At 37.6% G+C, this 142,784-nt stretch overlaps 11 protein-coding genes, 6 long non-coding RNA genes and 1 other non-coding gene across 21 annotated transcripts in view; 7 read left to right on the forward strand and 11 right to left on the reverse strand.

The window, feature by feature from the left end:
- The first annotated feature begins 1,329 nt into the window (after positions 1-1,329).
- LOC108170572 (uncharacterized) lies at positions 1,330-1,650 on the forward strand. The gene is made up of 2 exons (XR_001786952.3): positions 1,330-1,466; positions 1,581-1,650. It is a non-coding gene; the product is annotated as an uncharacterized lncRNA (long non-coding RNA).
- Positions 1,651-5,777: 4,127 nt separating this feature from the next.
- Positions 5,778-6,780, reverse strand: LOC139188191 (uncharacterized). Its single transcript, XM_070805391.1, has 3 exons — positions 6,475-6,780; positions 6,125-6,347; positions 5,778-5,815 (listed from the first exon to the last, which is right to left on the reverse strand). The coding sequence occupies exons 1-3, from the start codon at positions 6,778-6,780 to the stop codon at positions 5,778-5,780; spliced, it is 567 nt and encodes a 188-aa protein (XP_070661492.1).
- A 530-nt stretch (positions 6,781-7,310) lies between these two features.
- Positions 7,311-35,275, reverse strand: LOC103441476 (NAC domain-containing protein 4-like). 4 transcript variants are annotated; one of them, XM_070824584.1, is made up of 8 exons: positions 34,912-35,253; positions 9,401-9,669; positions 8,925-9,074; positions 8,729-8,836; positions 8,417-8,558; positions 8,151-8,293; positions 7,768-8,055; positions 7,311-7,672 (listed from the first exon to the last, which is right to left on the reverse strand). In XM_070824584.1, the coding sequence occupies exons 1-8, from the start codon at positions 35,105-35,107 to the stop codon at positions 7,457-7,459; spliced, it is 1,512 nt and encodes a 503-aa protein (XP_070680685.1). In that variant the 5' UTR covers positions 35,108-35,253; the 3' UTR covers positions 7,311-7,456. The 4 variants fall into 4 exon arrangements, with proteins under 4 accessions (XP_070680685.1, XP_070680691.1, XP_028955835.1 ...); XM_070824590.1 differs by lacking the exon at positions 34,912-35,253 and adding an exon at positions 10,282-10,638; XM_029100002.2 differs by having other exon boundaries at positions 8,151-8,558; positions 34,912-35,275.
- On the reverse strand, positions 11,191-20,162 carry LOC139195947 (uncharacterized). The gene is made up of 5 exons (XR_011581030.1): positions 19,997-20,162; positions 19,623-19,760; positions 18,945-19,003; positions 12,203-12,261; positions 11,191-11,320 (listed from the first exon to the last, which is right to left on the reverse strand). It is a non-coding gene; the product is annotated as an uncharacterized lncRNA (long non-coding RNA).
- Positions 32,601-33,106, reverse strand: LOC114823973 (uncharacterized). The gene is made up of 2 exons (XR_003772158.2): positions 32,967-33,106; positions 32,601-32,823 (listed from the first exon to the last, which is right to left on the reverse strand). It is a non-coding gene; the product is annotated as an uncharacterized lncRNA (long non-coding RNA).
- A 14,142-nt stretch (positions 35,276-49,417) lies between the features above and the next one.
- Positions 49,418-55,113, reverse strand: LOC103420407 (NAC domain-containing protein 5-like). Its single transcript, XM_070824594.1, has 8 exons — positions 54,486-55,113; positions 53,610-53,877; positions 52,576-53,035; positions 51,693-51,961; positions 51,036-51,182; positions 50,641-50,934; positions 50,027-50,455; positions 49,418-49,931 (listed from the first exon to the last, which is right to left on the reverse strand). Exons 3-8 carry the CDS (start codon positions 52,763-52,765, stop codon positions 49,659-49,661), a joined length of 1,602 nt encoding a protein of 533 aa, XP_070680695.1. The 5' UTR covers positions 52,766-53,035; positions 53,610-53,877; positions 54,486-55,113; the 3' UTR covers positions 49,418-49,658.
- On the reverse strand, positions 53,564-54,675 carry LOC139187514 (NAC domain-containing protein 14-like). The gene is made up of 2 exons (XM_070805487.1): positions 54,486-54,675; positions 53,564-53,877 (listed from the first exon to the last, which is right to left on the reverse strand). Exons 1-2 carry the CDS (start codon positions 54,673-54,675, stop codon positions 53,564-53,566), a joined length of 504 nt encoding a protein of 167 aa, XP_070661588.1.
- A 494-nt stretch (positions 55,114-55,607) lies between the features above and the next one.
- Positions 55,608-57,110, forward strand: LOC108170451 (uncharacterized). The gene is made up of 3 exons (XR_003772152.2): positions 55,608-55,739; positions 55,807-55,869; positions 56,992-57,110. It is a non-coding gene; the product is annotated as an uncharacterized lncRNA (long non-coding RNA).
- Positions 57,111-63,507: 6,397 nt separating this feature from the next.
- Positions 63,508-63,592, forward strand: TRNAM-CAU (transfer RNA methionine (anticodon CAU)). Its single transcript is given in 2 exon segments — positions 63,508-63,545; positions 63,557-63,592. It is a non-coding gene; the product is annotated as a tRNA-Met (tRNA).
- A 6,773-nt stretch (positions 63,593-70,365) lies between these two features.
- On the forward strand, positions 70,366-71,871 carry LOC139195950 (uncharacterized). The gene is made up of 3 exons (XR_011581034.1): positions 70,366-70,522; positions 70,606-70,727; positions 71,279-71,871. It is a non-coding gene; the product is annotated as an uncharacterized lncRNA (long non-coding RNA).
- A 5,825-nt stretch (positions 71,872-77,696) lies between these two features.
- Positions 77,697-79,201, forward strand: LOC139197331 (uncharacterized). Its single transcript, XR_011582625.1, has 3 exons — positions 77,697-77,852; positions 77,936-78,057; positions 78,609-79,201. It is a non-coding gene; the product is annotated as an uncharacterized lncRNA (long non-coding RNA).
- A 6,359-nt stretch (positions 79,202-85,560) lies between these two features.
- LOC103424083 (NAC domain-containing protein 69-like) lies at positions 85,561-89,167 on the reverse strand. The gene is made up of 6 exons (XM_029099987.2): positions 88,789-89,167; positions 87,911-88,179; positions 87,256-87,399; positions 86,780-87,157; positions 86,182-86,610; positions 85,561-86,086 (listed from the first exon to the last, which is right to left on the reverse strand). Exons 1-6 carry the CDS (start codon positions 88,982-88,984, stop codon positions 85,793-85,795), a joined length of 1,710 nt encoding a protein of 569 aa, XP_028955820.1. The 5' UTR covers positions 88,985-89,167; the 3' UTR covers positions 85,561-85,792.
- A 2,307-nt stretch (positions 89,168-91,474) lies between these two features.
- Positions 91,475-95,391, reverse strand: LOC103420406 (uncharacterized calcium-binding protein At1g02270-like). The gene is made up of 11 exons (XM_029100027.2): positions 95,000-95,391; positions 94,666-94,860; positions 94,306-94,410; positions 94,005-94,110; positions 93,276-93,496; positions 93,088-93,164; positions 92,736-92,844; positions 92,490-92,615; positions 92,172-92,282; positions 91,989-92,096; positions 91,475-91,861 (listed from the first exon to the last, which is right to left on the reverse strand). The coding sequence occupies exons 1-11, from the start codon at positions 95,000-95,002 to the stop codon at positions 91,634-91,636; spliced, it is 1,389 nt and encodes a 462-aa protein (XP_028955860.1). The 5' UTR covers positions 95,003-95,391; the 3' UTR covers positions 91,475-91,633.
- A 7,562-nt stretch (positions 95,392-102,953) lies between these two features.
- On the reverse strand, positions 102,954-106,089 carry LOC103438005 (uncharacterized). Its single transcript, XM_008376538.4, has 11 exons — positions 105,672-106,089; positions 105,480-105,560; positions 105,252-105,347; positions 105,053-105,136; positions 104,881-104,950; positions 104,619-104,701; positions 104,280-104,359; positions 103,954-104,052; positions 103,735-103,843; positions 103,329-103,418; positions 102,954-103,192 (listed from the first exon to the last, which is right to left on the reverse strand). Exons 1-11 carry the CDS (start codon positions 105,891-105,893, stop codon positions 103,154-103,156), a joined length of 1,053 nt encoding a protein of 350 aa, XP_008374760.1. The 5' UTR covers positions 105,894-106,089; the 3' UTR covers positions 102,954-103,153.
- Positions 106,090-113,107: 7,018 nt separating this feature from the next.
- Positions 113,108-113,587, reverse strand: LOC139188283 (uncharacterized). The gene has a single exon (XM_070805557.1). It carries the CDS (start codon positions 113,585-113,587, stop codon positions 113,108-113,110), a length of 480 nt encoding a protein of 159 aa, XP_070661658.1.
- An 18,606-nt stretch (positions 113,588-132,193) lies between these two features.
- Positions 132,194-136,387, reverse strand: LOC103406253 (WAT1-related protein At3g30340-like). The gene is made up of 6 exons (XM_029107127.2): positions 136,145-136,387; positions 135,898-135,960; positions 135,678-135,794; positions 133,952-134,378; positions 132,563-132,714; positions 132,194-132,454 (listed from the first exon to the last, which is right to left on the reverse strand). Exons 1-6 carry the CDS (start codon positions 136,324-136,326, stop codon positions 132,295-132,297), a joined length of 1,101 nt encoding a protein of 366 aa, XP_028962960.1. The 5' UTR covers positions 136,327-136,387; the 3' UTR covers positions 132,194-132,294.
- Positions 136,388-139,493: 3,106 nt separating this feature from the next.
- On the forward strand, positions 139,494-142,317 carry LOC103422199 (pentatricopeptide repeat-containing protein At4g01570-like). The gene has a single exon (XM_029100034.2). The coding sequence runs from the start codon at positions 139,585-139,587 to the stop codon at positions 141,961-141,963; it is 2,379 nt and encodes a 792-aa protein (XP_028955867.2). The 5' UTR covers positions 139,494-139,584; the 3' UTR covers positions 141,964-142,317.
- A 378-nt stretch (positions 142,318-142,695) lies between these two features.
- The window catches only part of LOC103422236 (probable LRR receptor-like serine/threonine-protein kinase At3g47570), a 2,082-nt gene continuing 1,993 nt past the window's right edge, over positions 142,696-142,784 (forward strand). The window contains exon 1 of the mRNA XM_029100039.2: positions 142,696-142,784. This exon is cut by the window's right edge and continues 1,391 nt beyond it. The gene's annotated coding sequence lies outside the window, so the exon portion shown is untranslated.

Consider the following 142,784-nt stretch of genomic DNA (forward strand, 5'->3'; position numbering starts at 1 on the left):
ATTAAATATTAGTTTCTCTATTTTTAAACACGTTCAAATCATCTTAAGAGGCATGTAATGCCAGTTATAAAAAAAGGTATTTCGTACACAGATAATAATGTAATGCCAACCGTGCCATACCGATTTTGTGCCAACGGTAATGGTACGGTATTGTACCGTACCGAAAGTTCGTGGTACAGTATTGGTAATAGATACCATTACCACGGTATTACCGTACCATACCGAAAATATAATATAATATATAATATATATAAATTATATAATATATAATTATAATATAACACATATTTATAAATTATAGTACATATTTATAATATTCTAGAAGTTCAATGCCTCCTCCAAAAGCTTCGACATCTTAAACTTGAAGAATTGATCAATGAATTTTACCTTTTGAAGTTTAGTTTCAATTTTCATTTAGTTTGAAACTTAAACTTCTATTTGGATTGTAAGCTTAATTTTCATTATGAATCTTGATGCATCATGTGTATGAATTGTGAATGATGAATAATAGATGAATAATAGATGAATTTAGGCTACAATTTTTAAGATATCAGCAACTAAGGTGAGGTTTAAGTTAAAGAGGTGAGTCTTGTGGTAGTGCCATAGTGGTGCTTTATGCTTCTGTTGAATAATCAACCGGTACTGCGAAGGTGAGGAATTTAGGCTACGCATTGTCCTTGTAGACCTATAGTACTGCTTTATGTTTCCATTCTTTGTTTCAGGCTTATAATTTTCAAGTAATTCATCAACATTTCATGCGGCTGTAAATCCATTTGAAGGTGGAAATCCGAAATCTATTTCGGCACTTGTTATGAGAATTTTCTCCCGTCTATGCATTTGGTTTATATATATTTGTCTTATTATAAAGGCACAAAATATGAAATGTTGAACAAAGCAAAAACATATTTTGTCTCAAAATAAAGTGGCAATTACCATTGCCATACCATGCCAACCGAACATTTGGCAATACCGAACTTCGGTATACTGAAAGTTTGGTATGGTAATGGTAATAAATTTTACCAAATCAAAAATTTGGTACGGTAATTGGTACGAGATAATGGTACGGTAACTGTACCGAACCCACCCCTAGGTACTACAAGTGGAAAAAAATCCGAAATCCCGAACCGAACCAAAAAAATCCCGATTCCAAACTAAAAACTTCCCAAATCAAAATTCCCGAAATTTTTGGGATACTATTCCAAACCGATCCCGAATTTCGGTATGGGATTTGGGATTGTCTTTTCAATATTTCGGAAATCCCAGAACTGAAAATATATATTTATATTATAGTTAGAGTTAATTTCAACCATTGGATTGTTTCAAATTGATCTGTGCCGTCCATTCATTGTTAGGGTTCTCCAGCTCTTGAGTTCTCTCCAGTCATTTCAATTTTGAAGCATTTACGACTCCACGGAATTCTCACTCCCGACCGGGAAACGAAGATCTACTTAGCTTGCTCGAATCAAGTAAGTGCTCTGTTCCTTTTGACATTCCAAAGAATACCCATTTCTTCTGCCTCACCCTTTGTCCAAACCCTCCATTTATTTTGGCCTTTTATCCCCACTCTGTTTCCATTTCAGTCTGCAAGTTCATACCTCAGGACTGTGAATCTGGAGCAAACTTTGCTTAAATTTAGTCGGTTTAGTTTAATTGGGCTTCTGTGTCTCTGTACTTCATAATTCGGATACTATTTTTTGCATTTTTTGCGGGATTGAAGAATGTTAACTTAGCTGCCTGCTGTTCATTGTCGAATGGGTAAAATCTGTAGTTCTCTGTTATCTCTTTTGTATGGGGTGGGGTTGGATCTACTTTAGTTACAGTGACTTTGTAAATGAGATTTGTTGTGAACTTATGCAGTAAATTGTATTGTGGGTTTTTTTATATATGTTGCTCACCACCTGTTTGATAAAATAAGAAACGGTATATTTTACTTGCCTATGATTATTGAATACAAGAAAATGATATTATGGGTTTTTTCACAGAATCATGTTAACCGTAGATGGGAAAGTTCAATTTTTTCTCATTTCATTATATTGCCTGTTCTACCAGCCCAAAAGATAATATTGTTATGATTTTGTTAGAGCTTAGAAGATATTTAACAGGCAATGTATTGCAGTGGATTCAGACGGGGATACAGCTGCACAAGTCTAAATTACCACAAGTCTAAATTTCTCAAATCTGTCTAAATTTCACAAGTCTAGATTCCAGCCCTAGTTGCAGAGCTTAACCATTACATGTAGCCCTATTTGAAGAACAATTTATAATTTCATATTTCAATTTGAGATTCCTGATTTGTCCCGAAATCCTGCAAATATTTTGGGATTCCCGAAAATTTGATTTGGGATTGGTCTTCAAATTCCCGTCCCGAAAAATTTCAGTTTGGGATTCGGGATACTAGTTTCGGTTCGGTATCCCATACCGAACCAGCCCTAGCTGGTGCTGCCACATTTTAGAGCAGCGATAAGTAACCAGTAAGTATGGCATTACTCATTGTGTGACAGACAACAAAAACTATCCATTTTCCGGTGAATGAACCCCTCTAGCACCACTGACCGTATAAAACTGCTTCCCGAGCAAAAATGCAGAACATTATTACGCCTAGAACCATGTTGAAAAGGTATGCTGATGGGGGACTTGTTAATGGAGGGGATGTCTCTAAAGAAACATTGTGTGGTCAAATTCTTTCGCTTGTATTGATCTAAACAAGGATTACAAAATATATAGGAGATCAGATACATTCCTGATCCTAAACTAAAGCCTACAAACAAGGAAGTCAAAATACATAACAAGTAAATAACTAATTACCAATTTACAATATTTACTTAATCAATTGAGATATCTTCTTTAACACTCCCCCTTAAGTTGGAGTGTATGTTAATAACACCCAACCTGCTGAGTAATGTTTCAAATTGCGTTGAACTCAACGGTTTGGTGAAGATGTCAGTTGGTTGATTAGTCGTTCATATATAGGCCGTACGAACTATTCCTCCTTGGATCTTCTCTATCACCAAATGACAATCAATCTCTATATGCTTTGTTCTTTCATGAAACACCGGATTCGAAGCGATGTATATGGCTGCTTGGTTGTCACAAAACAACGTGACTGGTTGTGGATGACTCACTTTCAAATCCTTCAAAATGTTCTTCAACCATGTAATCTCACAACATGTGGTAGCCATGGAACGGTACTCAGCCTCTGCACTAGAACGAGAGACGGTAGTTTGCTTCTTCGTTTTCAAGATATCGGTGCTTGACCAAGTTGAATGCAGTAACCTGTTATTGATCTCCTTGTGTCTTTGCATCTAGCCTAGTCGACATCACAAAATGCCCTTAACTGCAATGATCATGTAGATGGCAAAAATATACCTTGTCCTGGTGCCTTTTTGATGTATTTGAGAACCTTGTGTGCTGCCTCGAGGTGTGGTTGTCGAGGTTTTTCCATAAATTGACTTAACATGTGCACGGCATAGGCTAAGTCCAGCCTTGCTATAGTCAGGTAGATTAATCTACCTACAAGCCTTCTGTATGATGAAGCATCGACCAGAAGCTTTCCTTCTGCTTGTGTGAGAGAAATATTTTGCTCTACGGGAAATCGTGAAGGTTTGGCACCTAAAAACCCAGCATCATCTAATATATCCAATGCATACTTTCATTGGCATAAAGTGATGCCACTTTTGGACCGTGCAACTTCTATCCCCATGAAATATGTAAGTTGCTCAAGTCCTTCAATTTGAATTGTTGTGCGAGAAACTACTTTGTTTCTTCAATTTCTTGTAAATTATTTCCTGCCAAGATTACATCATCAATGTAGACCAACAAAGCGAAGAAGTTACCTTGACGACTTCAGATGAACAATGAATAGTCAGACCATGATTGGTGAAACCCTGTAGTCTTGAGAGCGGTAGAAAGCTTAATGAACCATTGTCTTGAGGCTTGCTTGAAACCATACAAGGATTTGTGTAGCTTGCATACTTGAGTCACCCCCTTTCGTCTGAAACCAGGGGGTAAGTGCATGTAGACTTTCTCGTCAAGGTCACCATGTAAAAATGCGTTGTTGACGTCGACTTGGTGCAAATTCCACTGACGCACGACATCCACACTTAGAAGTACACGAACATTGGTCAATTTAGCAACGGGAGCAAAAGTTTCTCGATAATCAACTCCTTCTATTTGGCTATATCCCTTCGCAACCAACCGGGCTTTGTAGCGCTCGATGGTCCCATCAGGTTTAAGTACACCCATTTGCAATTGATCGGTCTTTTGTGAGGTGGAAGCGGAACAAGGGACCAATTATGGTTAGCCTGGAGAGCATCTATTTCGTGTTTCATGGCAGCATGCCATTTTGGATTTTGGACAGCCCTGCAAAAAGGTGGTAGGTTCGTGGATGGTTGTGACATTAGTGACAAAGGTTTTATGTGTGGGAGAAAGGCGGGTGTAAGATAAATATTGAGAGAGAGGGTTAGAAGTACCTGATGACTTGACCACATTCGTGGAAGATGAAGGAACAGGTCTTGATGGGAGAGAGGTTTCTACGTGGAAGTCCTGCAGAAAAGTGCAAGGTTTGGGGGGCGTGTGCCACGATGCGGTGGCGGTGGGCAGCAACAGCAAGGTGAGTTGGGGTAAGAAACATAGGTGATGGCGGTGGGGAAGATAATATAGGTGAGGTGGTGTCGATAGGGTTGGTATCAATGGATAAAGGTGGTGGGGCGGCGGGGATTGAAGCATCGACATCAGGAGAATGTGAGGAGGATTCTGTGAAAGGTGAATGTGGGAGAGTAGGGGACGGATCAAAAGAGAATGGTTAAGGGGTAGTAGTGGGCGAAGAACTGGGAGCAACGGAAGGATAGGAGGTTTGGTATGGAAATTGATCTTCAAAAAATGTTACATCCCTTGACACAAAAACCTTTTGAAGTGTGATGTCAAATAAACGATAACGCTTTTGACCATAAGGATACCCAAGGAAAAGACAACGAAGTGCACGAGGATCAAACTTGGAAGGTTTTTGTGCATGAGTGGATGCAAAACATAAACACCCAAAAACACGTAGATGCATGTAATTAGGTTCCTTGTGAAATAATCTTTGGTATGGTGTTTAGCCTTGAAGAAGAGGTGTGGGTGTACGATTTATGAGATAGGTAGAAGTAAGAATGGCGTCCCCCCAAAAACGTTTAGGAAGGTTGGCTTGGAAAAGTAGGGCTTGAGCTTGAGCGATATTTAACAAGTACATATGTTTGCGTACAGCAACACCATTTTGTTGTGGTGTGTTGATGCAACTAGTTTGGTGAAGAATATCTTTGAGCTTATAGAATGTGTCAAGTTTGAACTCGGGACCATTGTCACTTCGAACCACTTTGACTTTAGTGTTGAATTGATTTTCGATCATGTGAATAAATTGAACAAGGAGATCTTGTGTGTCAGATTTGTGTTTCATCAAATAAACCCATGTGCACCTAGTGTGATCATCTACAATGGTGAGAAAATATTTGGCACCTAAAATGGAAGCAACTTGATAACCACCCCAAATGTCAACATGTATTAATTCAAAACATGACTTAGTAGATATAGAACTCAATGGAAAAGATGATCTTGTTTGTTTAGCCAATGGGCAAATGAAACATTTATTTGAATCACAAGGTTTATTGTGCAAAAAGGGAAATAACATGGACACTTTATGTGATGGGTGCCCAAGGCGTTGGTGCCAAAAGATAGAACTCATGATGGTTACGGTATTATAGGTTCCCTTCCTTGGTGGGTCAAGATAGTAAAGTCCCTCCCGTTCAATTCCCATCCCAATCATCTTCCCCAAGCATAGGTCCTGTATGACACAAAATTGTTTTAGAAAAAATGTGATGTATAGGGAATCATAGGCTAATTTGCTAATGGATATTAAGTTTAACCTAAACAATGGCACTCATAGAACATTATAAAGGACAAGGTTGGGAGAGAACCACTTGGCTGACATGAGTCATGGTAGCAAGAGAACCATTTGGTCATTCAACATTATGGTTTTCAACACGTTTTGAGGATGTGAGAAATTCAGGACTACACACGATGTGGTCTGTGGCACCACTATCCAAAATCCAAATGGTTTGCTTTCCATTACGTACTAAAGAAAATGCTTTACCTGAAAGTTCTTCATGATTCAAAGAATTACCCACTTGGTTGGCGAAGGAGGATTTGCTCTTGTTTAAGAGTTGAAGAATTTGCTTGCAGTCCTCTTGAGAAAAAAGGAAGTTAGGCATTGCATCCTTCTTGTCATGTGCCGTGACTTGGTTGCCCTTAGAAGGACGACTTTGTTCAGTTTCAGCTGCTACCTTCCGTTTGCGGCAAAATTCGAATGTGTGACCCTTCCATCCACAGAAGGTGCACTTGAGATGAGCACGACAATTCTTTGGTACTATGGTTCGTCTTGTTGCATTTTCCACATCGTTGACCACTATCTTCAGCTTTAGGTTCTCAACCAGCACCTCTTACAGCAAACACGGTAGCTTCTGGTTGCGCGATGCTGCTCTTTCCATTTGAAACTTCAACTTGTTTCTCATGGCAAAGAACAAGTGCATAAGCCTTGTTAACAATTGGCAATGGTTCCAGCAAAAGAGTGTTACCACGAACCGTAGCATATGAGTCATTTAAACCCATAAGAAACTTCATTGTTTTCTGAGTCTCGACGTACGATATTATCTCTTTCCATGTCTCACAATGGCATGCCGGGATCGAACACAAGGCATCACGTCTGTCCCAAAGGCTCTTAAGCTTAGTGAAATAAGAGCTTACTGTCATGTTGCTTTGCACACAATTATGGATTTCGTTTTCTATGTGGAACAGTTGGACTGTGTTCACATGAGAAAACCTCTCTTGCAGGTCGAGCCACATCTGTCGTCGTCCTTGCAATGTATGACACATCCTGAGATTTCTTTTGACATGGAACCGAGCAACCATGTTTTCACCAGATTATTGCACTGATTCCATTGCTGTAATTCTTCAACCTGTTCATCAGTTGGCTTCTTGATCGGTCCATCAACAAGCCCTAATTTGTTTTTGACCATCAAGGCCATGGTCATGGATTGCACCCATGTACCGTAGTTGTCTTCCACAAGCAGCTGCGGCACAAGTATGGCGCCAGGCTGATCCGAGTGGTGGAGGTAAAATGGGTGTTAGGGTTTTCCCACTTCTGATACAAAGTCATGCCTTAAGAGGTTGACTTGTCTTGTCTGGTTTGTCGCCTATGGCTATGGTTGCTAGGGTTTGTATTTTTTGTGTTGTGATCTTCCCAGATCGATCACTCTGGTACCATCTAAAGAAACGTAGTGTGGTAGAATTCTTTCACTTGTATTGATCGAAACAAGGATTACAAAATATATAGGAGATCAGATACATTCCTGATCCTAAACTAAAGCCTACAAACAAGGAAGTCAAATACATAACAAGTAAATAACTAATTACCAATTTACAATATTTATTTAATCAATTGAGATATCTTCTTTGACAATGTCTCCCATGAAATGAAAGAACAGCCCTTCCAATTGCCGGCGGTTGTTGCATTCTGCGTCTGCTTCATACCTTTTTTGGCATTATTGCCTTGAGCCACCTCTGCTTCTTTGTTAGACTCTGTTATAGAGGTCTTCTTCGGGGGAAAATCAACAGCAGCTCGACGCTCTGCAGCTTCTTTCACCTGCATAAATAAACCAAATTAAGTTGTGGAAATAGCCTCTACAAAGAATCATTATTCATGTTCCCCGTGCTGCAGTTTTGGGTTCTCTCACTCACCTTGCTTTGCTGCTGTTTTAATTCTTTCTGTTTGCTTAGTGTTTCGAGGGCACTTGTTGGATATGTTTTTCTGCGTGTTCTTTCATTGTTATAGTAATCATTACTAAGGCCAAGCATACGACACTTTTCCCTCTCAAAAAAGTCCATACTTTGTTGTTGCTGAGTCTGCTTCATACCCTTTTCTGCATTATTGCCTTGAGCCACCTCTGCTTCTTTGTTAGACTCTGTTATAGAGGTCTTCTTCGGGGGAAAATCAACCGCAGCTCGATGCTCTGCAACTTCTTTCGCCTGCAAAAATAAACCAAATTAAGTTGTGGAAATAGCCTCTACAAAGAATCATTATTCACGTTCCCTGTGCTGCAGTTTTGGGTTCTTTCGCTCACCTTGCTTTGCTGCTGTTTTAATTCTTTCTGTTTGCTTAGTGCTTTGAGGGCACTTGTTGGATATGTTTTTCTGCGTGTTCTTTCATTGTTATAGTATTCCTCAGGGGCTAATTGAATACAGTTAATCTGAGGTAATTCTGCATCTGCATCCACAGAGGAAGCATTCTTTACGTTTAAGTCATTAACGTGTCTTGATTCACGTTGCGGCCTGCTAGTTCTTTGATGTGTACCAGAATGCTCATCATTAACTAATTGATGAAGTGTACCAGAATGTTCATCAGTGACTAATTGATTAGGTACTACATTGACAGAGGAAGCAGCCTGTTTCTGGCAAAGCTTAACACCTTCCTGTCTTCTGGGGTGGCGTGAATCAACGGGTGGCTCACTAAGCATTTGTAAACTCATTTCCTGAAAATAAAAAAAAAAATAGTCTGAAAACATGAATGTGTTTCCAAAGCCTCCAGTACCAAAAAGTTAAGCAAAGTTTTAGCGTTTGCCAGTGAAAACTACCAACACACCAAAAAAATATAGATTTTAAGCTTCTATTCTATGGGGACTGTGTTTTTTTTTTTTGTTACCTGTGCATCCTGATCCCAGTCAACAAGAAATGAATTTACCAACTCTTCTAAATTTTCATCCGAAAATGCAGATTGCATTCCATTCATTTGTTGTTGCTGAGTATGTTCCTGCATTGTGAACCATAAATAAGCAAGGTTTTAGATCAGTTTCTTTTGCACCGTCTATATATACGAAAAAGTTAATCAGCATTCTCACCTCTTCAATATCCATACGAGTTGCTAGTAGCTGTTGGTTTTCAAAATCAGATGCATTGTTGTTGTAAGTACTAGATTCACGTTCATGACAGTTTGCAGCATTCCCATTCTCACCTGATTTCTTCTTTACGCAACAGACAACTAAATCCCTCTGCACAATTAAGTTGCAAAAACCAATCATGTAATGCAGCGGCAGCAACACAAAATTAAACAATGTTCAAAACCAAAAGTCATTAAAGTTTGCAAATTTACATTAAATACCAATTTGGCTCGAAGGGGTTTCAATTTTGATCCATTCAATGACTTCAAAACCAAAACCCCTTCGAACCAAACCAAATAGGCTTCGGTTGAAAACCCCTCAAGCCTCCAGTTTACAACTTACCTCATAAAAATTGTTAAACAATGCTGCAAATTATACATCATATCGATAACATTATTCGGAAACAATAACCCCAAAAAAAGAACAAGAATGGTGACCTGATTATCATTAGGATTGGTTTTGGGGATGTAATACTCATGCATAACCCAGTCGGTCTTTTGGGAATCACGACTATGACCTCCGTAAAAAGTTAGAATCCTTTTTTCACCGATGACACTTCTTTTGTCTTCAGTCTTGACCTGTTTTCGCTCACCAGTGACCTTCCAGAAGCCTTCCTTCGTCATCCTTTCGGTCTGGTTTTTGCTGTTTTTTTTGTAAGTGCTGAAGAAGTACCATTCTTGATCATCCGACTTTATGAGTGAAAGCCCTGCATAAACACAACATTTGGTTCAAACCCAATTGCATATAAAGATTATCAGACTCATTCACTGAAAGGGGTAGCGTTTTTCGCACTGCATTTTCAGTTGTTTACACCTCAAAAATGAACATTTTATAATTTTTCCAACTCACTGAAGAGTGCAGAAATCACTGGCCTTCGTAAAATTGTCACCCAAAAAAGAAAACTTTTAATTAAGAACTGGGATTGGTAATATGTTGCATTAGGATTAAACCCAATTTCCTAAACAGTAAACAGAGATTCAAACTCATTGAACTGCAAATTGAAAAGTTTTAGTAAAATTCTCATAAAAAAATAAATAAAAAGATTGAATTTTTTAAGAACTGGGTTTGATAATAAATTACATTTGGACTAAACCCAATTGCATAAACGGAGTGTCAGACTCATTGAACTGCAAATTCAAAGATTTTACTAAAATTTTCACCAAAATTTAAAAATAAATAAATAAAATTAAGAACTGGGTTTGGTATTTAATTTACATTTGGATTAAACACAAACACCCAATGGAAAATTCAGATTATCAGACACACTGAACTAAGAAAAATAATGAAAATATAAGACCTGGGTTTTGAAAATAATTACCAGGCAAGTCCCTTGGCTCGTGGTCGCAGATATTGATTTCAGGGATGACGTCGCTGAAAACGTTATCCATTCCCTTGAGATTTATCTGCAAGTAATAGCAGATCAGCTCTTCTCCTGTGGGGCGGAATCGGAATCCCACTGGCAACACAACGTTACCTACTCTATAGAAGTGGATTCCATTGGCAGCCATCTATCTTTGATGAAGAAGAATCGGAATCTGGGTGGGTGGGTTTGTGTAGGATTAGAAACACAGGAGAAAGAGTACGGAAACAAGAGTACGGAAACTGACTTGGGTTTGATCAAAGTGTTCGGCTTTCAGTTCTTGCTTATCTGCTTAATGGAAGAAGATGTTGAACTTCTGCTTAATTATATATTTTGTCCTTTTGATCAAACCCCTCTTGGAAGTTCGTTTTCCTTTTCTGGGAAGTTTTTTTTTTTTTTGAAACTTTTCTGGGAAGTTTAGCTTTTGGAATATTTTACATTTTGGAATCTGCCCCATGTCATAAAATCTGTCAAAAGTTACGGGTCCTTCTTCTACATATTGAATTATGAACTAGAATTCTCTCTCATTCTTTTTTTATCTCCTTCCATCATCTCTTCTCACATTTTTTTATTTTATCTTTCTTTTGCTATAAAAAATTAATATAAGATGTGGACGTGACTTAATCGTGACCGTTCAATTAGAAGTGAAAGGAAGAAGAGGAAAAAAAAGAGGTGAAATAATCCTACTCCTTGAATTACAAATCCAAGAGTAATGGTATAGGTAAATTCTCTTAAAAGTGGGCTTCGAATTTTCTATCATCTCATATTTTGCATCATGTTCTATAAATTTGGCACGAGAATTGACACACCCCGTCCCGAAGGAGGGCGTGCTGACCGTCACGTGAGTGTAACGTAACCATTTACATAGTTCGGAAGCTTTAAAAAAAATAAAATACAATTACTAAGATGAAACACCCGAGGGTGAGTCATACTTTTGTGAATTCTGTCAGAACACCGCTAGATTCCTCATGGCCACCAAAGCTCTGCTAACTAGAACCTGGAGGGGCGCAAAACAAAATTGAGTGGTCAGTAAAACAAAGTTTTTCGAAAACATTTCATTTAAAACATTTCTAAACCCTTGCTGTAAAACCTGTATACTTTCCCCAAAAAGTAGTAAATAATCATATATATGTCATCAAAAGCTTAAATCACAATCCTTCAACGCTTTTTAGAAAGAATATGTCATGCCATGTCATATGCCAAAATATAATATGAATGCATCAATATAAATCAGGCGAAATAATAAATCAACCTGAGACCCTACAGTGGTCTTGTACGGCTGATTCTATAGCTCAATATCTCATCGAGCCGGAGTCACCAACTATGACATGTACGGCCCTGCCGGAGTCACCAACTGTGACCTGTACAGCACTACACTGCACATAAGTCGGAACTACCTATAGTAGTCTATATGACTAAGATGGTGAAATAATACGCTCTAGTGCTTCTCTCATTAATCATATGTGCACATAATCTAGGCTCACCTACCAGTCGGAACCCCTCTAATGGCATGTACGACTGGCATGTCAGAACCACCTCTAGTGGTCTGTACGACTAGCATCTACTTGGATCCAAGGTGAGCGTGTGATGCAGAGTGAATAACATAAGCACTAACACTATGGGTGCAGGTTATGAGCTCTCAACATAATTCACATCATCATTCATTCATATAAACCCTATAAACTCACCTGATACTCACATGTGCGTCCACATCACCAATTCACACACACACACACATATATATATATATGCATCAATATCAATTCATATAATTTTTAATATGCATCATGGCAATTGAAAACATACTTTCATATAAATTCAATTTCTGGGACAATTAATAGTATATAGGTAATACGAAAAACAAAAACTGCCCACTCACCTGGAGTTCGCCCAACAACTCCGTAGCACCACACATCAAGGCGTCAAGACGATCAGCGCCTAGAACAATAATCAAATCCAACCTTAGAATTCATATCGATGGAATATATAACTTATATAAGACACGTCACTACGTAGTTCCGTCCAGAAGATCTGCAACTCAGATTTCAAATCCATAACTTCCAGAGGTCCACAATATACCTCTAGGACATCATCCTACAATTTCATTACTATCCAACGGTCGAATCTCCGTCAATTTCGAAAAGCAAGTGACGGTTAACATTTTATTTTATGAACTTACAACTCCAATTCCGAAAGATCCGTAAATCGGATTCCGGACCCGTAAGTTCCTATAATCCTAAAATATTACGTATTACAACATATCAAAGTTTGGTGACGATCCAACGGTCGGATCGTCAATTCACATTTTTACCTAACCACGAATCTAAACGAATTTAGGTTCAATTACTCAATTTACGTCCATCAATTATCAAAACTGAACCTAAAACCGTAAACACATGTCAAGAATGACATTGACGGGCCATTGGCCACGCGCCGCCGCATGGGCCGCCGCGGGTGGCGGTCGGCCGCCCCGGCTCGCCGGAAAATCCAACTATTTCAAAAAATTATCAAAAAATACAGAATTGAAGATCTCAATGAGTAGAGAAACGTTCATACATGTGGCCAAGGCTAATTTGGCCTGGAAACACTTCGAATTCATCAAATTCCGTGCGGACCCTAGAATTGGGTGAGTTCCAATTCGACCTTCAAATCAACTCCACCGTCCAAATCAAAGCTTGGGCTTTGTTCCAGGTCTTAAAGGAATGCTAATGGTGTTAGTAATTGAAAGGAAACATTTCAAGATTTGAAGAATTTGAACAAGAAAGTCGCGGCACCCGTGTGGGTGTTCTTCGCGAAATCACCACGAAATTCATTGATTTTTGGGGTGTAATAGGAAGAGGGAAGATCATATAGGGATTTCCAAGTGTTGGTTTGAAGTAACTCCCTGGAAAAGTGAAGAAATTTCGACTAAAATGGGGTGGAAAACCCACCGGGTCGCGCGGGTCATAGGTTGAAAACCCATTTCTATTATTCTTCCTCCGCTTCTCGACCTCTCTCCTTTCCTCCTTTCCCCTTCTCTGATTGGCCATAAACTTCTCTCTCTTCTCCCTATTCGTCCAGCTTCTCTCCTTTCTCTCCCAGAGCTATCTTCTTCTTCCTTCTGGTTGGGCAGTTTCTGCCCAATCTCCTCTTCTTCTCCTTCCTCACATGTACACACACACACACACACAAAACCTTCCTTCACTTTTTATTTATTTATTTTTGTTTTCCTTTACATCCGAGCCATTCATTTAATTCTTCATTAAATCTGGGCCATCTAAATTTTAATAATAAAATTTATAAAATGCTCAAACTTCAAACTTTAAAATCTTTTTCGTTATAACTCCAAATAACGAACCGTCAACGCCCACACGTTCGTAGCGACGAGTACTACGAGGATATGTCAAGAAAACAATTCTTAGATGGCACGACACAACGATTAACCTTGAATAATGCGCATACCTCAACCGGCATTTTTGTAAAATCCTTTATTAAAACTTTAAAAATTCTTAAAATTGGGGACAGACTGTCACAATCTACCCACCTTAAAAAATTTCGTCCTCGAAATTTACACAATCTTTACAATCCATCGATATCCATAAAACAACCTGGAACACATCCCTCTCATTCGATCTTTTGTCTCCCAAGAAGTTTCTTCTGCTGAATGATTCCTCCATAAAACTTTTACCAAGTACACTGTTTTATTTCTCAGGACTTCCTATTTCTATTCCAAAATAATCATGGGTTCCTCATTATAAGCCAAATCCGGATTAATCTCCAAGGCTGAACCAGAATCATATGCGACGAATCTGCTACTTTGTAACGAATCATCAAAACATGAACTACACTATACACCTTATCCAATCCCAAGGGTACTCAAACTTGAAAGTATTTCACTGATTCCCTCAATAGTCAAAGACGGCCCGATGTACTTAGGATTTAACTTGTCTTCCATTTCGACCCGAACCGCACCTTTCCACGGCCTTATGGCGTTACTCTAGGGAATAAATTGAAAGGACCAACATACCCAAGAAGTTCAACAGATCCGTAAGCCCAAATCTCTTTTCCATAAGACAGATAAATAATTGTTGCAATTTTGGAAAGGTTACTGCTCTTCCATTGAAGAATACTGCGCTGATTTAGTAAGTCAATCAATTATCACCTCAATTTCATCACAATCATCTCGTGAACGAGGAAACTTGCACACATAATCTATATTAATATTTTTTTTCATTTCCGCTGAGGGACGGGTAGTAACTACATCAATCCAAAAGACTTATTTCTTTCCGTTTTAACTTGTTGACAGATGTTACATCTATTTATACATACAAACATTTCTCTTTTCATACCAGACCAATAGTAAAATATTCGAGTGGTATGATACATTTTAGTACCTCTAGGATGCATTGTATAAGTTGAACAATATGCAATTTCTAAAATTGCTTCCTTTAATTCCATAACATTAGGTATAAACACCTTGTTCTCTTGCATAAGCTTGCCATCTGATTCCCTAACTCTGAGGTCTTTCTTTTTCCCGCAATTCCTTGCTTTAAATAAATTCTTGAATTTCTTCGTCAAACGCTTAAGTCTCGAGTACGACCTACCAAACAGGCCTAACTTGAAAATTAGCAAGTACGTTTTCTTTTTGATCTTCCATTCCCAACTTTACTCCAGTAGATCTCAAATCCACAAGAAGATGAACATGGCAACCGTACCAAGCATTAATTCTCGCTGGGGTCTTCCTACTAAAAGCATTGGCCACAACATTTGCGCGATCGCCCTGGTCATGCAATCAAAATCACTAGGCAACACAATCCACCTCCGTTGCCTAAGATTAAGATACCTCTGAATAAATAGATATTGGATACTCTTTTGATTCGTAAAAATCTCGCATTTTTCTTCTCATAAAGACAATGTCTCCAAATCTTCAAAGCAAAGATGATAGTTGCTAATTCTAAATCATGAGTAGGGTAATTCATCTCATGAGGTTTCAATTGTCGTGAAGTGAAGCAATCACTTTATCATGTCGCATCAACACACATCCTAAACCATTCAAGGATGCATCACTGTAGACCTCATAATTACTGTTATCATCTGGGAGTGCTAAAACAAGAGTATGAGTGATATAATACCTCAGTTGCTGAAACTTTGTTCACAATTTTCATCCACTCCAACCTAACCTCTTTTCTAGTCGATCCCGCCAATGGCAAAGCAATGACTGAAAAATCCTTTACAAACGTCTATAGTAGCCTGCTAGACCAAGAAAACTCAGTACCTCAGTGACGGTTCGAGGTTGTTTCCAATTCTCCCCATTTGTCACTCATTGAGGATCTACTTGAATACCTTGTGTAGATATCACATGTCCCAAAAATGCCACTTGATTCGTCCAAAATTGACATTTGCTAAACTTAGCATACAACCGAGGTTCCCTTAAACATTTTAACACCAACTCAAAATGACTAGTATGCTTTACTTTCACTTAAGAGTAAACGAGACCTCAACTATTTCCTTGAAAACACATAGGCACCTCAAAGCTGATCAAACAATCATCAATGCACGACAATGGATAACAGTTCTTATTCGTTACCCGATTCAATTACTTAATATCCATACATATTCTTAAGGTCCCATCTTTCTTCCTTATAAACAAAGTTGGGGTTTTCCAAAGTAACGTACTAGGTTGACTGAAACCTTTATCAACCAATTCCTGCGACTGAATTTTCAATTCCTTTAACTCTGTAGGAACCAATCTATAGCATAAAGTATGTATTTGGAGACAATTCAATAGTGAACACCACATCTCTGTCTGGTGGCAATCCATGTAAATCATTCCGGAAACACATTAGAAAAACGTCTACCATTCGTACGTCATCCACAATACTAGGAGTACGATCCTGCAACACCATATGAGCTAGGTATCCTTGGCAACCTTTTGATAATAATCTCTTTGCTCTCACAACAGAAATAACGACATGCCTCACTCCACTTTGCTCAATCACAAAAGTAACCTTTGATAATCCAAGACAATGGAAAGTAACTGATTTCCCGTAGCAATCCATATTGGCATGATTATAACGTAACCAATCTGTGCTTAAAATCACATCGAAATCCACAATGTCTAACGGAATACGATTCGCTGGCATAACTACTTCTTCCACCATCACTGGACACCCTGAGTAGTCATAACCGACATAGAATGACCTACCTATTTACTTGCTTAACGAATCCAACAAATAAGTTATGGGTACTACGGTCTGCAACCCGCAATAACTATAATTCACTGTCGTCTCGATAAGTAAGCAACAATTCTTAAGGGTGCAATATTATCATTTTACTCCTCACAGGGAAAATACATATATACGCCTTGATCGTGCTCATTCATAACTTCCTTTGGCAACATCGTCAATAATAAGAATTATATCAGCCGAAGTCAGCTAGAATGACCTGTATGGCTGAGTCTGTAGCTCAACCATCCATATTAGCACATACGTCGGAGTCACATATAGTGACCTATACGACTTACTTATCAATTTTCCAAGTGATATGTCAAGGAAGACTGTTGGGTAACAACTGATCCCAGGGACAATTCATACCTCTATGTCTCATCTAACCACATGAACACCTTCACAACTTCCCACACTCTCCAAAGCCTAATATTGTACCTACGGTACAAAGATACATTTCCTCTACCAGTCACCTAGCCTCAGAAATCTGGGATCACTAGTAAATCTATCACTTCGCCTCTAACCAGTGGCACTAAAACCTCAGCTGGGAAAATTAGCTCTAGTTTCACTTCTTTTGAAGCTCTGAGCCTTCCGAGGTCTTTGATATGACGGATCTTTAACTTTATCGTCTTTATTCTGATTCTCATTCCTTTCTTATTCCTCTTTACTCTCTTATTCCTCTTTACTCTCGCTGATCATGTTCTCAGAGTCCTCAATGCTCAACAACATCTCGTAAACTCCTGGTAAAAAGTACAATGAATAGTGGTTGCCAAAGAACGCCACTTCTTCTTATTATCCAGCCAAAAACGACATAACACCTCGACCGGATTAGCAACAACATCCGAATGGAAACAAGGCAAGTCTATAAACTCTCTGTAATAATATACTGGATGAATGAACTTTTTCTTAAACAATTCTTTAAACGACTTCCAAACAGCTGTTCTTCCGATAACATCGGATAACATTCCTATCTCCATCAGAATGCAGATTCAACACTCAGAAACTAGGTAGTCATCTCGACCCACCTGTCAGGAGGAAGATTCTCTTGACTCTGCATAATCCGAAACGTCTTTTCCCAAATGATTAAGCCATCGATCTGCTCCCTAGGTTATTCATTTCCCTAAAGTGATTCAAATTTAACTTATAACCAGTCTCAAAATGTCCCTTTAGATAATAGACTGAATCACAATGGCAATAATTTCCCCCCAAACTACTATATCAGGGAAATTAGGCCCATCCGAACTACGTGACTCGCTACGAGGCGGTATGGTTTTGACAGAAGACACTAGGAAATTCTCAAGATGTCCAGAATTGCAACCTAGGCTCTGATACCAACTGACACACCCCGTCCCGAAGGAGGGCGTGCTAGCCGTCACGTGAGTGTGACGTAACCATTTACACAGTTCGGAAGCTTTAAAAAAAATACAATTACTAAGATGAAACACCCGAGGGTGAGTCCTACTTTTGTGAATTATGTCAGAACACCGTTGGATTCCTCATGGCCACCAAAGCTCTGCTAACTAGAACCCGGAGCGGCGCAAAACAAAATTGAGTGGGTCAGTAAAACAAAGTTTTTCGAAAACATTTCATTTAAAACATTTCTAACCTCTCGCTGTAAAACCCGTATACTTTCCCAGAAAAGTAGTAAATAAACATATATATGTCATCAAAAGCTCAAATCACAATCCTTCAACGCTTTTCAGAAAGAATATGTCATGCCATGTCATATGCCAAAATATAATATGAATGCATCAATATAAATCAGGCGAAATAATAAATCAACCTGAGACCCTACAGTGGTCTTGTACGGCTGATTCTATAGCTCAATATCCCATCCAGCCGGAGTCACCAACTGTGACCTGTACGGCCCTACCGAAGTCACCAACTGTGACCTGTACGGCACTACACTGCACATAAGTCGGAACTACCTATAGTAGTCTGTACGACTAAGATGGTGAAATAATACGCTCTAGTGCTTCTCTCATCAATCATATGTGCACATAATCTAAGGTCACCTACCGGTCGGAACCCTTCTAATGGCATGTACGACTAGCATGTCAAAACCACCTCTCGTGGTCTGTACGACTAACATCTACTTGGATCCAAGGTGAGCGTGTGATGCAGGGTGAATAACATAAGCACTAACACCATGGGTGCAGGTTATGAGCTCTCAACATAATTCACATCATCATTCATTCATATAAACCCTATAAACTCACTTGATACTCACATGTGCGTCCACATCACCAATTCACACACACACACACACACATATATATATATATATATGCATCAATATCAATTCATATAATTTTTAATATGCATCATGGCAATTGAAAACATACTTTCATATAAATTCAATTTCTGGGACAATTAATAGTATATAGGTAATACGAAAAACAAAAACTGCCCACTCACCTGGAGTTCGCCCAACAACTCCGTAGCACCACACATCAAGGCGTCAAGACGATCAGCGCCTAGAACAATAATCAAATCCAACCTCAGAATTCATATCGATGGAATATATAACTTATATAAGACACGTCACTACGTAGTTCGGTCCGGAAGATCTGCAACTCAGATTTCAAATCCATAACTTCTAGAGGTCCACAATATACCTCTAGGACATCATCATACAATTTTGATTACCATCCAACGGTCAAATCTCCGTCAATTTAGAAAACCAAGTGACAGTTAACATTCTATTTTATGAACTTACAACTCCAATTCCGAAAGATCCGTAAATCGAATTCCTGATCCGTAAGTTCCTATAATCCTAAAATATTACGTATTACAACATATCAAAGTTTGGTGACGATCCAACGGTCGGATCGTCAATTCACATTTTTACCTAACCACGAATCTAAACGAACTTAGGTTCAATTACTCAATTTACGTCCATCAATTATCAAAACTAAACCTAGAACCATAAACACATGCTAAGAATGACATTGGCGGGCCATTGGCCACGCGCCGCCGCACGGGCCACCGCGGGTGGCGGTCGGCCGCCCCGGCTCGCCGGAAAATCCAACTATTTCAAACAATTCTCAAAAAATACAGAATTGAAGATCTCAATGAGTAGAGTAACTTTCATACCTATGGACAAGGCCAATTTGGCCTGGAAACACTTCGAATTCATCAAATTCTGTGCGGACCCTAGAATTGGGTGAGTTCCAATTCGACCTTCAAAACAACTCCACCGTCCAAATCAAAGCTTGGGCTTTGTTCCAGGTCCTAAAGGAATGCTAATGGTGTTAGTAATTGAAAGGAAACATTTCAAGATTTGAAGAATTTGAACAAGAAAGTCGCGACACCCGTGTGGGTGTTCTTCGCGAAATCACCACGAAATTCATTGATTTTTGGGGTGTCATAGGAAGAGGGAAGATCATATAGGGTTTTCCAAGTGTTGGTTTGAAGTAACTCCCCGGAAAAGTGAAGAAATTTCGACGGAAATGGGGTGGAAAACCCACCGGGTCGCACGGGTCATGGGTTGAAAACCCATTTCTGTTATTCTTCCTCCACTTCTCGACCTCTCTCCTTTCCTCCTTTCCCCTTCTCTGATTGTCCAGAAGCTTCTCTCTCTTCTCCCTATTCGCCCAGCTTCTCTTCTTTCTCTCCCAGAGCTATCTTCTTCTTCCTTCTGGTTGGGCAGTTTCTGCCCAATCTCCTCTTCTTCTCCTTCCTCACACGTACACACACACACAAAACCTTCCTTCACTTTTTATTTATTTATTTTTGTTTTCCTTTACATCCGAGCCATTCATTTACTTCTTCATTAAATATGGGTCATCTAAATTTTAATAATAAAATTTATAAAATGCCCAAACTTCAAACTTTAAAATCTTTTTCGTTATAACTCCAAATAACGAACCGTCAATGCCCACACGTTCGTAGCGACGAGTACTACGAGGATATGTCAAGAAAAAAAATTCTTAGATGGCACGACACAACGATTAACCTCGAATAATGCGCATACCTCAACGGGCATTTTTGTAAAATCCTATATTAAAACTTTAAAAATTCTTAAAATTAGGGACAGACTGTCACAAGAATTACTATAAAATTGTAAAGTGGTAGGAAGTTTGTGGAAAGTTTTTATTTGAGAGAGTTTCTTTAGCATTTCTCACAAATCCAAAATCAAATAATAATGATAAAAATGCTAAGGAAATTTTCTTAAAGTGAGATTTTTCATGGTTCCTTTGTCACTTTAGAGTTTAACATTAATTTTTGTTTCAATATTATAAAATACTGTAAAAAAACATGAGATAACAAAGAGTTTATAGAGAATTCTACTTTTGAGAATCTCCTTATCATTTATCAATAATAGAAATGATTTGTTGGAGTAAATATGTTTTTATTTAAATATTTTAATTGCTATGTATTTGTCCGTTGTGGTTTTATATTTTAGTTTATTACAACCATTAAATGTATATAACCTAAATTGATTTTTAACCTTATCTTTTGATAAGGAGTAACCTCCTTCACTAACCTTTGAAACGTGAGAAAGCTTCTTACATTAAATAATTGGATGGAATTTGTTCTCTGAATAGAGAAGATGATCAAGTCCCCATTCATTCTTTTGTTCCGTTTTGAATATTTACTTTTTGATTTCGTCCGTTTTGGTTCTTTAAGGTTTTCAGGTCCCTGATTCTGTCAAACTTGCAACGTATACTTTATCTTTTTGCACATATACTGTACCGAAGGAATATATAGAGAAGCAATAGCGTATATATTTTTCTTAAAATTGAGTTCTAAAGCAACATATAAAAAGGGTGTGAGTTTGAAAGTTCTTTCATTGTGCAAGAAAGAACTTATTAGAGGAATAAGGTTCTGGGTTGTTTTATCCTGAGAACAACGTGATGTTTGTGAACTGCTTGCACACTTTGGGCAGAGCCGCAAAACGTCTTAAAGAGAACGACTTAGTCCACTACTCATTCCAAGAATCGTTCACCACTCAAGGTTTCTACATTTTTCGGGTAACTTTGTTCCTTTCTATTTCAGTTTACAACATGATTTCTACACTATTAATACTTGGCTACTCAAAATATAAGTAAGAGCTCCTTCTCAAGACTCTTCATTGTCGATTCATACAACTTCGTATTTATAATCATAACCGTTCATATTATAAATCAGTTTATAAAGATTAGCTCTACAAAAATTTCAATTAAAACAAGGTCATTTGGTCATGGAACAACATAAAAATAGATGGACAAATAAGGATAAAAGCATTACAAATCGTCTATCTATTTGTTACAGTTGATTGACTAAATGACCTTAGTTTTAATTTCTTTTATGCAAAGATGATTTTTACAAACTGATTTATGATATGAAGGGTTCCGATTATAAGCACGAAATTTTGTGAACCGAACAAAAAAAAATTTGAGTAGGAGTACCTACTCATTCTTGAGTACGTAGCCAAGAATTGTTTTTTCTACTCACTCATTTTTCTTTTTCATTTGCACAACTTATTGTTTTTATTCGTTGATTTTCTGTAACTTTTTTAACCTAACGATCACAAATAAGTGGGTTGTGCATGTAGCGAAAAATGATATGTTGAAATCTCCCGTAATGATTCTAGACTTTCTAATATGGAGTGATTTCTATGCATACTTTTGCACCTTCTACAGTCTCACTAATTTCTATATTTGATTCTCCTTTAGTTTGTTCAATTAGTGACTAAAAAGGAGGAGTTTGTAGGAACTGAAAATATGTGTGTGAAAATCATTTTCCTTCTTCTATACAACAACGAATGTATACATTTGAAGTCACGTGACCATCATCTCATATCCTAAAAGAGAAAGAGAACGGGTAATTTTCTAATGGTTAAACAAAACTTTGACGAATAAGTTTGAAGATAGTACTAAGAAAAATCAAGTTCAAGTTGGTCACACATTATTTCAATTCTTCAAAACTGCATTCATGTGTACACTCCTATAGTCCTCGAAGCTTCACTAATACTAATAGTTCACTCGAAAAGGGACTAAACCTTTACATTTCTCGATAACGTAAAAACGAGCCAAAATACTTAACCTTGAGAAAATGACGATATTACCTTTTAAAATGTATCGCATGCAAGTAACGTGACTTAAATGAACATAAAATGAAATAAAATAGATTCAAATCTTTATAATAGGGATGAAATTAGTAGGCTTTTTAATGAGTTTAAAGATTTATTTTATCGAAAAAATAGTTTAGAGACTTAATTTCACTTGGATAATAATCAGTGACCAAATCGACAGTTTACTGTGTATTTAAAGCTAAAATTGAGACAAAAAGTTTAGGAGGAACACATCTGAAGGTATAAAACTACAAACTTTGGCTTTGAAATAATCCTCTTCTATTTCCTCACCTTTCCGGATTCTATTGCAATGTGCCAGGGTTGGTTGGTTTTCATCTCTAATGTCATTAGACATCTCAATGTGAGATCAAATGAGATTAAATACATGAGATTCAAGGCACATAACATGATCTAGAGTGCCCTTATCCAAGTTTAATCCTTTTCTTTCCTCCCTCTTTATATAAATATATTTGAATTTTGTGATTGGAGGATGGAGATATCCAATACTTCGTCAGCAAGTCTCAAGTACTTCCTCAGCAAGTAGTCTTCTAGCACACTACAGACTACCCCACCTCACATATATATTGTACCCATTTTTCATTCACACCTTTTTGTTCCCATTTTTCACTTAATCCATGATATCATAAGTGCATAATTCATAGATGATAGGATTAATTCCACAGAATAAAGGTAGGACAATACTTCAGTTTGGGTATACATCATTCATTACCCAATACATACTGACCTATTACAATGACTCAATAATATTACAACATCTGTTCATTTAAATTCATAACCGAACACTAATTCCACTTTTTGTACTCATAACCAAACAACCAAACATTCTTTTATTAGTTTTCTCTTATCCGTGCCGTTGCAAACATGTCAATCAATAAATACAAAACCTTCCATGAAACCATTTCATGATTCGCTGTCACCTTCCTCCCCCACTGCCATGGCTGCCATGAGAAATAAGGGGACGGATTGGGGGTGGAGTCGATGGGAGAGACGAGTGGGAATGACGAAGATGATGAGGTTGGGTCGATGGGGAACAAAGGCAAAAGCTGAAGGAGGCGAGGGATTGACCAGATCTCCCATGAAGGAAGGAGAAATTTTTCAAGGAGCCGGGAACTCCACATAAGATTGATAGCTGGTGTACCCGAGCAATAAGAGATGGATGCATGACTATTAACATTTTTTCTTTAAATACATATGAACACGTAATCCAAAACCAAGAAAACTTCCGACAAACGTCAAGCATTCACCACCTCTTTCCTTTCCACCGTCGATGGCATCATTGGACCCACCCCAAATCCTGACAACATCATCGGAATAAAAAGCCTCACAGGCTTCTTCCTCTCTGAATCAGAGAAACTCTGTCAAGCTGCCGCTGACGAAGAATACCCGTCCGTCCTCGTTTTCGTCCTTGCTCCGATGGCCTTCCACTGCCCTTTTATGGAGACACCAATCAGTTGAGAAATTAAAGGAAAAATAATTGCGTTTTCTTAAAAAGTCACTGCAATCTGCTGCCATGTATTCCTCTTAAAGCCCAAAACATTCATACTATGCATAAATGCATGAATGTTTGAAATTGTGAAAAACCCAGCTAAAAAAAAAAGAAAAAAAACATTCATACTATGCATAAATGCATGAATTTTTGAAATTATTACAATCATCTATTTTAGGAGAGTTTCGAACCAAAAATATATAGAAATCCAAAACCCTATTCACTAAGATATTGAACCACATGCATTCACCAATTCATTATTATTTGTTATTTTTTAATTTTCTCATTGAATTTTGAAGAAATAGTGTGAGTTATTTTAGTATAATTTTCAGAAATAGTGAATAATTTTGTTGTAGTTCCAGAAATACTGTGAGTTATTTTGGTTCAGTTTTCAGAAATAGTGTGGGTAAATTTGTTGTAGTTCCATAATTAGTGTGGGTTATTTCGGTTCAATTTTAGAAATAGTGTGTGTTATTTTGCTATAGTTCCAGAAATAGTGTGCGTTATTTTGGTTCTGTTTGAGAAATATTGTTGGTAATTTGTTGTAGTTCTAGAAATAGTGTGTGTTATTTTGGTTCTATTTAATAAACAGTGTGGGAGGATGGGGGCCTAGTTGCAGTGGCACTAGAGCCAAGAAAACTCCCACCTCACTCAAGTTCGATTCTCCCCACCCCCAAATTTAACTAATGACAAAAAAAATAAATAAACAGTGTGGGTTATTTTGCTATCGTTCTAGAAAATGTTTATTTTGTTTAATTCTAAAAGTAGTGTAGTTATTTTGGTTCAGTTCTTAGAAATAGTGTAGGTTATTTTGATGTAGTTTCAGAAATAGTATGGGTTATTGTAGACAAAAATTAATGAAAAAGGCTTCAACATTTTAAATCTTAACCAAAAACTATCATATAACTTTATTTAATGATAAGAATAAAAGAAAAAAAAAACCTAACTAAAAACACGCATGCAATTGCACAACGTTTTTTCCTAGCTTTTGTTTGGTTTGGTGTGCTGGTGCCTTTTCCCAGCTTATGTATTTGGAGTAAATTGTAGCAATGGTCCCTCAACTTTAATCAAGTTGGAGCAATGGTCCCTCAACTTATCAAAATGTGTAGCTATAGTCATTTTCATCAATTTCGTCAAAATTTTGTCAAAATAAGTTATGTTGGAATAATCATTTATATAATTAGGGTCCCTCAACTCATCAAAGTGTGTAATTATGGTCCTTTTCATCAACTATGTCAAATTTTTTGTCAAAACGAGTTATGTTAGAATGATCATTGCTACAATTGGGTTAAAGTTAAGAGATCATTTCTCTAATTGAATTAAAGTTGAGGAACCAATGGTAATGAATTTTTAGTTGAGGGACCATAGCTGCACGTTTTGATAAGTTCAGGGACCAATGGTAATGAATTTTTAGTTGAGGGACCATTGCTCCAATTGAGTTAAAGTTAAAGGATCATAACTACAATTTACTCTATATATTTGCTTCTATGGAGATTTTTCTCCATTTAAAATATATGGCACAGCTCTTAAAAAAGAAATTGATGTGGAGTGATTGATTGCAGGAGAAAGGGGATTCATAAAAAAAATAAAAATAAAAATTGGAGAAAGGGCTGTTTTTGGGAGGAAAAAAAAACATTCTTAGAGAACTAGAGGAGTTCATTAACATAACACAAGGATACAACAACAACAACAACAAAGCCTTTTCCCACTAAGTGGGGTCGGCTATGTGAATCCTAGAACGCCATTGCGCTCGGTTTTGTGTCATGTCCTCCATTAGATCCAAGTACTCTAAGTCTTTTCTTAGGGTCTCTTCCAAAGTTTTCCTAGGTCTTCCTCTACCCCTTCGGCCTTGAACCTCTGTCCCGTAGTCACATCTTCGAACTGGAGCGTCAATAGGCCTTATTTGCACATGTCCAACCCACTCATTCCTAATCTTATCCTTTCTCGTGAGTCCACACCTCCAACGAAGCATCCTCATCTCCGCTACACCCATTTTGTGTACGTGTTGATGCTTCACCGCCCAACATTCTGTGCCATACAGCATCGCCAACCTTATTGCCATCCTATAAAATTTTGCCTTGAGCTTCAGTGGCATACGACGGTCATACAACACGCCGGATGCACTCTTCCACTTCATCCATCCCGCTTGTATTCCATATATTCTGTCTTTGATCGGCTTAGGCGAAGACCTTTAGATTCCAACACTTCTCTCCAAAGGTTAAGCTTTGCATTTACCCCTTCCTGAGTTTCATCTATTAACCCTATATCGTCTGCGTAAAGCATACACCGAGGAATAACATCTTGAATATGTCCTGTTAACTCATCCATTACCAATGCAAAAAGGTAAGGACTTAAGGATTGTTGATGCACAAAATCAGTGAGGACTTTGATACAACAGAAAGTATTAAGTTTGTGACCTTCGCTAGATTACTCCGGTCATTAGTGTGGATAAGTATGTAAAAGGATAGAGACAGGAGAGCAAACACAAGATGTATGTGGTTCACCCAGATTGGCTACGTCCATGAAGTAGAGGAGTTCTCATTAATTGTGAAGGGTTTACACAAGTACATAGGTTCCAACTCTCCTTTAGTGGGTACAAGTGAATGATTTAGTACAAATGACATTAGGAAATATTTTTGGAGAATGATCTCCTTTTATAGAAGAGAGTTTCTAGCCTTGTTCTGACATTGACCCGTGTCGTGTTATGATTGGCTTCTGATGTTGACACGTGTCGCGCTATGATTGACTTCTAATGTCGACACATGTCGCTCTGTGATTGGCCTCCTAGTTGAAGGGGAAGCTCCTCGATTGGGGACTTGCAAGATCCAAGCCGCTGAGTAATCACGAAACTTCTAAGTACCGAAGTGTGGGAAGTCTTCACTTGCCTTATCTGTCTCATAGGTAGATATGGCATCTTCTCTGGAAGTACTCTTCCTCCATCCAAGGGTGGTATCTTTAACTGGTGGAGATGCACAAGGTAATGTATCAATTTCACTTGAAGCTTACTTGTAGTTTCAGGCGTGGTCAAGCGCAATACAAACCATGTAGTAGGAGTCCCCCAAGTCGCTGAGCTAGGGAATCTGCTGAAAGAGGTGACAAATAAGGTAAGCAATCAGAGCTCCAAGCAATCAGTCACAGATCAAAAGTTTGATTTCGAGTTCCGGCTGATTATTCTCATTCTCCGTATCTTGCATGCAGCATGAAGGATAAAGAGAAGAAAAGGAAAAGAGATGATATGAGATACTTTTTCTTTTGAAGAAGTAACTTTCCACAGGCTTATTCTTGAACTGGGCTTGAGGGTTTTCTGGTTACCTCCAGAGTATAAGGCCGACTGAAGAATTTGAGGGTCAAAACAAGTCCATCAAATCTAGAGTACATTCGACCCTGCTGATATGGGATACTTTTGCTGTTGACAAAGTAGTGGAAGTATCGGCACGTGTTCTGTTACGCTTGTCTCCACATGCTTCCTTGTATCCTTCTCACTAGCCCTATATGTTCCTCAGACAGATGTGGTATCTTCTCTGGAAGCATAAGATGTTGAAGATGAGTACTCGAGAGCAATGCCAGGTAAGTAATCAGGTAAGGGGTTCCAGGCAGTCAGTTCCTGACTGGAAGCTTGATTCCAAGTGCTGACTGATTGCTTTCTTTCTCCTTGTCTTGCAGGTAAGAACAAGGTCAAAGGAAAAGACAGGGAAAAAGCATGATATGGGATACTCTTGCTTTTAACCCTGATGATATGAGATATTCTTGCTCTGCTGTAGCTTGTTTGCAGAGGTATTATCGGGGGGAAAGAAAGCTGAGTATTTCGAGAGGCTTCGTTGGGAGTGCTCTCTCAAATATGAGGAAAGGTTGAGCATTTTTGCAGGTCTGCCTGTCCGTTGAGGATGGAGGTCGACATATATAAGAGTCTCCCTAACAACAAGTAGTAATGCTATTCCTTTACCCTTCTTGGTCATAGCATTGTAGTAGGAACTGCCCGCTTCACATGTTTTAACTCTGTCAGTGCACTTTGAAAAAGTGGTATGTGGTATCTGGAAAGCTGATGTTACGTGTGAAGATTACAGACAAGCTTTATCCAAGGAGATCTGGCTCTCGAAGTTGAGCAAGTGATGCATTTTCGGTTTTCGAACAAGCGATCCTGTCGGGGATCTGGCTCTTGAGATTTGGAGAACGGCCTCTTCGATTTTTTAGAAAGCAATCCTGCTGGGAGTCTGGCTCTTAAAATTCGGAGAGCAGTATCTCTTCGATTTTTGAGAAAGTAATCATGTTGGGAGGCTGGCTCTCGAGATTCGGAAAGCGGTGCCTCTTCGAATTTGGAGCAAGCAATCTTGTTGGGAGTGTTTTCTCAAATGTGAGTGAAGGTTGGGCATTTTTGCTAGTCTACCTTGCCACGGAGCACAGAGGTTGACACACAGGGACTTTCCAATTATCCAGCAGTGGTGCTGTTCCTTTACCCTTGTGGGTAATAATATGGTAGCTAAACCTTCAAAATTTATGTGTCTAAACTTTGTTAGTGCTGTTTCTTTGCTATTCTTTTACCCTTCTTGGTCATAGCGATGTAGTGGGAGCTGCAAGCTTCACGTGTCTAAACTTTGTCAGAGATCTTTGGCAAAGTTATCTGTGGTACCCATGAGCTGATGTTGCATGTGGAAAGTGGATGATTGAACAATAAGATTCACGTGCTTTCTACTTCACCAGAAATCTTCGACAGATTGCCCGTAATTTCCGCAAAGCTAAGTGTGCATGTGACAGGTGCTGAGAAGGCTGAGAAAGCAGGTGCATCTTCGATTTCTGAGATCGGCCCTCGTGGTCTCTGAGTAGCCCAGCTTTTGAGAAAGCAAGCACCTCTTCGATTTTTTAGATCGGCCCTCGTGGTCTTTGAGCAGCCCAGCTTTTGAGAAAGGAAATGCCTCTTCGATCTCTAAGATCGGCCCTCGTGGTCTTTGAGCAGCCCAGCTTTTGAGAAAGCAAACGCCTCTTCGATTTCTGAGCAGGCGCCTCTTCGATTTCTGAAGCTCCGTCGAGTGCAGATTTTTATAGAGGTTGGCATTAAGTTCCAAAGCACACTTGAATCTCCACTAGTAGAAGCTCCATTCTTGCACTTCTAAGATCTTGATTTGTTCGACCTCTTCTCTCTTTAACACCTTTGAAAATGTCTGGCCCTTCCGACCGTCGTTTTGACTTGAACCTTAGTGAAGAGGCAACCGCGCCTTCTCCAGACAACATATGGCGCCCATCCTTCTTATCCCCTACTGGTCCTCTTACCGTTGGGGATTCCGTGATGAAGAATGATATGACCGCTGTGGTGGTGGCCAGGAACATTCTCACTCCCAAAGATAACAGACTTCTTTCCAAACGGTCTGATGAGTTGGCTATTAAGGATTCTCTGGCTCTCAGTGTTCAATGTGCAGGTTCTGTTTCGAATATGACCCAACACCTATTTGCTCGAACCCGTCAAGTTGAATCATTGGTGGCTGAAGTGATGAGTTTCAAGCAGGAGATTAGAGGGCTCAAGCATGAGAATAAACAGTTGCACAGGCTCGCACATGACTATGCTACAAACATGAAGAGGAAGTTTGACCAGGTGAAGGAATCTGATGGTCAGATTTTACTTGATCATCAGAGGTTTGTGGGTTTGTTCCAAAGGCATTTATTGCCTTCGTCTTCTAGGGCTGTACCGCGTAATGAAGCTCCAAATGATCAGCCTCCGATGCCTCTTCCTTCTAGGGTTCTGTCCAGTACTGAGGCTCCAAGTGATCACCCTCCGGTGCCTTCTCTTTCTGGGGCTCTACCGACTGCTGAGACTTCTCCTAAGCAACCTTTGTGAAGGCCCCCTCTTGTTTGTTTATTTTGACTCATGTATATGTACATATTTGTAACTTATCAGAGGTATCAATAAATAAACTTTGCTTCATTTCAACGTATTGTGTTAAATACACCAAAGCCTTCTTCACTAAGTTCTTTGAATTTTTCTTTTATTGAAGCTTGTATGTTGAAGCTTTGTGAGTGAAACATATAGGTTGAGATAGTGTTCCCTTAATTTTTTGAGTGAGGAAAACTTCTGTTGGAGACTTGAAAAATCCAAGTCACTGAGTAGGGTCGGCTATATGAATCTTAGAACGCCATTGTGCTCGGTCCTGTGTCATGTCCTCCGTTAGATCCAAGTACTCTAAGTCTTTTCTTAGAGTCTCTTCCAAAGTTTTCCTAGGTCTTCCTCTACCCCTTCGGCCCTGAACCCCTATCCCGTAGTCGCATCTTCTAACCGAAGCATCAGTAGGCCTTCTTTGCACATGTCCAAACCACCGTAACCGATTTTCTCTCAACTTTCCTACAATTTCGGCTACTCCTACTTTACCTCGGATATCCTCATTCCTAATCTTATCTTTTCTCGTGTGCCCATACATCCAACGAAACATACTCATCTCCGCTACACCCATTTTGTGTACGTGTTGATGCTTCACCACCCAACATTTTGTGCCATACAGCATCGTCGGCCTTATTGCCGTCCTATAAAATTTTCCCTTGAGCTTCAGTGGCATACAGCGGTCACACAACACGCCGGATGCACTCTTCCACTTCATCCATTCAGCTTGTATTCTATGGTTGAGATCTCTATCTAATTCTCCGTTCTTTTGCAAGATAGATCCTAAGTAGCGAAAGCAGTCGCTCTTTGGTATTTCCTGATCAACATAACACAAGGATAAGAGAAAGAAAAAAAAAATACCTAACAAAAGCGCATGCAAGCCAATGCACCTCTGTCAAACACGTGATCCTCCACTTACAAAGAAGAACAATATGAAGAAGTAGAAGATTTTTCAAACTGTCAATCAGTAATCTTTTTCCAATAAAAGGTCTATCTCTTTTCAAATCTCCTAGAAATTCAACTTTTTTTCAATCTCCAATTTCTGAACAACCAAACGGACCTCAATGTCATCTTGATTCAAGCAAATGAAGTTAAAGATCAACAAGACCTGCAATTTCAGCTCCATCTCGGTCCTTCCTCCTCACTCAAGGATTGACTATTAATTTTTTGGAATTTCAATCGCAAAGTGTTGTTTGGTTCCCGAGGAAACACATGAAGATGATTGGCAGAAATGTCGAAGTTTTTCATCTTTAATTTTCATTGTTTAATGAAGTTTTCACTTAATCGAGCTTGTTAGATTCGATTTTTCGCCTACTTCTTGTTTTGGATTACATGTTCTGTAGGTTCCATATCAGTCCTACATGCTTTCATGCACGAGAGTTCTGTTTGGCTCACGAAAATGTAGGAAAATTGTTGAGAAAATTAGGTTTTGAATCTGAAGCTTCGTATCATTTAGGATTCTCAATTATTTGAGTAAAATATGAGCTCGATTTTTATTTTTTCTTATGAATTTCGGGTTCGATCCATAATTCACAGTATCATCTAGGATTCTCAATTATTTGAGTAAAATATGAGCTCGATTTTTATTTTTTTCTTATGAATACCGGGTTCGATTTATAATTCACAGTATCTTTTGTTTGATTTGTTTGGGAATATGCTAAGAAAAATAAACTTTAAGTGTGAACCATATGAATTTCAATCACCTCCAGTTCTAATTTTTTCTTTGTTTGATTAGAAAATATAAAAAATTGAAAGAGTTCAATATAAAAAACTGGACTAAGAAAGAGACACTATTTATGAAACTATACTAAAAAAGAAACTATTTATGAAATTGTACCAATTAATATTCACTATTTATGAAATTAGACCAAGAACTAGACACTATTTATGAAACATGACAAATAATTAGGCACTATATATGAAAGACCAATAACTGTGTACCATTTATGAAAATGGATCAAGAATGAGACACTATTTATGAAACTATACCAAGTACTATACACTATTTATGGAACGGGACCCGATAACTAGACACTATTTATAAATAGTGTAGTACCGTTCAGTTTCATAAATAGTGTACTACCGTTAAGTTTTATGAACAGTGTAGTACTGTTTAGTTTTATAAACAGTGTTTGTAATGGATGCGCAGATCCCACGCGTAAGGTTTTTTTTTTAAAAAAAAATTGTATTAAAATTGTGTCATTTTCATAAACATTTAAGTTCTTTTGTCATCTTTGTTGAAATTTAAGGATTTGTCATTAAAATTTAAGTTTTTTTTCCATTAAATAAAGTTATAGCATGGTGTTTTGTTAAAATAAATTTAGTCCAAGTCTTTTTAATAAAAGTTCCCTTTCAGAAATAATATAGGTTATTTAGGTTTAGTTTATGAAATAGTGTGGGTTATTTTGTTGTAGTTTCATAAATAGTGTGAGTTATTTTGGTTCAGTTTTCCGAAATAATGTGAGTAATTTTGCTGTAATTTCAGAAATAGTGTGGGATATTGCGGTTCAATTTTGGAAATAATATTTGTTATTTTGCTGTAGTTTCAACACCTGCTAATACAATGAGAAAGTGCTCCTTTTAATGGTCGCACATTTCAGAACGTTCTCTAGTGTCAATACAGATTAGCAATACGATAAACGAAAGTTGCTTCTAATCAATCACACATTCAATTTCTGGTTTTTTTTCACTTGTTTTTTTTTACACATTTCATTGTCCAGCAAAGGGAGTGCCCAGGGAATGTGAGGTGCCCGCCCGGTCATGTCTTCTTCAGAATGTACCCCAAAATAATGCCAATCAAGCCAACTAGAAGAAGATACATAAATGGAATACCACCAGCACTCCTGTTGGCCTCGCGCCTCAAAACATCCTGCATATGATGTTTTATTAGTACTAGCACGAGTCAACAATCTCGTTTCACTTTCACCTAGATGCTTAAAGCAAAAATAGATGAATTTAAAAAAAATGAAAGCAACCACCACCAGATTGTTGTCTGTTAAAATGGATATGAACCTGTTTCATTCAAGGGAGTAAATACTGTTCGATAACTCTATAATTTGGAGTAAAAGCTTGAAGTTGCGGATAAGCTTCCCACGAGGAACTTCGAGCTCAAATCTTGACACCGTCAGGGATGTCCATGGTCTCAGAGGAGAAGATGGTCTTCATCTCCGCTGCTCAGGTTCTCTCACTCTCGCTTTGTGGCTTCGATTGGTGAGTGAGTGCGATTTGGGCGAGACCAGGGAAAAGAGTTGGAATTAACAAGATGGAAGGAAATGAAGGATTTGAGGTTATGGAGGCAGAGAGATCCAGAAAGGAAATAGAGAACTTAAACGGAGTAGACTTGCCGTCAGGGCCAAAACCAAAAATTCATTAGTTGGGCTATGTTTATTGGACTGATTAAATGTTGAACTTTGTCCTAACCATTAAATAAATCTATTACGCCAATTCTAGCTAAATTTCTTTGTCATTTAATCAAATTTAAAAAATTTATACTCTTTAAGAAAACGCATATGAATATACCTCTTTAATATATTTGGTGCCCCCAATTTTTTTGGACCCTGGACGGTCGCACTGGGCCACGGCCCGGTCCGAAAAAAGCTCTTCAATATCCATACCAGGTGCTAGTAGCTGTTGGTTTTCAAAATCAGATGCATTGTTGTTGTAAGTACTAGATTCACGTTCATGACAGTTTGCAGCATCCACATTCTCACCTGATTTCTTCTTTACGCAACAGACAACTAAATCCCTCTGCACAATTAAGTTGCAAAAACCAATCATGTAATGCAGTGGCAGCAACACAAAATTAAACAATGTTCAAAAACAAAAGTCATTGAAGTTTGCACATTTACATTAAATACCAATTTGGCTCCAAGGGTTTCAATTTCGATCCTTTCAATGGTTTCAGAACCAAAACCCCTTGGAACCAAACCAAATAGGCTTCGGTTTCACAACGAAAACCCCTCAAGCCTCCAGTTTACAACTTACCTCATAAAAATTGTTAAACAATGCTGCAAATTATACATCATATCGATAACATTATTCGGAAACAATAACCCCAAAAAAGGAACAAGAATGGTGACCTGATTATCATTAGGATTGGTTTGGGGATGTAATACTCATGCATAACCCAGTCGGTATTTTGGGGATTCCGAACACGACCTTGCTTAAAAGTTAGAATCCTTTTTTCACCAATGACACTTCTTTTGTCTTTAGTCTTGACCTGTTTTCGCTCACCAGTGACCTTCCAGAAGCCTTCCTTCGTCGCCCTTACGATCTGGTTTTTGCTGTTTTTTTTGTAAGTGCTGAACAAGTACCATTCTTGATCATCCGACTTTACGAGTGAAAGCCCTGCATAAAACACAACATTTGGTTCAAACCCAATTGCATATAAAGATTATCAGACTCATTCAACGAAAGGGGTAGCGTTTTTCGCACTGCATTTTCAGCTGTTTACACCTCAAAAATGAACATTTTATAATTTTTCCAACTCACAGAAGAGTGCAGAAATCACTGGCCTTCGTAAAATTGTCACCCAAAAAAGAAAACTTTTAATTAAGAACTGGGATTGGTAATAAGTTGCATTAGGATTAAACCCAATTTCCTAAACAGGAAACAGAGATTCAAACTCATTGAACTGCAAATTGAAAAGTTTTAGTATAATTCTCATAAAAAAAATAAATAAAAAGATTGAATTTTTTAAGAACTGGGTTTGATAATAAAGTTACATTTGGACTAAACCCAATTGCATAAACGGAGTGTCGGATTCATTGAACTGCAAATTCAAAGTTTTTACCAAAATTTTCAGCAAAATTTAAAAAACATAAAATTTAAGAACTGGGTTTGGTAATTAATTTACATTTGGATTAAACCCAAATACCCAATGGAAAATACAGATTATCAGACTCGTTGAACTAAGAAAATAATCAAAATTTAAGACCTGGAGTTTGCAAATAATTACCAGGCAAGTCCCTTGGCTCGTGGTTGCAGATATCGATTTCACTGACGACGTCGCTGACAATGTAATCCATTCCCTCGAGCTTCATCTGCAAGTAATAGTGGACCAGCTCTTCTTCTGTGGGGCGGAATCGGAATCCCACTGGCACCAATATGTCACCTGCTGATGCTCTGGTGAAGCGGCTTCCATTGGGAGCCATCTATCTTTGATGAAGGAGAATCGGAATCTGGATGAGTGCGTTTGTATAGGATTAGAAACACAGGAGAAAGAATACGGAAACTGACTCGGGCTTAATCAAAGTGTTCGGCTTTCAGTTGTTGATTTTCTGCTTAATGGAAGAAGATGTTAAACTTCTGCCTCTGCTTCTGCTTTTAAGGAGGAACGGGACTTGCTGCTGAAAAACCAGCAGCAGCCCCGGCTGATGTGCCACGCGTTTTTTTCTCTTTAATTATTATATTCTGTCCCTTTGATCAACCCCATCTTGGAAGTTCGTTTTCCTTTTCTGGAACTTTAGCTTTTAGAATATTTAACATTTTGGAATCTGCCGTCATAAAATCTGTCAAAAGTTACAGGACCTTTTCTTACATTGAATTACAAATCCAAAGAGTAATGGTAGGTAAATTCTCTCAAAAGTTGAGTTTTGAACTTTCTATACCTCATATTTTGCATTATGTTTTATAATTTTGACACAAAGATTACTATAAAATTATGAAGTGACTGGAAGTTTGTGGAGAGTTCCACTTTGAAAGAGTTTCTTTATCATTTCTTAGAAATCGAAAATCAAATAATAATGAGAAATGCTAAAGAAATTTTCTTAAAGTGAGCTTTTTCATGGTCCCTTTGTCACTTTAGAGTTTAAAATTAATTTTTGTTTCAATATTATAAAATATTATGTAAAAAAATATAAGATGACGGAGAGTTTATAGAGAATTCTACTTTGAGAGTCTCATTAGCATTTATCAATAATAGAAATGATTTCTACACTAATAATACTTGGTTACGCAAAACTTAAGTAAGAGCTCATTCTCAAGACTCTTCATTTTCGATTCATACAACTTCGTATTTATGATTATAATCGTTCATATTATAAATCAGTTTATAAAGATTAGCTCTACAAAAATTTCAATTAAAACATTGTCATTTAGTCATGGAACAACATAAAAATAGATGGACAAATCAGGATTAAAGCATTACAAATCGTCTATCTATTTGCTACAATTGATTGACTAAATAATCTCAGTTTTAATCTTTTTTTATGTAAAGATGATTTTTACAAAATGATTTATGATATAAAGGGTTCTGATTATAAGTACCAAGTTTTGTGAACCGAACAAGAAATTTTTTTAGTAGGAGTACCTACTCATTCTTTACGTAGCCAAAAATTGTTTTTTACTACTCGCTCATTTTTTTCATTTGCACACCTTATTGTTTTCATTCGTTGATTTTCTGTAACTTTTTTAAAGCAACGATCACAAATAAGTGGGTTGTGCATGTGGTGAAAAATGATGTGTTGAAATCTCCCGTAATAATACTAGACTTTCTAATATGGAGGGATTTCTACGGTCTCACTAATTTTTATATTTGATTCTCTTTTAATTTGTTCAATTCAATAACTAAAAAGGAATTTGTAGGAACTGAAAATATATGTGAAAATCATTTTTCTTCGTCTATACAACAATGAATGTTTACATTGTAAGTCACGTGATCTCATATCCTAAGAGAGAAAGAGAACGCGTAATATTCAAATGATTAAACAAAACTTTGAAGAATAAGTTTGAAGATGGTACTAAGAAAAATCAAGTTCAGGTTGTCATCCATAATTTCAATTCTTCAAAACTGCATTCATGTGTACACTCCCTAGTCCTCTAAAACTAATAGAACCTTTGTATTTCTCGATAAAGTAAAAGCAAGCCAAAATACTCAACCTTGAGAAAATGACGGTTTTACCTCTTAAAGTGCATTACATATAAGTCATGTGACTTAAAATTAATATAAAATTAAATAAAATAGATTTGAATCTTTATAATAGGGATGACGTTAGCAGGTTTTTATAATGAGTTTAAACATTTATTTTATCAAAAAAATAGTTTAGAGACGTCATTTCACTCGGATAATAATCAATGACCAAAGTGACCGTTTACTATATATTTAAAGCTAAAACTGAGATAAAAAATTTAGGATCAACATATCTAAAAGTATAAAACTGCAAACTGGCATTGCTAGGGTTGGTTGGTTTACATCTTTGATGTCATTAACTCTCTACTAAAACATCTCAATGTGAGATCAAAGGAGATTAAAATACGTGAGATTCGAGGCACATAACGTGATCCGAGTGCCCTTATCCAAGTTTATTCCCTTTCTTTCCTCCCTCTTTATAGGAATATATTTGAATTTTGTGATTGGAGGATGGAGATATCCAATACTTCCTCAGCAAGTCTCAAGTACTTCCTCAGCAAGTCTCAAGTACTTCCTCAGCAAGTAGTCTTCTAGTACACTACTGACTACCCCACCTCACATATATATTGGTACATGCATTCACACCTTTTTGTTCCCTTTTTCACTTAATCCATAATATCATAAGTGTATAATTCATAAATTTTAGGATTAATTCCACAGAGTAAAGATAGGACAATACTTGGGATTGGGTATACATCATTCAATACCCAATATATACTGACCTATTACATGACTCAAAAATATTACAATATCTGTTCATTTAATATTCATAACCAAACATCCATTTTTTTAGTTTTCTCTTATCTGTGCCGTTGCAAATATGATCAGCCTCATCTTCTTCCATGTCAATCAATACAAAACCTTCCATGAAACCATTTCATGATTCACTGTCACCTTCCTCCCCCACTGCCATGGCTGCCACAAGAAATAAGGGGACGGATTGGGGGCGGAGTCGATGGTGGAGACGGGTGGGAATGATGGAAATGACGAGGTTGGGTCGACGGAGGTGAAAAGGTTGAGTCGACGGAGGTGACAGGATGGGAACAAATGCAAAAGCTGAAGGAGGCGAGGGATTGACCAGATCTCCCATGAAGGAAAAAGATAAGTGTTTTGTTATCCACATCACCAAATTATTGATCCACATAACAACTGAGTATTTTGAGTACTAATTGGTAAGTTCTCAATACCCGAGTATTATGCATGAAGATATAAACCACAGTATTATTCGGTAAATGTGCCTAGGAAGGTCGCGTTAATCTTTCCCTAGGCATCAAATTTGAATGGTAATGCAACTCTCCTTCAAACCCTTTTTCACCAAGCAAAATTTTTTAGGTGGGTTGTGCAGCTGTGGGCTATGACATATAGGTGGTAAATGGCCCATTTGGTATCTACTTTTAAAAAACAAACACAGACCTTCAACCACTGGGGGTGGTGGCGCAGTTGGCCTGCGCGTAGGTCTCATAGCTTCCGAGTTATCCTGGGGTCGAGAGTTCGAGCCTCTCTCAACCCATTTCCTTTTTATCCTTTTGCGATTATGCAACAACATTCTAAGTTTAACTTTCAACCTCTAACAACACCAACGACTTCATGGTCTAATGTATTGCGATTATATTTATGCAACAACATTCTAAGTTTAACTTTCAACCTCTAACAATACCAACGACTTTACGGTCTAATGTACATCTCTTTCACAATTTTAGAAGATCCTAAAATTTCAAATCCCCGCTCCCCAAATGATTTCTTTTGAAATTATAATATATATATATATATATATATATATATATATATATTTAGTATAACAATATATTTTACACATGGAGAGTTCGGTTAAGCCACATAATAGGCAACCTAATTTGGTATCGAATTCACAATCCACGAAATTTAAATCTAAGACACCTCTCACTTACAAGTGAAGAGGAATACCACCAAACCGTAGTACTGAGTGACTTTTGAAATTATATTAAAACAAAAAACATTTCAACTTCCACAATTTTACAAGATATCCCACTAGTTCAAATCCTCACTCCCCAAATGATTCTTTTGCAACTACAGAAAAACGAAAAACATTTCAACTTCTAACAACACGAACAACACCGTGGTCTAGTAGTGCTTCGTGCTTCTATTTCACAATTTTAAGAAGATATCCCAAAAGTTCGAATCCTTGGTGTGAAATCACATTCCCGGAATTTCACCATTCATTACGTATCTCGAATTTTAAATTCTTATTTCGCGATTACGCTATCTTTATTAGTTAATTTTAATTCCACTAATTATAAGTTTAGTAATTGATTAGTTATTGAGTTGGAAGTTTCATAATCAATCTTTATCGTTCGTTGATATTTCGAAGTTACAACTAGTGTTTTTAAATAGATCTCGAACCCACGAATACATAGGCGAAAGTCGTTGCGAGTCCAAATTATAACGGTATAGTTACGGACGTTTGAAATTGTGAACTATAGATTGTGGGAATCATGGGTTAAAGGTTAAGTTAAGTTAGTAGAAAAAAAAAAAAAAAAAAGAGGGAACCTGTCATATTTTTTTTTTAAAAGGGTATGAAAGGACCCATTTGGAAAGAAAGTAAGGGCCACTTTTCTTTTCCCCCCGCCTATTTGTGAAACCGTGAGGCTTGAGCTCCACCAACCAATTTCAAACCGGCCAATTCCTCCTATTCTCAACTGATTCTCCTATCTCCTTCACCTGCAACTTGCTTAAATATCTTGTCCCTTTCCTCTTTACCAAAAATCAAGGGGTTTTAAGGTCTATTTCATGTAGAACTTCATAGGAGAACCCGGGGGTTCTCGATGACGAATTGTCATTCCGGAGAGTATCACCATTCACCATCATCCTTAATCAACTTCCCTTTGACCCAAGAACAAGACCCAACTGGTGGTTGGGGCGTTGGAACACCAAGGAAGCCGAATTGAAGAACACCCATCTTAGGGTTTCGTTGGGTGCGAGCCAATTTGAGGGCCTTCCTGGCCAAATTGGACTCGGGCACAGGTATAAAGTTTACTCTACTCATTGAAATCTTTATTCCTGTAAAATTTGAGAATTTTTGGAGAAAGTCAAATTTTCCGGTGTGTAACATTCGATTTATGAAAATGTTGTTGGTTGAGTATTTTATCGATAAGGTCCGCCACTTGATTATTCTAACAATTGACGATCTTACAGTGTATTGACACCAATTTTAGTATGCTATGGTAGATATTGTTTAAGGACCTTAGTGACTTCCAAGTGAAAATCTAATGATTGGATCTTACGGAATAAGTAACGTAAGATCATGGACCCTACCTTAGAATGACGGTTCGATTCCTCATTAAATGTTGTTATGGGAGATATATGAGAATTTTCAAGTATGTGAATTATCGAAAGAAATCTAAATGTGGCTTGTACCTTGTTAGGCGGCGATACAACGTGATGCCTTGACTATGTTTGAGTGCGTTAGTGTGGATCTCAAGTGAGTGATTCTAATCTATGTGATATGGTTATTGCTTTGAAATCTTTTGTGCTAATAAACTTTGTGGTTACACCATGGATTCTTAAAATAGTTCTAATGCTAAATAATTGTTGCTATTAATTTGCTGTCTATCTACTTATGAAACATTAGGTGACTTGGATATTTGAACTGTTGATGGATTGTGTTTTGGAATATATATTTGATAGTTTGATAAAAAAATGATGGATTGTGTTTTGGAATATATATTTGATAGTTTGATAAAAAAAATGATGGATTGTGTTTTGGAATATATATTTGATGGTGGATAAAAATGATGGATTGTGTTTTGGAATATATATTTGATGGTTTGATAAAAATGATGGATTGTGTTTTGGAATATATATTTGATGGTTTGATAAAAATGATGGATTGTAAAGGACCATTACCCTAGTGTCATAGGATTAGGTGACATTAAGTCTGTACCACGTAGCAATGGTCCTGCTTGGTTAATCTGCGTTAGGGGACCATACTATTTGTGGATCGCGCTTGGTTAATCCGCGTTGGGCTATCCTTATATCCTAGGTATGGCCATACACATTTAAAGGTGATCATGCTTGGTTAATCCGCATTGGGTGATCACTTTACGATAGTTGTAGGAGTGACTCTGCTTGGTTAATCCGCATTGGGGGATCACTACCTATTGGGTTATTTTCTCAGGGGTGACTCTGCTTGGTTAATCCGCATTGGGGGGTCACTACCTATTTGGTTATTTTCTCAGGAGTGGCTCTGCTTGGTTGATCCGCTTTGGGGGGGCCACTTCCTATTTGGTTACTTGCGTAGGCTTCGGCCGAACGACATCACTCTAACTCAGGTTTTGAATGTATTTGTGAATGTGGCTTTAAGAACTCTGAGTTTTGATTTGGAAAACTCGTTGGATGTATGTGTGACTCATTCGAAGCTTGCAAGGTTTGGTAGCGATTTCTTATGAATGATTTATATTTAAGGTTTATAAATTGTGAATGATGGTTGATTTTATCGTTAGTATCATATACTTTGTTTTATGTGTCGCTCACACAAGCTTCGTAGCTTATCCAAGTTGTTGTTTGCCTGGTGCACCATTCTGATGGTGTAGGTACTGATCTTACAGGTAACAAGTCTGAGTAGCTTCAAGAGGTTCGTAGGTAGGGTAGCGGTACAGTTATCAGAGATTTGGACTGCTAGGTTACCACTATATCCTATCTTGTATTTTATCTTTGGGACTTTCTTTTGAGCATCTCAAACTTGATCTTAGTAAAGCAAATATTATGCCTCTTTTTGGAATGTACATATTTGTAAATATTTTGTGAAGAACTTAGCCACCTTCATATTATTTTGGTTTATCGGTTAAAGTATTTCATTCCGTAACTTATACCGTATTCAACGAACGTTATTTCCCTGTCACATGTTGATTCTCGACGTATGTTGGGATCGGAGCATGACAAATTTTGTGGTATCAGAGATTAGGTTCAGGGTTTCATACCTTAACCTTAGAGTGAGGAAGCCATGGGAAGGTTAGGTAGTGAACCTTGACTAGGTCCGTAAATTCGTCTCTCGAATGTTGATTATATGCTTATGTTGAATTCTTCTTGCATCAGACATTATGACAACCCCATACGGTACTACTCAGCAGTTTGGGATGATGTTCCTGATGAGGACACTTCTACTTCTGGTCAGGAGGCTAGCCATGATTATGATGGACCCGATGGAGCTTTCCGGGCCATCGAAGATTTGACACAATTGATGCAGGCTCACGTTCGAGCGGTTTCTAGTAAGGGGAAGTCTTTGTACGGGGAGTTCCGTACCCATAAGTCGTGTTCCTTTTATGGTAGTGTTGATCCATGAGCGGCTGAGACATGGATCAATTAGATCGCCACTGTACTGCGTTGCTCATCCGAGGAGTAGGTTGATCTTGCAACATATATGTTGACAGGTGAGGCCTATGAGTGGTGGCAGATAACTCATCCATTATTAGTATCCGGGGGACCTCTTACTTGGGAACGGTTTCAGACTGTATTCTTTGAGCAATACTTCCCAGAGTCATTCCGAGACGAGTTGGAGGCTGAGTTTGCCACTGTTGAGCAAGGAACCGATACAATTGCTGATTATGTGGCCCGTTTTACTTGACTTTATCGTTTCTCTCAGCTTCTTCCTAAAGATAAGAAAACGAATAAACTCATTAGAGGGTTCAAGCCTAGTATCAAAAATCTGTTATCGGTCCAAGGATTGCCTTCTTATGGCCAGACGATTGATCGTGCACACACAATTGAGATTAATGAAGAGCACAATGCACGAAAGGTTGGAGAACAGAGGAAGAGGGCCCGGTCAGAGGGTCAATTATCTGATGCGTTTTCGGGTAGATTCCGAAAGCGCCTGGGATCATTATTTGGTGGTTCACAGGGATCGTCACATAGTGGATATCAGGGCACTTCTCATGGAGACTTACATGCTACTTCTAGGGGAGGTTCCCAGCATTTAGTTAGGGCGAGTTATCAGGGTCGTTTCCGTGGAGGTACCCAGAGCGTGTTCAGACATGGACCCCAGACTTCTTCTGGAGGTCGTTCACAGAGTTTTTCCAGGGAATCTCATGACTAGCCACATAAGACACTTTCACGGATATGTGCTCATTGCAGACGCCGCCACTATGGAGCATGTAGAGATGGTACTAGGACCTGTCATCAGTGTGGTGAAATGGGTCACTTTATTCGTGATTGTCCCCAGATTACTGCTAATGGTGCTGGCAAACCATCTACTACTGTTGGGGGTTCAGTAGCATCTTCGATGCAGAGTAGGCCTGCTGGAGCATCTTCAATCTCGGGCCAGCCGAAGATTGGGTAGCAGAGGGCAGGACAGCAGAGTGGTAGGCAATCTGGTGGAAGTTCTCAGCGAGTTGGGGCCCAGAGCAGTGGAGCTGGGACGTCTCAGGTAGGTACTCAGCGAGTTGACAGAGTCTGTGCATTATCTACCTTGGAGGCCGAGGTGGAACCAAACACAGTTACAGGTACTATTCATTTTGATTCACTCCCTGCTAAAACATTATTTGACCCTGGGGCCAATAACTCATTTATATCAAATAATTTTGTGAAGTCTTTGAATAAACCTATAGAGATGATGGATGTGACGTACTATATTTCCTCACCTTTTTCGAGGCCTTATGTTGTTAATCAAGTCATTCGATCGTGTGTGGCTGGTGTGGGCCAGGGTGAAATAACAATGGATTTGATGATTCTTCTGATGTGAGATTTAGATGTCATTATTGGCATGGATTACTTATCATTGTATCGCGTGAATTTTGATTATTTTGAGAAAGTGATAACTTTTTGACCACTTGGTAAACCTCAGTTTCAGTTTATTGGATATCGTTAACTTATTCACTACCAGTAATGATATCAGCCACTAAGGCTAGACGACTTATGAAACATGGATGTCAGGGTTATCTAGCTCATGTCATGGCCGTTGATCAAGGAAACAGTGAGGTTGACACCATCCCAGTAGTTAAGGAATTTCCTGATGTGTTTCCTGTTGAGCTGTTTGGCTTACCCCTAGTGAGGGAAATTGAGTTTACCATTGATCTTATGCCAGGGACCACGTCTATCTCTAAGGCTCCGTATTGAATGACACCTTTGGAACTTAGGGAGCTTAAAGTACAGTTACAGGAATTGTTGGATAAAGGTTTAATTCGCCCTAGTGTTTCACCATGGGATGCTCCTATTCTTTTTGTGAAGAAAAATGACGGATCTATGCGTTTGTGCATTGATTATCGTGAGCTTAATAAGGTGACAGTCCGAAATAAGTACCCTTTACCGAGGATTGATGACTTGTTTGATCAACTTCAAAGTGCTCAATATTTTAGTAAGTTAGATTTAAGGACTGGTTATCATCAATTGAGGATCCGAGATGAGATATAGCAAAGAAAGCTTTTCGGACTCGCTATGGCCATTATAAGTTCTTGGTTTTACCGTTTGGTCGGACTAATGCCCCTGCTGCGTTCATGGACTTGATGAATAGGGTGTTCCGACCTTTTATTGATCAGTTTGTGGTAGTGTTCATCGATGACATTTTGATTTATTCACAGAGTGCAACTAAACATAAGGAACATCTAAGACTTGTTTTGCAAATGATGCGAGATCGTCAGTTGTATGCTAAGTATAGAAAATGTGAGTTTTGGTTGGGAAGTGTTAGATGCCTTGGCTATGTGATTTCAAGGGATGGTATTCAGGTGGATCCTACCAAGGTAGAGGCAGTTGTCGGTTGGAGTCGACCTACCACGGTGACTGAGATTCGAAGTTTTTTGGGCTTAACTAGATATTATCGTAGATTTATTGAAGGTTTTTCATTGTTGGCAGTTCCTTTGACAAAGCTGACAAGGAAGGATACTCCTTTTGTTTGGGATGATGAGTGTGAGACTAGTTTTGAGGAGCTAAAGAAGAGACTCGTCTCTGCACCTATTCTTACACTTCCATCTGGTTCTGGAGGTTTTATAGTATACACTGATGCGTCCCATAAAGGATTAGGTTGCATTCTGATGCAGCACGGTATGGTTGTGGCTTATGGTTCTCGCCAACTTAAACCGCATGAACTTAACTATCCCACCCATGATTTAGAACTAGCTGTTGTGGTTTATGCATTAAAGCTTTGGCGACATTATCTGTATGAGGAGTCTTGTGAGATTTATACTGATCATAAGAGCCTCAAGTATATTTTCACCCAGCGAGAACTAAACTTACGACAAAGATGTTGGTTAGAGCTGGTGAAAGATTATGATTGTCAGATTCTCTATCATCCTGGTAAGGTGAATGTAGTGGCTGATGCCTTGAGTCGAAAACACTTAACTAGTGTTGCAGCTTTATCACTTTAGGTTGGTCAGTTAGCAGAGGATCTTAAGAGAATGAAGATTGAACCGATTGATCAGGTTGGAGAACATTTCATCGCAGCCCTTATTGTACAACCTACGTTGATTGATCAGATTCAAGCAACCCAAGGTGAGGACCCATAATTAGTTTAGATCATGGATGGAGTACGATCAGGTACTCGGTCCGATTTTACCATTTCTGACAGTGGTGTACTTCGTTTCGGGACTCGACTTTGTGTTCCGAATGTCAGAAACCTACGAAAAGAGGTCATGGAAAAGGCTCATACTTCCCATTTTTTCGTTCACCCTAGGAGTACAAAAATGTATCAAGATCTTCGTGAGAATTTCTGGTGGGGAAATATGAAAAGAGAGATTGCCGAGTTCGTCGCTCATTGCTTGACTTGTCAACAAGTTAAGGCGAAATATCAGCAGCCTGCGGGCTTACTTCAATCACTCCTTATTCCCGAATGGAAGTGGGAGCACATTACCATGGATTTTGTGACAGGCTTACCGAGTACTTATGAGGGACATGATTCCATTTGGGTGATCGTCGATCGATTAACGAAATCTGCTCACTTTATTGTTGTTAAGAAAACTTATACTCTTGAGCGACTCGCCAGATTATTTTTAGATGTGATTATTAAGTTGCATGGAGTCCCAGTATCCATCATTTTCGATCGTGATCCTCGTTTCACTTCTCGCTTTTAGGGTAACCTTCATAAATTTATGGGAACTAAGTTGAGTTTTAGCACAGATTTTCATCCTCAAACTGATGGCCAGTCAAAGCGCACAATTCAGACTTTGGAAGATATGCTCCAAGCTTGCATACTTGATTTAAAAGGTAGTTAGGATAAACATTTATCTTTGATTAAACTTGCTTATAATAACAGTTATCAGGCTAGTATTCAGATGGCACCATATGAAGCACTTTATGGGAGGAAGTGTAGGTCTCTTTTATATTGGGACAAGGTAGGAGAGTATCAATTATTGGGACCAGAGTTAATTCAGATTGCTGCATAAAAGATTTATATGATCTGCGCGCATTTATTAGCTGCTCAGAGTAGACAACAGAGTTATGCTAATCCCCATAGACGTGAGGTAACATTCGATACTGGAGAATATGTTTTCCTACGGGTTTCACCTATGAAAGGTGTTTTTAGATTTGGACGTAAAGGGAAGCTTAGTCCAAGGTTTATTGGACCATTTGAGGTATTGGAGAGAGTGGGCAAAGTTGCCTATCGCCTTGCACTACCTCCAGAGTTGTCTCACATTCACCCAGTGTTCCATGTATCCTCACTCCAGAGGTATCGTAGTGATCCTTCTCATGTCATTTCTTATGAGCCTATTCAGGTTAAGGAAAATCTCACTTATGAGGAGTACCCCGTTGAAATTATTGATCGAAGAGAGAAAGCTCTCCGCACCAAGACTATTTCATTGGTTTGCGTGTTATGGAATAATCATGGTGTGGAGGAGTCAACTTGGGAACCAGAGGTTGAGATGCGCCAACATTATCCCTATCTATTTGACTTAGGTGCGTTAAGTTTAAGGGACTAAACTCTTTTAAAGGGGGGAAGGATGTGAAATCCCATCCCTGGAATTTCACCATTCATTACATATCTCGAATTTTAAATTCGTATTTCATGATTACGTTATATTTATTAGTTAATTTTAATTCCACTAATTATAAGTTTAGTAATTGATAAGTTTTTGAGTTGGAAGTTTCATAATCAATCTTTATCGTTCGTTGATATTTCTAAGTTACAACTAGTGTTTTTAAATAGATATCGAACCCACGAACGCATAGGCAAAAGCCGTTTGCGAGTCCAAATTATAACGGTATAGTTACGGACGTTTGAAATTATGAACTATAGATTGTGGGAATCATGGGTTAAAGGTTAAGTTAAGTTAGTAGAAAAAATTAGAAAAGAGGGAACCTGTTAGATTATTTTTTAAAAGGGTATGAAATGACCCATTTGGAAAGAAAGGAAGGGCCACTTTTCTTTTCCCCCCGCCTATTTGTGAAACCGTGAGGCTTGAGCTCCACCAACCAATTTCAAACCGGCCAATTCCTTCTATTCTCAACTGATTCTCCTATCTCCTTCACCTGCAACTTGCTTAAATATCTTGTCCCTTTCCTCTTTACCAAAAATCAAGGGCTTTTAAGGTCTATTTCATGTAGAACTCCATAGGAGAACCCGGGGGTTCTCGACGACGAATTATCATTCCAGAGAGTATCACCATTCACCATCACCCTTAATCAACTTCCCTTGGACCCAAGAACAAGACCCAACTGGTGGTTGGGGCGTTGGAACACCAAGGAAGCCGAATTGAAGAACACCCACCTTCGGGTTTCGTTGGGTGCGAGCCAATTTGAGGGCCTTCCTGGCCAAATTGGACTCGGGCACATGTATAAAGTTTACTCTACTCATTGAAATCTTCATTCCTGTAAAATTTGAGAATTTTTGGAGAAAGTCAAATTTTCTGGTGTGTGACATTCGATTTATGAAAATGTTGTTGGTTGAGTATTTTATCGATAAGGTCCACCACTTGATTATTCTAACAATTGACGATCTTACAGTGTATTGACACCAATTTTAGTATGCTATGGTAGATATTGTTTAAAGACCTTAGTGACTTCCAAGTGAAAATCTAATGATTGGATCTTACGGAATAAGTGACGTAAGATCATGGACCCTACCTTAGAATGACGGTTCGATTCCTCATTAAATATTGTTGTGGGAGATATATGAGAATTTTCAAGTATGTGAATTATCGAAGGAAATCTAAATATGGCTTGTACCTTGTTAGGTGGTGATAGAACGTGATGCCTTGACTCTCGTGTTTGAGTGCATTAGTGTGGATCTCAAGTGAGTGATTCTAATCTATGTGATATGGTTATTGCTTTGAAATCTTTTGTGCTAATAAACTTTGTGGTTACACCATGGATTCTTAAAATAGTTCTAATGCTAAATAATTGTTGCTATTAAGTTGCCGTCTATCTACTTATGAAATATTAGGTGACTTGGATATTTGAACTGTTGATGGATTGTGTTTTGGAATATATATTTGATAGTTTGATAAAAAATGATGGATTGTGTTTTGGATATTTGATAGTTTGATAAAAAAAAATGATGGATTGTGTTTTGGAATATATATTTGATGGTGGATAAAAATGATGGATTGTGTTTTGGAATATACATTTGATGGTTTGATAAAAATGATGGATTGTAAAGTACCATTACCCTAGTGTCATGGGGTTAGGTGACACTAAGTCTGTACCACATAGCAATGGTCCTGCTTGGTTAATCCGCGTTAGGGGACCATACTATTTGTGGATCGCGCTTGGTTAATCCGCGTTGGGCGATCCTTATATCCTAGGTATGGCCATACACATTTAAAGGTAATCATGCTTGGTTAATCCACATTGGGTGATCACTTTCCAATAATTATAGGAGTGACTCTACTTGGTTAATCCGCATTGGGGGGTCACTACCTATTTGATTATTTTCTCAGGGGTGGCTCTGCTTGGTTGATCCGCTTTGGGGGGCCACTTCCTATTTGGTTACTTGTGTAGGCTTCAGCCGAACGACATCACTCTAACTCACGTTTTGAATGTATTTGTGAATGTGGCTTTGAGAACTCTGAGTTTTGATTTGGAAAACTCGTTGGATGTATGTGTGACTCCTTCGGAGCTTGAAGGTTTGGTAGCGATTTCTTATGAATGATTTATATTCAAGGTTTATAAATTGTGAATGATGGTTGATTTTATTATTAGTATCATATACTTTGTTTTATGTGTCGCTCACACTAGCTTCGTAGCTTATCCAAGTTGTTGTTTACCCGGTGCACCATTATGATGGTGTAGGCACTGATCTTACAGGTAACAAGTCTGAGTAGCTTCGAGAGGTTCGTAGGTGGGTTAGCGGTACAGTTATCAGAGATTTGGAGTGCTAGGTTACCCCTATAACCTATCTTGTATTTTATCTTTGGGACTTTCTTTTGAGCATCTCAAACTTGTTCTTAGTAAAGCAAAGATTATGCTTCTTTTTGGAATGTACATATTTGAAAATATTTTGTGGAGAACTTAGCCACCTTCATATTATTTTGGTTTATCGGTTAAAATATTTCATTCCGTAACTTATACCGTATTCAACGAACTTTATTTCCTTGTCACATGTCGATTCCCGATGTATGTTGGGATCGGGGCGTGACACCTGGTTCCTAAATGATTAAGTAAAAACAATATATTATATTGATATTACAGGACTAGCCATCCATTATTACATCTGGTCCGTAGAAAAAGAAAAAAAGTCAACTCCATAGGCTATACCAAATATAAACACTTCATCACTGCAAACTGTGGCTGGTACTCCCACATTTTAGAGGAGCATTAAGTAACCAGATAGTATGGCATTACTCATTGTGTGACAGACAACAAAAACTAACCCATTTTCTGGCGAAAGAACCCCTCTAGCACCACTGCCCGTATAAAACTAAAACGCAGCCTACAACTACAACCATGTTGAAAAGGTACACCGATGGGGGACTTGTTAATGGAGGGGATGTCTCCCATGAAATGAAACAGTCCTTCCAATTGCCGGCGGTTGTTGCGTTCTGCATCTGCTTCAGACCCTTTTCTGCATTATTGCCTTGAGCCACATCTGCTTCTTTGTTAGACTTTGTTACAGAGGTCTTCTTCGGGGGAAAATCAACAGCAGCTCGACGCTCTGCAACTTCTTTCGCCTGCAAAAATAAACCAAATTAAGTTGTGGAAATAGCCTCTACAAAGAATCATTATTCACATTCTACGTGCGGCAGTTTTGGGTTCTCTCACTCACCTTGCTTTGCTGCTGTTTTAATTCTTTCTGTTTGCTTAGTGCTTCGAGGGTACTTGTTGGATATGTTCTTCCACGTGTTCTTTCATTGTTATAGTATTCATCAGGGGCTAATCGAATACATTTAATCTGACGTAATTCTGCATCTACATCCACAGGGGAAGCATTCTTTACGTTTAAGGCATTATTGTGTCTTGATTCACGTTGCGGCCTGCTTGTTCTTTGATGTGTACCAGAATGCTTGTCATTAACTAATTGACTACGATGTGTACCAGAATGTTCATCAGTGACTACTTGAAGACGATCAGTCTGAGGTTTAGGTACTACATTGACAGAGGAAGCAGCCTGTGTCTGGTAAAGCATTACACCTTCCTTTCTTCTGGAGTGGCTCGAATCAACTGGTGGCTCACTAAGCATTTGTAAACTTATTTCCTGAAAAAAAAAAAAAAAAAAAAAGTCTAAAAACATGAATGTGTTTCCAAAGCCTCCAGCACCAAAAAGTTGAGCAAAGTTTTAGCGTTTGCCAGTGAAAACTACCAACACACCGAAACAATATATATTTTAAGCTTCTTTTATATGGGAAACGTGTTTTTTTTCTTTTTTTTTTTTTGGGTTACCTGTGCAAGTAGTACTTCTGGGTCTGTGTCACTGCTTAATGCTTCATCCTCAAAATACACCCTCATAATTGGCTGTGGCGGAGTGGAGTCGTTGAAGATGTTAGCATGAGTTGTTTCATCCTGATTCCCGTCAACAATAACTGAACATAAGAACTCTTCGAACGTATCATCCGGTCCATCAGCTCCAAATGCAGATTGTAACCCATGGTAATCATTATTACCAGGGGCACTTGCAAGCATACGAACCTTTTCCCTCTCAAAATAGTCCATGCTTTGTTGTTGCTGAGTACGCTCCTACAATGTGAACCATAATTTAGCAAGGTTTTAAATCAGTTTCTTTTGCACCGTTTATATATACGAAGACGTTAATCAGCATTCGTGTTCAACATTCTCACCTCTTCAATATCCATACCAGGTGCTAGTAGCAGTTGATTTTCGAAATCAGATTCATTGTTGCAAGTACCAGATTCACCTTCATCACAGTTTGCAGCATAAACATTCTCACCTGATTTCTTCTTTATGCAACAGAGAACGAAATCCCTCTGCACAATTAAGTTGCAAAACAAATCATGTAATGCAGTGGCAGCAACACAAAATTAAACAAGGGTTCAAAACCAAAAGGCCACTTAGTACTACGGTCTAGTGGTATTCCTCTTCACTTGTAAGTGAGAGGTTTTAGGTTCAATTACTCGCCAAATGCGAATTTGAACCACGTTATTGCTAGCCTATTATGAGGCTTAGCCCCCTCCATTATCCCCTAGTGTAGATAATATCGTTCGTTCAAGAAAAAAAAACACAAATCATTAACCTTTGCACATTTATGTTAAAACCAATTTGGCTCAAAGGGGTTTCGATTTTGATCCATTCAATCATTTCAAAACCAAAAACCCTTCGAACCAAACCAAATAGGCTTCGGTTTCACAACGAAAACTCCTGAAGCCTCCAGTTTAGAACTTACCTCATAAAAATTGTTAAACAGTGCTGCAAATTATACATCATATCGATAACATTATTCAGAAACAATAACCCCAAAAAAGAACAAGAATGGTGACCTGATTAGCATTAGGATTGGTTTGGGGGATGTAATACTCATGCATAACCCAGTCGGTCTTTTTGGAATTACGAACACGACCTCGTTGAAAAGTTAGAATCCTTTTTTTACCGATGATAGTTCTTTTGTCTTGAGTCTTGACCAGTTTTTGGGGACCAGTGCTCTTCCAGAAGCCTTCCTTCGTCGCCCTTTCGGTCTGGTTTTTGCTGTTTTTTTTGTAAGTGCTGAAGAAGTACCATTCTTGATCATCCGACTTTAAGAGTGAAAGCCCTGCATAAAACACAACATTTGGTTCAAACCCAATTGCATATAAAGATTATCAGACTCATTCAAGAAAAGGAGTAGCGTTTTTCGCACGGCATTTTCAGCTGTTTACACTTCAAACATAAACATTTTATAATTTTTCCAACTCACAGAAGAGTGCAGAGTGCTAAACTCACTGGCCTTCGTAAAATTGTCACCCGAAAAAGATAACTTTTAATTTAGAACTGGGATTGGTAATAAGTTACATTAGGATTAAACCCAATCTCTTAAACAGTAAACAGAGACTCAAACTCAGTGAACTGCAAATTGAAAAGTTTTAGTAAAATTCTCATAAAAAACAAATAAAAAGATCGAAATTTTTAAGAACTGGGTTTGATAATAAAGTTACATTTGGACTAAACCCAATTGCATAAACAGAGTATCAGACTCATTGAACTGCAAATTCAAAGTTTTGACTAAAATTTTCAGAAAATTTTAAAAAACAAAATTTAAGAACTGCGTTTGGTAATTAATTTACCTTTGGATTAAACCCAAAAACCCAATGGAGAATACAGATTGTCAGACTCATTGAACTAAGAAAACTAATGAAAATTTAACACCTGGGTTTGGAAAACAATTACCAGGCAAGTCCCTTGGCTCGTGGTTGCAGATATTGATTTCACGGATGACCTCGCTGACAAGGTAATCCTCACCCTCGAGCTTCATCTGCAAGTAATAGTCGATCAGCTCTTCTTCTGTGGGGCGGAACCGGAATCCCACTGGCACCGACAGGTCACCTGCTCTGGTGAAGCGGTTTCTATTGGCAGCCATCTATCTTTCATGAAGGAGAATCGGAATTTGGGTGGGTTTGTATAGGATTAGAAACACTGGAGAAACAGTAAGGACATTGACTTGGGGTTTGATCTAAGTCTTCGGCTTTCAGCGGGTGCTTTTTAGCTTAATGGAAGAACATATTAAACTTCTGCTTCTGCTTTTTCATGGGATGTGGAATTTTTGTTGTCGTGGCGTTTGGTGGGAAGCTAAGGAGTCCTACGTGTGGGACCGCTTGCTGTATGGCTGGGTCTGTTTCCTGGGAACTCACTGAGAAGCGAGGGATCATGTCAGCATCTCCAAACGAGTTGAGCAAATTTTCTTTTCAAGAATAATACTTAGGAATGGGTTCGATACGATTATGGTACTAAAATTTTCATACCAATTATTAATACTGCATTGAGTATTTATTTTTACTATTATTTATATCATCTTTTTAGTAAAGTTGGGTTCCGTTAACGATGTAGATTTCAACTCAATTAAAAATATGATACAAATAGATAATAAAAGTTGTATTTTTATTTTTGGAAAATGTCTTAACTTTATCATAATTGTGGGTTTAAATTTTATTTTCAAACTCTTTACTGAACAAATAGTTTTGGATAGAAATATATTGCGAGACTTAATTTATAACTTGAAAAAGTAGCAATTACCCTATAAGTATACAGTGTAAGTTGCTAATTCTTTAATTTGCTAATTTAGTCACAACCTCCGTTGGAGATGTGTAAGATGGAAAAGAGACTAAATAAGGTAGATCGAAAAAGTCTGATTGAAAAGGTCGGTAGCATTCCGATATAGTTATTTGGAAACAACAACCCCAAAAAAAGAGAACAAGAATGGTGACCTGATTATCATTAGGATTGGTTTGGGGATGTAATACTCATGCATAACCCAGTCGGTCTTTTGGGGATTCCGAACACGACCTTGCTTAAAAGTTAGAATCCTTTTTTCAGCGATGACAGTTCTTTTGTCTTCAGTCTTGACCTGTTTTCGCTCACCAGTGACCTTCCAGAAGCCTTCCTTCGTCGCCCTTACGATCTGGTTTTTGCTGTTTTTTTTGTAAGTGCTGAACAAGTACCATTCTTGATCATCCGACTTTACGAGTGAAAGCCCTGCATAAAACACAACATTTGGTTCAAACCCAATTGCATATAAAGATTATCAGACTCATTCAAGGAAAGGGGTAGCGTTTTTCGCACTGCATTTTCAGCTGTTTACACCTCAAAAATGAACATTTTATAATTTTTCCAACTCACAGAAGAGTGCAGAAATCACTGGCCTTCGTACAATTGTCACCCAAAAAAGAAAACTTTTAATTAAGAACTGGGATTGGTAATAAGTTGCATTAGGATTAAACCCAATTTCCTAAACAGTAAACAGAGATTCAAACTCATTGAACTGCAAATTGAAAAGTTTCAGTAAAATTCTCATAAAAAAATAAATAAAAAGATTGAATTTTTTAAGAACTGGGTTTGATAATAAAGTTACATTTGGACTAAACGCAATTGCATAAACGGAGTGTCAGACTCATTGAACTGCAAATTCAAAGATTTTACAAAAAATTTCAGCAAAATTAAAATATAAAAAATTAAGAACTGGGTTTGGTAATTAATTTACATTTGGATTAAACACAAACACCCAATGGCAAATTCAGATTATCAGACACAGTGAACTAAGAAAAATAATGAAAATATAAGACCTGGGTTTTGAAAATAATTACCAGGCAAGTCCCTTGGCTCGTGGTCGCAGATATTGATTTCACAGATGACGTGGCTGAAAACGTAATCCATTCCCTCGAGCTTCATCTGCAAGTAATAGCGGATCAGCTCTTCTTCTGCGGGGCGGAATCGGAATCCCACTGGCAACAACACGTCACCAACTCTGGTGAAGTGGATTCCATTGGCAGCCATCTATCGTTGATGAAGAAGAATCGGAATCTGGGTGGGTGGGTTTGTATAGGATTAGAAACACAGGAGAAAGAGTACTGAAACTGACTTGGGTTTGATCAAAGTGTTCGGTTTTCGGTTGTTGCTTTTCTGCTTAATGGAAGAAGATGTTAAACTCTGCTTTTAAGGAGGAACGGGACTTGGCTGCTGAAAAAGCAGCACCAGCCCCTGCAGACATGCCACGCGTTTTTTTTTCTCTTTAATTATTATATTTTGTGCTTTTGATCAAACCCCTCTTGGAAGTTCGTTTTCCTTTTCTGAGAAGTTTTTTTTTTTTTTTTTTTTTAACTTTTCTGGGAAGTTTAGCTTTTAGAATATTTTACATTTTGGAATCTGCCCCAAGTCATAAAATCTGTCAAAAGTTCCGGGTCCTTTTCCTACATTAAATTATGGAATAGAATTTTCTTTCCTTCTATTTTCATCCCCTTCCATCTAGGGGTGGGCATAAAAACCATCAAACCGCAAAACCGAATCGAACCGTATGAAAAAAAACCGTGTTGACCGGAAAAGTCAACTTTGAGTCAAAAACCGAACCGGACCGTTTCAAACCGGTTTGGTTCCGGTTTCAAATGAACTGGAACCAGCCGGAACCGAACCGAACCGTTTTATTAATAATAAATTAACTAATTATATATATGCACACATGTCATGATATAATAGGTTAGTTTGAAAAATTAGTTTCACCAAATTGCAAAGCAGTGAATCCCACCCTCATCCTCACTCACGGCCTCATCAGTCATCGCCCATTTCACACTTTTAGACTTCCATTCCTGTAGGCTTCTTCACTCTGCCGAGTCGCCGCCCACCTCACTCGCGGCTCTCTGCGACGACCCTTGTCATCCCTCCTCCACGACAGCTTCGTCCTCCGTCCTCCATCCTTGGTATTTTCTCTCTCTTTTCTCATATTCTCTCTCTACACCCCTTCGTCAAGTCTCTAAAGCATTCACTTCTTTGCATGCTGCGGAGGACATCTTGCTTCACTCACCTTCCCCACTTCAGTCCCCACCGCATCGCATCCGAATTATCAGGTTCGATCATTTCTTGAAACTTTGTTTTCGGATTGGTGAATGGTGATTGATTGCGTTGTCGATTCAGGTGCTCCCATGGCTTCCACGCAGAGTGATATCTTAGCTTCTCGCGAAAGGATCTTCAAGAACGGTATAGCTCATTGAGCTTTTGTTTTTCAAGGTTTGGGTTTTTTTTTTTGCCTCTTTTTTATGAAGCTTTCATGACCCCGTGTAATATTGGCATATGCTTCCTCAGAACTATAATTACTTTGATTTTGAAAAGAATTTATTTTATTTCCTTGGTTTGGGTTGTAAGAAGTGCTAACATCTGGGGAGTGGGAGGGCAGGAACACGATTTTCTTAAGAAATCTAGTTTGGGACTTGGAGTAGACATGGAACTGGAAAATAAAAAGGTGGTAGGAGTTGTGTATCAGCATTTCTGGTCAATCAACTAGAAGAAAGCCTTTAGGTTGCACTTTCAATTGGATGTGTGCAGATGTTTGATTATGATTTTTATTGTTTTTTTCTGTGCTTATCGAACGAACACTTGGGTTTCATAGGATTTATGTTTACGGTTTTGGACCTTGGTTTTTGTTTTTCTCTTGTGGTTGATATCTTGTATTTTATTTTTCACGAGTTCTATTTGGTAATAAGTTCTTGTTTCCTACTAAAAGAACAAAAGATTATGTATTTCTCATCTCCACATTGGAGATGGGCACCTCTCTCGACATTGTTCTTTCATAAGACAGTCTTGGTTTTGAGGATGTTTGGTATTTTCAGGCTTGCCCTTGAGATTATTATCTTTTGTTGGAATATAATGCTTTGTTCTTGGGGAGGTAACAAGAAAGTTGTGGCTCTTTGGAGGTGTATGATATTGGCTCTTACATGGAGTCATGGACTGTATGGTTGAATTGAAATAAGTAATGTTATTTTTTTCTATTATAATGCAAATTGAGGAAGCTGAGAACTAAGAGTACCCCCACAACAGAAATAATATAAAATGAAAAGTAGTATAACGTAATTGTCTAATTGGGGTCATTTTGATTGAATGGATGTCCTCCATGTACAGTGGCATTGAGGCATATACATTACTTAGCCCATTCGCAAATAGACGATTGAGACCTAATCTATCGTTCTCATTTCATCTTGGGAGGGCGTATCATGTATATCATGCTTAAACCTTCTGTCCTTTTAAATAAAGATTTTGTGTCCACTTTCAATTTGAAGCGTACAGATGTTTGATTAATTATCTTCTATTGTTTCCCATTTGAAGCTTTTCGTGAAATTTTGGAGCGGAGGGCATCTGCACACTCTTGTCTTCTACTGTTTGATTAATTATCTTCTACAGTTCCAGGTTAGTTGAACTTAATTGTACTTGATTAATTATCTTGTCTCATATTTAGCATATTTAGTAGTCTGGAGATGTATTTGAATGCATGATGATTTGGTATTCAAATAATTTAATATTTGGAACCATAAATCGGCAAGAACCGAATCGGAACCGGTGTAGACCGAACCGTAAGGTTCTAGTAATAAATTTAAGCGGAACCGCATCGAACCGAACCGTTGATATTTTCTGGTTCCGGTTCCGGTTTCGGTTTAGGGGTAAAACCGCACTGAACCGCACCGTGCCCACCCCTACTTCCATCCTCTTCTTTCATATTCTCTTATTTTATATATTTTTTGCTGTAAAAATTAATATAAGATGTTGACGTGGCATAACTGTGACCGTTCAATTAGGAGGGGAGTAAAGGGAAGGGAAGGGAAAAAAAGATGGGAAAGAATCCTACTCCTTGAATTACAAATCCAAGAGTAATGGTATAGGTAAATTCTCTTAAAAGTGGGCTTTGAACTTTTTATCATCTCATATTTTGCATCATGTTCTGTTGATGCACAAAACTGGAGGTCTTGGAACAACGTAAATCCAACCGTGAATCTGCAAGAAATGTAAATAACACAAGATGTATTGTGGTTCACCCTAAGGTTTGGGTTACGTCCACACTGATTGTATTTCTCTGACTGTATGTATGGATTACAAGGGTGAGGGGGAGTCCCCCGGAGAAAGAGAGTGTTGTTGTGTTTGTGAGAGTATTGCCCTCTGTTGGGTTTTCTCTGTCCCATTTGTGAGGGGAGAGGAGTCCCCTTTTATAGAATAAGGGGCTCCTCCTTTTACATAATCATATGGGCTGGATAATGAGGCCCAATGTATCAAAGTATGAGGCCCAATATGTGTGGTACCAACAGTAGTCCCCCAAGTCTTCAGTCAAGAGAGTCTTTTGGCTGGAGACTTCAAATCCAATCCATGTACGGGCCGAAGTGGCTAGATGTCTTGAATTAGTACTCAACCCAAGGCAATACTCAACATAAAACAATACTCGGCTAGAGGTATCACACGTTACGAGACTGCTTGGTTGGAGGCGATGCTCGTTGCGAGGCTGCTCGGCTAGAGGTTATGCTCGCGGCGAGGCGTTTGCTCGACTGGAGTCGATGCTCGTTGCAAGGCGGCTTGGCTAGAGGCTATACTCACTACGAGACGGCTCGGCTCGTGGTATTCCTCATTGCAAGTATCTACTTTATGTCAACATGCACTCAGTATGAGTTGATTCTCGACATGACTCGGGTCCGCTTGTCGGGTTTGCATATTGGGTCTATGTGTCGGATTCGCAGATCGGGTCCGCAAGTCGGGTCTTTGAGTCGGGGCCATACATAGGGTCATCGAGTTGGGGCTATCTGTAGGGTCATCGAGTTGGGTCCAGGCACATAGGTGTCCCAATAAGCGAATGTCCGAGCAAGTGGGCGTCCGGTCCGACAAGAGATCATCGTTGGACTAAATCTTTGTCACCATAAGCATGTGGCTCAGTGATCTATAGGCTGATCAATAGTATCGGTATGCTTCTTTAATTAGCAACAATGTTGATCAACAAAGTCTGTGCCATGAACCTCCAAAATTATGTCACCTTAACATTCAAATAATAAAAGGTGTAATTTGGTCAGACTTGTCACATGTTATGGAAAATAGTCATGTGATAAATCATTAATAATAATGTAAAACATATTATTATAACATGTCACCCCGTTCGTTTAGGTAGTAATGCAATTTGTATAACAGTAAAATACTGATAGTAGTAATGATGTGTATGCGTCGTGACCCGACATAATTAGTACACAGCAGTACTGGAAAAGCAGATATTGTGAGGTGCCGCACTATATGCACACAGATCATGAAAGCAAATAATATATTGCTAACTATGCATTAAAATATAAGTGTGATAGAAATGATGTGGTCTCCTCAAAGAATATGCATACTGTAAAGCGTCCATCAACACAAAATAATAATAAACTATTAAATAATAAATTAGTTCACGAATAATTAAATAATAAACTATTTAATAATAATGTGGTCTCGTTTGCTATTGCACAAGCAGTGGAACGTGATGACAGCCATGAAAGAAATAATGTGGTCTCTAATATGCATACTGTAAAGCAAAATATCTTATCAAAATAATGATAAAGTAATAAAATAATAAAGAAAAAGATCTTATCTTGCTAAAGAGATGGGATCTCTGTATTGGGAACCCAAAAGCTTCTTTTCCCTTCCTCTCAAGTAGCTGGCCAACCTTTGTCAGTCCTGCAATTTCCGAGTCAAGCATCCAGGCCGGCGACGCTGAGTCCGGTCAGACCGAGAGAGTGGAACGTGTCCAGCTGAGAGTTACGGCGTGACGGAGCTGTAACGGCATTGGGACGGAGCAGCGAGTTGGAAAATGACCAGTCGAAGTTGTGGTCCATGAGGCAGTAGGAAAATGACATGCTACTTGAATTGGGATGGAAACGAGAGTGAGCCGCCGTCGAGTCCGAGAAGCCCAGCTGCTCCGACGAACAGGCCCTCGTTGGTGTGGCCACAGCCGATGGCAATCCTCTTCGTCGAAGTCCCGCCTATGCTGATTGTCTCCGTCACAAAGTCGCCGTCGATCTTGAAGAGGTACTCCTCCCCTAAACCCTCATCGTCTGAAGACGACATCTCGCTCGCCTTTTCTCCCTGGTTCTTGCTTGCTTCTTCTTCTTTCTTAGGTCAAGGAGGCTGACAGTGAGCGAGCGTCGGTGACTGGCGCGGCAGCTCGAGACATGGGAATTCCGGCATCGAAGTCCATGGCTCCGTCGCCGGTGAGAGAGAGACAGTAAGTTAAGTCGTCGTCAGCAGCGTCACTTTAGCAAACCCCACCGGAATTCCCATTCATTCACTCACCCTCGCCCCCTCAACTACCCGGCACTTTACCCGAATCTCCCTCTCAACGATCAGACACACACGCACACACACTATATCTCTCCTCTCTCTCCTCTCTCTCTATCTAAACCAGACCAAACAAAGAAAACAGATAGCCAAATTAACAAGAATAACAGCTTTCTAGAGAGAGAAACTTTTACATGGAGAGAGAGAAAGTAGTTTTAAGAGAGAGATGATGAGAGGGACAGAGAGAGAGAAAGCGGTGTGTTCTTCAATCCCTCGGTAGGTGTTTGGTTTCTTCTGTTTTGCAGATTCACGGCGGATATGAAAAAATGAAAGAGAATCGACACAATTTTTTGTATCATTTTTCATAAATGACACCAAATGTTGATGCACAAAACCGGAGGTCTTGGAATAACGTAAATCCGACCGTGAATCTGCAAGAAATGTAAATAACACAAGATGTATCGTGGTTCACTCCAAGATTTGGACTACGTCCACACTGATTGTATTTCTAACTGTATATATGGATTACAAGGGTAAGGGGGAGTCAGGGAGAGAAAGAGAGTGTTGTTGTGTTTGTGAGGGTATTACCCTCTGTTGGGTTTTCTTTGTCCCATTTGTGAGGGGAGAGGAGTCCCCTTTTATAGAATAAGGGGCTCCTCCTTTTATATAATCATATGTGCTGGGTAATGAGGCCCAATGTATCAAAGTATGAGGTCCAATATGTGTGGTACCAACATGTTCTATAAATTTGGCACGAGAATTACTATAAAATTGTAAAGTGGTTGGAAGTATGTGAAAAGTTCTACTTTGAGAGAGTTTCTTTAGCATTTCTCACAAATCCAAAATCAAATAATAATGATAAAAATGCTAAGGAAATTTTCTTAAAGTGAGATTTTTCATGGTCCCTTTGTCACTTTAGAGTTTAACATTAATTTTTGTTTCAATATTATAAAACGCTGTAAAAAAAAAAAATATGAGATGATAAAGAGTTTATAGAGAAATCTACTTTTGAGAATCTCCTTATCATTTATTAATAATAGAAGTGATTTGTTGGAGTAAGTATGTTTTTATTTAAATATTTTAATTGCTATGTATTTGTCCGTTGTGGTTTTATATTTTAGTTTATTACAACCATTAAATGTATATAACCTAAATTGATTTTTAACCTTATCTTTTGATAAGGAGTAATCTCCTTCACTAACCTATGAAACGTGAGAAAGCTTCTCACATTAAATAATTAGATGGAATTCCTTCTTTGAATAGAGAAGATGATCAGGTCCCCATTCATTATTTTGTTCCGTTTTGAATATTTACTTTTTGATTTCGTCTGTTTTGGTTCTTTAAGGTTTTCAGGTCCCTGATTCTGTCAAACTTGCAACATATACTTTATCTTTTTGTATATATATATAGGTTCCTTGTACTGAAGGAATATATAGAGAAACAACAGCTTATATATTTTTCTTAAAAATTGAGTTCTAAAGCAACATATAGAAAGGGTGTGAGTTTAAAGTACTAAGAAATATCAAGTTCAAGTTGGTCATCCATTATTTCAATTCTTCAAAACTGCATTGATGTGTACACTCCTATAGTCCTTGAAGCTTCACTAATACTAATAGTTCACCGGACTAAGCCTTTTACATTTCTCGATAACGTAAAAACGAGCCAAAAAACTCAACCATCAGAAAATGACGATATTACCTTTTAAAATGTATCGCATGTAAGTAACATGACTTAAATGAACATAAAATTAAATAAAATAGATTCGAATCTTTATAATAGGGATGAAGTTAGTAGGTTTTTTAATGAGTTTAAAGATTTATTTTATCGCAAAAATAGTTTAGAGACTTAATTTCACTCAGATAATAATCAGTGACCAAATCGGCAGTTTACTGTGTATTTAAAGCTAAAAATGAGACAAATTTTAGGAGCAACACATGTGAAAGTATAAAACTACAAACTTTGGCTTTGAAACAATCCTCTTCCATTTCCTCACCTTTCCGGATTCTATTGCAATTGGCATTGCCAGGGTTGGTTGGTTTTCATCTCAGATGTCATTTACTCTCTACTAGGACATCTCAATGTGAGATCAAATGAGATTAAACACATGAGATTCGAGGCACATAATGTGATCTAGAGTGCCCTTATACATCATTCAGTACCCAATATATACTGACCTATTACAATAGCTCAATAATATTACAACATCTGTTCATTTAAATTCATAACCAAACACTAATTCCACTTTGTACTCATAACCAAACACCCCTTTTTTTAGTTTTCTCTTATCCGTGCCGTTGCAAATATGATCAACCTCATCTTCTTCCATGTCAATCAATACAAAACCTTCCATGAAACCATTTCATGATTCGTTGTCACCTTCCTCCCCCACTGACATGGCTGCCATGAGAAATAAGGGGACGGATTGGGGGTGGAGTCGATGGTAGAGACGAGTGGGAATGACGAAGATGACGAGGTTGGGTCGATGGGGAACAAAGGCAAAAGCTGAAGGAGGCGAGGGATAGACCAGATCTCCCATGAAGGAAGGAGAAATTTTTCAAGGAGCCGGGAACTCCACATAAGATTGATAGCTGGTGTACCCGAGCAATAAGAGATGGACACATGACTATTAACATTTTTTCTTTAAATACATATGAACACGCAATCCAAAACCAAGAAAACTTCCGACAAACGTTAAGCAATGACCACCTCTTTCCTTTCCACCGTCGATGGCATCATTGGACCCACCCCAAATCCCGACGACATCATCGGAATAAAAAGCCTCACCGGCTTCTTCCTCTCTGAATCAGAGAAACTCTGTCAAGCTACCGCTGACGAAGAATACCAATCAGTTGAGAAATTAAAGGAAAATAAATTGCATTTTCTTAAAAAGTCATTGCAATCTGCCGCCATGTATTCCTCTTAAAGCCCAAAACATTCATACTATGCATAAATGCATGAATGTTTGAAATTGTGAAAAACCCAGCTCAAAAAACAAAAAAAAACAAATCGAGCAAAAAGCTAAAGGGAATTGAGAAGATCTGTGCAGAGGCCATGACGGCCGTTATCTTCTCAGTTATCGAGCCCACCGTTTTGGAAGTCACAGAAATTGTTTTAATTGAAAAAGAAAGCAGGCCACATGCCTGCCTGTAGTTGGCTTGGTACTCCAGGTCAGGTTGGGTACCCGGTATCCTGAAAAATTTCTCCAAGGAAGAAGATAGACATTTGGTTATTCACATAACAAGAGACAAATGTCACAAAATTATTGATCCACGCAATAAATGAGTATTTTGAGTACTGATTGTTAAGTTCTCAATACCCGAGTGTTATGCATAAAGATATAAACCACAATATTATTCGGTAAATGTGCCTAGGAAGGTCGCTTTAATCTTTCTTTAAGCATCAAATTTAAATGGTAATCCAGCTCTCCTTCAAACCGTTTTTCACCAAGCAAAATTTTTGAGGTGGGTTGTGCAGCTGTGGACCAAGACATATAGGTGGTAAATGGCCCATTTTGTGTAATTGTATGTACTTTTAGAATATCAACAGACCTTGAACAACAGCGGGGTGGTGGCGCAGTTGGCTAGCGCGTAGGTCTCATAGCTTCTGAGTTATCCTGAGGTCGAGAGTTCGAGCCTCTCTCACCCCATTTCTTTTTTTTCTTTTTGCGATTATACAAAACATTCTAAGTTTTAATGAAAAACTAACCAAAAACCCCAAAAAACTTTTTTTTTAATCATCAGAGCAAAAGTTTTTAAAAATGCCAATCATACCCTTTAAACATCCGTACAAGATTGGAGTATTCTACAAAGTTCATGTGGTTTCACCAAAGAATACATCCAAAGTATTCTGCAAAGTTCATATGGTTTCACCAAAACATACATCCAAAAGAAGAAAAAGGAAATTGACATTTTTAGAAAACATTGACACGGAAAAGAAAATGTGGCAAACATTGTAGCAACCAAGACAACATAGATTCACATGACATTCAAGCAAAGACAAGAAAGCCAGGTTTCAAAAACAGTGCTGGCAGGTTTCAAAAACAGTGTATTGTCACTATCCAAAAAGTTGTAAATATTTAGAACGTTATTCTATTTTAGGATTTGTATATAAGGGAGCTTTTCCTCCCTGGCAGAACATATCTCTCGACATCTCAACACCTGAACACCCTACTCACACCATCTTCACCCGGTAGCCTTTTATAGCATTCTTGTAAACACTTCCTTGTAAACACTTCCTTGTAAACACTTTCTTGTAAACAATTATCTTTGTAAACATTTTATATATCAATAAAAGTTCAAGTGTACATATTCAAGCAATCTCCAAGTCTTAAGTAAGTTTTCTTTTCTTTCTTTAGTGTGTTTGTTTAATTAGACTTATAGTTCAAAACATGAAAACACTATTGAAGTTATATTATTAACATGCTAAACTGACGATCATACTTTGTTCGAGCATTCTGTTATAGTTGAATGTTTGTCATACAAATAACTGGACATTAACCAAGGTACCTCTAAGTTCTTCGTACCTCTTAATTCAGCCATTAAGGCCTTATACTTGTACTGTAAATGGTCGTCATGCTGAAACATGTCGAGTTCCATGTGCAAGGTTTTATGTCTAGTTGTTATCATGGTCATCCGACTATTTAACCGGGAATTGCTGTGCGAATGTGGTATCAGAGTCAAGTTTAGCATTTTAATAAGTATAATTATAATAGGAAAGTACCTTAAGGACGGAAGTCATTAACACAACCGATATCACACTTGTTTATTTTGTATGAATAACATATATTATTGTCCTTGTAGACCTAGTCAACCACAACCAAGAGGTACTTATTGTCCCAGACATCTAACTATAACTAGCATAAAGAGAAGATTAGCATATATATCCAAAAGAATTAGCAGGACTTTGAAGAAGCATAAGTTTTATCTTGGTTATCTTGAACATTCTTCATTTATTAGTAAATATAATAATACAGAAGTGCATCATAAAGTTTTACAAGCAAAAAGAGCAACAAATCAAGTTTTAGAGACTTTGAAGAAGAAAGAGAGTTTCTAAGAAACCAGTTAGCAATAACTTTAGAGAAAGGTAGACTGTAGTTTATGATATATTACCTTAATTTAGAAATTAGTGAACCTCAAAAAAGAAAAATAACATTAGACCAAAATAGTTTAGTTTGTTATTTTCCATTGAGACAGCATAATCATATTTTGCATAGTGAATAAAATCCACAAGTCAATAGTATTGTAGATCTTATTATTAGTTAAGCAGAAAATATAAAATTAGAAAATAATAAGCATAATCATTTGTTGAACCAGTTATTAGAGCATTTTCAGAAAAATTTCATAAAAACAATTAGACAAAATTTAGATTATATTACATCCCAGTTAGAAGATAATAATAGAAATATTCAAAGGTTTCCTACAAAAAAAAAAAGAGATAAAAGAGCTTGTTGACCTCATAGATAATAAGCCGAAGCAAGTAGAACTTAGATCATTAGAAGTAGTTGAGTAGTTAAAATTAGAAGTTCAAAAAATTCAATTAGTGCAAAAAGATTTGAGTGAACAAGTAGATAAGTTGCATAATAAAATAGATAAATTATTATTTTAATGATCGATTCTAGAACTAGCAGAAGATATATCCAAGATTAGAAAGAAATTAGTAAGTTGGATAAAGAACTAGTAGGTTTAACAAACTTTTCAACACAAGTAACTAGTAGTAATATTCCCATTAGGCAAAATAATTTAATTATTCAATTAGTTTTAAGTTTGGCTGAGAAATTAGATCAAATTGAACAACAAATAGCATAAATAAACTAAGTTTTACATAACGCATCTTCATCACTTGTGAAATTTCGTTTGCGGATTTCACTGTTATAATCTACGTATTTGTACTATTGAGATTTTATATTATTTCTCGAGAATTTATTTTAAATCGTTTGGATTTAGATTTCAATTAAACTAGTTACGAAGAGTGAAGTTTGGAAAATAATTATTTAAAATTCATTGACCTTTTGAGGTCACAAGTAACATTTTCTCGAAGCCACGAGCGCATAGGCAAAAGTCGTTTGCCAGTCCGAGTTATAACGATATAGTTACGGACGTTTGAAGTTGTGAAACTATAAATTGTGGGAATTATTTTAATTTCCACTTGTGGCTAAAAGGCCCAAACATTTATTGGGATTAAAGGGACCGGATATTATAAGTGGAATTGGGCAAAAAAATTAGAAAGAGGAGAGGAAGAGAAAAAAAAAAAGAAGGGGGAAGACTCTAGAGCACTCTATCCTCCCTCTATATCTCATTTTTTTTTCAGTTGGGGGGGGGGGGGTTAGAGAGGGAAGGAGGTTGTCACTTCCCACCACCTCTCCCAAATTCATCTCGTGGTTGATCACCATGACATCTTACTTTCCTCCATCTATCAACCCCATCTCCCTATGGTATAAATCAACTCTACCACCCCAACTTAAATCCAATTGTATAAGTGGAGACACAGGACAACAAGAACTGAGAGGAAGGAGAGAGGGTAATAGAAAAGGCAGGGATGAGAAAAGAAAGAAGAAGGTCCCAGAAGGTGGGTTTGAATCATGAAATAAACATGATTTCGTATGTTGTTATCCAATGGGTGGAAAGCTTTGGTAATTATTCTCTGATTCTCTAAATTTCTTTTATGGTCATTATTGGATGCTATTATGGGAAATTAGTTTTATATGCAGTTGTTGTATGTGCAAGTTTTTATATGATATATGATACAAAAGCTAGTTTTATACACAAATACCTAAACCCTATTTTGGTATAATACCTGAAAGGGATAATTGTATAACATAATCAATTGGGTGGAGTCAATTGCATGTCATATATTAGCCACGTTTTTTTCAAGACTAGTATTATGCAGATGCTTGCTTTTATCTATTATATACACAAAAGCTGAATGGGCTGCTTCGGTATAAAAGTTGAAATGACTATGCCAATTATAGTTCCTTTTGAATCAAAGTGATAATTTGTTCATAACATACACTTGATTTAAATGGTTTGAGAATTATGATTCACTCATGGATTTCTAATTTCCCAATAGGCCAATACTACTTGCACATATTAGGTTAATATGTTCAAAGAAGGGAATTGGTTTTAAGAGAAAGTATATATGATCCTGCTTGGTATATCCGTGATGGGGGACCTTACGCATTCTGGGGGTGATAAGGATTAGTTGTACTTGGTACATTCGATAGGCGATCATATTTTGATTGGATATCACTTGATTATATAATGTGAATCTATTGAAATGTGATTAGTCATGGATCTATGTTTATTAGTCGTGATTTGACTTGAGTATGGATCATATCTGTGAAATGTGATTTGAAGTACTTGATGAATTGTTCGATGGAAAGTAATTTGATGTGCATATTTGAAATGAGATTTGATTTGCATGATTGGCCTGATGTGATGAAATGTGAGGGTTAGGAGTGGACCATGAACCCATTGTCATGGGGTTTGTTGCTTCGAGACTTGTTTCACATATCCTATCATTACTTCATTTCTTGTTTCATTGAGCTTTTGTATTTTGAGTACTTGTTTCATGTTTTCTTCTTTGAGCGTTGCTATATTTCTTGGATTTACGCTCGGTTTAGTTGAGTGGTCCTAAATCGTACCCACTTGGATCCCGTTAAGAGATGGTTTGGAATCCCTCCTACTACGCGATTCCGTTGAGAGATGGTCCGGGATCGTGTTCACCTTGGGGTTATTGAATTTGGATTGAGATAGCTTCGAAGATGTAGACTAAGGCCGAACTGTGTCGCCGTAACACTACTTTTCATTGTGTTGTATGAGATTATGATTGTGAGCTATTGTGGTTTGTTTCAAACGAACCGTTGGATGTCGAGGTGACTCCTTCGGAGTTACAAAGGCTTGGTATTGATTCCTTATGAATGATTTATATTAAAGAGATGTAAACTATGATTAATGGTTGGCTTTATCATTATTATCACATCCTTGTATTATTGTAACTTACCCGAGCTTTGCAGCTTATCTGAATTCTTGATGCCGATGCACCATTCCCGTGGTGTAGGCACTGATTGTACAGATGTCAGGTCTGAAGAGATTACAAGAGGTCGCTTAGTATTTTGGTTGGATTCTGTTGAGTGGTCTGGAATCCCTACTCTTGCTCATTTCCGTAAAGGTAGTCCGACCTTAGAGTCGAGTGAATATGAATTGTTCACAGTAGACATTGTGTATAAATTAGACTTATCATGTTAATACTTGGAATCCAGGTGGGGAATTATGCAGGGTCCTTTATTAAAATTTGTGAATTGATATGTGACCTTATTGATTGAATAACATAGTAATTGTAGATATCATTCATCTGTGATTTAGGATTGATTAAGTAGAACGATTGCGGAATGATGTGGGATATGATTGTTATTATTATGATTAGTCTCGTTACTCGAAATGGCTTGAGAATAATATTGTGCTTTGTTGGTTCTTGGATATGTTACATGTGGTGGATTAAGATTTCATGTTGAAAACATAGTGACTTATATGATGGGTGGAATGGAAACCTTGATTGTCATATTGGATTGTTATGTAGCCTTGAATCTAGTACTTCCATACTTGTCAAGTTCTAATGATTGATTGAGGAATGTTATATCTTTTGGCTTGAATGTACATTGGTAAATGTAGATGGGTAGTGCTAGATGAACTACGAATGGCTTGATCCCTGTTTAGGGTACGTAGGCAGTCTAACGAGGAGATTAGATGCAGCCATAAAGCTTACGAAAAACTATTACGCAGTTGGATCTTGAGTTATGTCTTGTACATATATTGGAGGCGGGATCTATTAGATGTACGAATGCTGGATGATGTCACGCGTCGATCCTGGACGTATGTTGGGTTCGGGGCGTGACATCACTTCCACCATCTTTGCTAGAAAAATTAGAAAATTTAACTTTAAGTACAACTAACATATTAGAAGACCTAAGATAAATCCTTTTGATAACATAAAATGGAACTCTTTAAGAGAAAAGGAAAAGAAGTAGTTAGAGCTGAAGATATTTATCCAAATGAAGAAGAAGCACAACAATTTATTAGAAGATGATTTGAGAGAACACAGAAAAATGAATATAATTTGTATCAATTAGGTTTATTTGAAAATAAAAGCAGAATTGTAAGTAGCATCAGTCAACATGAAGTTAGTTGTATTAATAAAGAAGTTACACTTAATTTAATTAGTAAAGAAGCAGTTACTCATTTGAGAAAATCACAATTTAGTCATATTCATATAGGAACAATATTAATTGGAATAACAGGATTAACCAGAGCACAAGTAGGCACAAAAGCTTTAGTATACATATACGATGATAGATGAGATAACTACCAACAAGCAGCAATAGCAACAGCTGAAGTAGACTTAAGTTCAAACTTAGCAGTCATAGGATGTATTCCAAATTATGTTATGACAATTAATGAATTTAGTAAATATATCAAAGTAAGCATAAGAACAAAAAAATTATAATATGAAAGGAGAGTATAAAAATTTGTGTATTAGCTTAATGTATATTGGTAAAGTGTCTAATACATATAATCATAAGTTTAATTTAGAATTTCAAAATTTAGTTCAAACATTTGGCAGTAAACATGTAAATATGATAGAAGCAAAACCCATAGATAATAACTTTTTAGAAGGAACTCAATGGATATTACCTAATTTACAAGTAGTAAGAAATAAACAACCATATAAAGTACAAGTTTATGAAACTAGTATAGGCCAAGCAACAATTAGGTTTAGTAATTACAAGCAACTAGAAAAAATAGAAGAGGATGAGAGTGAGATAAAAATATGAGAGTATTCATATGACTTTTGATAATTTAAATATTAATTTAGTAGAGCAAAATTTCGATCATATTGTAAATAAACTTATAGAAGATATTGATCATTTAGATGAAGAAGAGTACTTAGAAAAATATAAGACATACGATTTAGGACTACATAGAATTTCAAATGAAGAGATGAAAATTTTAATTTTAGAAATAGGAGTAGAACATATTTTAGGATAAAAAAGAATATAATAATTTATTAGAATTGAAAGAAGAATGTAATCCAGCAGAAAAAAGTAGTATACTAGGTTTAGAAAATTCAGGACATTCAAGTATAACTAATCAACAATTTTTGAGACCAACAAATGAACTGTCACAGCCCGTCCCAGAATTTCAATTACCGAGGACGTGAAATTACTAAAACGCCCTTAAACGGGATTAAGGTGCGTAAATTTGGTATTTGTTTTACACTAAGATCTTAAACTAGGGTTTAGATTTACATTTGTTTGGTCTAATAATTTTGTATTGGACTTAGGTGGGATCCCCACCTCCTGAAATCCTTCCCCAAAACCCGTAGGTTGTCTCTCCCTCTTTCTTCCTCGTCTCTCCCTCAGTCTCTCTCACACTCCCTCAGAAACACTCTCTCTCTCTTACTCTCGAACTCTCTCAAGCTCTCGGACAAACACCAAGAACAATCACAATCCTACACCAACGTCCGATCTAAGATCACCACGACACTCCTTAGGACCTCACGAGCACGGGAATACCAGTTTTAGGTAAGTTCTATTTCGAGAACCCTAGTTTTAAAACACCCCGTGTAATGGCACTGTTCACGAACTTAATTTTGGTTGTGTTTTAGGTTAAACAAAGATCACCACGAGTCTTAGGAAGTTCCAAGGAGGCTCGGAGTGCCTCGTTTGATCAAAATGGACGTCGGGATCGTCGGGTTCGAGTTTGGCCGAAATTGAAGAATTTTGAAAGGTTTGATCTTGTTGTTTTTAGGCCTTAAAACCCTTCCAACGTGATAGTACATGTTAAATGCTTCATTTTGGTATAAAATGCGAAGAAATTGGTTGAAAAACGAAGGAGAATAGTGGATTTGAAAATTTTCCAGAAACCGGCGAACAGTCGCCGGCGACCGGTGACTCGCCGGAGAAGACAGGGAATCTTCCGTCAAGTTTGACGGAATATTCCGACGCCGTTAGTTAACTTTAACGGAAACCGTTAGTTTTTAACGGAATATACTAGGATTTGACGGAATATTCTCTAACGCCGTTCACTGTAGCCGTCAGTGTGCATGTCACGTGGCCGCGCGTGGGCCGCGCGTAGGTCCGTGCCACGTCAGGCGCGTGGGGGCGCGTGAGGACTCCAAAAATTATTTTAAAATTATGGGGATGATCCTGAGGTTGTGTAGGTCACTGTGGTATATTCATATACCCAATTTGAGCATCGTATGAAGAATTAATTACCTAGTTTGGTTTAGGTGCGTTAATTGTGCGTTAAATGATTGTTTTAAGTTATTTCACTTCTAGGTGGAACATTTAACGAGGACGAGCACATCCAGGGGCGTCAAGGGGGTTACGACCCGGCGACATACCAGTGAGTGGGCATTGCTTTCTATATATATACCTATATACTCGATTTCCCCAGAAATCAAATTTAAATGAAAAGTATATTGAAATGAAATGAAATATGATGTGATTGCCATGCATAGAATATTATGGATATTATGAACTGTCGTATGATGCATATATGTATGATGGTGCTGTGGAAGCACAGGTAAGTATTTAATTAATATTATGATGATGATGATGATATATTGAGCTCATATCCTGCACCATGGTTTAGTGCTTATAGTATTCACCGCATCGCACGCTCGCCTTGGATCCAAGTAGATGCTGGTCGTACAGTCCACGCGGAGTGGGTACGACGGGCCAGTCGTAGAGTGTTAGTGAGATTATGACTGGTGGGTGACCTTAGGTTATTGTATACAGATGATTGATGAGAGAAGCACTAGAGCGAATATTACCATGAGTCGTTCAAACTACATTAGGTGGTTCCGACTTATGTGCAGAAGGCCGGACAGGTCACGCGGAGTGACTCCGGCAGAGAGTGAGATTGATAGATGTTGAGCTCTAGGTTCAATCGTTCAGGGCTATTAGAGGGCCTCCGATTGATTTCTATCTTTTACCTGATTATATTATGTTAATGCATTCATACTAAACTGTTGAGATTGGCATGGTACATTCTTTATTGAATCTGTTATAAGATTGATGATTGAGACAGTTGAGATATATATGCTATATACTATTTTTCTGGGAAAGTATACAGGTTTTCCAAAAAGGGGTTATAATTGTGGATTTGTGAAATGATTTGGAAAAGCTTTATTTTCGCCCACTCACGTTTTCTGTTTTTCGCCCCTCCAGGTTCTAGTTAATAGTTGAGGCGTTGGTGGCCTACGAGACTGCTTCGGCGTTCTGACAGACTAAATAAATGTAGGATTCACCCGAGGGTGTTGTAAAATAGTTATGTTCCTACTTGACTGCACCTAGATGCTTATGCTCTGTTTATGTGTGTTTAGTACACTCTTATGCACATAGAATGCTAGGTTGTAAATAACTGCAATTAGTGGTTTTCGTTAATTCGTATTTTATTATTAAATCGTTTCCGCTTGCGTTATGGTTACGTCACACTCACGTGACGGCCAGCACGTCCTAGTCTTCGGGTTAGGGTGTGTCAGTTTGGTATCAGAGCATAGGTTGCAGTCCTGTATAACTAATGAGTTCTTCTATTGATTTTTGGATGTTTTCTGTCAGAATTATGCCGCCTCGTAGAGATCCTCGCCGTGCTGCTGAGCCTAATTTCCCCGATATAACTCAGTTAGGGGCAGCAATGGCTCAAGCTTTTCAGGCTAATATCCGTCCTCCTCAGAGAACGCCCGTAGAGACGATGTATAATCTGAAACTGGAAACCTTTGAGGGAAATGAAGGTTATGAAGGGGCAGAAAAGTGGTTGGATCGAATTGAGCAGACCTTTCAAGTGATGCAAAGTCAGGGAAACCTGCCAGCTAATAGATGGGTGGAGACCACCACCTGGTTTTTGGGCCGTGAGCCAGCTGCGTGGTGGATAAATCAGTCGAGGCACATGACTCCTGAAAGGGCAGCCGAATGGGAGGTATTTAAGGAAAATTTTATGAAGAGATTTGTTCCTCCGGAATATATAGATCGCAAGAAACAGGAATTCACCAGTCTGAAGCAGAGAAATATGTCTGCACATGAGTACTACAGGAAGTTTACTGATTTATCCCGTTATGATTCTGATTTAGCGGGTAATCAAGCAGAAATGCTTCGTCGTTTCAAGCTAGGATCTAAGAAGAAGTACAGAACGTTTGCCAATGCACTTCCCTGTGCCGATTATCATGAGTATTTTGAGATTCTGGTCAGGATGGAAGACTCTGATAATCTTCCGGACAGTGAGGATGAAGAGGATAAGGGTAATGGTCAGAAGAAAAATGAGAAAGGTAAAGGTGTTTCCATTCCAGGACCTCGTCAGACGCAGAATTTCAAGAAAAGTGGAATGAGTTCGAGTTCTTCCAGTGGTGGATTTAGTGCCACAGGTCCGAGGAGAGGAGGTGGTAGGTTTGGTAATGGACCTAGATTTTCTGGTCAGAGAGGCTTTGGTAATACTGGTAGTTCGGGTCCTCCGTTATGTCGCCGTTGTAATTTCCGACATCATGGGGAATGTAGGAGAAGCAGTGGTGCATGCTTTACATGTGGTCAGACAGGACATAGAGCTATGTATTGTCCCCAGAATCAGCAGAGGCCCCAGCAGCCTGTTATGCCAACATCAGCACCGACTCAACAGAACTTTAATTCAGGCAGTTATGGCCAGGGTGGTCGTGGTGGTGCTTATCACTATCAGGGTGATGCTGCTCCTTATGCTCCGGGACAGTATCACTATTCCCAGGATCCTTATTTTCAGAGTGGATATTCTCAGGATCAGGGAGGTTATACTTCATATCCGTCTATGCCAGCTAGCGGATCTCAGTGGTATCAGGGGGGTCAGCCCCAACAGAGCGGAGTTGCTGCTAGTAGTACAGGGTCGTTTAGGCCGCCTGCCCAGGCAGGTCAAGGACGTACTCATCAGGGACGAGGTAACCAGAGTGGCAGAGGTCGTGGAGGACGACAGCCAGCTCAGGGACGCGTTAACCACATATCGCTGCAAGATGCTCAGAACCATCCAGACTTGATTATGGGTACGTTGAATGTTCTTGGTCATTTTGCTAGAGTCTTGATTGATTGTGGTGCTACACACTCTGTGATTTCTCATACATTTGCTCAAATAACGCAACCTCATCCTTCACCTCTAGGGTTTGATTTAGAGTTTGCTATGCCTAGAGGGGATAAATGTTATGTTGATAGTTTTTACTCTGGGTGTCCAGTGATGGTAGATAATGTCATTATGCCTGCTAATCTTATCCCGTTAGACATCGTGGATTTTGAGGTGATTTTAGGGGCGGATTGGTTGCATTATAATCGCGCCCATATAGATTGTTACGGGAAATCAGTTACTTTTCTTCGTCCTGGACTACCCGAGGTTACATTTGTGGGTGAAAGAAGTGGGGTGAGGCATGGTGTTATTTCCGCCATAAGGACAAAGAAATTGTTATCCAAGGGTTGTCAGGGATACTTGGCACATGTGGTTTTGAATGATGTTGATTCCGGTAGTGTGGAGGAAGTCGGAGTAGTCAGACACTATCCTGATGTATTTCCAGATGATTTACCTGGGTTGCCTCCAGATAGAGATGTGGAATTTTCGATTGAATTGCTTCCAGGTACGAATCCTATCTCTTTGACTCCTTATAGAATGGCACCAGCGGAATTAAGAGAGTTGAAAATTCAATTGCAAGAGTTAATTGATAAAGGTTTCATTCAGCCTAGTTCTTCACCTTGGGGAGCTCCAGTGTTGTTTGTAAGAAAGAAAGATGGAACTTTGAGATTGTGCATTGATTACAGGCAATTGAATCGGGTGACGATTAAAAACCGTTATCCCTTGCCTCGTATAGATGATTTGTTTGATCAGCTCAAAGGTGCCTGTGTGTTTTCTAAGATCGATTTGAGGTCTGGGTATTATCAATTAAAGATTAAAGATGAGGATGTTCATAAAACAGCTTTCAGGACTCGTTATGGGCATTATGAGTTTTTGGTGATGCCATTTGGATTAACGAACGCTCCTGCAGCTTTCATGAGATTGATGAATGAAGTATTCCAGGAATATCTTGACAAGTTTGTTATTGTTTTTATTGATGACATCCTGGTATATTCTAAGTCGAAATCAGACCATATTCGACATCTTAACTTGGTGTTAAGGAAATTGAGGGAACACCGGTTATATGCCAAATTTAGTAAATGTCAATTTTGGCTGGATCAAGTGGCATTTTTGGGACATGTGGTATCAGCTCAGGGAATTCAAGTGGATCCTCAAAAGATAGCAGCAGTGGAAAATTGGGAACAACCTCGAACGGTCACTGAGGTGCGGAGTTTCCTTGGTTTGGCAGGTTATTATAGACGGTTTGTTCAAGACTTTTCTATGATTGCCTTGCCATTAACGAAGTTAACCAGGAAGGATGTTAAGTTTGAGTGGGATGAAAGTTGTGAGCAAAGTTTCCAGCAGTTGAAGTATTGCCTTACTCATGCACCTGTGTTAGTACTTCCTGATGGTAATGGTAACTTCGAGATCTATAGTGATGCTTCTTTGAATGGTTTGGGTTGTGTTTTGATGCAGCATAGTAGAGTGATTGCCTATGCTTCTAGGCAGTTGAAGACTCATGAAAGAAACTATCCGACTCACGATCTTGAGTTGGCAGCTATTGTGTTTGCTTTGAAGATTTGGAGACACTATCTCTATGGCGAGAAATGTAAGATCTTTACCGATCATAAAAGCCTTCAGTACCTTTTCACTCAGCATGATCTTAATCTTCGTCAGAGAAGATGGTTGGAATTGTTAAGTGATTATGATTGCACGATTGAGTACCATCCGGGTCGTGCAAATGTGGTAGCTGATGCTCTGAGTAGAAAACCTCAAGGGCGACTTAATGCTTTGTATGCCAGTCGTGTTCCTCTTCTGGCAGAGTTGAGATCTACTGGAGTAGAGTTAGAATTGGAAGAGCAAAGTGAAGCTTTTCTTGCCAGTTTTCAAGTCAAGCCAGTTTTAATTGATCGGGTGCTTGCAGCTCAATCGTGGGATGAAGAAATTCAAGAATTGATCAAGTTAAGAAATGAAGGGAAGAAGAAAGATCTCAAGATCCGAGGATCAGATGGTATGCTTATGCAAGAGAACAGGATGTATGTGCCTAATAATGAGGAACTGAAGAAGGAAATCTTGGATGAAGCACATTGTTCGGCTTATGCTATGCACCCAGGAGGAACTAAAATGTATCATACCATTCGACCATTCTACTATTGGCCGGGTATGAAGAGGGAGATTGCAGAGTATGTGAGTAGGTGTATTGTCTGCCAGCAGGTTAAGGCTGAAAGAAAGAAGCCGTTTGGGAGATTGCAACCACTTCCCGTTCCCCAGTGGAAATGGGAGAATATAACGATGGATTTTGTGTATAAGCTGCCACGTACACAAAATGGTTTTGATGGCATTTGGGTGGTTGTAGATCGACTTACCAAATCAGCACATTTTATTCCAGTAAGGGAGAAGTATTCTTTAAATAAGTTGGCTCAGTTATTCATATCGAAGGTTGTAAAGTATCATGGTGTCCCAGTGAATATTATTTCTGATCGAGATCCAAGATTTACTTCTAAGTTTTGGATAGCTTTTCAAGAAGCTTTGGGTACTAGATTGCTTTACAGTACAGCTTATCATCCACAGACAGATGGTCAGTCAGAGAGAACTATTCAGACACTCGAGGATATGTTGAGATCCTCTGTGATGCAATTTGGTGATTCTTGGCATGATCGCTTGGATTTGATGGAGTTTGCCTACAATAATAGTTTTCATTCGAGTATTGGAATGTCTCCATTTGAAGCACTTTATGGTAAAGCTTGCCGTACGCCATTATGTTGGTCAGAGGTTGGTGAAAGAATACTTGAGGGCCCAGAGATTGTGGATGAGACTACTCAGAATATTCAGGTAATTAAATCTAACCTGAAAGTGGCCCAGGATAGACAAAAGAGCCTAGCGGATCGACATACCACGGACAGAATGTATAAAGTGGGTGACTATGTTTTTCTGAAATTATCGCCTTGGAGAGGTGTGGTTCGCTTTGGAAAGAAAGGAAAGCTAAGTCCCAGGTACATTGGACCTTATGAGATCACTGAGAGGATTGGTGAAGTTGCTTACAGGTTGGAGCTACCTCCAGAGTTGTCTAAGGTACATAATGTGTTCCATGTCTCGATGCTTCGGCATTATGTGTCAGATCCTTCACATGTGATTCCTCCTCAACCATTGGAAATTAATCCGGATTTGACGTACGATGAGGAACCAGTGACTATACTGGATTGGAAAGATAAGACCTTGAGGAATAAGACCGTGAGCTTGGTGAAAGTATTGTGGAGAAACCATTCAGCTGAAGAAGCTACTTGGGAGACAGAAGATCGGATGAGAGATATGTATCCGAGGTTATTCTATGACTTTTGATGTTCTGGTTAGTGATTGGAATTTCGGGGACGAAATTCTATAAGGAGGGGAGATTGTCACAGCCCGTCCCAGAATTTCAATTACCGAGGACGTGAAATTACTAAAACGCCCTTAAACGGGATTAAGGTGCGTAAATTTGGTATTTGTTTTACACTAAGATCTTAAACTAGGGTTTAGATTTACATTTGTTTGGTCTAATAATTTTGTATTGGACTTAGGTGGGATCCCCACCTCCTGAAATCCTTCCCCAAAACCCGTAGGTTGTCTCTCCCTCTTTCTTCCTCGTCTCTCCCTCAGTCTCTCTCACACTCCCTCAGAAACACTCTCTCTCTCTTACTCTCGAACTCTCTCAAGCTCTCGGACAAACACCAAGAACAATCACAATCCTACACCAACGTCCGATCTAAGATCACCACGACACTCCTTAGGACCTCACGAGCACGGGAATACCAGTTTTAGGTAAGTTCTATTTCGAGAACCCTAGTTTTAAAACACCCCGTGTAATGGCACTGTTCACGAACTTAATTTTGGTTGTGTTTTAGGTTAAACAAAGATCACCACGAGTCTTAGGAAGTTCCAAGGAGGCTCGGAGTGCCTCGTTTGATCAAAATGGACGTCGGGATCGTCGGGTTCGAGTTTGGCCGAAATTGAAGAATTTTGAAAGGTTTGATCTTGTTGTTTTTAGGCCTTAAAACCCTTCCAACGTGATAGTACATGTTAAATGCTTCATTTTGGTATAAAATGCGAAGAAATTGGTTGAAAAACGAAGGAGAATAGTGGATTTGAAAATTTTCCAGAAACCGGCGAACAGTCGCCGGCGACCGGTGACTCGCCGGAGAAGACAGGGAATCTTCCGTCAAGTTTGACGGAATATTCCGACGCCGTTAGTTAACTTTAACGGAAACCGTTAGTTTTTAACGGAATATACTAGGATTTGACGGAATATTCTCTAACGCCGTTCACTGTAGCCGTCAGTGTGCATGTCACGTGGCCGCGCGTGGGCCGCGCGTAGGTCCGTGCCACGTCAGGCGCGTGGGGGCGCGTGAGGACTCCAAAAATTATTTTAAAATTATGGGGATGATCCTGAGGTTGTGTAGGTCACTGTGGTATATTCATATACCCAATTTGAGCATCGTATGAAGAATTAATTACCTAGTTTGGTTTAGGTGCGTTAATTGTGCGTTAAATGATTGTTTTAAGTTATTTCACTTCTAGGTGGAACATTTAACGAGGACGAGCACATCCAGGGGCGTCAAGGGGGTTACGACCCGGCGACATACCAGTGAGTGGGCATTGCTTTCTATATATATACCTATATACTCGATTTCCCCAGAAATCAAATTTAAATGAAAAGTATATTGAAATGAAATGAAATATGATGTGATTGCCATGCATAGAATATTATGGATATTATGAACTGTCGTATGATGCATATATGTATGATGGTGCTGTGGAAGCACAGGTAAGTATTTAATTAATATTATGATGATGATGATGATATATTGAGCTCATATCCTGCACCATGGTTTAGTGCTTATAGTATTCACCGCATCGCACGCTCGCCTTGGATCCAAGTAGATGCTGGTCGTACAGTCCACGCGGAGTGGGTACGACGGGCCAGTCGTAGAGTGTTAGTGAGATTATGACTGGTGGGTGACCTTAGGTTATTGTATACAGATGATTGATGAGAGAAGCACTAGAGCGAATATTACCATGAGTCGTTCAAACTACATTAGGTGGTTCCGACTTATGTGCAGAAGGCCGGACAGGTCACGCGGAGTGACTCCGGCAGAGAGTGAGATTGATAGATGTTGAGCTCTAGGTTCAATCGTTCAGGGCTATTAGAGGGCCTCCGATTGATTTCTATCTTTTACCTGATTATATTATGTTAATGCATTCATACTAAACTGTTGAGATTGGCATGGTACATTCTTTATTGAATCTGTTATAAGATTGATGATTGAGACAGTTGAGATATATATGCTATATACTATTTTTCTGGGAAAGTATACAGGTTTTCCAAAAAGGGGTTATAATTGTGGATTTGTGAAATGATTTGGAAAAGCTTTATTTTCGCCCACTCACGTTTTCTGTTTTTCGCCCCTCCAGGTTCTAGTTAATAGTTGAGGCGTTGGTGGCCTACGAGACTGCTTCGGCGTTCTGACAGACTAAATAAATGTAGGATTCACCCGAGGGTGTTGTAAAATAGTTATGTTCCTACTTGACTGCACCTAGATGCTTATGCTCTGTTTATGTGTGTTTAGTACACTCTTATGCACATAGAATGCTAGGTTGTAAATAACTGCAATTAGTGGTTTTCGTTAATTCGTATTTTATTATTAAATCGTTTCCGCTTGCGTTATGGTTACGTCACACTCACGTGACGGCCAGCACGTCCTAGTCTTCGGGTTAGGGTGTGTCATGAACAATATAATGAAAAAGCAAAAGTAGATTACATAGAAGAAATATGATAAAACCACCTAAAAAAAAATAGGATTCCATATTTGAGAGGGTTAGAACAAATTAATATAGCAGGTAATATATTAAACTTAGATAATGTAGATCCACAAGATTGGGAGAGAACAATTGATAGATGGGAAAAAAGTTGCGTACATGTAGCATTAATGTTAGATTTTAGTAACTCACAAATATGTTAAATTACTTTGAGCATACTTTGGATGAATTAGTTTTTTATTATTTCCAGTCATGGAAAAGTCCAAAATCCAGAACAACATTAGGCAGCTAAAACGCATTTAAATATTGATGGTTTTGTTACTTTAATTAAGCAAGAATTTTTAGATCATAATAGGTTAGATGGCAGAAGTGAACAAGAACAAATAAGGGCAATTAAAAATTTAGAATAATTATAAATTTGTGATTTACAATATTTAGCTGAATATACAACAAATTTCTCTTTAAATATTTAGGAAGAACATGTAAAATTAGTGATATTAATTTATTAGATACTTATATGGCAAAAATAAAAGGACCAATAGGTGAAAAGATTTGGAATGAATGACAAAAGCATCCAAAGAAAAATGATATTGCAATAGACCTAGAATTTAACATGTATAAGACATACTTAGACAAGAGTATAGCCAAATAAAAGCTAAGAGACATATTAGAAAGCAATTTTACATGGGCTGTAAAAATGTAGATTTACCACAACAGTATGGTTGTCATAAGAAAAATAAGCATAAGAAAATTTACAAAAAGAAATATAGGTCATATAAACCTTACAAAAAGCATAAAAATTTCAACATAAGACCTTCTTGAACATATAAGAAGAGAAAATATATTCCAAAACAATTTAGGAAAAGAAGTGACAGACCTTGGATTAGAAAATATAAGGCACCAAAAGATAAGAGTAGTTGTAAATGTTATTCATGTGGAGAAGCTGAACATATTAGACCTAAATGTTCAAAATTAAGAAAACAACCAAGAGATAAAATACATTCGATGGAGTTGTTTAAGTTAGAAGAGGATGAGGATAACAGTCAATATATAGTTTAGATGATTTAAGTGATAATGAGAGTATTTATAGTATAGAAAGTGTAAATATGATACATTCAAACTCAGAAGATTCAAGTGGCACAAATAGTGATTTAGAAGAGTATATGTGTGTATTCATAGAAGAACAACATGAAGAAAAATATAATTATATTAATTTAAGTTGACTAGAAAAATGTCATAAGTGTAGTAAATTAGTTGCAAATAAATACTATAATACATATTCAATATTGTGTGAAAAAAGTGTTATAATAATAAGTTATTAGAAATTAATTCAACAGAATCACAAGAAAATACAGAAATATTAGGAAATATTGTTTATAGTATAGAAAAGCCAAAAAATAGTTCTTTAATTACCATAAATTGTGAAATAAAATTAGCAAAAGAACATAAGATACAAACAACAGCTATGATCGATATAAGGAGTACAAAGAGTGTCATAAGAGAAGAGTTAGTACCAGAAAAATATAGACAAAAATTAGCAAAACAAGTGAGAATAACACAGTTTGATGAGAGACCAGTTTATATAACACATTGTATAAATAATGAGTCTATTAAAGTAGAAAAACAACAATTTAATTTACCATTAACATTTGTCTCATCAGTAGGATCATACCCATTCATTTTAGGTTTAAACTTTTTGAAAAGTTTACAAGGTTTTTTATTTATGAACCCTAGCATAACATTTTTCAAAAGAGGTATAACTATAACTGACCAAAGTAATACTGTAGAAGCATACAAAAGCATAAGTATAGAAGAGTTTATTAGTAGCGAAGATAGTTATTATTTAGAAAACTCAAAAGAAAATGGTGAGCACAATAATATAGAAGAGTTTGATGAAGAAATATTTGAACATGAATATCCTATTTTAGAAGAATGAACCCGTATAAAAATATTACAGTTAGACAGACCAAAGAGTTTAGAAGAATTATTACAATTAGCAGAACAAACTAGAATCATAGGAGAAGACCCACAGTTGCATTTGAGTAAAAATAAAATATTAGCAAAATTAGATATAATTAATCCAGATTTAACCATTAAGACAGCTGACATGCCTTGTAGTTTAATAGATAAATAAGAGTTTGAATAGCAAATAAAAGAGTTGTTAAATCTAAAAGTAATTAAACCCTCTAAGTCTAGACATAGATCATCATCATTTATTGTGAGAAAACATTCAGAATTAAAGAGAGGTAAGGCTAGAATAGTTTATAATTACAAAAGATTAAATAATAATACATATGAAGATAGTTATAAGTTACCAAATGAAAATGAGCTTATAAATAAAATTCAAGAGAGTAAATATTTTAGTAAATTTGATTGTAAATCAAGATTTTGACAATTACGATTAGCAAAAGAATTAATTGAGTGGACAACTTTTACTTGTTCAGAAGGACATTTTTAGTGGCTTGTTATGCCATTCGGACTTAAAAATGCTCTATCGATCTTTCAAAGAAAGATGGACCAAATTTTTAAGAAATATGATAATTTTTGTAGTGTTTATATAGACGATATTTTAGTACATAGTAAAAATAGAAATGAACATAGAAAGCACTTAGAGATAATTTTACAAGAATTTATTAATAATGGAATTGTGATTAGTAAAAATAAAATAACATTACAAAAGCAAGATATAGAATTTTTAGGAATGTATATCAAGTCATGTACAATACAATTACAAGATCATACAGCTAAAAAGGTCTTAGAATTTCCAGATAAATTAGAAGACAAAAAACAGTTACAAGCATTTTTAGGATTGTTAAATTATGCAAGAAATTTTATCCCTGATTTAGGAAGAAAAATAGCAGTATTACATAGGAAAACTAGCAAAACAAGACAAAAGTATTTTAATAGTGAAGATATTAAATTAGTTCAAAATATATAAGAAGAAATTACTAAATTTAAGCCATTAACATTACCATTAAATGATAGTTACAAAATAATTGAAACAGATGCTTCATCATTAGGATAGGCATGTATACTATACCAAAAAAAGTATAAGGAATCACCAAAGTCTGATGAACAAGTTTGTAGATATTCATCAGGAAAATTTAATGATGTACAATCAAGATTACCATCAACAGATTTAGATATTTTAGGGATAATCAATTCACTTGAGGCATTCTCTTTATTTTTACATAATGAAGTATTTACGATTAAAACAGATTGTCAAAATATAGTTTCTCATTATAACAAAATACATGCTAATAAATAGACAGCCTGAAGATGAGTTAATTTTATTTATTCAATTACAGGAAATAGTTTTAAATCAATTTTTGAACATATAAAAGGTAATGACAATACATTAACTGATATCTTATCAAGATTAATTTGTTGAACAAGAATGAAATATCATGGACCATTATCCTCAAATAGCACAAGACCACAAGATAGAAGATCACTTTTCAATAGCATAATGATGCACCATGGACCTCCACCATTCAATGGATTCCAAAATAGTATAAACAGACCAGCATAACCACCAGTACCCACTTTCAACTTTAATGGCAATATTGTTGAAGGAATCAGAAATCCAACTCTGAGGTGTAGGACAAGGGTACCAAAACTCTTTGATAGGCAACAGGTTCTCTTAGATAATTTTTGGAACATTCAAATCAAACAACCAAGAGGTTAGGTCATGAGAAATTAATTAGAGCATTAGAACAAGAGTTTGATAATTTTAATTTCAGTATCCATCAAAGCAAGCATCATATTCATTCTCTTGAACACAACATTCAAATCATTTCTAGAGACCATGAGTCATTACTTAGTAAGTTTACTAAAATGAACCAAGACCTTCAATCCCTTAGAATGCTGCAAAAGCAAGTGACACTCTGAAAAGAGAATTGAAAATAGGTTTGGAAACTGATCAACATAAGAATAAAGAAAAAGAGGTTATTGAACCCATAGAACAAGAGACTAATGAGCTCATATAAGAGATTAAGATTGAACTCTTAGAAGAAAACATTGAAATGGCGCAGCATCAGCATCTAAGTAAAGAAGAAAAACAAGAAAGATATGAAAGTTTTTTTAGGAATATAGCTTTAGAGTTAATAATAGATGATATCCTATTAGAAGAAATTTCAAAAGCAAAATTAAGAATAATGCCACCAAATATGCAAAATGAGATCGTGGGCAGAGCATCACAGTCTATGAAAGAGTTACAATTACAACTACAATGTGCTTTGTATTAGTCCATCTTTGATCCAAAACCAGAGATGAATATTATTACAAAGATGTACCCACAATGTCTTTGTGATAGTACAAAGAGTTGTATTTGTAATCTAGAAGTTAGCATAGTTGTGGCCAAGATTAACATGAGAGATTTTAGACCATGGCATTTTAGTTATGAGCATCAAAAAAAGTTTAATGTAGTAGAAGTTACCTCAGCTTTACTATTAGAGTTTGGTTACCTTGATAAAATATTCATCAACCATATTTCCCAACTAGAATCATTTCCTGAAAAGCTTATAAAAGTAGCAGAAGATTATCTAGAAAAGTGGAAAGAAATTTGCATAAGTTTTATTAGTAGTCTTTCAGATTGGTATGTACATATGCATAAAGAGAAAGCTAGGCATATAGCCATTATTAATGAAGAGTCCTTTAGACTATCCCCTATATCTCCACACAGGTGGACTCTTTCATGCAAAAATATTTGAAAATTTCGAGGGATCCAAATGTTTGCCTTAGATGAGTTTGAAGATTTTAAGTATGATATGATATTAGTAGCAGAAGTAGAAGAAATGCATATTTACAGCAAGTCAAAAGCCTGCCACCAGTCATACTGGAAGCCTCAAAATTTCAAAGGAGAAACAGAAGATATGTATTACAAGGTGAAAGAAGATAGAGAAAAAGAGGCAGAGCTAGTAGAAGGCGATGAGCAGTATTGGAATAATTTGACAGCAAAAAAGCTGCATAACATTGACAACATGATGGAAACATGAAGAGTTGATAGCAAATTAGCATAAGTTGAATAGCATCATAATGTATTTCCAAACAGAAATGTCAACATCATTGTGGACCGCTTTTAATGGCATAAGAGTAAATAAAGAAAAGAGTCTGACCCATTATAGACTTTTCATACACAAAATGTCATTTTAATTAAGAATGAATAGTGCTAGGCCTTTTTCATTAAAACTCCCAAGTTTTAACTTTCAAGTTTTCAACCTCTAACAATACGAACAACATCATGGTCTAACATATTTCTCTTTCACAATTTCAGAAGATCCCAAAGGTTCAAGTCCCCGCTCCCCAAATGATTTCTTTTGAATTTTTTAGTACAACGATATATTTTACACTAAAGGGAGAGGGAGTTTGGCTAGCCACATAATGGGTAATCTATTTTGGTATCGAATTTGCAATATACGAGATTCAAACCTAAGACCTCTCACTTACAAGTGAAGAAAAATATCACCAGACCTTAGTACTGATTGACTCTTTTGAAATTATATTAAAACGAAAAACATTTCAACTTCCACAATTTTAAAAGATATCCCACTAGTTTAGATCCTCGCTCCCCAAATGATTCTTTTGCAACTATAGAAAAACGAAAAACATTTGAACTTCTAACAACGCGAACAACACCATGGTCTAGTAGTGCTTCTATTTCACAATTTTATGAAGATATCCCCAAAAGTTCGAATTCCTGCTCCCAAAACGATTAAGCAAAAAACAATATATTATGTGGACTAGCCATCCATCATTACATCTGGTCCGTAGAAACAGAAAAAAGTCAAACTCTATAGGCTATACCAAATATAAACACTTCATCACTGCAAACCGTGGCTGGTACTCCCACATTTTAGAGCAGCAATAAGTAACCAGTAAGTATGGCATTACTCATCGTGTGACAGACAACAAAAACTAACCATTTTTCTGGTGAATGAGCCCCTCTAGCACCACTGCCCGTATAAAACTACTAGCCAAGCAAAAAAGCAGAACATTATTATGCCTAGAACCATGTTGAAAAAGTATTCTGATGGGGGACTTGTTAATGGGGGGGATGTCTCCCATGAAATGAAAGAACAGCCCTTCCAATTGCAAGTGGTTGTTGTGTTCTGTGTCTGCTTCACACCCTTTTCTGCATTATTACCTTGAGCCACCTCTGCTTCTTTGTTAGACTTTGTTATAGATGTCAACTTCGGAGGAAAATCAACAGCAGCTCGAAGCTCTGCAGCTTCTTTTGCCTGCAAAAATAAACCAAATTAAGTTGTGCAAATAGCCTCTACAAAGAATCATTATTCACGTTCTCCGTGCTGCAGTTTTGGGTTCTCTCACTCACCTTGCTTTGCTGCTGTTTTAATTCTTTCTGTTTGCTTAGTGCTTCGAGGGCACTAGTTGGATATGTTCTTCCACGTGTTCTTTCATTGTTATAGTATTCGTCAGGGGCTAATCGAATACATTTAAGCTGACGTAATTCTGCATCTACATCCACAGAGGAAGCATTCTTTACGTTTAAGGCATTATTGTGTCTTGATTCACGTTGCGGCCTGCTTGTTCTTTGATGTGTACCAGAATGCTCGTCATTAACTAATTGACCACGATGTGTAACAGAATGTTCATCAGTGACTACTTGAAGATGATCAGTCTGAGGTTTAGGTACTACATTGACAGAGGAAGCAGCCTGTGTCTGGTAAAGCATGACACCTTCCTGTCTTCTGGAGTGGCTCGAATCAACTGGTGGCTCACTAAGCATTTGTAAACTCATTTCCTGAAAAATAAAAAAATGTTCTAAAAACATGAATGTGTTTCCAAATCCTCCAGCACCAAAAAGTTGAGCAAATTTATAGCGTTTGCCAGTGAAAACTACCAACACAACAAAAAAAATATAGATTTGAAGCTTCTATTCTATGGGGAACGTGGGTTTTTTTTTTGGTTACCTGTGCAAGGAGTACTTCTGTGTCTGCGTCACTGCTTAATGCTTCATCCTCAAAATACACGCTCATAATTGACTGTGGCAGAGTGGAGTCGTTGAAGATGTTAGCATGAGTTGTATCAGGATGTGTGGAGACGTTGAAGATGTTAGCATGAGTTGTATCAGGATGAGTGGAGTCATTGAAGATGTTAGCATGAGTTGTTTCATCCTGATCCCCATCAACAATAATTGAATTTAAGAACTCTGCGAACTTATCATCCGGTTCATCAGCTCCAAATGCAGATTGCAACCCATGGTAATCATTATTACCAGGGGCACTTGCAAGCATACGACCCTCTTCCCTCTCAAAATAGTCCATGCTTTGTTGTTGCTGAGTATGCTCCTAAATTGTGAACCATAAATAAGCAAGGTTTTAAATCAGTTTCTTTTGCACCATTTATATATACGAAGTTAATCAGCATTCGTGTTCAACATTCTCACCTCTTCAATATCCATACCAAGTGCTCGTAGCAGTTGATTTTCGAAATCAGATTCATTGTTGTAAGTAATAGATTCAACATCCCAGTTTGCAGCATCCACATTCTCACCCAATTTCTTCTTTACGCAACAGAGAACGAAATCCCTCTGCACAATTAGGTTGCAAAACAAACCATGTAATGCAATGGCAGCAACACAAAATTAAACAAGGGTTCAAAACCAAAATGCCACTTAGTACTACGGTCTAGTGGTATTCCTCTTCACTTGTAAGTGAGAGGGCTTAGGTTCAATTACTCTCCAAAGGCAAATTTGAACCACATTATTGCTAGCCCATTGTGAGGCTTAGCCCATTCCCCCACCCCCCTAGTGTAGATAATATCGTTCGTTCAAGAAAATAAAACAAAAGTCATTAACCTTTGCACATTTATGTTAAAACAAATTTGGCTCAAAGGGGTTTCGCTTTTGATCCATTCAATGATTTCAAAACCAAAACCCCATCGAACCAAACCAAATAGGCTTCGGTTTCACAACAAAAACTCCTCAAGCCTCCAGTTTAGAACTTACCTCATAAAAACTGTTAAACAACGCTGCAAATTATACAGCATATTGATAACATTATTTGGAAACAATAAACCCAAAAAAGAACGAGAATGGTGACCTGATTAGCATTAGGATTGGTTTGGGGGATGTAATACTCATGCATACCCCAGTTGGTCCTTTGGGAATTACGAACAGTACCTCGGTAAAAAGTTAGAATCCTTTTTTTACCGATGATAGTTCTATTGTCTTGAGTCTTGACCGGTTTTTGGGCACCAGTGATCTTCCAGAAGCCTTCCTTCGTTGCCCTTTCGGTCTGGTTTCTGCTGTTTTTTTTGTAAGTGCTGAAGAAGTACCATTCTTGATCATCCGACTTTAAGAGTGAAAACCCTGCATAAAACACAACATTTGGTTCAAACCCAATTGTATATAAAGATTATCAGACTCATTCAAGAAACGGGGTAGCGTTTTTCGCACTGCATTTTTCGGCTGTTTACACCTTAAAAAATGAAACATTTTATAATTTTTCGAACTCACAGAAGAGTGCAGAAATCACTGGCCTTCGTAAAATTGTCACCCAAAAAAGATAACGTTTAGTTAACTGGGATTGGTAATAAGTTACATTAGGATTAAACCCAATCCCCTAAACAGTAAACAGAGATTCAAACTCGGTGTAACTGCAAATTGAAAAGTTTTAGTAAAATTCTCATAAAAATAATAAATAAAAAGATTGAATTTTTAAGAACTGGGTTTGATAATAAAGTTACATTTGGACTAACCCCAATTGCATAAACGGAGTGTCAGACTCATTGAACTGCAAATTCGAAGTTTTTACTAAAATTTTCAGCAAAATTTAAAAAACAAAATTTAAGAACTGGGTTTGGTAATTAATTTACATTTGGATTAAACCCAAAAACCCAATGGAGAATACAGATTGTCAGACTCATTGAACTAAGAAAACTAATGAAAATTTAAGACCTGGCTTTGGAAAATAATTACCAGGCAAGTCCCTTGGCTCGTGGTTGCAGATATTGATTTCACGGATGACGTCGCTGACAAGGTAATCCTTACCCTCGAGCTTCATCAGCAAGTAATGGTCGATCAGCTCTTCTTCTGTAGGGCGGAACCGGAATCCCACTGGCATCGACAGGTCACCTGCTGCTGCTCTGGTGAAGCGGTTTCTATTGGCAGCCATCTATCTTTCATGAAGGAGAATCGGAATCTGGGTGGATTTGTATAGGATTAGAAACACAGGAGAAACAGTACGGACATTGACTTGGGGTTTAATCAAAGTCTTCGGCTTTCAGCGGGTGGTTTTTGCTTAATGGAAGAAGATATTAAACTTCTGCTTCTGCTTTTTCATGGGATGTGGAATTTTTGTTGTCGTGGCGTTTGGTGGGAAGCTAAGCAGTCCTACGTGTGGGACCGCTTGCTGTATGGCTGGGTCTGCTTTTTGGCAACTCACTGAGAAGCGAGGGATCACGTAAGCATCTCCAAACGAGTTGAGCAAATTTTCTTGGACTTGGATTATCGATGTGGTTCCATCTTAATTAAAAATATGATACAAATAGATGATAAGAGTTTTTTTTTTTTCTTTGGAAAATGTCTTAACTTTATCATAATTGTGGGTTTAAATTTTATTTTCAAACTCTTTACTAAACAAATACTTTTGGATAGAAATATATTGCGAGACTCAATTTATAACTTGAAAAAGTAGCAATTACCCTATGAGTATTGTCACATCCCGACCTGGGGTCCACCACATCCCGGGCCCACTCCACCGTCGTAGCACGATATTATCCGTTTTGGGCCCCTACCACGCCCTCACGGTTTTGTTTCTGGAAACTCACACGAGAACTTCCTAGTAGGTCACCCATCATGGGAGTGCTCTCGTGCGCTACTTGCTTAACTTTCGAGTTCCGATGAACTCCGAAGCCAGTGAGCTCCCAAAAGGCCTCGTGCTAGGTAGAGATGGGAATATACATATAAGACTTACATCATCCACTCTCCTGAGCGATATGGGATGTTACAATCCACCCCTTTAGGGGCTCGACGTCCTCATCGGCACACTTCCGCCTAAAGATTGACTTTGATACCAAATTCTCACATCTTGACCTAGGGTCCACCACATCCTGGGCCCGCTCCACCGCTGTAGCACGATATTGTCCACTTTGGGTCCCGACCACGGCCTTACAGTTTTGTTTCTGAGAACTCACATGAGAACTTCCCAGTGGGTCACCCATCATGGGAGTGCTTTCGTGCGCTACGAGCTTAACTTCCGAGTTCCGATGAACTCCGAAGCCAGTAAGCTCCCAATATGCCTCGTGCTAGGTAGAGATGAGAATATACATATAAGACTTACATGATCCACTCCATTGGACGATGTGGAATGTTAGAAGTATACAATGTGAGTTGCTAATTCTTTAATTTGCTAATTTAGTTGCTACCTCCGTTGGCGATGGGTTTTTCTTACGTGACATAACAAATCTAACTTTGCTACTGAAATACTACCTCCCTTGAAGATGATATGAGAAATTTTGTACCCCATTTTGGTCCATAGCAGATTAAATGAGGGCAATTGAATATTTTTCAGTACTTATTTTAAAGCGTGAATTAAAAAGTAAATGAATAAGATCCATTGTGTAAGATGGAAAAGAGAGTGAATAAGGTAGATCAAGAAAATCTGATTGAAAAGGTCAGTAGCATTCCCATGTAGTTATTTTCAATCAAAATATGTCTCCATGTACTATCACTTCTAAGATATATTTATGAAGATGAGTGAGTGGACAATAATGAATTTTTACCTTTTATAAATATATATTATATCTCACTTTAGAGCACCTTTTTGCAAGTTTAAACCCTTTTTGGAAAATTCTTTAAGCGTAACAGGAGGAGATTCTATTATAATATATTTATCTCACTCCTTATGTAATTCACCCAAGTGTGGTTACTTGCAATAATCTTGTTAACCATAGTGTTCAAAAGTAGGGAAATGGAAAAAGAATCATGATGTGATGATTTCCGTAACAGTTAAGATTTGCTTGTAAATTTCAAAACCTAAATTTTAAAAGAAAGCAACATATACACATTATTTTTTTACTTTTTACACACTCGATTAATTTCCGTCATTAATTCTCATTTGGGTTTGTTCAACCCAAAAAATGCACGAGAAAATATACGGATGTGCTGAAGTCATACCTAATTACTAATTTAGTGCGTCTTCTTTCCAAATTTAGATTTTTTGTTTCTCTGTACGGACAACAAACACAGAAGCAAACAACGGCCTGCATTTCTCTTTGACATGATTGTGGGCCCACCTGATAGGACTTGCAGAGCAACAAGACAAATCCATTTAAGTCAAAAACTAATCGTATATCATCAAGTAGGATCTTCAAAATCCATTTGTTTCTGGTAAAAAGCATTCCACATTACAGCTGAGAGCTGCAAGCATGATTTCCCCACCACTTCCCCAAAAAATAAAAATAAAACGCAAAAGAGGTTTTTTTTCAAGTGAAATTTTTTTATAAATTCTTTGTCATTTTATAGTTTAACGATAATTTGTCTCAAAATTATAATTATAAAATATTTTGTTAAAAATATGAGGTGACGATGGTCTATTGAAAGTCTACTTCTTCCTAGCATTTCTCGGATGAAAAATAATTTGGGCAAGGCTAGTGAGAAACAGTTATAACAATGAAGAATATATACCAGAAAAAACTATCAAACCTACACAAGTACCCCAGAAGGGACCTTTCCTCCGTTGGCTATACACATTTCCTACAGATTCTGCATATTCCTTTCTGCTCCACTTATGCTCACCCACGAGTGCGTCGTTAAGTGCGGTTTACGACTGGCAACACCACATCCTTTCTGGTGAAAGTACAACCGATAGTCGAGCATGGTCAGAGAGAGTGTAATCATCGGGCCATATTCCCTTCTCCGCCTCACGGGGATATAGAACTGCATTCTTCACATTGAATCCGAGGGCGCCCTGCGTGCCTCGTTTGGACTCCTCTCTACTACCGATGAGGCTTTCCTTTTCCTCTGATGCTGTCGAACTCCAGATTCTATTCTGCAGTGTCAACGGTTTTACACACAAGATGTAAATGTTATAGATCTTTTGGGTGACTACCACTTGAGGACAATGGTAATGCAAGTTCAAACTGAAAATAGATGAAATTTTATGGATGTAAAGGTACCTTAAATTCTTCGTAATCAAGGACACCATTTGCGTTGGCATCTGCTTGGATCCAGAGATCCCTCGTCTCCTGGAAACCTAGTCCCGTAGGATGACCAATTAAGTTAACCTGCAAAAGACCTATATGAGCAAGCCTGATCTTTCCATTTGAACTTTATATAGATTAGTAGCAAATAGAACCAACCTGATGTAGTCCTTCACAGAAAGCTGTGGTCGTAATAAAATCACCATGACTATCACCCTTTAGAAAGGCAAATGCATCATTTTCAGCCATCGAAGCTTTTCGGAGCTGGCGCTGAAAACCCCAAAAGGAAAAAGGAAGTTATTAGGATCACATGTGGAAACTGTCTAGGGCGTGGGCGTGCATGCACTATAATGTAAACGATCAAATGCATCCTTTTGGAAGTTTTGAACAGAGCTTTTGTGCACAATATATCTGACGAATTACGACTCGCCTTCTGTGGCAAGATATTAGATAGAATATGGAAAACGAACTGCTTACCTGTAATATTCCAAAAACAGCTTCGCACCAACTAGTCTTTAGTGGTTTTCGTGACTTATTGGGATTACAAAGCCAAATGAAGTCAACACCGCAGATGTTTCCCCTATGATTACGGTGGCTAACCCACTGTAGGATATAAAATACAAATATTGCGTTAATATTAAACATGATGAGCATTGTATATATGGGCTCTGTTGCCGCAATGTAAATCACTGATTTCAGAACTTAAATCCAGAAAACACCAACCTTGTGAGCATCCGCATCAGTATATTGATGAGCAGTATCATATGTTGATTCAAACCCCTGCGATCTAAGGAATTTGTACACATGGCCACGCTTACTTCCGTTCCAGTCACTGCATTGAGAATAACATAAAACAATACAAATATAAGACCGACAATTCTACACAAAAGAATACAACCAGAGTTAGCCTACCATTTATTAAAATTCCATTGTGAAGGCGGCCTTCAAAAGCAATTATCAATTAGGATAGCTGGCACCTTCAAAACGATGTACATTTTAAAGGTTTTCTTCAGAGTATTAAAAATGAGATTTTGTCATCAAACAGTAACTAAGAAAGACAAGACAGAAGACTCACCCACAGAGTACGATGGGCATCGGGTTTAGCTTATTTTCATTCTGATATGACTCCACAAATTGCAAAATTTTGTAAACCTGTTATAAATTGCAAGACACAATGGTTAGAGTGATTGCAATTGCAGCTTGTTCAAAATAAGTAGACCTTGATATGCCAATAGTTGATAACTAGAACGAAACTTTGATTACCTGATACAATCGCACTAAAGAGAGACTGGAATCGTGAGGAAATAACAAGTGAGTATTCACAATTAGCATTTCTTGCTGAACGTTTCCTCTCTGGTTTTGTGAAAATGGGGAAGCTAACTGAACATGTAACAGCTGAGCAACACGATCTCCAAAATCATTAAAATGCAACTCTCGATAGTTTAGAACACTAAAGCAATCCCTCCGCACAGCAGTCAGCAAACCTGCATAGAGAAAATACAATAAGTCAAGCCATAGAGCATGGAATAGTACTTAAAAAGCTCATTTCAATCATGACAACACTCTCAAATCAAGAAACGAGTTGATATCAAACTGGAAGGCCATTCTGATATATGAAGAACCAGTGGAAGAACTCTCCTATATCTTAGACTGCTGACGAAACAGAAGGGATGGTGGAAAATTGTACTGGGAAAAGATAACAAAGAAAAGGCCAATTCAACCGCAAAGTGTTGGGACACAGGACTCTGATGCATGAAACATGAAACCATTTGTGCAGAATAATGCACATTTTTCTCAGAACTTTCAAGTTGTTCAGCATCTGACTTATATTGCAGTTGTGAACTTGGAATTAACATAGAAATGTAAGTTAAAAAACTGCGAATTTTACCCATGGACTAAAGCAATAATGAGATTTAACTGAATTTGAATGATCCCAGATAAGTCTAATGTATTAAAATTGACATTAAGGAATACATCAAAGATGCAATATACCGTCACCCCGGTTGTTAGTTCGGGCAAGCTTGAAGGTCGTATAGCCTGCATCACCAAGCCTGTCCAGGTACATATTCACAAATTCTTCATTTCCAACCCAGAACTCCTAATTTTGCAAAAAAGGGGTTAGTGTCAGCACATATAGCTGGAAAGGGCCATGACCCTTAAAACCTCAAACAAGTTCACTTTGTTCTCATGTGTAACACGGGATATTTCGTTTGAGGTCCAAAAATATTTTCGATATTAGGATTAAGTCCAGACAGCAATTACACAAAAGAGCAAAAGGGTACTCAAATATAACCTGCAGACAAATAATGGCAGATGATTCATAGAGCAACCTATCCAAAATCCTCTGGTTCCTGGCCACCCAAAACGCCCTGTAGTCGCTCTCTCGATGGCTTTGATTCTGTTTCACACACACCACAAAGAAATTGAGAACACAAAAACAAATAAACTAACAGTTCGATAACCATTTCGTGATGAGAACATCTACGAACGAAATGGTTGTAAAACGGCTCTAAAAACAAAATAGCTATCAAATGAAGTGATTATCAAACGGCTCTAAAAACAAAATATTATCAAATGAAGTGGGTTATCAAACCGCTCTAAAAACGAAATAATTATCAAACCACCGAAGAACACAAATGGGATAGAATAGGACCTGTTGATCGAGTCGTTTATAGATTGGAGCCAAAATGTTGAAAGTCGTGCACGAAACTAAGCAAGGCCCTGCCAAAGTCTCTGGCTTTGGCTCTGATATCGACGGAAACGAAGTGCAGCTGCCGCTATAGCTCCTTGAAAGGCTCTCACTTTCTCTGCGATTGATCTTTGCCACATTAGAACTTCCACCTAAACCCTGCAAATTCTCAAAATCTTCAATACCCAATATCCAAAAACAGATTTCCCGAGTACCCATTTTCTCAGATACCAAATCCATGAAAGAAAAACAGAATGAATCTAGAAAGAGAAAGAAGAGAAAGACGAGAGAGAGATACCATGTTAAAATCCTAGCCCCTGTAATTGTTTCTGATACAAAAGTTGCTAAATTTGGAGAAGATTTTAACCAAGAAGATGAAACGAGTGATGGGTTTGTTTCCAATCTTCCAATAATTTCCAAAGTTTTTGAAGTTGCGTAGATTGAAGATCAATATGACTGGATTTTTTATGAACTGTGTTACTTATAGCAAAATGTTGGGGATGAAAAGTAAAGTCTGGAACTTGAATTTTGCAGTCCGCGTTAAGGATAGAATCATAGGAGCCAATGGGATTGGAACCTTTTGTGGTGGGATCAAACCGAAGGTTCTGCTTCTATCTTAACCAAGAATATTAAGGCTCTCTAGATGATGTGACATGTTAATAGAAAATATTTGGATGGATTAGGCAAATCAAGCTGCGGTATTTTACTAGGGGCCGCATTTATCTACTTATAGTATTATAGGCAACATCGTGGATTTGAAAAAATAGGTAAAAATTTGCAAACTTAATTAACTATAATAATGGAGCTAGTTTTTGCCTAGCTCATCAAAATGAGTTTGTTTACTTAATTCCCAACACTATTGGAGAGGATGCTCTTACAGTATACAATCTCTTTCTCAATTTTGTCACTTTGAATAATCAATCTACTATTTGCCAATTGCAAGAGTGTGTCCTACTCCTACTCCAACTAGGCATTAAATGGCACAGGTTCTGAGAATTTTGGATGCAAGTGTGATTGTGTTGTAGATATCGAAGTTTCGATAAAGTAAATGTTCACCAACACAATAAATTTCGACATATCAGAACTTATGTGGCATGCATCGTCCGTAACAAATAGCACACATAGCACGTGATTTATCAAAGCTGGACGAGTCATCAAGAGTGAGACGTGTCAACATTTGGTTGAAATTAATTAAGGAATTCTCTTTATTAATTCTTTGATTAATTTTAATTGAAATCAAACAAATTAATTGATATAAAATGTGATTGATTATTTGATAAAGTCAAATCACCAATGAAGCCCAAAATCAAGTCTCGGTTCTTTTGCTAATTAATCAAGTTCACAATGAATGCCAAATCAAGATTCAAGCAACACTTGGAGAGCCTATAAGTACGAGGCTCCATGACAAAGAAAGATGACAATTTCAACCCCACACTCAGTCGCTCAAACTCTCATGCCCCAAACACTCTTAAATACTCTGAATACTCAAAAAGCTTTCTGCACTCTACAACCCTGGAGATCGAATGAGAGGATTAACACTTTGTAATAAGAGATTGTTACCCTAAATTACATTAATACAATAATTTATTTTTTACACGTGTTCTTATTTAATTTGTTACACGAATTTTGTGTTTCCATGTGTAATCCACATTCAATAGCAATTGGACTTTAGTAAATGACGCAGGCCTTGCCGCCGCATAGATGGGTCAGCATTATCGAAGGTTGGCAACGGGTGGCCGTGGATCAACGGAGCCAGTAGTGGATCAACGGAGCCAGTAGCGGATCGACATTTCGGAGATAGCGGATCACAGTCTCGACCGCTGAATGGTCTTGATCTTGGAGGCCATGGTGACAGCGACGAGTTTGGGGGTTTCGAATACGGCGACGATCTAATGGGAGGAATTGGGTGAAGAGGGTAAAGGAAAGAAAATGGAGGGAAGGTGAAGAGGGTGGGGATGGGTACGGTATAGAGGTTGGGTGGGTGCAGGAAAGAGAAAGGAGGGGGAGGAATGTCAGGGTCGGGAAGGGTAAGGTACGATGCCCAAGAAAGAATTTTTTTTTTTAATTTTTTAAGTTTTAATATCCACTCGGGTCCATATTGACACGTGGCGCCTAATCATTGTCATGTAGGCGCCACGTCATCAGTTAACGGATGTTTTGACGGAAAACTTAACGGATGTTTTGACGGAAAACACGGATGTATGAAAATGTCCTAGAATTATGAATTTAGTTACCAGACTGAGACGAAAAAGACTTCTTGTATCAAAAGTTAAAAATCAAGAAACTTTAGGGTAATAAATTGAGATTAACCCTTAATCTAATTACTGATATATTATAAATTTCACTTTGGAATCGGCCAACGAATGTTGTGGCTTGAAACCCTAACATTGCTCACATTTGACACACCACTGGATCTACGTTAGACTTAGTCTATCAATTAGCCCCATCGTCCATCATTGCTAGACATCAAATTGTTAAATGTTTCTTTTGATATTCTCATTGGACATGGTCGTCATAAAAACAAGATGTTCAACAAAATATCACAATAAAATTGAGATAGAATAGTTAGATAAAGTGGTGTCTAATTTCCATCTTACGCTCGATATGAAATGTTCTTAAATCCGCCACTAATCTCACAATTTGATTTCAACTTTCGTTGAACCTTAGTGAGTAATATTACCATCGTCGCATGAGATGAACCCAAATATGGGGATAAAGAAAAAAGAGAAATCATCATTAATTTGCCACAAAAATCTTGTACCGAAAGCTGAAAGATTAGGTAGCAGTTGCACCTAAAAGGTTCGAACGCGGTATTTCCAAAAAAAAAAAAAAAAAAAAAAAAAAAAAAAAGTTTGAACGCGCAAAAAGATGTCAAGTTACCCTGTCTTTTGTGTTTGACGCTGTGCATTTGTCGGTCCCCCACCCTTTCTCATTTTCTTGGAAGGGGACTTTTTATTTAATATTTATTAAGGTTTGGTTAACCCACTTATGTTCTATATACATACCCGAGCCATATGTCCCCCATTGTGCATTGGACCATTTCTAACCTTGAAGTAAAATTTAAAATTTTTAGTTCAGAAAATTTAAGTTTTAACTTAAAAATATCTTTTCTGCTCTAATTCTTATGACTTAAAATTTTAACTTCAGATTATTAAAAAATGAATTTAGGCTATTTTTTTTAAATTAACTTTTAAAAAAAATATGTAGGCTATCCTAAATTAATTTTATGAACATTTTAACCTAAAAATATTTAAATTCCGATCAATGTTGAAAAATCACTAAATCGACACATGAAACTCATGAAGCGCTATAGAAAAATCATTAAATCAGATCATTAATAGACCATGATTAATAGAAACGGTTTTGGAAGATGGTAGAAAGAAAAATTGAAAGAATTGTAGGAGAAAAGTGAGTTTTGTGTGGATGTTTGAACAAATATATAGAGTTTTATAGAGTTTTTGGATGAATTTTGAATTAAATAATATTTTTTAATTATTTTAGCTGTTGAATTTAAATTTGGGACATTAGATATTTTTTTTATTGTTAGATTTGATCATATTTGATCTCAACCGTTAGATTCAATACATATCTAAATATAAAACTAAAAAAAAAAGTTTGAACGTGGACCATTAGATCAACCAATGATCCATTTAAATCGGACCGCACGATCAAAAATAGAGCTGTTAGGCTCATGTTTGATTAGCAACAAGTGGGTTAGGGTCATGATTGCATGGCAACAAGTAGGCAGCAAGCCCACGTGGGTGTGTCGGGTAACCTTGTGAAATCCCGTTCCTGAATTTCACTATTGTAATTGACGTATTATGTATAAGTAGGACTTTATATTATTTTCTAGAATATATTTTAATTTTATTAATTTTAGATTTTACTTAAACTAATTACGAAGTTTGAATTTTGGTCATTGATCGTTAAAAAATTCATAGACCTTACGAAGTCACACTAAGTATAATATTTTAGTACTCATAGCTAGGAACCCGTGGGCACAAGTGGAACGAGATTTGGTTATAGAATGAAGTTTTTATAGGACTTTAAAGTTAAGGGCATTTTTGGTGAAATACCCCAATTTCTAGATAAATCTATTGGTTATTTGGGTTCACTGGTGTCCACGTCCTTCTTTTGTTCCGAGTTCTCTCTCATCTCGGGGGGAAGGGGGGAAGAAACCCTCACTCTCTTTCGCAAGAACCCTTTGGAGCTCTCTATGTTTCTACTCCCACATTATCTCATCAACTCCAAGTCTCAAGGAGGGAGGGGAATCGAAAATATCAGAGCATTGGGAATCTAAGGAGTTGTATGGGGTTACACAATGGTGATTCTTCAACCTCAAGCTGGTGGAATGAGGCCAATGGGTGGCCTGACCTTGCCATTTATACCATAAGTTCAAGTTTTTAGTAAAAATATGAAATATATGATTATGCTTTTAATGTATTTTTCTTAATCATAAATTTGGTAATTATGATGAAAAGTGGAGCTGAATTATGACTCTAATAAGCTTATTTGATAAGCTAAAAGCACCTTCCAAAAGTTTATAATTTCTAATGTTATAGAGGGTTTAAGAAAAATACCTGTTGAGAGTTGTCCCACATCGGTGAGGGACAAAATTTGATATGTGCTTACATGATCTTGGGCTACTCCCCATATTGCCAATTGGTTTTATAGTGGAACCTCAATTTCATCATGGTATCAGAGCGGGTTGTCCTCGTGTGAAGCCAAATGGCCACACGCGCCCTACGTCACCCAGTTGTTGTCTACGTGTAGGCTTGAAAATCGGCCACACGTGCGGGGGCATGTTGAGAGTTGTCCCACATCAGTGAGGGACAATGTTTGCTATGTGCTTATATGGTCTTGAGCTACTCCCCATATTGCCAATTGGTTTTATTGTGGAACCTCAATTTCATCAATACCATAGAGCCATCATACCAATAGCATTCCAATATGTAATGGTGTCTATTTTCTCTCCTTTTGTGTGTTCTTTTGTTGTACTTGGCAATATATAGTATTGATTTTGCAAATGTTCCTACTAGAGAGACTATACTGTGTAATCGGGTATTCAATGAGAGAAATAGAGACAGAGATATATTTGGTTGCACTCAACATTTATATGGGAGGCTCCTTATTAAGGGATGCATGACTTTCTTTTAACTGTCACTCTCATAATATTATGGTTGTATTTTTACAAAATCATATCATGTGCTAGTTGTAATAATTGTGCTAAGAGTCTGTTGCCTTCTTTGATCTGGAGTGCATGTTCTGTGATGGTGTGACATTTATGTACGGTTTCTGTATGCATGTATGGTTTTTTTTTTTTTAGATTGTTGTTGGATTTAGACATTTTTGTTGGTAATGGCCTTGTTGCTTATGGATATAAATGTTGTAAGAAGATATGGTAATTGTTATATGTATTGAATATCTAATTAAGGTCTCATTGTTTAACATTATCAGAACTTTTGCATATGTCTGAAGTTGAACGAATACTTATATATACATATAAAATCTGAAAGGAATGGAATTGTTTCCTTGTTTAGTAACTGTGTACATATATCTATGTATGAATATTCCAATGAACTTACTTATGGATATAAATGTTGTAAGAAGATATGGTAATTGTTATATGTATTGAATATCTAATTAAGGTCTCATTGTTTAACATTATCAGAACTTTTGCATATGTTTGAAGTTGAACGAATACTTATATATGCATATAAAATCTGAAAGGAATGGAATTGTTTCCCTGTTTAGTAATTGTGTACATATATCTATGTATGTATATTCCAATGAACTTACTTATATCTCTTGAAATACGTACGTACCAATCGCCATAGCTTGTATGTACAGGTACATCTATATTTGTAAACAACATCTTCACTTATTGTCCAAAAATGTTTTCATTCAAATGTTTCATTTATTTTGATCATGTTATTTCAAGTTAATCAAAATAATACTTGGATTTGAGGGTGTGAATTAGTAGTCTCAAGTAATCTAATTAAGACTAGAGTCGAAGGTGATGCATTTAGTAATTGCGTACACTTGTGAATAAGAGTTGATCGAGGTGGTGGTTTCTTGTTTTAATAACTCGAAACAATGCTTTGGAACCTAGATATGGGAAATGCAGAAATTGATAGTGTATGTGCTCACTTTGTAAATCATAGGTGCTGAGGTAGGTGTAGGTTGTGGGTTGATCTAATTGCAACATGTAGCAGTGGTAGATGGATGATACTGCTTGGTATATTCGCGATATGGGACCATACGTATTTCAGGGGTGATCATGCTTGGTATATTCGCGATAGGTGATCACCGCCTGCATGCTTAGATTATGCATATGGTTCTGCTTGGTATATCCGCAATTGGGGACCATACGCATTCTATGGGTGATCATGCTTGGTATATCCGCGATGGGTGATCGCTGCCTACATTATTAGACTATGCATATGGTTTTGCTTGGTTTATTCGCAATGGGGGACCATACGTATTCTAGGAGCGATCATGCTTGGTATATCCACGATGAGTGATCACTACTTAGAGTTAGGATGTGGTCCTGCTTATTATATTCGCGATGGGGACCATACGTATTTCAGGGGTGATCACACTTGGTATATCCGCGATGGGTGATCATGGCCTGCACGCTTAGATTATGCTTATGGTTCTGCTTGGTATATCCGCAATGGGGGACCGTACGCATTCTAGGGGTGATCATGCTTGGTATATCTGCGATGGGTGATCATTGCCTACCTAGATTTATGAGGATTATTTGTACTTGGTACATTTCGATAGGCTACCATATTTTAGTTGGATTCTGTTGAGTGGTCCGGAATCCCCACTCTTGTTCATTTCCATAAAGTTAGTCTTGAACCCTAGATTCGAGTGAATGAGAATTACTCACAAAAGACATTGTGTTTATAAATTAGATTTATCATGTTATTACTTGGAATCTAGGTAGGGAATTATGTAGAATTCCTTGATTAAATTTCGTGAATTGATATGTGATCTTGTTGATTGATTAACGTAGTTAAATGTTAATATCGTGCATGTTTGATTCATTGAATTGATTAATTGGAGTGTTTGTGGAATAATGTTTGATATAATTGTTATTATTACGATTAGATTAGTTGATCATTATGGCTAGAGAATAATATTGTGCTTCATTGGTTCTTTGATATGTTACATGCTATGGATTGCGGTATTATGTTGAAACATAGTGATTTATATGATAGATGAAATGGAAATCTTGAATGTCTTGTGGGTTTGCTATGTAGCCCTTAATCTAGTAATTTCATGCTCGTCAAGTTCTAATAATTGATTGAGGAATGCTATGCTTTTCTGTTAGAACATACTGTGATAAACATCGAAGTTTAATGAATGATGAACTACGAATGACTTGATCTTGTCTGAGGGTATCGGTGCGTTTGGATTAACAAAAATAAACATAAAATATGTACGAAACACAAAATATTTGAAGTGATATATGTTATTTCTATTGTTTTAACGAACATGAAAAAATATATAATTATTTACATGAAAAATGAAACTTGAAACTTAGGAATCACAAAGTCCAAATTTAAAATTCCTCCCAAATATGTGTCGTATACAAAAATCCCACCTTACCATGGTCATCACCACAACCTGACCACCACTACAACCGCTACCACCACCGTTTTTACCACACATGACTACAGCTCAATTACATGTATGTAGATACCTCCGTCAAGATACCGGCCCGGCATTTCTCCTCGTTCTGATATCTGCGCTGACCTTCGAGGATGGAGTCGAGTCAGACCTCAACTATGTTTTTTGAGACATCGACAATCTCCGGATTTTGCATGCGAGCGTGTACTTGGATTCACTCATCTTACCATACTATACCGGTGTTGATGCTCTAGTGTCGTCAACCTTTCTCCGGTGTGCATGCATCCTGTTTGTGTTGTAAAGAGGTTTCGATTGTTGGAAGAACGTCGATATCCTACCGGGGATGGTCGCTGACCACTTTTTCGGAGGACAATAAGCCGGGTTGCAGGAGCGAGAACTGGAAAGTCCATATGGATCAGGTCGTTGCTAGTGTTTGAGTTGGAACTTGATAATCGCAGATTGTGTCGATCTAACCACAAACTTCCCGCCGGAGAGATTGGAGTTACGAGTCGCTGGTTTCGGAGGCATCTTCGTTGTGGTTTGCCTTCGTGTAAATAGAGAAGCAAAGTAGGACAGCAGTTGTTTGCAACGCAAGCAAAGTAGAAATGAGACAATGGTGGGAAGCATGAGAATCTTCTTTCCAAAATTTAATACAGAATTCACCACAAGTCATTGGAATTGAACAGCACAAAATTGATATTGAAACTAAAACAATGGTCCGGGCTGATGTACTTCTTGCCTTGCAGTAGCGACTCTTAAACTGTAAAGCTTGTGTTTCCAGCAATGATAAACTCGAGCAATTTTCCAAAGCAAATCACAAGAAAAATCTCCTTCTGCTAGTGTCCATTTCCGGCTATAAAACAAATGGGTAGGAAGAAAAAATGCAGCAAACAGTGAGTACGAAACATGAGGGGAAAATTTTATTAAGAACAAAAAGAAATGACGCCAATATACGAAATGAATTGATTGGTAAATGTCAAACCGAGTACCTTGTGAACCCACTCATATTCCCCGCCTTTAGTATCGAAGGTCCCATGCTGCAGACTAATTAGTTTAAGGGTGAAACGAGGGCCACACTCCTGTGAGTTTAAGATGGAAACAGTGTTATGATTAACTATAAATGCTCTCGACAAGATACTTATTCAATTGCTTCTAAGTGTATAATGATGGACCTTATTAAACCCCATCATTGTATCCTAACGGACTGCATGGTATGGAGGCCATGTGTCACTAATTCTTTTTTATTTCCATTTTGTGAACCACACTGGTCACAGTAAAGGACCACAACAAAGCACGAAAAATACTTCCAAGTAGTGTAGTAAGGCCTGAGTCAAACAAATCAAAATGTATAAAAAGAAATACGAAAGAAGAAAAGTTGAACTGAGAGACACCAACCTGTAGGCGGGCAATTACTTTCCCATTAGGTCCGCTCTCAGCATTTGCATCCTTGGTCTTTTTACCTTTGGACTCTATCTGTTTAGTCTCTTTTTCTTCAAAGATATACCTGAAAACATGGGAGTGAAATGTAATCATTAGTAAACGGAAGCTGTACAAGAAAAAAATAAGTAAAAGAGGTTCATATCGCAACAACTTATAAATGTCAAAGAAGCACACCGATGATGCCGGAAGAATATAAAATCTCTCTGGTTGTGAAAAGTTACAACTCGCCGACCACGGAAGTTTGGTTCTTGTGGGAAAAGTGACTGTATTAATCTGAAAAACGCAGGTCAATAATGAAGACCATTAGAAAGCAAAAGGTTGATTCATATCAAACTTGTAAAGATATCAAAAGGCTACTAAAGCAAACTGTACAGGCAGAAGAATACAAAACTAGATGCAGTCATTTCAATTAAGACTGTACAACAAGGTGTGTTCAAATCTAAAAGTACATATACATCACATATAATTTGGGAACATTTACACAAGATAAAGAACACAACCTTCCTATACGATGACCAAGGCGTGTTGTAAAGTTGTTTAATACAAGCTCGGGCTCATGACTGGTTGGATTTCCATGATTCTGCAGGTACATCGAATAAAAAAATAAGGAAACAAAATAAATATACATGTGTACACGTGTACACACACACGCAGAGACTATAAATCACAATCTAATAGTGAGACTATAAAATGTAGGATTTATTGTTGTAGTGTATATAAGTTTCTGAGTTTATATGGATCCTCTTTTTTTAATCTGAAGAAGCTGAAAACTTTGTGTAAACCAAAGTGGCTAGCATCAAAGGTTAGTGTTGAGATATGAAAAACAGAATGTGACCAACCTTGATATCCTTGCGTAAAACAAGCTTTGAGAGCTTGAAATGGGCAGTAGGCCCAGCAGGTAAGCCAATTATTAGGAGAGCATCTACAAAATTATTACAATAGCTGATGGTTAGACATATTAACAAAAGGACACGAGGCAGAAGATAACACTTCAGAGACTTTACTAACAATCTAAAAGTTTTTGTCATCAGAAACAAAGCTTGAGGGAGCATTAGTAACACAACAATACTATAGAACCCTTCAAAACGAGACAGAACCAACCTGGTTCCCTGCGATTGGTGTGCACAACAATTAGAGAAGTGAAGTCTTTCTTATTTGCGTACTCTACAATCTGCAACCAAAGCCAGAAAACATACATATATAAATTGTTCGAATTTAACGATCCACATATTGAAAAGAGGCGGGGAAGGGAGGGAATTCCGAAATAAATCACCTTTTTCAAGTCATATGTTCCTCTTTTATAGTAGGTTGCATTTGGGATCACGGAGAGTAGTTCCTTTATAAACTCAGGCCCCCTCTGCAGACCCGAAAGACAAAAAACCGTAAACCAAATATAACCTAAACAAAGAAATTTCCTTACCACATCAAATTCGGAATGCTGTAAAAAATCAGGGGAGATGGAATGTACATACAGAAGAATTGAAACGGCAAGTGGTGATTAATATCTTTGGATTCGATTCGCGCTTTAAAATCGAACTGAATTCATCGGCATCATTTCCAGCAAACAGCTGCAATTCAACACACAACACAAAGCCGAAATTAACCAAACCATCATTATTTTCCACGCACAACAAACAAATCTTTCTATATTTGCTACATTGTAAGCCAATAAAACACAATCGAAAGGGGCAAAAACGAACCTCTTCATCGTCGGGCTTACAAACAGTCTCATCGACTTCCCTGGTGTTCTCAATCGTCTTCGGGATCTTCTTTGCCGGGGGCTAGAGAGCGCAATTAACAACACTAATTAGCTAATCCAACCAAAATTAAACATCAATTAACAATTCAAATACCAATTTATCAGTTCATAAATTCACAATTGGCATAATTACCTCCTCGCCGAGCTCGAGAGCGCGCTTCTCAGCAGCGTCACGGGCCTTGGCCTTCTTGCGCTTCTCAAGCTTCTTCTGCTGCTTGAGCTTGGCGTGGACCGCCGACCTCTTCTCCTTGTTCTTTATCATCGACGGCAGAATCTCCATCTTCCTCTCCGGCGGTTGTTCTTCTCCTCCTCCGTCGCTTTCGCTTCGCTTCCTCTTGTTACTATCGCCTCCCATTTTCACAATTGCTTTATCGAGATACCGCAGCTAGCTGATGGCTCAAATCACCTTCTTCAATCTCGCGTTAGGGTTTTTGCACGGCCAGAGTAGTAGCCACTAGGGTTTATCTAGTTACTGCCTGCTCCTCCCCGCACCGTATTTCGCCCGTGTTTTTAACTTTTTTTTTCCTTGGCTTAATTGGACTAACAGTCTCATGGTCACTGGCAATCGGAAAACAACTCTTGTGGTGAAAAAAATTAGGACTTTAGCTTATTTGGTGAAATCCGTTAGAATTTAGGTTTAAAATTAAAAATTTCGTCTGCTTTTCGTTAATTGTTAGCACATAAGATTTATATGTGAGGTTAACTTTATCCTTTAGCCTCATATATGAGCTTTATGTGCTAACAATTAATGAAGAGTTTCGTTTTAATTTCATATGTGTGGCTTACATACTAATAATAATCCAATTAGGCAATTTTTTTTAAACCAGTGATTTGCTATTTTATTTTTCAATTTTCCATTGAACTTAGAGTCACTATCAATTTCTACCTTGCACTTTTATTTTAGCCAATCTATACTCCTAAATTTTTATAAATAACTAATTTCATCTATTTTTCTGTTCAGATTTATTGTGTGAATAACATGTGAGCCACTTAAGGGTAGCAACGTATTTTTATAGCCACCAGATAAGTCGTTATACTAATACGACAAAAAGTTGGGATCACGTGGCAAACACATAACTAAATTAATGTAGGCATAGTTTGATATCAGTATACTTTTCTAAAGTCATTAAGGTTAGTCCAATTTTGTGTTATTATAGAAATACATCTAATGACTGAGACTTCACGTTAGCTTAGTTTTGTTTTGCACCAAATTTACCCCATAGTCTTATAAATTGTGGTAAGAACACATAATCCCTTATTTATAAGATAATTAGAGTTGAATTAATCCCTTAATTGTAGGATTGAGAAATGACTCTTTAAAAATGAGACTTTCGACACCTCATCTTCTTATTATAGTTCCCGTGCTAACATTATAGAACATCGTGTCAAAAAGATGAGATGACTTTCAATTTCAGGGGCGATGATTCTTGTGTTCCTCCCTCCAAATCTGTTCATCATGATTTTTTCAATTGTGACATAGGTTTCACAATTTCTTTCACATATTAATTCGGTAATACAATATTATGTATTTGCTCTATTCTACTATTGTGCCAATCAAAAAGGTAAAAACAAAATTGGCAAGGTGGTACAAGTTCCATTTGTAATTGTCTATTTTGATGCATCTACTTCACACAACTACCCAAACTTGTGGATTGGCCAAATAGTAAAGCCAGAAAGAGAGTTTAATTAGGACTTGTTTAAAAGTACTTTTAAAATGATTGAAAAACATTTTAAAAGAAAATGTTATGTGCTTCTTGCATGAAGCATTTCAAGAGTTTTTCCAGAATTCACTTGCATTTTACACCAAAAACACTTTCAGTCATTGTAAAAGCACTTCCAAATGAGGTTGCAAAATCCTGCCTCTTTATTTCAATTCGTTATTTCTGCTGACAACATTTTGATCTGACCACTGCAGTAAAAAGTTAAATCTAAACATTTCAGAACGGTTTATTTACATTAAGGGGCATGCCTTGTGGCATTTGACCACATTCTTGATCTTGATCAACTGCTTGTGTCTGCTTGATCACCATCTCCTTTTGATCCTTGCTTTTACCCCACAATTAAATGTACATGCCAGTTATGACAATAACAGATCCCACCACGCTGGTAGATTAAATAAGGCCAAAAATCAATTAGCAACTCGTTACTATGAAGATAATCAAAATTAATTACATGTAAACACACAAATTTGAACATAATTGAGTGACTAATTACCTTCCGAGGTAAATTTTTTCATGCAAGAAAGAGAAGTCCAACATAGCCACAAATATCTGGGTGGCGGGGGTAAATGCTACCGTGAAGAGTGCACCCTTTTGTTTCACACACCATGACATCCCTACGTAGCACAACCCTGATCCTACAACTCCGTGCAACATAAATACACATGAAACCCTAATTAGTTGGTGACGAATTCTAGATTGTAGCATTTGCATGGATTACTTAATGAAATCGAAATAATCAAACACATGTACTAGCATTTAAACAACCACTTGACTTATAAGTTTATGCTGTCGGGAAATGAGCTAACAATATTGTATATCAAAGTTAAACCCTCCTCACATGCATGTTCATCATGTACATGGAGGGACGGACAAAGAAAAAGACAAACATATAGGTGCAACCATGATACCATGTTAAACAACTATTAAAAACTAAAAACTTAGGTTGTTAGGGAATTTGTCTAAATCCCTAAACTTAAAAGCTCGTTTGGAAGTGTTTTCAAAATGACTAAAAACGCTTTTGATGGAGTTGGGTTTGAGTTCTAAAAACACTTTAAGTGCTTTTTGGAAGAAACACCAAATATGTACTTCTCGTAAGATGCACTTCAAGTGCTTTTTCATGATCCACTTGAATTTTTACTAAGGATTAGTTTCAAAAATAGTTTCCCTAAAAGCGCTTTAGTCATTTCAAAAGCACTTCTATACGAGCCATGTTAGAAGAAGTTATCATGTTAGAAAACCATTAAACCCTAACAGCTCAAGCTTACATTGCAGGCTAAGAAAGATTTGAACAATGAAGAAAGTATAGTAGATGCAGAAGAAAATACTCACAGAATATATAACAGTTAAGATCTCCAACTTTCCCTTGAGAATTCACATTGACATGACAATGTGCCTTCGCGTGATGAAGCACAAGATCTGATTGAATGGCGCTGAAAAAGGACATAATCCGGTGCTAGAGTACTGAAAAGGGTAGCTCTTGCCGATCTTTTCTTGGACGAGGAACCATGAAGGCCACAAGAGGCAGCCTGATGCCAAAAATGCTGAACCAACAACCCACCTCTCATTCTTCTTGGCTGATGAAGAAGCCAGTGTATTGGCATGGTTTTGCATTTGAAGTGTGGATTCTGAATGTTGGTTGGTTAGTGGCATTCCTTTGTACAAGAACAATGATACAGCTCCACCAATACATATTATAGCACCAAGGATTTTAGCGATCCCACCCTTGTTCTTTATGTTCACTTTCTCTAGTCTGAAATCAAGTCCATAAATGAATCTAATTCCAATAACGACATGTTACCAACTTAGAATGCGAGAAGTTGTGAATGGGGGAACACAAAACATGAGAGAAAATGAATGAGTATGAGATCAACTATAGTCCCTAATAAATCTAGTTTAAAGTTGTTTCAGGTATCGGTTTATGAAATTGCAATGTGAAACTCACATACCTTTTTTATTACATGTATATTATAGTCCGAATTATTCCAATACCCATTTCAGATAACTAATCAGACTAATAAACTTATTCTTTCTACTTTACCCAAATGGTAGAGCCAAGAGGAAAGTGTTGACAGGCACCATGCTGATGAATGAACAGGAATATGTTGCAAAAGTGTGTTGAAGTCCAAGAAAAATTAAGTATTGTGTGAAAGTCCTGAAAGACACAAGTGTTTGCCAATAAAAATTCACAAAAAAAAAAAAAAACTCAAATGAAACAACATACAAAAATAAATCGGAAAAACCTTAATCAAATGCATTGTAAGTACCATTACTAACCCAATTAGAGCAATGATGAAAAGGTGGCATAATATTTGAGATGTAAGGCCATCTCTAACGGAAAGGGTCTAGAGTAGGGGTGGGCACGGGCCAGGCCGGGTCCAATTTTGAAGAGACCGGACCGGATCTGGATTTAAAAGAAACGGGTCGAGTTGGGGCGGGTCCAACAAATTCTAATCCAAGAACCGAACCTAACCAGGCCTGTTTCAAACAGGCCGAGCCGGGCTGGGTCCACGGGTCCTCTCCTTTTTTCTTTTTTTTTCTCTTCTTCTTCTGCTCTCTCGAATCTCGATCGTTCCAGAAGATGTCGGTTTCCCAGTACAACCAATTCAACGAAAATCTCAAAATTCAATATATCCCAGTTGATCTCCTCAAGAAAAACCTTCAAAGCAACAAACTTTAATAAAAAATTGAATTTTAGACAACCCACCCAGATGACTAATTTCCTAAGATTGCATTACAATGTAACCCCGTTGATCAAAATCCAAAATTTAACAATACACCACAGTTTAGCTCCAAAGCAGTGATTGCATGCATTAGAAAAAATAACAAATTCCTTCTCTGGATCCCTTTTTTTACTTAGCCGCGAGCCATGGTGTTGAAGACGACGATGTCCGGGTGGGGAATGTGGTTGAACAGGTGGTGGGCATAGTCCATGGAGGTACTTGTTGGGTTTGAGGTGCAGAAATTGATGAGCTTGGTGAGGACAGAGATGTCATATTGGAGATGGGTTTTGATGGAAAAGGCATGGATTTTCTTGATTTCTCTCAAAGTCAAGCACTTGGGGACAAGAGAGAGAAGGGTGTTTGTGTTGGTTTTTGGGTGCCCCACAAATAGCTTGAAATCAAGAAACAAACCAGAGAGATAGCACCAATGGAATACCTCAATAACTTGGTAAGCTTTGAACCTTTTTTCTCCCAGTCGGCGAGGACGCTGATCTCATTCTCCGTGAGGCCGTCGAGGGAGGCGGTGTTGTCTTCATCCTTCTTGATCATCTTTGCTAGAGCCTTGCTGGCATCCTTGCAGCGAACGACAAAGAAGCCGAAGTCATGACGACGAATGGTGGTAGTCGGAGTCCGGAGAGAGACCTTTAGATTGATGCTTGAGTTAGGGATTCGAGATCGAGAGAGGAAAGTCCACTTAGGAAATATCGATAGAGGGGAGAGAGACTGACAACTGAGAGTAAGATTTGTTTTAAATCAAAGGCGGAGATTTGATCTCCATATAATGGACGGCACCTACGGTCCGGGCCGGGGGTCTTTTTTTCTTTCAGAAATCTGAAACCGGCCCGCCGCACCAATTACATGGACTCACCCTGCCCCACCCCGTTTTGAGTTAAGAAAATTTGTACCCGCCCCAAACTGACTAGACCCGGCCCACCCCGCGGGTCCAAGGCCCATTTGCCCAACCCTAGTCCAGAGGCCAAAGAGCAGAAAATGGCCCGAAAATCGTCTCCAACCGAGGGCTAGGCCGGTGGGCTCATGGCCCCTACAGAATCTAAAAGGGCCAAATGGCCGGCCCAATCCAGTCAGCCAGCCAGCCCCGGGCTGGCTAGAAATTTAAGATTTGCTGTCAGATATAACCGACAACATTGTTATTAATCCTGTCGGTTATATACGACAGGAATTCTTAAACAAATTTTTGAATCCAATGGCTAGCTGATGTTAGCTAGCCATTATTTTTGAATTTTTTTTTACGGTTTTATTATTTTATTTATTTACAATTTTTTTTCCTATAACTTCTATTTATTTTTTTCTATAACTTCCTATAACTTTTATGTAACATCTCACATCGCTCAGGGGAGTGGATCTTGTAAACCTTATATGTACATGCCCATTTCTTCCTAGCATGAAGTCTTTTGGGAGCTCACTGGCTTCGGGTTCCATCGGAACTCCGAAGTTAAGCAAGATCGCTCGAGAGCAATCCCATGATGGGTGATTCACTGGGAAGTTCTCATGTGAGTTCCCAGAAACAAAACCGTGAGGGTGTGGTCGGGGCCCAAAGCGGATAATATCTTGCTACGGTGGAGTCGAGCCCGGGATATGGTAGGGGCATGGGCTGGGATGTGACAATTTGGTATCAGAACCAAACCGTGGCCGGAAATGTGCCGACGAGGACATTGGGCCCCTAAGGGGGCGGATTGTAACATCCCACATTGCCCATGAGAGTTGATCATGTAAGCCTTATATGTACATGTCCATCTTTTCCTAGCATTAGGCCTTTTGATAGCTCACTAGCTTTGGGTTCCATCGGAACTCCAAAGTTAAGCGAGATCGCGCGAAAGCAATCCCATGATGGGTAACCTACTGGGAAGTTCTCGTGTGAGTTTCCAGAAACAAAACCATGAGTGCATTGTTGGGGCCCAAAGCGGACAATATCGTGCTACAGTGGAGTCGAACCTAGGATGTGGTGAGGGCCCGGGTCGGGATGTGACATTTTATTTTACAGAATTTGTTTCATATTTTTTTTTAAATTCCATTTTTTTCCTGTAACTTCTATTTTACAAAATTTGTTTCATATTTTTTTTAAATTCTATTTTTTTTCCTATAACTTTCTAAGCCATTATACAACATTAAATTAAATTAAGTAACATGAAACAACATTAAACAACATTAAACAACATTAAATAACATTAACCAACATAAAAATTATACAACATAAAAAAAAACATTTAACAACATGAAACTTAACAACATTTTTAAAAACATTTAACAACATAAAACTTAAACGCCTACACCATGCTTCTTTTGGCCCAAAGATGTGCAACAAGATCTTGTTAGAGGCACTTATTTGTGGCACGAGAACATATCATTCTATAGCGCCTCATGTACTCATTTATAGAGATACTACCCGTTCTTGAATTGAAAGGCAAATTAGGCCCATCATATATTTTTCCACGAGCCTTTCTTGACCTATTTGGATCTTCTTGGTCGTTATCGAACTCTCTATCAATATACCCATCTCGCTCATCCTTCACTATCATATTGAGTAATATGATGCAAGACATCATGATGGAGTCTAAATTTTCTCGACTCCACCCTATTGCCGGTTCACTGATGATTTTCCACCGTGCTTGTAGAATACCGAAAGCTCTCTCAACATCTTTCTAGTATGCCTCTTGGTTTAAGGTAAACAACTTTTCCATGTCATTCCTAGGGTTTGGAATTGCTTGGACAAGTGTCGCCCACTTTGGGTAGATGTCATCTGCCAAGTAATACCCCATATTGTATTGATGGTCGTTGATGTAGTATTCAAGTTGAAGTGCTTTACCTTTTGTTAGGCGATTGAAAATGGATGAATGCCCAAGAATTGTAATGTCATTTTGGGATCTAGGGACTCCAAAGAAAGTATGTCAGATCAATGTGTCATATGAGGCAACCGCCTCTAACACAACAGATGACTTTCTCAACTTTTTGCTAAAGCCTCATTGCCATCATGTGGGACAATTCTTCCAATCCCAATGCATGCAGTCTAATGACCCTATCATGCCTGGAAACCCACGGTCTTCAGCTTTGCGAATGAGCCGATTCAGATCTTCTTGATTTGGCTCGCTGAGGTAATCGTCTTTGTAAACCTAAACAATTGTGTCACAGAATTGTTCAAGAGTATCAAGGCATGTAGATTCAGACATACCATGGGTTTCATCCATTGAATCAGCTGGGGAGCTATATGCCATCATTCGAAGTGCAACAGTAACCTTCTGATGAGGTGAGAAACCAGAGCAGCCTGTTTTGTCTCGCTTCTGTCGAAAGTATGGATTGGCTTGCTGGACATCACAAAGTAAACGCTCGAAGACATGATGCCTCATCCGGAAGCCATATCTAAAATCCTCTTCTGTGTACATCGAGTTGGGGTTAAAGTAGTTATTCATCATATTGACATGTGTCATCGCTCTGTTTCGTGGTTTGTAAGAGCAACCAGCAATAGAGCCACCCCATTGAGGTTGTTCCTCAGTTGGCTGAGACACCATGGTCGCAGCCATGGTTGTTGCTCTTTTTTGTTTGTTACGACTTACTTCAACTTCTTCATCAGACTCCTCATCTTCTTGTCTCATTTGCGCCCATTTTTCATCCAATTTGGAATTGGATGAGGACCCCCAATTGGAATCCGAAGAGGATCCAAAGTTGGAATTCATTACAAAGTTGAATTGAAAGAGATTGAACTGAAATAGATTGAATTCAAATTTATGTGAATTATAACCCAATATCCCCCCTATTTATAGCAAAAAAAAAAATTCACATCCAACAGCTAGCTGACATCACTTAGCCGTTGAATTTGAATTTAAGTCGTAGTTTTTAAATAATAAATTATGTTTGGCCTATGGCCCATGGTTGAAGATGGTTTTTTGTGATGGGCTAAAACGAGCCCTATGGCCTTCGGTTGGAGATGAAGGCAAATATGGCCATCTATTGTTCTTTAAAATATTAATTTCTTGGAGGGTCAGAGGGCTAAAACGAGCCATCTAACCAGCTTTCGGTTCGAGATGGCCTAAGCTTTTTTCTACCATTATTTGTTGAATGGTAGGAGATCCATCTTCATCCATATATGCAGCTGAGGATGCAGTTCTGAACACTTGTGTAGGACCTACTCTATGTTGAGGTGAATCTTCAAATAACATCCACCCTTTACAAATTTCCCAACAACTGTGAAACTGAAAGGGTTTCGAGTTGCCCTCCATATACAATTCCTCCGCTAGGCGTACTTAGAAAATATAATTACATAAATTAAAGGAAATTAATTTATGAAATTAAATGTATTTACAAAAATTAAAGGAAAGTAATTCATGAAATTAAATGTAATATAATTACATATTTAAAATAAATTGTGAAAACACTTACTTTGTCGTAGTAGTTAGCGCCGCTTTCATGTCTATTTGCGGCTGCTAACAGTGTATGATGTCATTTGTTCAAACTTGAGGGTGAATATGTTTCTTCCATCTTGAAGAACAACTCTTGTGGTTTCAGACATTTAGTGGAGTGGTGCATTCGTAGAACTCTAAGTATTTTTCGGACACACAGGTCCAAACACCTTCACTTGTTTGAGAACTCTCCCTCACACTATCTTCTGACACCCATCTATAATAGCAGTTCTAGCGTGGGAACCCCACCAGGCAATACACTATGTTATCCATCCTGTGAACATTAACTGCCATTAATGAACAATAACCTTCTTTTGTATCTCTATTGTTGCACTTCAATAGCCCTAGCAATAGGTAATAAAATATTAGTATTTTTTTATGTATAAAATAATACAAAATAATTTTATTTGTAATTTCAGATAAGTTTTTTAATCGTTCTCGTTGCGCTATGTGTCATAAAATCCAAAAAGACAATTATTGATGATGGATGATAATGAGAAGGTATTTATAGAAAAGTAAAAATAAATTTTTTTTTTAAATTTCAAATTTTTGTTTTTGGATTTTTATTCAACTAATTAATGTCACAACCTGTCCCGAATATTTAATTTTTGATGATGTGAAATGACAGTTTTACCTTTGAACGTTTCGTGGTGTTGTGTGTTTTGGTTCAAATTTGAATGCTAGGGTTATAGTAAGAACTAACCTTAGCTTAAATTTGGGAATTTGGAACTTGTATTAAAGGTTAGTGTATAAGTGATTTGGTTGACTTTGTAAGGGCCACACACACATACCCTTTTTTTCTCTCTTCTCTCCCGTGCCCTCTTACACTCGAACTCTCTCTCTCTCTCTTTCTTCTTGTACGGACAAACATCAAGGACCTCTCAAACTTCACAGATCGACGAAGGAAATGGTACCATTGTGTTCTTAAGGTCATTGCGAGTTCAAGGGTACCAAATATAGGTAAGATTACCTTTGATTTCACGTAGAACCACAAAGCCCGATTTCCATGCACTGTTCATGCAACTTTTATTCTTCAATTTTTAGGGGATTTCAAGCTTGTAAGAAGCTTTAGGAGGTCCCAAAGAGGCTCGTGGTAGTTCGTTTGAAGAATTTGGACGTCGGGAAGCCTAGATACGAAGAGTTGCAAGGGTCATCAGATTTTCGAGCTTGCTCTAACGTGATTTCGTGAGATTTGAAGCTTCAAATAAGTATAACGCCATTCTTCTCACTCTAAGCTTTCATTTGGTTCAAATTTCGAAGAAAACAGTTGAAAAATGAGTGAGAATAGACGATTAGAAGTTTTACCCAGAAACCGGCGACTCACCGAAGAAGAAAAGGGAATATTCCGTCAGTTTTGACAGAATATGCTAACGCCGTCAGTTAGTTTGGACAGTTACCGTTGGGTTTTAACGGAATATTCCAAGGAATATTCTTAACGCCGTTGCTGTTCCGTTACACGTGTCAGGCACGTGGCACTAAAAAATTAATCTAAAAATTTGGGGATGATCCTGAGGTTGTGTAGGTCATTGTGGTATATTCATATACCCAATTTGAGCTATATATGAGAAGTTATTAGCTAGTTTTGTCTATGTGCTTTAAAATAACGTTTTTATAGTTAATTCGCATATAGGTGAGACTTATCCCGAGGACGAGCGTATCCAAGGGCAACTCGGGGTTACGACCCGTCGACATACCAATAAGTGGGTTTTTGGTTTTTAGTATATACTAGCAAGTGTACCCGCGCGTTGCTGCTGTGTTTGAAAACATAATTGAATATGGAGAAGTCTAAAAAATATATGTGCCAATGAGTGGTGTTTATATACATATATTACATCCATGTCCATGTGTTAAGGAAGATCTATTTACATTCATATATTACATGACAAAAATTGGAAGTATGGGTATGCCATTCTTAAGGATTGTTTTTCAAAAGTTATGGCTCTACCCCAGAGATTGTTTTACGCATACAATTTTACAAAGTTAAACAATCTAGTTTTGTTTCACTAAAGACACCCAAATTTGTAACTTCGTTAATGATGTCTCCTTCGTTTTCTACGACAACGTAGAGGTAAAAATTAAGAGAAGGAAATTAAAAACAGAATTGGATCACTTATGAATTGAATCACACTAAGTTGCATATGAATTGAATTGAATGAAAATCTAAAGATGAATGAAAATCTAAAGATGAATGAAAATTTGTCATAATCTAACTGTACAAAATTTCAATATGCCAGATTTCATTTGTAGGCACCAAATCAAATTCACAAAATTAAGTTGGGTTTTTCATTTTCTCTATTGGTTTTCACTATGCCAGATTTCTAAATTTTACTTTAGGCAGGATTAATATGCACATCTTTACCAGTATATAGTTCCGCTAAATTGATTTTTACTCGATGTTTCACAGTATTAATGTATATAGGGGAAAACATAACAAACATCCTTAATCACAAACAGAGCATAACCGATTGTCATGTATGTCACAATGTAGAATTCGTCCAACTGAATTGTGTTTCTAGTTGATTATTTATCAAAACTAAATAAAAATGTCAAGTATATGAAGATAAAATACACACCTGGGATATCAGTCTCACAAAATTGCAGCATAAGGAAGTAGATGAAAGTACTCAACGATCGTTGTAACTGCCCAGGTGTTGAAACTCTTTTGTACCAAAGGACCCTGCAACAAAGTCCAATTGTTACATAGGCAGGACAACTTAGAAAAAAGTATAATAAAGATAGAAAACTAAGAAAAATTTCATGATATACCAGAGCATAAGGAAGATTCAACCATAGCATCCTCTCTTTGCACACATCTGCACATCTTCGCAAATCCGCTCTAATCACACAACCCAGATTCGCTAAGATTGCAAAACCCATATTTGAATCGCAAAACCCAGACACGAATTGCAAATCCCAGATTCGAATTGCAAACCCATATTCGAATTGCAAGACCAAGTTTGTTTGAATCTTTGCAAAACCCATATTTGATAGGAAAATTTTGTGGCCTCAAATCCAAAAGGAAATAACCAAAACCCAAGGGTGCTCTGCATACCAAATTCCTTCTGCAACTTTCGAGAGAGAGATGGAGATTCTAGATAGGGAAATTGGGGCACAATTTCTTTTTCTTTTTTTTTTGGATCCATTTGGTGCACAATTATATATGTACAGAGAGTTGAATATCAGAATGCGCAACGAACGAGACTATAAACTAATAGAAATATTATTAAACAAACGAGAATGCCGGAACGGCTACAAAACCTTAGGAGGCTACATTGTGACTAGCTTGTTCTCTAATGAATAACAAAACAGCCTATTTATAATAAACTAACTCTAATCTCTAACAAAACCTAATTCTAATGGGCTAAGCCCAGAAAACCAAAATACTAATATTTTCCAACACCCCCTGTCAAACTCATGGCGTATACGACATGAGTTTGCAAACAAGCAGATGCGGACTGACTCCGTTAGGCGGACATACAGACAGGCAGGCTTCGCAACGCGGACAGACAAACAGGTAGGCTCTGCAATGCGAACAGACAGACAGACATGCAAATTTGATTTGACTTGACTTGATTCTTAACTTGACTTGACTTGATTCTTGATTGCAAACTGGCAAACTGGTTCTTGATTCTTGACTGGCTAGTGTTGAGAGTATAAAAAGAACCTGTCACTAAACGAACGAGATTTTCATATCTCAATTCTAGCAACGAATAAACAAACACAAATACTATCACTCGAGTGGTCACAATTCAACACTCGAATGACGATCACAAAGCAATTCCAAACACGGCAACCAACAATTCCTGCGGGTCTAAAACAAACTTAAACCATATTTTTTCTTTTGCCCGTGTGGGCCTAAAAAACTCCAAACAATTTTTTCTTTTTCCTTTTTTTATTCCTTCTTCTCTTTTCTTCTGGGCAAAACCGATTGCAGCAATCAAATCTTGCAAAACCAATTGCAGCAAGCTTCAAAAACTTATAGTGCAAAGTCAACCTGCAGAAGGGGACTTCATAGGGTTGTGACATATTCAAGCAGGCGGCGGTTCGAAGTGCAGATGGCGAGTACGAGGATGGCTGGTGGTATAGTGCGAGATGGGTACGTTTCTTCAGTCAACAGCAGTGGCAGGTTGCAGAAGGCACGACAAGTATGCTTGGTGGGTCGATTATAGTGCAGTAGCGGCGAAGGATGCGGTTCAAAGGGCAAGGATGCGGAGGTGCAGGTTGTGGACGGAACTGATCAGGTGGGCTTGGTCGGCGGGGTGGATGTCGAGCAGCAATGGGACTGTGATGGTTTTGCAGATCAGGTACGGTACGGTACGAAGGCTGGTGGGCATAGCGGCAGATGTGCAACAAAGTTTCAGTGGCCCTCTTTGTTTTTTTTTTCTTCAAATTGAACCAACGACAATACTAAACAATGAACAAGATGGACAAACAAACTAATACAAATCAATGGCAGATTAAATCCCGAAGGATCAAACCTGCTCTGATACCAAGTTGAATATCAGAATGAGCAACGAACGAGACTATAAACTAATAGAAATATTATTAAACAAACGAGAATGCCGGAACGGCTACAAAACCTTAGGAGGCTACATTGTGACTAGCTTGTTCTCTAATGAATAACAAAACACCCTATTTATAATAAACTAACCCTAATCTCTAACAAAACCTAATTCTAATAGGCTAAGCCCAGAAAACCAAAATACTAATATTTTCCAACACAGAGTTCATTTGTTTTCGGGAGAAGGAATGCAGTTGACTAGAAAAAAGAGAAAGAAAAAGAAAAAAAAAAGAAAAAAGAGAATTATTTTTTATTATTTTGGTTATTAGTCCGACACTACACTAAACGTTTCACTAAGTTAGTCCAGCTTAGTCTAGTCTAAGCCAGTTCAGCTTAGTCTAGTCTAAGCCAGTTCAGCTTAGTCCCTGCAGTTAGTTCAGTCCGAGACAGTCCGGTGCAACAAACACACCCTATAGATTTTACCTTTCCCAAAAGAAAGCAATGAGTGTCAAGAAAACAACAGAAATCGATTGTCGATAAGTAACAATAATCAGACCGCCCAATCCACCATCAAGAGTCTTCTTATGCAGAAGATTTACTATAGCAAGTGCAAGGTTATTGACCAGCATGAGAATAATAAACTTCCATTTCCCCAAGCAATTCACCGTAATTACGCAGAAGTATTGTGATTCAAAGCATAATGCAGTAAGTTAATAGACTCGTTATATGCTTATTGTGTATATATTTATAGGTGAACCAACCAGCTTCCTTCCCACACATGGGGATATAAATGGTAAAATTTCTTGGCACCATTGATAGACGCATATTTATGCGACTTAGTTAACTAGTTTTCTTGCATTTACGTTATTAGTTCTTAGTTATTTTAGTACTTTAAGCTATTTTCGTGTGTTTGTAGGTCCAAAGGGCTAAGGTAGCAAGAAAGTGCATTTTGGTGCATTTTGGAGCAGTTTTGAGCTTGGAATGGATTACATATGATATGAGCAAGATGGATGGACGAATTTGAAGTCAAATGAGGATAGAAACATGCTAAAAATGTGGTGAAACAAATACAAAGTGCAAGAAGAGATAAATTTCTAGAAGGATTGGCCAAAACTTCACTAAAAACCATGCATACCTCATAAAATTCATCAATGCCGTGGCCTTCCCTTTGTTTCACTTCCACCAGATTTTTTAGTGATGATGCAATGCCTATCTCACCATGACATGTGAGTGGATGATGCAATGCTTAAATCACCATGACATGTGAATGGATGACTCAATACCTAACCCACCAACAATTCCCACTCTTTGCCATGCTCACCTACTCAATTCCACCAAAATTTTGTGTTAAAAAAGTCCATCCTCTTCCTATAAATACCATGGTAGCAACCTCATTCAAATCATCAAAAAATTAACCATTCTCCAAGCCTTTCCTTGCCTCTCCTACATATCTAAACCCCTTCCCATCCATTCCTCAAAATAACCAACCCTTCAACATCATTCCAACCTTGTTGTTGCGGCAAAGAGAAGGAGAAAAGTCCTTGGACGCGCTTGCTATCCAACATGGATCGTTGGAACGTTTAGGTGCTTTCTTTCCTTTGTTTTTCAATGTTTAAATTTGTTTATCTTTGTTTTGTAATAATGAGGAACTAAACCCCCCTTAGCTAGGGGGGAATTCGAAACACATGTCCTTGCTTGCAATATGATTTAATTACTTTTAATTGCATTTCATAAGTTATGAATTCAATTTACTTATCCGTTCGTATAAAAACTGATTTATGTATGTTGATTGAGGGTCGACACTTAGTTTGCATGCATGAATTTGATGCTAGAATATAAGGGAGTTTCACCTAATTGTCATGAACTTATATTCACAAGTAGTGAAGGTTGCTAGTCACAATCGCGTTAAGTAAAATCTTGGCAAGAGTAACATGCGTATTCCATAGTTATGAATGCCTCGTCAATGCTTATGATTTTCATAGAACTTAATGATTCTTGCTTGTATCTCTATTATGCAATTCATGTAGGGAACTTGTGAAGAATGCTTTGGGTTGTCGTATGCAATCATCCAACTCAATAAAAGTAGGAAAATCTGAGGGTTAATTTAAGCGTACCTAATTAACTTGGGGCATTGAGAATTAATAAGTTATTGAAATGCAATTGGAAATCATTTTGTATGCAAGCGAGACATGTGTGGAGAAGAACCCCTTAGCTAGCCTTCCATCCATTTATTTAAACCAAATTCGTTTTAAAACTTGTTTTGTTTTCCAAAGTTTATGTTTTGTTTCTAAATTCATCAAATCCAAATCCCCCTTTACTTTTAAAGTCTTTTATTTACATTTATAACTTTGTTTTTATGTTTTTTGAGAGGATTTAGCAAGCCCTCCTAATCCCCGGCCTAGAACGATACCCTACTTACACCTATACTACAATTGTCAAAAAGAGGGTTTAATTTGTGTGTCAAGTAATTCTCACACCAAATTTTGGCGCCGTTGCCGGGGATTAGCAACTTTGCTAATCCTTTTATTTTTGTTTTTGCTTATGTTTATTTGTGTTTGTGTATGTTACTTTTGATATTTGATTTATTTTTCTTTCTTTGAATTGAGGTACAAATGGAGCAAGACCTGGATTCTACTAGCTTTCAAGATCTATTGGCACAGCTCACTGCTCAATTAACTCATAATGCCGAACGGACCACAATGCCAAGTGTCCCTACAGTTGATGTGCCCTATGGGCAAGGATATCAAGGTCCTCAATTTTCTGCCAATGAAGATGTTTGGGGATATCAAGGTCATAACCAATCAAGGGGCAACATGTTTTCCAATGCTTACAATTCTGATTGGAGAGGTAATTCAGATTACATGTGGGGAGAACCTCAACAATTCCAACAAGGTGGATATTGGCAGCAAGAAGACGCGTTCTATTCAAGACCTATGCAGCCACCACAGCATCCCCCACAACAATTCCAATCGAATCAAAGTATGCCCGTGGATTATAATCAAATGCTTGAAGAATTAATTTCTTCGGTACAGGGTTCACAAAAAGAAGAACAATTGCCGCCATCGGAAGAGTTCTATCAGCGGCCATATGAACCGTCACAGCCACCACAACATTCAACCCAATTCAATTCAGGTACATCCTTGGTTAATGATACACTTAATAATTTACTCACCTCTTTGAATCAGGGAGTAGAAAATCAAAACCAGGAGATGCAAGACCGAGTCAGAAGAGTGGACGAATTGGATATGCATGTTGGGCAGATTATGGAATTCATGGCACAGATTCAAGAGCAAAGTGATGTCTCCAATTCAACCATTGCAAATTCAAAGGCAGAAGTTAAAATCGATGAAGCCATCACTTTGGAAGGTGACATGGAGGATGAAGCTGTCCCAGAACCATCCAAACACAGCCCGAACAGGGATGAATTACTGCTGCAAGCAGAAGATGAGGAGGACGACCTGGGCAGTTTAGAAGAATTCTTGCGGCAAACTCCGGAAGTCCATATGTCATCCAACTCAGGTGAGGAAGTTCCCATTTCATTTCATTCTAATGATATTCCTATTCTTGGTGCAACAAAGCAGGTCCTAGATCGTGTTGAATATTTCAAAGGCCTTTGTTTCCCAAGAAAAATGATTCAAGAGAATGAAGTGGTGGAAGCATGTCAAGAATACATCCAAGGGGCTGTGCATGAGACAATCAAGCCTAAAGCCGTTGAGTTTGATGACCCGGGACAAGCCACAACCATCATAGTAAACCTGGCCAAGTTCAAAGTCCCGGAAATGTTCAAAAATGTGGTGTTTGTCATTGAGTTTGTGCCGGAAAAAGAAAGTAAGCCATCTTCTCCAATTTTAATTTTTATTTATACTAACATTTTTCTGATTTTGATGATTCAGGCACCCACTCGTGAATTCAAACCATTGCCGAATCATTTCAAGTATCACCTCCCATTAAAAGATAAATTCCATGCTTTGGAGCCGAGGGGAGTTTAAAGGAAAGATTCGTCCGGCTAAAGACGTTAAATCAAGCGCTTCTTGGGAGGCAACCCAAGCATTCAACGAAGGGAGACTTTGAAATTGCTCAACAAATCTTTTTCCGATCAGATTTGCATTCCTAAACCCTTCTCTTTACTGCATTTATTTTACCTTGTTTAAGTTCATTAACTGTTAGTTTACTTGCGTGTGAATCTTGTTTAGGGTAGATAAAGTCTCTTTACATTAATTTACATATATAAAAAAAAAAAAAAAAAAAAAAAAATAATAATAATAATAAAAAAAAAAGATAAAATTTAAAATTAATGATTAAAAAAAAAAAAAAAAAAAAAAAAAAAAAAGATAAAATTTAAAATTAATGATAAAAAAAAAAAAAAAAAAAAAAAAAAACATAAAAGTACAAATATTTTACAATGATGTAAACTAATAGTATTCATTGGTCGGGTAGTGCTTCAGCAGTCGGCGGGGCCACAGAAGGAGGAGGCGGCAGAGGTTGATCAGTTGGAGCTTCACTACGCGGTGCTGCTCCAGAAGACGAAGGCAGATGTTGTTGGAACAAACCCACAAACCTCCGATGATCAAGTAAAATTTGACCATCGGTGTCCTGCATCTGGTCAATCTTCCTCTTCATGCTGGTGGCATAGCTGTGTGCGAGCTTGTGCAATTCCTTATTCTCATGCTTGAGCCCTTTAATCTCTTGCTTGAGACTCTGTATTTCAGCCACCAAGGATTCAACGTGACGGGTTCGGGCATATAGGCGTTGGGCCATGTTGGACACGGAACCGGCACACTGCACGCTAAGAGCCAGAGACTCCTTAACCGCCAATTCATCAGACCGTCTAGCGAGCAGTCTGTTATCTCTGGGGGTGACAAGGTTCCGGGCCACCACCGCAGCGGTCATGTCATTTTTTATCACCGAATCCCCCACGGTAAGGGGACCGGTAGGGGATATGAAGGATGGGCGCCATATGTTGTCTGGTGAAGGCGGGGCTGCCTCTTCACCACGGTTCAAGTCAAAACGGCGATCGGAAGGGCCAGACATTTTCTGAAAGTGTTGAGAAAGAAGAGATCGGACAGGTTAAGATTTCGGAAGTGCAAGAAGGGAGTGTTTACTGGAGGGAGCTCAAGTGCGTTGTGGAACACAATTAGCGCCTCTATAAAAAGAAGAAATCGGAGAGGCACTCCTCAGAAATCGATGAAGCGTCCTCTCGCAAATCGAAGAGTCGGGGCTCCTTTCTCAAAAGCCGGATTCTTTTCTCAAAAGAGGCGTTTAATTTCTTAAAAATTGGGCTTGCTCAGAAACCACGAGCCGAATCCCGGATTTCGAAAGATCACTTTGTCCAGACGTGTCGTCACTCGTCACATGCAACCGGTAGCTTTGCGGAAATTACGGGCAGCTTTGTCAGAAAGCGCGTAATTTGTACTATTCATCCATCCACCGGCTACCGACAATGAGTGAGATAACAGTTCCGGTTGTGGAGAGAAGTCCTATAAGTTTCTACCTTCGCCTTCCACAGCAAAGGCACACTCTCTCAGCACTTCTCTCTCAGCATTTCTTCATCTTTGAAATGGCCTTCCAACAAACCCTCTCGAGTCACTCTGTATTCCTCATTCCCTGGGATACCCTTGCTAACAACCCATCCAGAGCAAAAGTATTTCATATCATAAAGGTTGAAAGCAAGAGTATCTCATATCATGCTTTCTCCATGTCCTTCTCCTTGTCTTTGTTTTCCGACAAGGAGAAAGCAAGCAATCAGCCAGCACTTGGTTTAAATCTTCCGATCTGGAGCCAACTGCCTGGAACCCCTTCCTGATTGCTTACCTAGCCTTGCTCTCGAGTACTCATCTTCATCATTTTGTGTTTTCTCTTCGTCTACCACATCTGCCTGGGGGACAGTAAGGGAAGTGAAAATGATACCTCGAAGCATGTGGAGACAATTCAGCTAGGGACAAGGAGAAAGAAAGCAAGAGGTGGGCACTTGGAAAGATTGAAGAAAGAATCAGACCAAAACAGCTACCTTGTGCCTGCCCGCCATGCAGAGGAAACAAGCGGAGAAGAATGCAGACTGTGCAATCCTCGCTCAGAATTCCAAATCAGTTCAAGAGGAAAGCTGTGGAAAGTCAACAAGCGACCAATGATCACCTATTAGTTCTTTTCATTGTCTTTTATTTTCATTTTCAATTTTTAGTTTGCATTTTTTTTACATTTTCTTGCGTGCTTAACTGAATTATTTCTTTTCTTTGCAGGAACTTTTGGTTATTTCCACCCTTGAAGTTGATTGCAGAATTTTAGCTTGAGGGGTCATCGCTTGATTTTACTGCAAATTAGGGAAGTTTTCAGTCCAATTGTTTTATTTTGTTTTTTATTATTTTGTTTATTTTATTTATTTTTGCATTATAGTGTTTTCTGACATTGGGGACAATGTCCAGTTTAAGTATGGGGGTAAAGGGTAAAACTGACCAAATTGAAATTTTTTGTACCTTCAACTTCGAACTGGTTTCATTTGTTTCTGTGTTGTTGCTTTTTATTTTTTAGTTTTGTTTTCTCTATAAAAAAAAAAAAAAAATCGGAAAATTTAAAAATCCAAAAATATTGTCTTGTTTTCCTTATTGTTTTGAATTAGATTTTTGTTAGTTTCCCGACCCAATGATATAATTGAATTAAATTTGAACCATGATCATCAAGAACTTAATTAACATGTGTTTTGTGAAACTCCTAATTCTCGTATTAGCTTTGTACATGTTTGATCATCTTTGAAAAACCAAATGCACATAGCCTTGTTGATGTGAAACTAAAGCATGACTTAAAGCTTCATATGTGAATTTAGTGACCATATACATCCTATGTGAGTTTTTGAGCCTATTGAAAGTGTGTGCATTTTTCATACACTCCTATTCTTTCTTGTGTGATGAACTTATGTGAGATACATCTCTAGAACTTGCATAACGATCTTTCGAAATGTTTATCATTGATTGCATGAACTTGGAAATGATAGAGGCATTAGGTTTACCACCATGGCCCAAATAACCATGTTTCCCAAAGAAAAATGATATCATTAGATTGCCAATTTGAGCCGTGTATGTTGAGCATTTTCTTTCTTATCACCAGATATGTCTACCCTTATACCTGAAACATTTTTCCTTACCCTTTCCAAGCGAGCAATGCGAGATTGTCCTATGAGAAACGTTTGTGAATTACTTTGAAGGTGTTTGGCAAAAAAATAAGTGTGGGGGTATTTCATGTTTGTATTAAAAAAAAAAAAAAAAAAAAAAAAAAAAAAAAAAGAGAAAAGAAAAAGAAAAAAAAGAAAGATTGTATACAAAGAAAATAAAAAGTTTTTAAAGTTTCAGTTTAAGGGTGTGATTGGAGGTATCAGAAGAATCGTTGGAGAGCTTGAGTTCTTATAAATCTAAAGAAAAGAATTGCTTGCAATGTAGCTTGGAACTTGTGTTTTCCTATTCTTTCATTTCAATAACCCTATCCCTAAGCCTCATTACATCCAATAAAAGTCCTCTTGATTTAAGTTTTGCAATTATGACTGTGGAGAAGTGACCGTTATGCAAGCTTATGGTAGAAATTTCACATTTGATTCTTTGAGCGAAACACATTAAAACTAAACACATGTGTGATTGAGTGCATATCCAGTGAGAAGGTCGCTAGTTTGCATATGATGATTTTAAAAATAAAAACTTGAAATTGCATTAGCATGGCTATCTCACACACTACACTTCAAGGATGATTTAAAGATTACTGCTAACATTTGAATTAGGAAGATGAACTTGGATTATTTTGTTTGGTGCTAGCCATGGTTCTTGATGATTTATGTTTTCAAATGAAATTCTATGAGGGTCACATAGGGGGAAACTAATGTTTTTCATGTTATTACTTTTTCATGTTTTCTTTGTTTTGCTCGAGGATTAGCAAAAACTAAGTGTGGGGGAATTTGATAGACGCATATTTATGCGACTTAGTTAACTAGTTTTCTTGCATTTACGTTATTAGTTCTTAGTTATTTTAGTACTTTAAGCTATTTTCGTGTGTTTGTAGGTCCAAAGGGCTAAGGTAGCAAGAAAGTGCATTTTGGTGCATTTTGGAGCAGTTTTGAGCTTGGAATGGATTACATATGATATGAGCAAGATGGATGGACGAATTTGAAGTCAAATGAGGATAGAAACATGCTAAAAATGTGGTGAAACAAATACAAAGTGCAAGAAGAGATAAATTTCTAGAAGGATTGGCCAAAACTTCACTAAAAACCATGCATACCTCATAAAATTCATCAATGCCGTGGCCTTCCCTTTGTTTCACTTCCACCAGATTTTTTAGTGATGATGCAATGCCTATCTCACCATGACATGTGAGTGGATGATGCAATGCTTAAATCACCATGACATGTGAATGGATGACTCAATACCTAACCCACCAACAATTCCCACTCTTTGCCATGCTCACCTACTCAATTCCACCAAAATTTTGTGTTAAACAAGTCCATCCTCTTCCTATAAATACCATGGTAGCAACCTCATTCAAATCATCAAAAAATTAACCATTCTCCAAGCCTTTCCTTGCCTCTCCTACATATCTAAACCCCTTCCCATCCATTCCTCAAAATAACCAACCCTTCAACATCATTCCAACCTTGTTGTTGCGGCAAAGAGAAGGAGAAAAGTCCTTGGACGCGCTTGCTATCCAACATGGATCGTTGGAACGTTTAGGTGCTTTCTTTCCTTTGTTTTTCAATGTTTAAATTTGTTTATCTTTGTTTTGTAATAATGAGGAACTAAACCCCCCTTAGCTAGGGGGGAATTCGAAACACATGTCCTTGCTTGCAATATGATTTAATTACTTTTAATTGCATTTCATAAGTTATGAATTCAATTTACTTATCCGTTCGTATAAAAACTGATTTATGTATGTTGATTGAGGGTCGACACTTAGTTTGCATGCATGAATTTGATGCTAGAATATAAGGGAGTTTCACCTAATTGTCATGAACTTATATTCACAAGTAGTGAAGGTTGCTAGTCACAATCGCGTTAAGTAAAATCTTGGCAAGAGTAACATGCGTATTCCATAGTTATGAATGCCTCGTCAATGCTTATGATTTTCATAGAACTTAATGATTCTTGCTTGTATCTCTATTATGCAATTCATGTAGGGAACTTGTGAAGAATGCTTTGGGTTGTCGTATGCAATCATCCAACTCAATAAAAGTAGGAAAATCTGAGGGTTAATTTAAGCGTACCTAATTAACTTGGGGCATTGAGAATTAATAAGTTATTGAAATGCAATTGGAAATCATTTTGTATGCAAGCGAGACATGTGTGGAGAAGAACCCCTTAGCTAGCCTTCCATCCATTTATTTAAACCAAATTCGTTTTAAAACTTGTTTTGTTTTCCAAAGTTTATGTTTTGTTTCTAAATTCATCAAATCCAAATCCCCCTTTACTTTTAAAGTCTTTTATTTACATTTATAACTTTGTTTTTATGTTTTTTGAGAGGATTTAGCAAGCCCTCCTAATCCCCGGCCTAGAACGATACCCTACTTACACCTATACTACAATTGTCAAAAAGAGGGTTTAATTTGTGTGTCAAGTAATTCTCACACCAACCATTTCAACAGTTTGACGTAGCCAACATGCAGTTTTTTATGATATTTTCATCCCTTTTAGATGTCTTTTCTCTACAACTTTGACATAAAAGTTAAGCAAAGAATCAATTACCAAGCTGCTACTCCTATTAGTGCATCACTATCTATGACCTCAGATAAATATCAATCCATTACTTTTTATCTTCATTCATTCTTATGCCCATTCGTTCTTTTATCTTCGTTGTCATTCTTATATCAAATAAACATCTTTTGGATTATTTTGGGTGAAATGGGGGGAGGAGAGGCCTGAGGACCAAAAACAATCATTCCAAAATCTGGGTCTGGCTAACAACAAGAAAAGCAACGTCCAACCACGTGCAAGCCCAACTCCAAGTTTTAATATAGTTTCTGCATTTTGTTCTCGGTTGTGAACTGAAATTTTCAAAATCTGTATGCTTTCGGAAATGCAATGCGCCATGGAAGGCCTTTCCTGGTCAAAGACCACCACCACCACAGTGCTTCCCAGCTGGGAGACATACTCCTGGTGGCCGCAATCACCAAGACCCTCTCAACCTCAGGCACCCGCAACCTCCCGGACCCCCACACCCTCCCGCTCTCCGACCCCCTCTTCCAAATCCTCCGCGCCCAGTCCCTCCACCCCTAAAAAAAACTCGACTTCTCCAAATGGTGCTCTCTTACTCATAACATCAAACACTCGGTTAGCCGTGCTTACAGCATTTGACCTGACCAGTTTGGTAAAAAGTTAAAATCAAAACATTTCAGAAGGGTTGTTTATTTACATCAAGGGGCATGCCTTGTGGCATGTACCACATCCTTGATCTTGATCAGCAACTTGTGTCTGCTTGATCACCATTTCCTTTTAATCCTTGCTTTTACCCCACAGTAAAATGTACATGCCAGTTATGACAATAACAGATCTCACCACGCTGGTAAATTAAATAAGGCCAAAAATTAATTTGCAGCTGGTTAATATGAAGATGATCAAAATTAATTATATGTAAACATACAAAATTAAACATAATTGTTAAACAACCACTCGACTTAAAAGCTTATCTTGTCTGGAAATGAGCTAACAATATTATATATCAAAGTTACACCTTATGTTCCACAGACACAGACACGAATACTGGGACACATCGACACATCGACACGACAATACCACAAATTTTAAAAAATAAGGACACGGACCAAGTTAGGACACGACAATTAAAATATAATAAATATTACATATATTAAAATGTTATGGGGTTGAGCTTGAGAAGATGAACCTTCATTAGCTCTACTCATTTTCCGTAAACAAAATTAAGCAACATCTTTTCAAATTATGCACACCCAGTCAAATTAATCAACATCTTGTTATCCTTATATAGTTATATAATTAAAACACAATAGAAGGAATGGCAAACCTAATTCCCATAGTAACCATGGAAGTCGAACAAGGAAGATGAAGGCTACAATAGCACCAAAATCTTCTACAAACACCTAGTCGGATACAACTACTTTATGGAAAGTATTATGTTTTGTGTATCTGGGGTTTGCAGGGACCTTAGTATTTATACAAGCTAAAGGCTAGGATTTCCGTCCATAAAGGAAACATGATCCTACTTTCTTAGCTACCAAGAGAAGTATCATAATCACAAGTAATTAAGGACTCCAACAATCCTACTTATATTATAAGACACTTAATATAAGATTGATATCTTAAGAGATCAAATCACAATCTACATTATTCTCCAATATTACATTCCTATTACATGTAGTGGACTACTTAAAGGTTGATTTATATTAAACAAGGAAAACTAATGAAAATAGCTTGAAAAGTTTTAGTTTTAATAAAAAAACCATGTTATAAGTTTTGTTTAATGATTAGTACAAGACTCATATTAAAGTAGTCTAACTAAAAATGGCCCAACTATAATAAATTATGATTTGTCAATTTTACCCCTAACTTTTTTAGGTTGAGTTCCAGATTTTTGTCGTTAATGGAGTTCATCGTTGTTTTGCAAACCTTCTTTTTCTTTGAAACAAAAATATAGATCATCATGCTATTTAATTTATATTTTGTATTATTTCGTTGAAATGTGATCGTCATTATTATTTATAGTGTATTCGAGGTACTGTTTTTCAATTTTTCTTCGTCAGTGGAGTTCATTGCTGGTTTCTCTAGAAAATAAATTTGAAATCTACATGCTATTCAATAATAATGACGGGTCACTGTTTCTGGACTGTAAAAATAAACTGTTTCTGGATTTTAAGTAACACTGTTTCTGGATCTAAATGACATAGACACACTGTGTCTTAAATGTAAGCTAGAAAAGAAATAGTGAAATTCACTGTATTTGGATACAAAGCAAAATAAGCACCTTGTTTCTTAAATATAATCAACTGATGCATGAAAGAAAAGAAACAGTCAAAGGTTAAAGCATAGACTGTTTCTGGAATCAAAGCCACTGTCTCTGCTATCTAAGTCACTGTTTATGAAATTTAAGTTATTGTTTCTAGAATTTAAGTCACTGTTTCTGAATTTTGGTTCTTTTCTTTCTAGATACAGTGTTTGTTTGTGCACAGACAAAACAAACATTGTATCTGATTTTTTTTTTCATAAACAGTGTTATGTTTTGGGTTCTCCAGAAACACTTTTATGTTTGGTTTTTTTTTTTTTCCAGACATTTTTTTGTTGGTTTCCGCCATTAAACTTCTTTGAACTTGTTTCGGCGGCTTTGTTTCGATAAATGCTTCCTTTTTCAATTTTGATTTGAACTTTGATTTGACTGTTTTTGAAATGGGGGAATTCGATTTGATAGGAAGATAGAGAGTTATTATGGCGGTTTCGGGCTGGGTTAAGGTTGATAAAGAGTCATGACAATATTGAATCATTTAGGGGTATTCGCGGAAGCGTAGATTTGTAGCGGGTTGGGCTTGTAAGTTTGACTTGTGGACAATAGTTTTGGATGATGTTTTATTAAAATTTGAGCCCTTTTGGTTAAATAACATTTTGGGATATTTTTTATTAAATATTTGTTGACCCAAACCCTTTTCATTAAAGCTCCATATTAAATAATCTAACACATCGATTATCTTTGCAATAAACAATAATCAATCATAAATTCAAAATACACAAAATCCAATCAAAATACGCAATGCCCAATCAAAATATGCAAATGCCTAATTTTGGAGTCTATGAGGATTTATGTCATGCGCATAAGAATTAGGATGTGTACTAGATCCTGTCCTGCGCTGCTACTTCTGCGTTGATGCACTCCTGCAATGCCGTAGATGATGCGCAAGTCTACATATGATGTGAAACCAAGTGGCTAAAAGAAGTCAAGGAAGTCGTTCAAAAAAAAAAAAAAAAAAAAAAAAAAAAAGAAGTCAAGGAATTGAAGTTAAGGGTTTTTTCAAGATCCACTTGCATTTCTACCGAGGATTGGTTTCAAAAACATTTACACCAAAAACACTTTTAGCCATTTTAATTCAGGGAGAGTGAAGTTAGGTTGCTGTCAAGGAGCTTTTAGGTTTTAGTTTTTATATTTTCAAAACTGCCCCAAAATGTTTTTAAAAATGTTATGTGCTTCTTGCATGAAGCATTTCAAGGGCTTTTCCAGGATTCGTTGTCATTTTTTACTAAGGATTGGTTTTAAACAAATTTACTCCAAAAACTCTTTCAACCATTTAAAAATTCCAAACGAACTCTTGGAAGTTGCAAAGTTCTGCTTCTTATTCAATTGGTAATTAGCCGTGCTTACAATATTTGATCTGACCAGTGCGGTAAAAGGTTGAAATCTAAACATTTTAGAAGCGTTATTTATTTACATCAAGGGGCATGCCTTGTGGCATTGGACCACATTCTTGATCTTGATCAGCTGCTTGTGTCTGCTTGATCACCATTTCCTTGTGATCCTTGCTTTTACCCCACAGTAAAATGTACATGCCAGTTATGACAATAACAGATCCCACCACGCTGGTAAATTAAATAAGCCCAAACATTAATTAGCAACTGGAATATGAAGATGATCAAATTAATTATATGTAAACATACAAAATTAAACATAAATGAGTGAATAATTACCTTCCGAGGTAAATTTGTTCATGCAAGAAAGAGAAGTCCAACATAACCGCAAATATCTGGGTGGCGGGGGTAAACGCTGCTGTGAAGAGTGCACCCTTTTGTTTCACACACCATGACATCCCTACGTAGCACAACCCTGATCCTATTACTCCCTGCAATGTCGATACACATGAAACCCTAATTAGTTCTTGAAATAATATTCTAGATCGTAGCATTTGCATGGATAATGGATGCTTGATGAGATCGATGGAAATAATCCAACCCATGTACTAACTGTTAAACAACCACTGGACTTAAAAACTTAATCTTGTCGGGAAATGAGCTAACAATATTATATATGAAAGTCACACCCTAGGTTGTAAAGACATGTATACGAATATTGCGATAGGTCGACACGACAATACGTCAAATTTCAAAAAATTTGGACACTAACACAGCTAGAACACAACAAGTTAAAATATAAATAAATATTATATATATTAAAATGTTATAGGATTGAGCTTGAAAAAATGAATCCTCATTAGCACTACTCATTTTCCGTAAACAAAATTAAGCAACATCTAATTCAAATTATGCACACCCAATCAAATTAATCAACGTCTATTATCTTTGCAATAGACAATAGTCAATCAAAAATGTATCCAATCAAAATATGCAAAGCTTAATTTTGGAGTCCATAAGGGTTTATGTCCTGCACATAGGAATTCAGATGTGTACTGCGAGATCCCATCCTGCGCTGTTGCTCCTGTGTTGCTGCACTGCTACAATGCCCAATCAACTAGTTGCCTACTAGTTGCTAGATGTTGCGCAAGTCCATATAGGATGCGGAACAAAGTGACTAAAGGAAGTTAAGGAACTGAAGAGAGGAGAGGGGGCGTGGTCGCTTCGAAAGAGAGGAAGAGAACTGAAGAGGGAGGGGCCAGATTAGAGAGAAAGAGAGGGCTGAAGTAAGGTTGAGGTCAGGGAGCCTTTAGGTTCTAGATTCTATATTTTCAAAATTGCCTCAAGCTGTTTTTGAAATTTACAAAAGGTTCCCCTGCCACTTGATTATGTCAAAACCATGTCCAGGGCATGTCCGAGACCTATTGCCATGTCGACACTCGACACTTCGGGGTTTCGGAGTGTCCGTGCAACCTAGGTTACACCCTCCTCATGCATATGTTCAACATTTACATGGAGGGGCGGACTAAGAGAGAGACAAACATATAGGTGCAACCATTACACCATGTTAGACCAACCATTAAACCCTATAAACTTAAATTGTTAGAGTATATGTCTAAACCACTAAACCTAAGGAGATACCATTAAACCCTAACAAGTTCAAGCTTACATTGGCTAAGAAATATTTGAACGGTGAGGATTATAGTGGATGCAGAAGAAAATACTCACAGCATATACGACACTTAAGATCTCCAACTTTCCCTTGAGAATCCACATTGACATGACAATGTGCCTCTGCGTGATGAAGCACAAGATGGCAGATTGAATGGCGCCAAAGAAGGACAAAATCGCGGTGCTAGAGTACTGAAAAGGGTAGCTCTGGCCGATCTTTGCTTGGATGAGGAACCATGAAGACCACAAGAGGCAGCCTGATGCCAAAAATACTGAACCAACAGCCCACCTATCATTCTTCTTGGCTGATGACAACGCCATTGTATTGGCATGGTTTTGCATTTGAAGTGTGGATTCTGAATGTTGGTTGGTTAGTGGCATTCCTTTGTACAAGATCAATGACACAGCTCCACCAATACATATTAGGGCACCGAGAACTTTAGCGATCCCAATACCCTTGTTCTTTATGTTCACTTTCTCTAGTCTGGAAAATCAAATCCAAAAATGAAGTTAATTCCAATAACGACGTCGTTTACAGACTTAGAATGTGAGAAGTTGTGAATGGGGGAACGCAGCACTTTAGAGAGAAAATGAATGAGTATGGGATCACTATAGTCCCTAATAAATCTAGTTTAAAGTGTTTCAGGTATCGGTTTACTAACTGGAATGTGAAACTCACATACCTTTCGGTTACATATATTAGGCCATCTTTAACTGAAGGGTCCAAAGGGTCAGAGGGCCGAAAATAGCCCTAAAACCGTCTCCAACCGAGGGCTAGGCCAGAGGGCTCTGGAATCTGGGAGGGGCTGGCTGCTTTCGGCCAACCAGCCAGCCCCGGGCTGGCTATTTTTTTTTTAATGTTTTGTTATTCCTGTCGGTTATAACCGACAGGAATACATGCTATTATTTATTATACTAAATAATGGTGTACTCCTGTCGGTTATAACCGACAGGATTGTTTTAAAAAAAAATCAAATGAAACGGCTACTAGCCGTTGCATTTGATTTGATTTTTTTTTTACATTATTATTATTCTTTTTTATTTACAAAATTTTTCATATAACTTCTATTTTTTCCTATAACTTCTATTTCACAACTTCTATTTCACAAAATTTGTTTCATATATTTTTTTTCCTATAACTTCTATTTCACAAAATTTACTTCATATTGTTTTTTAAATTCCATTTTTTTCCTATAACTTCTATTTCACAAAATTTGTTTCATATATTTTTTTTAAATTCCATTTTTTTTCTATAACTTCTATTTGACAAAATTTGTTTCATATTTTTTTTTAATTCTATTTTTTTCCTATAACTTCCTAAGCCATTATACAACATTAAATTAAATTAAGTAACATGAAACTAAATTAAATTAAGTAACATGAAACAACATTAAACAATATGAAACAACATTAAATAAAATTAACCAACATAAAAATTATACAACATGAAACTTAAACAACATTTTAGTTGTAGTTTTTAAATAATAAATTATGTTTGGCCCTATGGCCCTTTGGCCCTCGGTTGGAGATGGTTTTTTGTGATAGGGCTAAAACGAGCCCTCTGGCCCTCGGTTGGAAACGGAGGCAAATATGACCCTGTATTGTTCATTAAAATATTAATATCTTGGAGAATCTTGGAGGGCCAGAGGGCTAAAACGAGCGCTCTGGCCAGCCCTCGGTTAGAGATGGCCTTATAAAACGTAGAGAAGATAAGAAGTCCGAATTATTCCAATGCCTATTTCAGATAACTAATCAGACCAATAACTTATTCTTTGTACTTTACCCAAATGGTAGAGCCAAGAGGAAAGTGTTGACAGGCACCATGTTGATGAATGCACAGGAATATGTTGCAGAGGTGTACTGAAGTCCAAGAAGAAATAAGTAATGTGTGAAAGTTATCCTGAAAGACACAAGTATTTGCCGAAAAAATCACATAAAAGATAACATTAAATGAAACAACGTACAAAACTAAATCAGAGAAACCTTAAAGTACTACTACTAACCCAATTAGAGCACTGATGAAAAGGTGGCATAAGATTCGAGATGTAAGCTCTGTTCTACTTTTTCTGCAAAAAAAAAAAATAAAAAAAAATAAAAAATAAAAATAAAAAATAAAAAACTAAACTAACTATACGCTTAGTAGTAATCGCGGATACCACATTTACTGACATATTTTTCATAGAGTTGAGACCGGCTAGCAAATTAATATGATACATATAGAAACGAATCGTAAGTATATATAGGTTTTACCTTTCCAAAAAGAAAGCAATTGGTGTTAAGAAAACAGCAGAAATCGACTGTCGATAAGTAACAATAATCAGACCACCCAATCCACCGTCAAGAGTCTTCTTAAGCAGGATATTTACTATAGCCAATGCAAGGTTAATGACCAGCATGACAATAATAAACTTCCATTTTCCCCAGCAATCCATCGTAATTATATAGAAGTATTTTGATTCAAAGCATAATGCAGTAAGTTATTAGACTCTCTCTGTGCTTCTATATATATTTATAGGTGAAGCGACCAGCTTCCTTCCCACATATATGGGGTGGATATGAATGATTAAAATTCTTGGCATCATTTCCACAGGTTGATGCAATCAACATGCAAATTTTTACGATATTTTCATCCCTTTTAGATGTCCTTTTTCCACAACTTTGTCATAAAAGTTAAGCAAAGAATCAATTAACAAGCTTATTCTCCAATTATTGCATCACTATCTATGACGTCAGATAAATATCAATTCCACATTTCATTTTATTTATATTTCTTTTACAACTAAAAGTATTCTTCTTGAACACTTTTTTAATTTGTGACATTATTTAATAACAAATATTATAATGAGAAGCGCTCATTCTCTTTATCATCATTTATAAAAATATTCATTTGATTTGAAAGTCATTTAGTAATCCATAACACTATGTTTGGATGAAGCAACTTAAGATTACTATGAAATTTTAAAATGACAGAAATTGAAATGACGAGATTTTATTTTCTAGAATTTATGAATTTTCTTGTTTGGTTAACCTAAAAGAACAATGGAATTAAATTCGGAATTTGTTATTTTTAAACTCTCAATCATAGAAATTGGGAAATGACACATATTTAGATGGAATTTAAACTTGGGAATTGGAGGTCCCAAATTCCAAGTTGTTTTTCCACGCAGAAATTCTAAATTTCTATGTTTATGAATCCAAACAAGGGAATTGGTGCATGTCAATTATAAATTCTGATTTTAATTCAAATTCCAAGTTTATTTTCATCATCCAAACACAGTGTAAGAATCAAACAAATTGACACTTTATTATGATAATATTACAATTTTTTTTTGGGAGAAACCTTGGTACGAGGGAAATTTTATGATAATGAAAATAAAGTTACACCTAGTTAGGAGGAAAATAAACCTTAATCTTTTAGAAACAAAAACAAGAATGCTACAAAGAGGGGGGATATACATGAAACCTCTAAAACCAAACCTAATGGTTCAAACCTGCAAAACAAGTTGAACAATACCATAAAGTTAGGTAGGAAAAAAAGTGAGATAAGCTTAGATGCCGAGATGAACATTAATTGGAAAAGTAGTAGCCAGGCAAGCTAATATAGTTTGAAAGCAAAGCTGCACAAGCAATCGGCAGAGGAGAGTCATTCTATATTAAAATTGGAGAATACAAATTCATATTAACGAACATATCTATGATAAGATTTTCTTCACGTTTATACGATTTTGTAATGTAACGTTAGTTAAAAAAAGTACAGCTTTTTACATATAAGAAACAAAACATTGACTATTCTTCTTGGTCCTTGCCACTTTACCTTTATCTTTTCTTTTGAATAATTTATGGGAGATTAATGTGGTCGAAACAATACTGCATCAATGAGCATCTTTCCGAAAAGCACTGGTGGCTGATATGATGGCACATTAGCTACCATTTGAAGTTTAGACTCTTACTTTTAGCCTCGTTTTGTCAAAAAAAAATAAAAAATAAAATAAGGGGTGTGTGGAATTTTACTTCTCACACACCTTTTTAATTTTTGGTCGTCAGATGAATTAAAGAAGATCAATAGACATAAATTATCAATGGGTGTGTGAGAAGTAAAATGAGATGTGTGAATAGCACACCCAAAAAATAATAAATAAATAACTAACAAAGAAATAAATGAAAGGGTGTGTAAATAAACATCCCTTGGATTATACAGTGCTACTAGGCCCACCCCATTATTTTATCTCCCCACCGACATTATAATCTCACCCACCACAAAAAAGTTAAAACTTAAAATGTGTTGTGACCTATATTTAATAGAGAGGTGAGGCAAGGGGATGAGAAATAGATTGGAGAATAGGCTTGAGGAATTATGTTAATTCCCTAGTTTTTGTGCCTTTATTCATTGTAATAAGAAGGAGAGAAACTTGTTATTCAAGTAATACAAAGTCTATTAGGAAAGAAGATCTTCTAGATCACAAAGGATTCCTATTATATCTCCACTTAGGATTTACACAATCACATATCGATAAGAACATATGTTACAACAAAATGTTATTTTTTCACTCACTATTTAAAAAAAAAAATAACCTCTAATATATATTTAATTTCTTTAGAAGAATAAATATTAGAGTGATCATAAACCCAGCTAAGCCTTTACTAACCGCCAAGATCTTTCTTTCCGATTTTTATTCGGATCAAAATTCCAAAAATATGATTGAAACGAGGGATAAACAAACTCGTTCTCTATTGAACTCCTTTCCTTCACCCTCCGTTTGCGTCTTACTCCAGAACCTACACTGATCCCTACCCACAACCACCCCTCCTTCTCCTCTTCTCTGTCAGTCTCCCTTGTCTGCTCTTTGACCACCTCCATGTCAAAGAACACAAAATACACACACACACACACACACACAAAGCAACAACCTCAAGAAGCTCACGAAATCAAACCCAAACAACCTAAATAGCTAAATCAAATTATTAATAAATCACCCATGTATGCACATAGAAATCCAGTCTCCCCCACATGATGACACCTAAACCTACAACGAATACGCAGCCGCACAATTCGTTCTTACGACAACAAACACCAAACGCAATTTCATTTTGACAGACCCAAAATACCCACTCCTTCATCTGCATCTACACCACTCAAAAAAATCCCACACCATAATCAAATGCACTGTACCAAACCAAAAATTAAAACCTACCCCAAAGGTTTTGTTGATTGAATGTGAAAATTTGCAACTTTTTATTACAAAACAGTGACATTGATATAAGATCCACTGTGACTAATAATTAAAAATCGATTACCAAAATAAAATCAGAAATAATTCATAACAATACAAATTTGATGTGAGAGAGGATGCAGAAATAAGACGGTGAGTAAAATTGATACAAGTCATTTTTTTACATTGGTTTTTATACGTCATTTTATATGAGGTTAAAATTAGTACTTAACTTTTTATTAAAGGCGGGTGGGAAAATAAGATAGCGGGATGAATTAATCCGCACTCGGATTATATTGGGTGAAATGGGAGGAGAGGCCCAAACAACAATCTGGGCCTGGCTAACAAGGAGAAAAGGTGTGTCCAACCAAGTGCAAGCCCAACTCCAAGTGAATCCTCTCAAACAGTTAATCTTGTTTCTGCATCTGCTTCTCAGTTGTGAACTTCAAATCTCAGAATCTGTGTGTTTTTGGATATGCAATGCGCCATGGAAGGCCTTTCCTGGTCAAAGACCACCACCACCACGGCGCCTCCCAGCTGGGAGACATACTCCTGGAGGCCGCCATCACCAAGACCCTCTCAACCTCCGGCACCCGCAACCTTCCGGACCCCCACACCCTTCCGCTCTCCGAGCCCCTCCTCTTCCAAATCCTCCGCGCCCAGTCCCTCCACCCCTCCAAAAAACTCGACTTCTTCAAATGGTGCTCTCTCACGCATAACATCAAACACTCGGCGCGCGCCTACTCCCACATCCTCCGCACCGCCTCCCGCGCGGGATTCCTTCACGAGGTCCCTCAATTGCTTCGCTCCATGAAGGAGGACGGCGTCGTGGTCGATTCCCAGACCTTCAAAGCCCTGCTCGACGCGTTTATCCGGTCCGGTAAGTTCGATTACGCGCTTGAAATTTTGGATATTATGGAAGATGTTGGTGCTGGGTTGAACACCGATATGTATAACTTGGTTCTTGTTGCTCTGGTTAGGAAAAACCAGGTGGGTTTGGCCATGGCCATTTTGTTTAAGCTTCTGGAGGCAGGGGATTCGACCCAGGTGCCGAATTCGATTGCCTGCAACGAGTTGCTGGTTGCTCTTAGAAAATCTGACATGAGGGTTGGGTTTAAGCAAGTTTTTAATAAGCTTAGAGAGAGTGAGGGGTTTGAGATGGATACTTGGGGTTATAATATTTGCATTCATGCATTTGGGTGTTGGGGTGATTTGGGTACTAGTCTGAGTCTGTTCAGAGAGATGAAAGACTCTAACTTGGATAACGTTGGGCCGGATTTGTCTACATATAATAGCCTCATTCATGTGCTCTGCTTGGTGGGGAAAATGAATGATGCACTTATTGTATGGGAGGAATTGAAGGGCTCCGGCCATGAGCCGGATGCAATTACCTATAGAATTCTTATTCAGGGGTGTTGTAGGTGTTATCGAATAGACGATGCCACTAAGATTTTTAGTGAAATGCAGCTCAATGGATATGTCCCTGATACCATTGTTTATAATTCTTTACTAGATGGGTTATTCAAGGCCAGGAAGGTTAATGATGGCTGCCAGTTATTTGAGAAAATGGTTCAGAATGGGGTGAGAGCCTCAACATGGACGTATAATATTCTCATTGATGGTTTGTTCAGGAATGGAAGGGCAGAGGCTGCATATACACTATTTTGTGACTTAAAGAAGAAGGGTCAGTTTGTCGATGGTGTAACATATAGCATTGTGGTTTTGCAACTTTGTAAGGAGGGCCTGCTTGAGGAAGCACTAGGATTGGTGGAAGAAATGGAAAGGAGAGGCTTTACTGTTGATTTAGTTACTATTTCGTCACTTGTGATTGGGCTGTATAAAGAAGGACGGTGGGATTGGACGGACAAGCTCATGAAGCACATTAGAGATGGTAACCTAGTGCCGAGTGTTCTTAAATGGAAGGTTGATATGGAGGCTTCGCTGAAAAATCCGCAGAGAAATAGAAAGGATTATACTCCTTTGTTCCCAAGTAAAGGCGACTTGAGCGAGATTATGAGTTTAATAAAGTCTGCTGAATCAACAATGGATGCAGACCTAGATTCAGAGGCTGCCAGGGTTAAAGAAGATGATAAGAATTTGTCCACCGATACTGGTCAGTGGTCATCATCTCCACATATGGATCAATTGGCTAATCAACTTAAGTCCACCGACCACTCCTCGCAGCTGTTTTCATTGTCCAGGGGGCAAAGAGTTCAAGCAAAAGGGGAAAACACTTTTGATATTGACATGGTTAATACCTTTTTGTCCTTATTCTTGGCCAAGGGAAAGCTGAGCATAGCATGCAAATTGTTTGAGATTTTCAGTGATCTTGGTGAAAATCCTGTGAGTTATACTTATAATTCCACGATGAGTTCGTTCGTCAAGAAGGGCTACTTCAATGAGGCATGGGGTGTACTCAATGAAATGGGAGAAAGGGTCTGCCCCACAGACATAGCTACATACAATGTGATAATTCAAGGCTTGGGGAAGATGGGTAGAGCGGATCTAGCGAGTTCTGTCCTGGATAAGCTAATTGAGCAGGGTGGTTATCTTGACGTGGTTATGTACAACACCTTGATTAATGCACTAGGCAAGGCTAGCAGGATTGATGAAGTAAACAAGCTCTTTGAGCAGATGAAGAGTAGTGGAATAAATCCTGATGTTGTCACTTTTAATACACTTATTGAAGTTCATAGCAAAGCAGGTCGGCTAAAAGATGCATATAAGTTTTTGAAAATGATGCTCGATGCAGGCTGCACCCCGAACCATGTTACTGACACGACTTTAGATTTTCTGGGCAAGGAGATTGAGAAAATGAGGTACCAGAAGGCATCCATGGTGCGCAATAAGGATGACTGACCTTGATAAGAATTTGTACACTTCAATTCAACTGTAGTTCAACCTTCTATGACTTTCGGCTCATAAATGTAAATGAAAATTTGAAGGCCAAAAGTGTAGTTGTGTGTTGAGGTGCCTTTTTGACCTATAATCATGTCATGCTCAGCTTCGGTCATTTCTCAGGGTAATTCAAATTGCTAGAGGTGAAACTCCAGGTCAGTACCTACTAAACGGTTAGAATGTAGCGTAACAAGAATATTTGTTTTTCTTCCAAAACTCAGAAATATAATTGAGCTTTGTTAAGCAAGAAGGTAGATTATTTGATTCTGGTAGTGATTTATGCAAAAATTTGAATGATAATGTTACTACTGTGTATTAGTTTTCTTCCCTTATGTTAATGCATCCTGCTTTCACTATTTCCATTAAGAAGAGCGTGCCTTGGATTCTCACTTTGTTTCTTTCTCTGTTTTCTAACCCAACCCAAGTAAAACTACAATGCTTCTTATCTATAGCCTTGTCGTAATCATGTATATTGTTTTCGTTTGATTTATTCAATCTTATGACTATAAATAAAGGGTGAATCGCCTCCCTATATTTACGTCACAAGAATTCCTATAAATTGAGTTCTGCTCAAGCTGCTAGACTACCGCAGCTTACCCAAACCAAAGTTTCACACAAAACTGATACCATGGGGAATCAAAAGTTCATTTCACCACTTTTCTTCTTCTCATATTTGTGCATGCATGCCTTTGTTCTTAACTCATGTCTTAGTTTGGCCCTCGCCAGATCAAACGGGACAGATAAACTGGCGTTGCTTGAATTGAAGGCTAGGATAACTACAG

This window comes from Malus domestica, chromosome 01 (assembly GCF_042453785.1).
Source record: "Malus domestica chromosome 01, GDT2T_hap1".
Classification (NCBI taxonomy): domain Eukaryota; kingdom Viridiplantae; phylum Streptophyta; class Magnoliopsida; order Rosales; family Rosaceae; genus Malus; species Malus domestica.

Coding starts and splice junctions, on each gene's coding strand:
- LOC139188191 (XM_070805391.1), bottom strand. CDS start 6,780: ATGACAGTAAGCTCTTATTTCACTAAGCTTAAGAGCCTTTGGGACAGA. Junction 6,348..6,474: donor CAGAAGCTACCGTGTTTGCT/GTAAGAGGTGCT, acceptor TGTGGATGGAAG/GGTCACACATTCGAATTTTG. Junction 5,816..6,124: donor GAATCATGAAGAACTTTCAG/GTAAAGCATTTT, acceptor TGTGTCATACAG/GACCTATGCTTGGGGAAGAT.
- LOC103441476 (XM_029100002.2), bottom strand. CDS start 35,107: ATGGCTCCCAATGGAAGCCGCTTCACCAGAGCATCAGCAGGTGACATA. Junction 9,075..9,400: donor CCAATCCTAATGATAATCAG/GTCACCATTCTT, acceptor TTAATTGTGCAG/AGGGATTTAGTTGTCTGTTG. Junction 8,837..8,924: donor CTCGTATGGATATTGAAGAG/GTGAGAATGCTG, acceptor TTCACAATGCAG/GAACATACTCAGCAACAACA.
- LOC103420407 (XM_070824594.1), bottom strand. CDS start 52,765: ATGGCTGCCAATAGAAACCGCTTCACCAGAGCAGGTGACCTGTCGGTG. Junction 51,962..52,575: donor CGAGCCAAGGGACTTGCCTG/GTAATTGTTTTC, acceptor TGTTTTATGCAG/GGCTTTCACTCTTAAAGTCG. Junction 51,183..51,692: donor CCAATCCTAATGCTAATCAG/GTCACCATTCTT, acceptor TTAATTGTGCAG/AGGGATTTCGTTCTCTGTTG.
- LOC139187514 (XM_070805487.1), bottom strand. CDS start 54,675: ATGGCTGCCAATGGAATCCACTTCACCAGAGTTGGTGACGTGTTGTTG. Junction 53,878..54,485: donor CGAGCCAAGGGACTTGCCTG/GTAATTATTTTC, acceptor TGTTTTATGCAG/GGCTTTCACTCGTAAAGTCG.
- LOC103424083 (XM_029099987.2), bottom strand. CDS start 88,984: ATGGCTGCCAATAGAAACCGCTTCACCAGAGCAGCAGCAGGTGACCTG. Junction 88,180..88,788: donor CGAGCCAAGGGACTTGCCTG/GTAATTATTTTC, acceptor TGTTTTATGCAG/GGTTTTCACTCTTAAAGTCG. Junction 87,158..87,255: donor TTGGTATGGATATTGAAGAG/GTGAGAATGTTG, acceptor TTCACAATTTAG/GAGCATACTCAGCAACAACA.
- LOC103420406 (XM_029100027.2), bottom strand. Junction 93,497..94,004: donor AACTAACAACCGGGGTGACG/GTATATTGCATC, acceptor TTCTCTATGCAG/GTTTGCTGACTGCTGTGCGG. Junction 92,283..92,489: donor CTGTTTTTGGAATATTACAG/GTAAGCAGTTCG, acceptor TGGGGTTTTCAG/CGCCAGCTCCGAAAAGCTTC.
- LOC103438005 (XM_008376538.4), bottom strand. CDS start 105,893: ATGGGAGGCGATAGTAACAAGAGGAAGCGAAGCGAAAGCGACGGAGGA. Junction 105,137..105,251: donor CTTGCCGTTTCAATTCTTCT/GTATGTACATTC, acceptor TCGGGTCTGCAG/AGGGGGCCTGAGTTTATAAA. Junction 103,419..103,734: donor AAGTAATTGCCCGCCTACAG/GTTGGTGTCTCT, acceptor TTAAACTCACAG/GAGTGTGGCCCTCGTTTCAC.
- LOC139188283 (XM_070805557.1), bottom strand. CDS start 113,587: ATGAGACAAGAAGATGAGGAGTCTGATGAAGAAGTTGAAGTAAGTCGT.
- LOC103406253 (XM_029107127.2), bottom strand. CDS start 136,326: ATGGATTGCTGGGGAAAATGGAAGTTTATTATTGTCATGCTGGTCATT. Junction 135,961..136,144: donor ATTGCTTTCTTTTTGGAAAG/GTAAAACCTATA, acceptor TTTTTTTTGCAG/AAAAAGTAGAACAGAGCTTA. Junction 134,379..135,677: donor CTCTTGGCTCTACCATTTGG/GTAAAGTACAAA, acceptor TTGATTTTCCAG/ACTAGAGAAAGTGAACATAA.
- LOC103422199 (XM_029100034.2), top strand. CDS start 139,585: ATGCGCCATGGAAGGCCTTTCCTGGTCAAAGACCACCACCACCACGGC.